Source organism: Mya arenaria, chromosome 8 (assembly GCF_026914265.1).
Source record: "Mya arenaria isolate MELC-2E11 chromosome 8, ASM2691426v1".
Lineage (NCBI taxonomy): Eukaryota > Metazoa > Mollusca > Bivalvia > Myida > Myidae > Mya > Mya arenaria.
In genome coordinates, this window is record NC_069129.1 from 45,282,515 (window position 1) to 45,426,693 (window position 144,179).

Sequence of the window (144,179 nt, forward strand, 5' to 3'; positions counted from 1 at the left end):
CCGTCGGAGCTTTTGATGTCCGTACACAAAATACATGAACACAACATAAATGTTTGTGTCAGTTTCTTAAACATTACTTGTGAAACGAATGATTCAAATCCACCTTGCATAATTGAATGGTCAAGCGACAATGAAAATTTGAGATACGCTCATAATAACAACTGGACGAATGGTAAAAATCAGAGGTATCGGTCTGTTTCCAGCGTGTTTTACAATCTGACTAAATACATGGCTGGGGGAACAATTTCATGTTCAACAAAATGCGATAATTTCACATCTCATCTTCTTAGAAATTACACAGTGTCTTTTTCAGGTTCGTACTCGATATTATTTATTTGTCGAAATCGATAATTGTTCAGAAATCAATCTAACCGAGATTAGGTTTTTCTTACTTAAGACGATGTTTCTATTATTGTTAGATCTTAGCATATGAGTCACATAGAGTGTTACCTCCTTGTTACAGAAATGAACTATTTTTTATTTATTTAAAGGTATAATAACTATTATTTCCTAGTATTAATCGTTTAAAATGTTTCAGACAAATGCTACACTTAATTTCAGTCGATCATAATTTGTATTATAACATAACATAACCTGTTGTTTTGCGTTCTTAAACGTTCTAACAACATTAAACGAATCCTGCAAATAAATGTTTGCTGATGTTAATGTGTATGCGAAATTGAATGAGGTTTTACTTTATCTTATTCTTTTTTGTCGGTTTCAATTTTTCAGTTTATCTGTATTGGTTAATTTGTTGTATTTTGATTCAGATTTTTCCTCAGATCAATGTATGAAGGCAGAGATTGTCGATGGAAGTAATCAAAACGTACTTAACTTAACCTGCAAAACTGTAGATACATTCCTGCCATGTACATTTTCCTGGAGCAGCAACTCCGTATTTCTTTCCCCAATATCCACTGCGCAATGGACAAACGCTAGTAATTTCGGCTACACAAGTGTTTCAAACGCTCTCTACTTCATTACGAAAGGTTTGGACGGTAAACGGATACAGTGTTCTGCAGATTGTGTGAATGATTCTTCAAATTCCGAAAATAAAACATTCACAATTTCTTTTGACGCTTTTCGAGGTATGTTAGTTGCCGTTTTATTGAATAATATAAATGCGATTAAAACAATAAAAGATGGATAAAACAGCATTATAATGAAGCCGAACTGAATAACTTGCGAAGCAAGTATTACCTTATTTCAGAACCAGCTAACAAACCTGCGCCATTTGAAACTCTACAATGGTATATGTCGGTCCTTTTCGCAGTAGCTGGAACAATTCTTGTTTTACTTGTAACAAGGTGTACCATGCATCTATGCAAGCGATGCAAATCTCATGGTAATTTCGGATATACTTTATTTAAAAATAAAACATTCACATTAACAATTGTTTACTCATACTTGTTCCATAATCGTTCAAACTTTAAATGATTTATAGACCCTCTATTTCCGTTGATCCAAAAATTGAAGTGACCTATTAGTGATCATCGCCATTTGCCCGTTGGCAATGATTTTTAAATTATACTGATGTAGTCTCATTTTTATTTAACTATGACAGAAGGCATGCAGCTGGTAATTAAATATCAATTTTGAGAAGTTTCAAGCTTTGATTATATAAGTCAATTTAGGTACAATCATCGTGTATTCCTAGACTCCTTAGGCCAATACAATTTGTCCCTGATACGAACACTCATAATAAAAGTATGAGTAATGCAACAAGTTTGACTATAAAGGTTGGGTCAACAAGAAGGATCGAAGAACAGAGAAATACTCTGCAAAATCAATGTTACTCAATCTGTAATACAGTGAAATCTGTCCAGCAGCATAAACATCTTCTATAATTTCATTAACGGTACAACGATCAAACAAATAGTACAAATAACACAAAGCATCGCGCACTTACATGAATATAATGTACGTCAGTATCCATGAACTTTGATTCGATCTTCAGTGCAATCAGAGAAATCGCTACGGTATTAACAAATAAACAATTTCCGGTGTGTCCTTCCTAGTTTATATTTTTTTCATACCCGTCCAAAAATGTTTCCACATATTTGAAAAACAACAACATTAGTTCTTTATATTTTGACACAGTTAAGGAAACGCCTTTACCTCGAAGAATACCTGCAGTTACAGAGCAAAGGATACACGTGTATGCTTCTGTTCAGAATAATGTTGAAACAACTATGCTTCATAAGATGGTAAGATGTCTTTGGATTACAACCATCAAATTTAATTAACTACACTGAGAACGTTATTAAAACAGTTTAATATTCAAACATTTGTACCGAAATGTGTAACTGTTAGAAGCAACAATATTTGATAGTCTTTTCATAATGCATACTTTGATACGATTTATCTTTTGCGGTTTTTCTTTATTTAGGATTGTTGGGATAAGAGTTAGGTTTGTGCACTTAAACTGGTTTAAACCCCAAGTAAATTTACATTTTACCGACCGTTCCAAGGCGGTACCTAACAATCCTTGATAAACATACCTATTTTTTTATATATAGTATGTATGCACTGTGCTGTTTGTAGAGTTTTGTGCTGTTCTTCCATGTTTCTTGTTTGTGATTTTTTGTTTTTATGTTCTATATCTTTGGCGTTTACCCAGTGCCATTAAACCGGGTTTATGTTTAAACATTTTGCTATTTAGCTTGTTTCTGTAGTTTTTCGCATACATTTTCATAAACTACTAAAGTAGAATAAGAAGCTAAAACGTAAGTGCTTGCATCTTCTAATATTTATTCCAATCAATACATAATAAATTATTTACATTTGAAGAGAGATGTGTCTGCGATTGCAATGGAGAACAAAAACCCACCACCACTTTTGAATAAGGGAGACAACGAAGTCCGCTTAAACGACTACGACTATGCGGACACCCCTTCCGACCACATTTACAATGGGCCAAGCTCAGCGGCAAATTACATCCATGCTATATAACACTATATAAATATTTTGCATGGCTTCCAGTGTGACAGTACATATTGTCAACATGAGGGAAATACTGTTACCCGAGGCGAAGCCATGCAATATTTATTTTATTATACCGAACACAGTTACATTTATAATTTTATATGCATATATAAGATTTTTACCATTACCCAACTTTCAAATTGAATCAATTTATTCTTTAATTATTGTTTGTTTACATTATTAGCTGTCATTTTGTTGCGAATGACGTTTAGAAATAATGCAAAAAACGGTTGTAACCAGATTTACAACACATTTTAATAAGCGCTTACCACCTCAGTCTTGGGAAACCAAAAAATGCCTATTTTATACCTTTTTGTACTTATGTAATCTTTATATACTCAACTAAGGCATTTCCATCGGCCTCCGTATGAGAGGCAAAATGTTAAGAATTCAGTTTCCACTGCCTCTGATGTCCTGACAAAAATATTATTACTTTTTTTCATATCGTAGTCGATAACTTGAACGGTTTTGTTATGCAATTTTATTTATTGTGCGGGCATCAGTTCTTATTATCAATGCGGCCATTAAAAATTCTGAAGCGCACGCGCATCTATTCTGCGCATGTGATATTACTTTGCCGGTCAACATTACCGGGCAATATTAAAAGATATTGACCGCTCGGGTATAGGAAATTTAACATAGAGAATATAAGTGAGGTATACTAATATGAACTATGTAGACGGTGTATTCGGAATTGTGTAATTTGGAATTCAAAACCAAACGTTACTATATGTTTGGTATACATATATATTATATCATTATGGTACTTAGCTGTCTGTAGAGGCATGTGGTTACTACATGTATAATGTATGTATGGATTCATGATAACGTTTAAGTTGTCGATACTTGTAGAGACGATGCGATGTGTTCGTGTTACAAACACAGTGAGCTTATAAAACCTGAATGCAGGTGTGTACAAGTGCAATCTTACGTGTCATTCCAAACTTACAAATTTACACATACCTTAATATTGTATTACAAAAAAAGTTAGAAAACAAGTAAAGTTACCTGAATAAGTACGTTTTCACAACCTCTGTCTTGATTGGTCGGGTGTGCCGGGTGGTTTTATCAATATACTTGCAGCATTGTTACAATTTTTATTATCATCAATATTAAATGAGCATGTCATATTAATAACTCATTTACTCATGCATTTGTTTGCAAAATAGTTTGGTTTCTGAAAGTGTGTAGAGTAGTAACACTAATTAAAACAATATAACAACTAATTAAACAAGTTGTTTCTTATTGCTTTTGTTTCCACTCCATTTTTTCGTAAAATGATCGTATTATTAGAATAAAAAATGAGAGCAGTTTTTAAACCTTTGCTTATATGTGTTCTACTTTTATTTTTGTACATTGCCCATATTATTATTATACATACAAGTATATAATTTTGAATCTGAACTCGGATGGGGCTCCAGTCTAGTTTTTGTCAAAGGATCATACCATTATAACACATACAAGTACATAGTTTTGAATTTAGACTCGGATGGGGCTCCAGTCTAGTTTTCGTCAAAGGATCATACCATTAAAACACATACAAGTACAGAGTTTTGAATCTGAACTCGGATGGGGCTCCAGTCTAGTTTTCGTCAAAGGATCATACCATTATAACACATACAAGTACATAGTTTTGAATCTGAACTCGGATGGGGCTCCAGTCTAATTTTCGTCAAAGGATCATACCATTATAACACATACAAGTACATAATTGTGAATCTGAACTCGGATGGGGCTCCAGTCTAGTTTTCGTCAAAGGATCATACCATTATAACACATACAAGTACATAGTTTTGAATCTGAACTCGGATGGGGCTCCAGTCTAGTTTTCGCCAAAGGATCATACCATTATAACACATACAAGTACATAGTTTTGAATCTGAACTCGGATGGGGCTCCAGTCTAGTTTTCGTCAAAGGATCATACCATTATAACACATACAAGTACATAGTTTTGAATCTGAACTCGGATGGGGCTCTAGTCTAGTTTTCGTTAAAGTATCATACCATTATAACACATACAAGTACATAGTTTTGAATCTGAACTCGGATGGGGTTCCAGTCTAGTTTTCGTTAAAGTATCATACCATTATAACACATACAAGTACATAGTTTTGAATCTGAACTCGGATGGGGCTCCAGTCTAGTTTTCGTTAAAGTATCATACCATTATAACACATACAAGTACATAATTTTGAATCTGAACTCGGATGGGGCTCCAGTCTAGTTTTCGTTAAAGTATCATACCATTATAACACATACAAGTACATAGTTTTGAATCTGTATTAAGATTGGTGTAGTCTAGTTTGTCTACAATGTACATACTATTATAACACAAATGAGTGTGTACGTTTAAATCTTGTCGCTATATATAAGATGGGTGTTCAGCTAGTTGTAACGAACCATATAGCTGTCATCACTGTCTTTATACATTTTGTTAAGTGAAATTGTTTGAATCTGGTCGTTGTGTACATAATATTTTTGATAAAAGTATTATAATACAGTTTTGTTGCGTTAGTATTTTCGAGTTTATTTGAGCTCTTTATAAGTATAACCCTACAGGTTTAATTTGGTTTAATGATGGGGTACCGTAAACATGAATAACCTCTATCCCATGTTAACTCACGGTTTAGCTGAAATGCCGTAAACACTATACTCAGAGCCGGCAAGTTACACTCCGCTGCTCACGGTATGATAGTGTATTTAAAAGCATAGCGACAGCCTTGAGCAAGCTAATAATACAACTGTGTTCTTTATTGCTATATATTACAAAAAGTCAAAGAAAATATTATTATTGATCGAAAGATAATTATTCCATCTATCTTCTTTATTTTTGTATTAATAAAATTGTCTGAGGTTTGTGATAATAGGATACTTCTAAATAATTAAAATTGAAAATTCCGATGTCATTTTTTCTGATGAAATTTACGTGCAAACATGCATTGAACTAAATGATCAGCATTGTAAGTGATGATTCACAATATTCTGAAAGACCGTCAATTGTTTAAATGAATAACCACCAAGCCACTAAGCATAGTTTAAGTGCTTGATTTAGTTTGTAAAAGGTCTGATGTTAAACAAAAATTGTGAGAGTGTGATCTGCCAGTGCTGGGATAAAAGGAATAAGACAACAAAAGTCATTCCGGAAGTAAATTTAAACTTGTAGCAGACAGCAAAACCGTTTTCTTTTCACTGCCGCATAGTGTGTTTTATTCCTCTGATATTGTGAGTTTAAAGTGCACAAGCAGAACGGCCATTGTTCTTCTTCTCGCTCTCTCATTCTTCATCGGCCTTAAATTGTCTTCTGACACTATATTGTATCGAGATGAAAGGCTGTTTCATTGTGTGGTTACATTTAGCATTTGTTAATACTTTTGAAAGAATGGCGGCCTCGGAAGATTATTGTTTATTGAAAGACTGAGAACACCAATGACCGCATTATAGATCTAGCTAATGACACATGTCTTACTACCGCAACAATTCGCAAGTACTATGCGCAATACAATGCGCAAGCGTTTCCGTTGAAAAATGTTGTGTAGATATTCTGTCATTCTGTTATGTTAGTGGTTGTAGTAGTAGTAGTAGTAGTAGTAGTAGTAGTAGTAGTAGTAGTAGTAGTAGTAGTAGTAGTAGTAGTAGTAGTAGTAGTAGTAGTAGTAGAAGTAGTAGTAGTAGTAGTAGTAGTAGTAGTAGTAGTAGTAGTAGTAGTAGTAGTAGTAGTAGTAGTAGTAGTAGTAGTAGTAGTAGTAGTAGTTGTAGTAGTAGTAGTAGTAGTAGTAGTAGTAGTAGTAGTAGTAGTAGTAGTTGTAGTAGTAGTAGTAGTAGTAGTAGTAGTAGTAGTAGTAGTAGTAGTAGTAGTAGTAGTAGTAGTAGTAGTAGTAGTAGTAGTAGAAGTAGTAGTAATAGTAGTAGTAGTAGTAGTAGTAGTAGTAGTAGTAGTAGTAGTAGTAGTAGTAGTAGTAGTAGTAGTAGTAGTAGTAGTAGTAGTAGTAGTAGTAGTAGTAGTAGTAGTAGTAGTAGTAGTAGTAGTAGTAGTAGTAGTCGTCGTAGTCGTAGTAGTCGTAGTAGTAGTAGTCGTAGTCGTAGTAGTAGTAGTAGTAGTAGAAATAGTAGTAGTAGTAGTAGTAGTAGTAGTAGTAGTAGTAGTAGTAGTAGTAGTAGTAGTAGTAGTAGTAGTAGTAGTAGTAGTAGTAGTAGTAGTAGTAGTAGTAGTAGTAGTAGTAGTAGTAGTAGTAGTAGTAGTAGTAGTAGTAGTAGTAGTAGTCGTAGTCGTCGTAGTCGTCGTAGTCGTAGTAGTAGTAGTAGTAGTAGTCGAAGTAGTAGTAGTAGTAGTAGTAGTAGTAGTAGTAGTAGTAGTAGTAGTAGTAGTAGTAGTAGTAGTAGTAGTAGTAGTAGTAGTAGTAGTAGTAGTAGTAGTAGTAGTAGTAGTAGTAGTAGTAGTAGTAGTAGTAGTAGCAGTAGCAGTAGTACTAGTACTAGTAGTAGTAGTAGTAGTCGTAGTCGTAGTCGAAGTCGTAGTCGAAGTAGTAGTAAGGAAAGCAACAGCAGCAGGTTAAATAAGAACCAAGATATGCTATTGGTATATCCTTCTTTTAAACTTATTCAAAACGTATACATGGACTGTTTGTCGTATGTCACTGATGACAATGGCCACGCAGGTAACGATAAATAATAATTGCTTTAATAATTGTTGAGTTATGCCCCTTGTTCGAAAACAAACAAATGAGTTTTGAGGTTTGGCTTCTTGTTTCCTTTACACCAGCAGTGCCGGAACAACTGGTAAAACATAAAAGTTAAGCTGATCATGCATCGCCGCCTTCTGTTTTAGCTTGTCTGTTGTTGTTCCTAGTTTAAGGTACTGCAATAGCATCGGAAGATTTTTAAAGAAACTTGGCACACATGTTGTTAGACACTATAGGCACAAGTATATAAAGCAAAGCTCAATAACTCTTTTATTAATGTCGGGTTATGCCCTTATCTAGACTAATAAAAACAATCAAGCGTTGTCATTCAATTTGTAATATTTTTTTTATTGAATGTACTGTTTTTATGATAATTGCTCTATCTCTGTCTTATTTAAATACTCGCTAAATAATGCTTCTTATTAAACCTATTTATTCTATATCATACTAAAAAGTATACTGATATTTAAGGACTGCAGCATTTTTCACACGGTTGTTTGTTATTTTTGGTATTAATAAGCTGATTTTCATATAAGCAATAACATATAACTTTATTCCAATAGTGTTTTGCATCTATTAATGATACAAGAGTTTACCGGTGACATACACATTGTAGAAAAATGCTGTTCCAGACAAAAACAAACTGCAGTGGTATTATCCGGACGCAATTAAGTTGACAGACTCTATTTAGGAAGGTCGCTGTAGCATTTGTTGTCTTAAATAAATGACCGAAACTCTGGTTTGTCGTGTGGCAAGCAACGGATATGTATCTAATGGAGGCATTAGCACATTTACGTCATGTCTCAACAGAAACTAGTCGTTTCCGAAGTAAAGATATTTTCTGGCTTCAATCATTAGCAGGAAAAAACCACAACAGACAATGACGTTAAAGTAATATAAATGGTTCTACTTTGTCGTTTACGTTGCATCGTTCTTGCATTCTTGTCCGTCATCTAGCTTGAACAGTATCTTTATAACGCGCTTTCCTAGTATAAAGACAGCTTTTCACCTGTCATTATTTTTATCTTGAAATGTTCTATGCTTTTGAATTGTTATACAGTTTTTTTCTGTTTCTATTTATTGCATATTCTACTGATTTGGTTTTTTAATTGCATCAGAGCATGTTCAGTTTTTCTGTCATTCACTGACATCAAAGTTTTCTTTTCTTGCGTAAATATTTGGTCGTGAATGAGACTTGTAAATTCTGTTATCAGTGCATTTTAACTAAAAAATATATTAAGGGTAAAATGTCATATGTGTTTATGGTAGACGCATCATGTTCCTGAATATCCAGCACAACTTACTATAAGCACCTCTCAATTCCAATATAAGGGTATCAAAAATATTAGAATAGTCGAAATGTTGAGCCTTTGTTTAACAGTTTTCTAAGACAATTATTTTCTACAATTTTAAAACCTTCGCTTATGATAATATATTTAACACATACATAGCGGCAAAAATAATACACCTTGTTATGTACAGGTAAGTACTTCTGAATTAGACTTACAAGAAAGTTCATATATCTCAATCACTACAAGCAAAAGCTAACATTTACAAGCGGAAATATTAATTGTATCATTTGATTCCGTCAGTCTTTTTTTTAAATTTGACAACTATAACGAACAAGAGTGAATGTAAAAACAAACTACATATATGTTCAAATCAACCAAAAGAAACAAGTATTGATTATTGATGAGAGTGTTATTGTTTTCGTTCACTTGCTTCTATATAGTTTCGTCAAATTTATAAATGTTTTCCATGATATGATTCAGACAAAATGGAGAACATTAAGCCTTATGTTGATTATCATATATAATATCATAATGATAAAAAAGCAAAGCTATATGTTAAACAGTAACCTACAAGGGCAGACCTTCCATGGTACATTTGTTTCGTTTCTGGCGGAGTATTTGGTTCGTCATGGCGACGCGTCGTTTACATCCTGCCGTTCGTCTCATGGAGCATTTCGATTTCAAGCTTTTGTGACACAAGCTGGTCTCTCATAGTTTCGGTTTCATTTTCATTTTTCTGAATTCTCTCTAAAAGATATGATGCCAAGTTTTCTTTAAAATAAACAGAAGAAAGGTCTGTCTCATCACTAACATTATTCTGACTTTCTAGATTTATTTCAGCGCTATATATTTGCGGATAAATTTGTTATAATACAATTGAAGTACACTTGTTTCTACATATTTTTTATTTTATGCAGGCCTCTTTCAACAGCGGCCTTGGACTGATTTTAGTTTCACCATAAGGGACCTAGTTTCAAAGGCCGATTGGTCTTATACGCTGATGCAATTATTTCAAAGACCTTAATATTCAATTGGGTGGTGTTAACTTAATTGCCCTTTTATTCTAAAACATAATTTTTTGAAGAAGTGCGAATAAAAATTAAAACTTTCCAAAAAATAAATATTTTTAACAGACATCATCCATATGACGTCAAAAAGCGCCAACAATCGGCCCATAAAATTATGCTACGAACGTTGTAACCTTTCCCACATTATGGTTAAACAGGTTACAGGCAAAACATTCAAACACAATATTTACAATGAGATTACATAAGAAAACATCAAATAAAAATTTGTTTTCAGATCGCCATCTGTCCTGGATTAAGAGGACACAATTGTTACAATGAGTAAAACAAGTGGAATGCCGGGCTACGCGGTTACATTACTTTCATCGGTTACATCAAAATAATTCAATGTCTTCACTAAAAAAAACAAGTTTTCTGGTCGCCGTCTCATCAGAGTTATGCAGTTACAATAATTACAGTATTTTTTTCCAAAGTTTTGAAATAGTGTTTTTCCTCTGTGGAATACCGGGTTACACGGTTACATTAATTGGTTGCGTCACTTACATAAAACGCATTTAATTTAAAAAAAAAAAGATTCTCAATTGCTCTCTGGCACGAATTCATTGATTATCTTTTCAAAAAATGGACCTTATTTGTTTATTGTCATTTTCCTTTACATCATATATTTTTTACTGAAACTATGAAAGTGAATGACTATGCTTTTTATTATTTGAGTAAGCTGTATGTATTTGGACATTCTAGAGGATACAACATAATTTGTTTCAATTTTACTAGGCGTTTGATGAAGTGATCAGACCAAAAATGTCCAAATTGCTATTGACATTATCCGTAAAATGTTTTGGAAAAAATTGTATTCTATTCTTTACGATAAAAAAAACAAAATTTATTATTATTAATTAATAATTTATTATTTATTAAACAAAAAAGTCATAATATGTATTATATTAGTTTAAAATTCTGCTTTTTAAATTAATTCTTGTCATGTCCGAATTATGAGTTGCCACATTCAAGTCACCACCCGTTACTTTGTGGGCATGCTTGTAACAGAAATGGTAGATTTAAAAAAAAAAAAATAATAACTTGAAGAAATCGAAGGTTATTGCATGTGACTGCATTCGACTTAAAATTCATTTCACCACTATATGATACATGAACTAAAACAAGGTTTGTGTCTTTGTCACTCTATGAGAGTACGTTAAAGAGACTCGCGTATGTATTGCACAGCAGCAACAGTTTCTGGTCGTACTGAAAATAGTACTAAACAAACGCACACTCTAACATGATCATGATGTTATGAAAACAGGCTTTTAGTATCGTCAGACAATTGCTTATCGTTGAGATTTTTTACTCATTTTGAAATGTTTATGACTTGTGACAAAAGAACAGAATGTCACCTTGATTTTTTTAAGTGCTATTAATCACGTATACCTAAGCAGTTTGCTGCCGAGGTTTGACCCATTATCAAACGAGAAAGTCCCTTGAAATGCCCCGATTACCTATTTATTATAAAAAACTGACAGTGCTAAATTTAGCCTAATTGTAGACATGAATTGACAAACAAATTCAGATCGCTTTCAGACTGTTCTAATTGTTATCAAAGGAAATTAGTTCTCCTTATCAAACAAGGGGGGATTTCGTTCCAAATCGTGTCGCCCTTTGAGTTTCTTTTTAAATTTGAGTCCACACGTTTATTGCATTTGTATTTAGAAGGACACGATTTTCGCCCATGTTCAAGGATAATGTAAGTGTAAACACCTGGCCCCAATTTCTCGAAAATTCTTAAGTACGTTAACTCAATAACATGCTCAGTAAAAATAACGCTCTCAGCTGAGTAGGTTAGCTAAATCCCATTTCTTGAACGTGCTCAATAAGCTACTCAACTGAGTAAAAATAACGCGATTATCTTTTCGGTCATTTCGGTTAAAAGAGAGCTCTTCGGTAAAAAAGGTAAGAAAGTATAAAGTTCGGGAAAATCTGACAACAGACGATAGAAATGGACAATGGAAGCAAAAGAGCTCCCAACTGGACAGAAGCAGAGAAAAGTTATTGCCTCGAGCTGATATCAGTCGAGTCCGATGTACTGTTCGGAACATTTCGAGGGGCCACACAAGGTGGCAAGCTAAAAAATACAGCCTGGGAAGGCGTTTGTAAAAAGCTTAATGCGTAAGACACAGCCCTTTTGTTCACATTTTTTTTATCAAACATGCATTATTACAGTAATTAAATAACTATACGATACAATAAACATGTTTATACAATAATTTATTATTTTGTCATATGATTTATTAAACGGTAAACAATACAGGCATGAATTTCAAACTTTTGAAAGAATCTTACCGCAAAGAATCTAGTGCCTTCTATCTTTCATTGGCTGCAACTGTATCATTTTTATTTAATTGTTAAGTCCTGGTTCACATATTTTATGTAACGTGTAAAGTTTAGTCCACCTGGTCCTTTGACGTTTATTATTTATTGTGCCAGACTCGAGACAGGGATACAGAAGAAATGTCAAAATAATAAAAAATATCCCTGATCGCTCTCGATAATTGTGGCTATTGTAAATTTAGCTTCGATCATTGTGAAATATGCTAAAAGAATCCCGTAAAAATTGAACACACCGTTGAACACAGTTGTGTCTATTTTTATCAAGACACCTTCAGCATGATTTGTTTTCACTTCCTTTTTCTAAGTGTTTGTCGATGTAAGCTTTTATATATGAGAAATAGGTTTCTTTCCATTGTCTGTAAAAATCACATGTTAAATGTACTGGAATAACAGCAACTATTGTATTAATTGAACAAAATCTGAGAAAGTAGATATGGAAATTCAGCCCTATTTCCATGCGGTACTTTATGTTAACTTTCACTGATTATATGTAAATCATAATATCAGTATATTACAAAATGTTAACACGGATACACGATAATTATACATCCATTTTTCTCACAAATATCAGATTTGCACTGTGTAAAAGTATGACCGCTTTCCCTCAGGTCTGACGAATGACTGATATTTTTGAAAACTTTACACATGTCAGGCATCGAACGATGACGTCATCTACACGAGCAATCAAACTGCGTGTGCGTGTTAAATCTGTGTGGTATAAAAGTTCATGTAATAGTGTATTGATTTTTTTTATCAACAGTCGTAACCCTTATTGGTTTAATATATAAGGATACATATACAACAACCTTCAATCGATCTATTTTTTATTTATTATGTCTTGCCATTACAGAACTATGGGATGTTCTGCAATGTATCACCATTAATCGCAATTAATCAGTCCCGTGCTTTTATAATATGCATTCTATTGAATGCTAGTCTTTGAAAAAAAAAATGATATTGTTTTACAATATATTAACTTGTTTATATTCTATGTCCTAATTTTGTTTTAAGATTGACGTTTTGTTTGTCACCCTAACATTATGATGTAGAACTCGATAGTATTTTGTTTTTTTTTAGCTCTGGTCTGGTTACGAACATGAGGAGTGTTGACGAGATTAAGACGATGTGGAGAAACGCAAAAGGAAGAGGTTCGCTTAATACGCTTACTACGCTAAACTGTCTAACCCCGTTTGCTCTAACTCAGGAAAAATCGGGCTAGGTGGGATGTCTGACCTTCAAAATATAAACATCGGTCCTTCTTATCCAGTTCGATCAGCAATTCTGGCCAAAAGAGTTGGAGCCAACGGGGTGCGGCTGTATTTAAAAGTTGAATAATTGTTCTTGTGTCGCCTGTACGTATGACTGACGGTCAGTCAAATATAAGGAACCTTTTGCCACAATGTATTATCTATAAAAAAGATAAAATTTACTTCAATATGCTGTACTATGTGAAGAATCTACGTCAATTAATTTGCCTTTGCTTTTAAATCACCGCCGCACGTATTTTGTTAACCGCATAGTGATATTTACTATAAAGCATTGTAGCTGTACTGATACTTGAATTTTGCTTTCTGTTTTCAATGCATTTTCATACACGGACGTTATTTTATTCAGTAAAAGAAAAGGTAGATAAAAGTAAAATGACTGGTGCTGGTGTGATTGAGCCCCTAACAGCATGCGAAGAGTTCGTTAGCAACCACATGTACGCTAACAATCAGTGCCAGTTGCTAGGGATTCCCGGAGGATCAGAAACAGGTGAGATTACTGAATTCGTACATATTTCGATTGTTGTGATTGTTCAATATGCATTATATTAACGTTACTCAATCGCCAAAATTCAAAACATGAGAAACATTAGAACGCTTTAAGGCCGTGCGTATTTGTGCGTAACGATCTGTAACTATAATGCACCAGTCAGTAACCACGGCCCCTCCAGGTCAGGGGAATAGCGGGGACTTTGACTTTCGGTCCAGCCAACCCCAGGTAAAATCGCCACCCTACGGGAACGAAGTGATGGTCAAATCCCCGCGAAATGCCCCCGCACCCCAGGGAGCCTAAGTAAGGCAAATTCCCCGCTTTTTTGCGCAAATACAAAACCACCGCATTCAACCGGCACTGCGGGGCCACATGAAAGGTAAAAACACGGCCCATTTCCCCGGCTGTCCCCGGACCTGGTGGGGGCGTGGTTACAATTGACTTGTGCATAATTGTTAAGAATAATATATTGATTATTAATATGTTAATTCTTTTTTTCAGCCACTTATGTTGCACAGTCATTACCAAGCGGCCAAGAGATTACTAGAGACGATGGTCTGATCGTGCTACACCTTGACGACAACATGAACATGTAACTTATACTTTACACAATAAACTGACAACTAATTATGTTAACATTTGCGAGAGGGAATATTTACCGAACTGTTGTCTGAACATGACCGTCTATCAGTAGTAGTATTGCAATGGAAGTAGGTGATTATTGAAGAAGTACTATTTGACTTTATATGAAGAACATATTAGTTAAATTGTATGATGTGTATACAAAGTTCCTTGATGCATATCAGTTACTGAATGTATGTTTTGTTTTAGCTCGGATATAATACAAACCCCAAGCCCAGTGCGAGATGAACAAGATTGTGATCGCCAGGCGGCAGAAAAGAAGCCGATGTTTAAAGGTGGTAACTAAACCTTTATATAAAATCATCAATCTGTTTGAAGGCCTCATGACCGCAATTACAGATAGCCTTTACATTCAATGAGCACATTTTAGAACTTAAATGTTATAGATTAAAGGCATAACACATGTTTGTCAATAAATGAAAATCAAGAAATAACATACTAAATATTTCTTAACAGGGAAGAAAAGCACACTGAAAAGGAAAGGAGAAAGAACGGAGGATTTGTACGATCTTGAGGAGCAGCGCTTGAACGCTGAATTAAAATCATTTAGGGCCCAAGAGAGGTATTGGACGGAAAAGAACAAAAGGGAGGCAGCAGTTCATGAACTTAACATTGAACTTTTGAAGAGAAGAGTCGAAAACGAAAACTATACTTAAAATATATTTAAATGAATGTAAAAATCCCAACATCATCTTAAGAACCAATTCTTCGTATTTGTCATTTTAGCTCGACTTTTCGAAGAATAAGGAGGGCTATACAACTCGCCCAACGTCTGCGTCCGGTTAACGTTTTAGGGCAATTTGGGCTTTTCACTATAAATCGAATAGCCTTCATCTAATTGACTTAATACTTCACACAGTCGTTCATGTCCGTTACAGGATGAGGTAAGGTTACTCCATATTATCCTTTATACAAATTATGGCCCCTGATTGATTATGGAACTTATGTTAAAGCAACTGTGCACCAGATGATTAATTTGCAAGAAAAAAGGAAATTGTCGAAAACTGACAAAAACTTGGAATTAATGTGTACAATTAATTGAAAATAACTAACTGAAGTACCACATAGTTTACAATTTATTTAGGTTTAACAGTTTTTCGTATTTTTCCATTAAACAAGAGGGTCCTGAATGCCCTGTATCGCTCACCTGGTCCAATTCAATTACCTTGCTGTAGTAAGTACATTCCGATCAGATTTCATATAGATATAGTAGAACTATGGCCTCAAAAGTTTTTTAACAATATTTGACTTGACTTTGTGACCTTGTTTTTGAACTCATATTACCATGTTTCAAACTTGACATAGACTTCATAAACACAAACATTCAGACAATGTTTCATGGTGATCAAATAGAGAATGTAACAGTGTTTACAAAGTTTTTTCTATAATTTGACCTAGTGGCCTGGTTTTTGACCTCTGATTACACAGTTTCAAACTCTACCTAAAGATCATCAAGAATAACCTTCTGATCAAGTTTCATGAGCATAATTATCGTTAACATGTTAACATGAGGATACATTTATAAATGTGACCTCTAGAGTGTTAGCAAGCTTTTCCTTCAATTTGACCTGGTGACCTAGTTTTTGGATCCACATGACCCAGATTTAAACTTGACCTAGGGATTATTGATATTAACATTCTGTCCAAGTTTCTTTAAAATATGGTCATAAATGAAACCTCTATAGTGTTAATAGGCTTTTCATTTAATTTGACCAGGTGACCTAGTTTTTAGTCAATGAATCTACCATGTGAAGTTAAATGAATCTACCATGTTAAGATAAATGAATAACACTACTTTAAACTAAAACATAAAGGAAATTTACAGACAATGGAGGCCTAACATGTTCTTCACAATAACATAACATGAAATAGAACTTGACATGTATTTCATCTGTTTTTCAATAACATAACATAAAATAGAAATTGACATGTATTTCATCTGTTTTTCAATAACATAACATAAAATAGATATTGACATGTATTTCATCTGTTTTTTTAAGTGCCATATTTCAAATATATTGATTGTCACATTTGCAAAAGGTACACTATGTAAAAGGATGATATGTACAGTTAATTCATGTGATAAAAGTTATATGACGTTATGAAAGTCTTTATGACCACATCTGCATATATACTTATGTGTTATTTGTTTTGTTGTTTAATATCAGGTAGTTTAAAGAGAGTTATTACAGAAATAAAGATTGTTAAACAAAATGCATTTTTTTTACGAAAGTATCAAGGATATGGGCTTATGCATGAAACACCATTGGAACAGAAATATTTGATATGTCTCAAAAGACTAGCAATGGAAATATCACACTCGGAAGTAGCAAATGATCATCAGATGAGCAAAAAACATTAAGAGAAAATGCAATTTCTCTTAAACTGTCAGCATTCCAATTGAAAATAAGACATGTATATAATGATATCAAATGAACCTCAAACAGGGATTGACAACCAGAGTTGGTGGAAAACATTTCGAAGCAATTATTAACAAGAGCTGTCACAGAGACAGCGTGTTCGACTACTCCGTCGCTTTTAAGTGTAAGGATTGAAAAGTTTTGGTGAAACATGCATGGATCACTTTAAATTGGATTAGAGTGATGCCAAAGTTAATGCAAACTATAGTTATTTTACTTGTTTTTTTAGTAAATTGGATGGTTTAGTACCATTGTATAAAATCTCAATGCAACACGATACATCAAGTAGTTGCTGAGATATCAACCTATGTGTGCCTACATGCAACACTTTTACCAGAATTTCAAAGTCAAATAATAAAGGCCCATTTGCACTATACTCAAATAAGTGTTATCTTACTTCATTAATTTGGTAAGTTATATAAATGGGAATACATATCCAAAGTTTCAATGCAGTAAATGATGTAGTAACTAGAGATAATGGCTTAAAGCTGCACTCTCACAGGTTGAACGTTTTGACGACTTTTTTTTTATTTTTTGTCCTGGAACAAGCCATTTTTTTAGAAAATCCATGAAAACCATTTATATAAGACTGCTGACAAAAAATCAGATGGCAGATTGTTATATAAAGTTCAAAAATTGATATTTTATGCATTTTCCTTATACTGTTAGTAACAGTTTAAGCAATAAAACATTAATTTTGGTATGGAAATATGAAAATCTACGATCAGATTTTTTGTCAGCAATCTTATATCATTGGTTTGCAGATATTTACGCCAAAAATTTGCTCTTTCCAAGACACGAAATAAAAAAAGTGGCAAAAATGGTATATCTGTGAGAGTGCAGCTTTAAATGTGCATACCAGTATATGCAAAATCTTAAACAAGATGTCCAGCCGACGCTGCTGCCGACATAACGCAGAGTAGTATAGTTCTCCATTCTTCATTCAGTTCAGCTAAAAACAAAATGATTCTTACTTTTTTCAAATACTCAAATACTGTCATAACAGTTACAGCACTTTTATGAAAAAGGAAACTGAACATATCAGTCAGGAGAAGAATGTTTGTGCTAAAACATCTCTGAAAAGAAGGCCATTGCCTGGATTTTGAATTTGAAAATGAAAGTCATGATCTGGTTGATCAACATCAAAACCGTCCAGACGATCAAATATGTCTCCATTATCTAGACCAAAGTTGTGGAGGAAGGAGCAGGTCAATATTATCTGGCAGCATCGCTGGGGCTGTACACGAAGGCCATATGAAAGGCAAGGAAACCTGCGCTTCAACACACCGTATGTCTGTTCAATAATGACTCGAGTCTTTACTAGGGCTCTGTTATATCTGAAATTTATACAACAATCATATCATGGGCATATAATTATACAACGCAATTAATGTTAAAGGTACTAGACACTAGATGGTCCCAAAGTTAGCAATAACATGATCCAGTATGAGTGAAATGTCACTTACACATCTAAACAAATTTTAGCACATCTTATCATTTACATATGTTACATTTCTTTTATTTGCCCTGCTTGGCATGAGTATCATACCTTTCCTGTGCTTGTGATCGTGTGTTCAGGTACGGCGTTAGAAGGTAACGTCGGCACGCATAACCACTGTCACCAAGCAAGTAACCATCCATGACACCTGTTCGACATATTATATAATACAACATCAAAATACATCAGACATAATCAAATGCGGTCAATAAGAACATGAATATTTACACCTCACACTGCTTTTCAGGCTTCAACATGTAAAAACTATTAATAACCACAAATTTCTTAATATATGATTTTGTGTATTTATTATTTTACAGTTTGCAATAATTTTAGAATCTTTGATTAATCTTACTAACGGTTTAAGAAAAATGCATAAAATATCAATTTTTGAACAATCTGCCATCTGATTTTTGTCAGCAGTCTTATATAAATGGTTTACATGGATTTTCTGAAAAGTTGGCTTGTTCCAGGACAAAAAAATCAAAATAAGTTGTCAAAACGTTCAATCTGTGAGAGTGCAGCTTTAAGAATATGAAACTGGAAGTTATGTCCATCAATTATTTTAATGAAAGTACCATATACAATTATTTTTAAATTATATACAAAACTTTTTTTCCAATTACTTTGTTTATTTAAAAAAAAACAACAATTTTATTTTGCAAAAATCACAGATTTGTATAATAAAAAATCATTTTACATCAAGAATGATTCAAATTGAAAACATTTTAACAGAAATATTGACAACATGTTATGAAAATTTCAAGATTATGGAAGTTTTAGTACTGAAAGTTTTCACCCATTTTTAGGTAATAATCTACTTACAAACTTCCTTTAACAAACGCCCTGTTAAATTATGTATTACCATTTAAATATACCTGGCAATCTTAAACTCAGAAAATGTGTGTATTTGTATGGTTATATGACATTAAATGAGACATCAAAGTAAGAGAAAAATGCATTTTCATTGAAATACACGAGCATTGATTCATTTACCATTTTCCAAATCCAGGCATAAGGAAGATTGCCGGAATATGCGGGCATCATGGACACTTCCAGGCCACTTCACAACTACATTTTGAATCCGGAACCCAGCATCACATACCATCTGAAAATACAATGACAATTGTTGATTATGTTTCAGTCCAGTTGTTCATTTCTGGAGTAAGATTGAACAAAAATAATGAGTATTACAATGAAAAGTGAGTGTTTCTTCTTCATGATTGCAAGGAGTGTACTAGTGAAGATATAAGTACATTTAGAGCAAAAATTCATATGTCAGTCATTGAAATTAGACTTTCGGATAAACAAACCCGAATTCTTATACTATATTGCATGGAATCATGATTTTGAACAAGCCCTGCTATATAAACTTCAGAATTTGAGCAAGCCCGGAAGACATTTTACTAGTGCGTGGCTTGCATGCTTGTGCTAATTTCGACCACTGATATATTATTAAAACCATGAAATTTACAGGAAGAACTTTCAATCATACTATCACCATTGGCATTGCCAAGGCAAGTGAGTACACTATGAAAGTTGTTATAAGCTACATGCGAAGGCCAAACAATTTACAAATACAACATTGCAGCTTGGTAAGGATGACCATTACATTTCGTATAAAACTAGAACATCTAAGATTTATTGACAACAAAACAGTTATGATCTTTTTTCAGACAGTTATATCATTTTCAGTTGTATCAGTATGTAAGTTCTCACCTGCAGATTGATAGAGTGATAGCCCTTACGATTTACATAGTCCTCCTCATACTGGTGAGGGGCATTTATTCGTATGTGGGTTCCATCCACCAGTCCAATGACATTTGGAAATCCTGAAAACGCAAACTTCCAATTAACATGTGTAAATATTCTAAGAAATGAAGAAATAAATTTATTATTTAAATTTAATCCATTTACAGATATGGAGTAGAATGAGTAAATAACTAAGAGTTGGGTGGAAATGGTGGCGGGGTATATGCGATTATATCGACAATTTCATCCACAATATAATTTATATCTACAAATGTAATCAATGCACATCTACGTACAGTATATAAATATGATATTTTGACTGAAATATTTCCTTCACATTTAGATTCTAATCAAAAATTTATGTAAACTTTGTTGAAAGATATTGTACTTAAACCACATTCAGAAATGACAACTTCATTGTATTCAAATTCATCAGCTACTCCGATCACAGTACTATACATGTATTAAAACCGACATTGTTTACCTACCGTTTGCTTGTTCCTTATTTCACGTTGTATGGGTTATGATACATATATAAATTCCCGTGTAACACAATATTAATGCGTGTTTCCATTGCTTTCAATATCAAACATTTGTATTTCACTATCCATCAATAATTAAAAACAATTAGTTTACTTCCTTATTTCAGTTCACATTGTCATAACATTCATTTATGCGCATGCGTATGATTTTATTTTCATGCATGCGGATCCATGGCAGTATTAATTACAGTTTTTTTATGAATAGGATATACAAATGTCAATACTTATCTCAGTATGATACAGCGTCAAACTACGTTAGAATGATACCATAAGTTGAGTGAAGTGGCACTAGAAAACGATCATTTGTTTGATAACTACGTTATATATGTCAGTATTTGGACATTGCTTTACATATAAGTGCAATAACTTGCGTTTACCAGGCATGTTAAATTTTATCGGCGTTCAATCATCGATCTCATGCAGTCGCGATTGGCTACGTCATAAGCGACAGGGATCGAAGGTTAAAGGTGTTTGTTTTGAATGTTATTCATCAGAACAGTAAACAGTTTCAAAGAAATATTAACATGTGCATGTTAATGAACATTATTTTGTCACCGGAACATTGGGGAATATCTCAATTGTGTATGGATAGGGAGTTACTTACCGGCAATGGAGAAGAACTCTGCCTTTACAGCATCTAAATCCCGACGGAACTGGATCTTCTTTCTTGCAACTCCAGAAAGTATAGCGACAGTGGTTTTGATGGCGCGGCAGACAGACGAAGCGGAAATGCCATGGACGTCACCAACAACGATATAGTGGGCTCCAGTTGCCAGAAAATGGAGAGAAACAAGTACGGAAAGAAGAGGGGGTAGTGGACAGGAGCGTCCAGTGGCTCGTTCCAAGTAAGGAAAAAGGATGTTGACGAGAAGAAGAATAGAATGAGGACGGAAACGATACCTCTGGAACATTTCAGGAGAAGATAGAGTCTCCAGAGGGTTTGAACGGTCTTGAAAGACCCTCGGAAACGGAAGATCACGAGTTCTCTGGCGTAGTATCTGCAGACGATGCTGTATGGCGGCCATATTTGAGAGAGAAATAACTGACTTAAATCAACTACCTAGTTGACTCAAATAACGTGCTCAACATCCAACTTAATTAAGTTATTGAGCAAGTTATTTTTTCGTGAAATGCAAATAATTAACGTGATCAAGCTGAGCACGTTAATAACGCGCTCAGCACATTTAACGTACTTAAGAATTTTCGAGAAATTGGGGCCCGTACTTTACTGCCAAGCCTTTGTCAGTGAAAAGTAAATGTTATCTTTGATCTGCAAGCAACTTAGACCATGTCACCGAACGACAAATTTACAGTCGCTCGTTTCGCGTTTGTTGGCCGTGATCCTTTCGGCCTGTAACCAGGATCCTTGTGATGGTAGGCTACTGCTCTTGTCCCTGAGGCGAAGGTGTGTGAATTTGTGATCTTCTGTAATCGTCCTGTGTCTGCAGTATGCATTTTAATGAACTACAACTTACATGTATTGCACTTTGTCACACAATTGGATTGATGGCATAACAATATGGACACTGTTTATATATATATATATCCCGCATTCGGGCATTAACCAATTACTTCCAAACAGAATTGGTCAATTCCCACAACTGATCGGTGTACTATTTCATCAGTTTCTGTAAAATGATCTACTGTTAGTTAGGCATAATTGAATGAGTTGATTTGTATAGTATTACCCTAATTATTTGTTCTAAAAAGTGGTTGATAGGTAAAGAAATGTATTATTGTAATTCAATAGACTTTGACTTGACTCATTTGTTTGCTTCAAAGTTGCAACCGCTAAATCGAGGCTATATTGATGGCAATTAAAATGCAATGAAGAAAGAAGTTGAAAAAGTCCAGTAGAAGTAATATTTTTCAAAACGCATATAGTTCGCATAGTTCATAATAATTTATATTTAAAGCTTACCAGTTCTCATCTTAATGATTTACCGATACATGGCAATAGGGTTATTGTTGACAAGACATATGGTCGTCTTTTGTAAACTACTTAAACATTATCAACTAAGAAATATTGATTTATGCGTTTTAAGAAAATTTACGGAGGTGGTAAGACATAGTCAGGTTCGTTCTTATTTAACCGAAATATTCCAAAACATTGTTGGTGCTTGTATGCGTTTAAATTTCAGTATCTCTACCGTTTTGCTTAAATGGAAGATGACTGGTTTGGCTACACACAGGGGACATTTAGGTCGAGAAAAACGTTTAGTTATTTTGTTTGTTGGCTAGAAATGCTCGGGTGTTGGGTGATTTGCATATATTTTTGAAAAATAAATGCATGTGACAGGAATTCCTCAAAAGCGTTTCAGCGACATACCGTGTACTTATTATTGCAACGCCATGAAACTGCATATGCTTGTGTGGAGGATTTGGCGCTTTCCTTCTCGTAAACGTTTTTTACACTTATATTCAGCTGCCATTTAGAATAAAAAAGTTGTATTGTTACAGTCCTGTGGGAGTCTTACATAAGTTTATGTGTTTGCTCGAAGATAAAATATTTATATAACTCCATCCACATGGTTCCCTTAAGATTTGGCTGTTCGGTAGATTATGTTTTTTTTTTATTTAAACCGTTTGCAAAATATATTCAGAACTTTAATATAACAAATATCTTTGTATTTCAAAATATAAATATAGCAGTGCAAGTCACTGAACCGCGTAATATTCTTTTCACATAAAAAATCTGAACTTTAATATTGTACTCGCTCACATTTATTCCACACATCCAAACAGTCAATCAGTCAGCATAACAGAACGAATGGAACACAACGTAACGCATTTGTACGTTTTTTGGCTATTTAATCATAGGGAGTACAGCCCTGTTAAGGAACTTAACAGAAAAGGTAGATTTACTTTATTTATCAAAAAAATAAAATGTAACTCAAACATAAATTACTAAACATTGGTACGTTTTTAACAACAACCTAACATTCATTTATGTTTTTTCACTCGCACCTCACTGACTGACAAAATATACTTTCGCCAGGGACCCTCGCAGCTGCCAGCCAATCAAAACCCGAAACAGACTCATGGAGACCATGCTGATGCTAAATATATTTTGTATATGTATCTTGCCTATCCAGGGCAAATTATCCAACAATGGGTCTGATTGATTTATGCAATCATTCTTACAATCAATCATATTTGCTAACGACATACAAAGCTGATGATTTATTAAACATATTCCTAGCTGCTTCACAATATATATGAATATCTGTATGTGTTCCTGAATTTATTTTTGGGAGTATACATCGAACATATTGCGTATACTATTAATGACTATAAAGAACGCAGCGAACGAATAGTAACAGTACTAAGAGAATGTAAATATTCCGTATTGAAAAAGTAGAATGGAAAATGAAACGATTGCCAGAATATTGTTTGTAGTATACTCTTAATAAAACAAACAAATTTTGTTTTTGAAAATATGTTCAAAGGGTGTGTTTTTATAGTTGAGGTTGCTTTTTAAATGACATGCTTGATTTGGAAGAAATATAAATTGTTTGCGCTTTAACTAGAAATGATTCAAATATTCGGTTTCGGTAAAGTTATTAAAACAAGAACAATGCTTTGAATATTAATATGGTTGCGTCGCTGTTGTCCAGATGAGTTAGTTTTGAATGTTTAATGAATTTTATATAAAAAAAACTGAGAGATACTGAAAGTTAATTTTGTGTCCCGCCAATTACCGTCATTTTCACCATGACCTAATTGAGCATTATAACCTTGACATGTGTGTGCTAAAATGAATTAAATCATTAATTGTATATTAACTTTCCTTACACAACTTGTTTGTATATACAAAAAACTTCATACATTCACTAAATGAATGGCTTACATAAATTCAACAGTACTGAATGATAGATCATCAATCAACGTATTCAAGCGTGAAGAAGGAAACCTAATCGAAACAAATTTCAAGTTGCAAGGAAATGTTCAACGTAAATTGTCCAATGACACAGGGATATGGAAACAACCTAAACATCTTGTTACTATTGAAAAGAGTTTTCCAAAACACTTAGAGCAGTTGAAAATCTCGCTTGATTACAATGATTTCAGTATGAATATATGACTATTTGTTTGTGTGTTCCTTACCCTACCTGACCTTACACCATTGTCCTTATTTATGTTTTTTCCTTACCATCCTGCTTCTTAATTTTCTTTATCTTATCCACTATCGCTAGATGTGAAAATCATTTAAGTTTAAAGGCAACATTCCAGTTTAATTTTATGAGAAAACGTTGGTAAAAAAACTATTATTTTTTTGCAATTGAAATCGCACAAAATTAAACCAACGGTAGAAAATGTTAATATAAACGAGTAAATTTTGGGATATCATCGAGATAATTTGAATATTTTGTCCTTAACGCAACATATCAAATAGGTTTTCTAAGAACGTGTATATAAAATGAATTGGAACATAGCAATGGCCAGCTGATTCTGCAACCGACCATTGTGAGCAGCTTTCCAGTAAAATGGGAAACGTTTTTTTTTTATAATTATGTACGTGATGCCCTGTCCTTAATTTCCGCAGCGGCACTGGTCCGCGTTTGGCGGCTTTGCGCTGTCATGGGCCCTCGTTTATACGAGGAAATGGAAAGGTGTACCCAAAGAAACACTAAAAATAAACGACAAAACAACCAATGGAGATTTTATCCAGCAAATCATGAGTAAACCATCATTTCATTTTACTCTTATCAACATGTTCTGTAGACAAATAGTATATATATCCTGTTTGGTGACATGACAAGCCCAGTATAGGATTTTACTAGGCCCTATATGGCAACATTTCAAACCAACAAACTACGATAATTATAAGAACATTCTAACGTTACACTTTCATTTAAAGGTTTTTCTTTATAGGTCATATGCTTAATAAAAGCAACAGCTATAAACCATACCTAATTTTATTTTTTCGAACACAACTGTTATGACTTTCACGGTCTTGGTAAAGCCATTGCTACTAATGTTATTTTGTTCTTATTTGCAATAGATTGTCGAGATAATTTTCATGTAGATTTTTCCAAAGAATATTGTTAATAAGCACTTTGTAGTCAATGCAACATGGTATACGACTGATAAAAAAATGAAGATTTTGAGAGTTGAACATAATCCATTGCATCACTTGTGGATTTGTAGATCTTAATAGTAGTTTACGAATTTCATTCTCGATTAAAGATCTTAACCCCTAAAGATAAACAGTTGGTATATATTTTCGATCACCATTAGTTTAGTCCCTAGAGTGATTTATGTGCATTTCAGCCAGAACGCTTCTTTGTATTGTTGTGTCATGGAATAGGTACATTTCAATTTTTTAGCGAGGATGGACAGCTGGAATTATGCGGATTACCATGGGAACAAAGGTGGCCGCCGTTGTCATAGCAAATGGCTAGTCATGTGGTAATTATTATTAATATTTATCAATAACATGTAAGTTTTGTACAGATGTCAAGCTTTCTAACGTAATGGCCATTTAGCTCATCAATGGTCAAGGTCAGGGTAATGTCAAGGTAGAAATGTGTAAAACTGCTGTCTATTTTCTGTTTTTGTAGTTGACGCTTAAAGAAATTTCCAATTGAAAATGTCAGTAAATTATGTCGTTCATTATGACAATATATAAACACGTTTTTTGTATTTTGCTCAACCATAAGAACTTTGTGTTAAGTGGGTCTCAAGTTTATTATATTTCCCTTAACACAAGTATTTAAGCTGTGGAATTATTTAGACCTTTACCCTACGGCTTATCCTGTTCATGTCATGTTTAACGTGTTGAAATCTTGTACTGGTCGCCGCAAGATCGAGATGATATGACCTTGTTTAATGCAGGTGACAGAATTGCGTCAGTAGAACGCAAACCCACCTAGAAATATCAGAAATAACCCCTATACGAGTTTGAACTTTAAGGCATTCCAACATAACTTTAATTAACTTGCTGTTCCGAACATAACCCTTGGTCGAACACAAAAAAACGACTAGAAACCCCTATGAGATAAGTCTCACTGCATCTGGTATAGGTAATTTGTTCGGCCATTTTCTGGCTTCAAATATAATATACATTTGTAACTTCGTAAATCAACATATTTGTACGTTTTCCTTTTTGCAAAACTTGCCATTCATATTTGCACTAATGAATTTGGTGTGGAAGTGTGTGTGTTTTTATAAATATATTGTGTCATTTAACAAATGATCGCGCTGACAATTACAATTAAATTGATCAAGTGTTTATCCTGTTTTGTTGTTATGTATGTGTTGAACATATTTTCATCAGCGACGATTTTAATATTGTCGAAAATAATTTACTAAAAAACCTGTTAAACAAAGCTCAAAGTATCGACTAGTCCAATATGTTCTGATATCCTTATATTGGAATTGAGAGGTACTTTAATGAAATACTGCACTTGCTTGGGTAACAGGAACTTGAAGCGTCTACACTGAACAGCTATGCCATTGTACACTGAATACATCTGTTAATCAAAATGCACTCATAAGGCAATTAACAACTATAATTCACGTACAAACATTTACGGAAGAAAAGACATTTGTGGCAGTAAATGACAGAAAAACGGAACATGCTTGGATGAAATGTATCAGTAGAAAATTTAACAAGCAGATACATTAAAACAATGTATGGAAAATCAATAGCTAATATTTCAATATAACAATAATGACAGTTGAAAAGTTCTCGTTACTCTAGGAAAGCGCGTTATAAGAGTAATATATAGATTAGAGTAAGAACAATAATGTGACGCGTAAACGTCAAAGTAAAACTTCGTATAGTTTGTTTACGTCATTGTCTGTTGTTGTTTTGTTCCTGCTAATGATCGCAGCTAGAATACCTCTTTACTTCGGAAACGACTTTCTGTTTGGTCATGATATTAAGGTGCTAATGTCTCCATAAGATACACATCCGTTACTTGTCACACACATAACAAACCAGTGTTTCGGTCGTTAATTAAGACAACAGATGGTACAACGAGCTTTTTAATTGAATATGTCGACGTCATTACTATCGTCAATATTATACCATTCCAATTTGTTTTTGTCTGGAAATCTACTTCTCCTTTTAGTTTTATCGGCGTTAACAGACAGTTTACTTCTCCTTTTAGTTTTATCGTCGTTTACAGTCAGATTAGTTTGCTTAACACCAAGTGTAATAACTTAACGTCATTTCTTACTATAGTTATTGAACGGAGCTCGTTATTTTATTATGAATAACATTGCCCTGGACCTTCACGTTCAACCCCAAAAACAATTAGAATATAAATCGTACATGACAATGCAATGTTATTTAGCGGAAACTGTTTATCTTATTTTTATTACAGCGACATTGACCTTGAAAGCCCGTCCCAAATACAACACAAAAAAAGATTGTACATGAAGTTACTAATAAACACATACATCACTATTCATCAAGTCTTACTAAAGTTATTGATTTTTTTATCTATTTCTGAGCATTGAATCTATTGACTCCGAATGTAATCCCAAAATACAAATCACCCTTTAATTTCCTCACTATACCATAACTGACCAATCGGCGACCATCATAGCTGTTGTCTTGGTTCCCATAGTAACCTGTATGATGTAAGCTGTTCATCCTCCCAGTACCGATGATTATCAGGGTCCGCTGCTGACACTAATCTTAGATTAAATATGTGTGTAACCTTATAATCAGTGTTGAACTTTGTAAACAATTGTGATTTTTAAGGATTCAGACATGACGTTTCATGATCTCTAGCTGTAGAAATGGCTGCTTCTATAATATCATGATAGGCACGATTATTGGTCGTTATAAGAGTTCAATATGCCTAACTCATTCTTCGTCTAATCAGTATCCATTTCATACTACGCCAGCATGTGTTATCGTTTCCTTCGCTACCACTATACCGATATGCTCGATTAAATTGTCAGTTTATAAAATGGATATTAAGTAACTTTTCTTGGTATATCAGATACCCTTCATTTCTTAATTGATGCCAAAATAACATGGATTACCCAGGCATCAACATTAAACAATCAGGTAAAAGAACGCTAGATTATTCGTGGGCAGGCTTATTTATTCCCAGATTAGATAGAAATACAAATACCAGCAGATTTGCAGAAACACCTTCCATGGTCTTCTTTTAGGGCACTACGATAAAATGATTTTGACAGTTAGATGGAAACAGCATTGTTTTGTTACGAAAATATCACAGCAATCAGTTGATGATAAAACAAGTATTAGGAATACCATCAACCCAGTTGTTACACAGGTAGCTGAAACATTATCGTTAAGGAGGAATATTGATTTGTTGTTGTGTTATAAAATTATAACAATCTCGAGGTCTGTTTTATATGAAGGAAAAGGGTGTCCGTAAAGAAAAGTTTAGTTTCAAAAAATAAGAATGCCAAAATAATGAAATTTCAAGAGATAACTTTCAAATGTCGCATAGCTCTTCTTACATCTATTGCATTAGATACGGACATTATATCGTTGATGATTAAAATCCATACAGTGTTTAAACAACAGACGTTTATTATTGAGATGTTTGTAATTATTGCCCCGAATAGCCTTTGCATTGAATAATACTTATGGTAAACTACGGCTGGCTTTGATTTATGTGTGAACTCTAACCATGGATATCAATATCTCATCAGGGGATAAGACATCGACATTTAAGGTTATGGTTAATGGAACCGTCGGATAGCTTATTTGTCGGTCGATTATTCTCAGACATATCTATTTTAAAGTCCTTATAAGTATTTACCATTCAACGAGTCAAAGTATGCGTCTATTGAATACGAATAGTAATAATATTCAATCCCAAATAATTTAAATTGATCTGTTTTATAAATACTATAATGTTTTCAGTTAATGTTGTTGTTTTTTAATTTGGCTCTAAAATGTACTCTTATATGAATCCTGGCTTGTATAGGCTGTAGTTTCATTCGACTGCGCTTGATAAACATGTAATTAAATATGGAAAATGGTTACAGAAACAAGGTTACTCTTGACTTTCTATTTTAATAAGGAAAATTTCTAAAAAATCAAAGGACTGTACAAGTTCTTACCGAATTGATTTCCATGACCGTTTCCAAAATATCTGCTAGAGCAGATACGATATGATAACTAACTCAAACATAATGAGACCAATAAAATTGAGGTTAATCTACGAATGGTTTTGATACCGTGAAATATGACTTTAACCAAAAAACCGTTCATTCAGAATGTACTGATCAGAGCATGGGAACAGGGTTTCGATTAATTTTTAATAAAATAAATTAATTGAATTTGAACGGTATATATGAATGTTTTTTTACTATCTGTGTGACACTATGATGTCACTACACTAGTAGTCTTGACCTAACTTCGGGTTACGCTCAGATACCGCTAAAAAAAGATGTCTCAAAGAGCGCCTTCACCTGTAAATTCGGACAGTATGATATGGTCCAAATGCCATTCGGACTTAACAAAAGTGCAATCTCCTTCAGACGGGAGTTTGCTACATGGTCCACATTGTGAGTGCAAAAGGGTTAAATCCCGACCCCTCTTACATAGCCAAATTCATAGGGTGGCCGCGACCTGAGAACCAGAAGCAGGTGAAGCAGTTTGTGGCAACAGGGTCTTACTACCGTAGGTTCGTGAAAGATTTTGACAGGTTAGCGAGGCCTCTGATCGACTTAACGAAGAAGGACCGTTCGTTCGTATGGACAGTAGCTTACGAAGACGCATTTATCGCCCTTAAACAAGCCCTGATTTGCCCAGACATTATGGGGTACCCTCTGAATGAGGCAGGAAGCTTTTACCTAGACAATGACACATCCGGTGTTGGACTAGGTGCATTGTTGTCCCAAATACAGTCGGGAAGGGAGCGAGTAATTGCGTATGCTAGTCGCGCCACAAATGAAGCGGAGCGTAATTACTGCATTACGGAGCAAGAGCTTCTGGCAGTTTTTTTTCATACAATATTTCCGCCAGTACCTGCTCGGTAGGCGTTTTGTGGTGAGGACTGACCACCAGGCACTGGTATGGCTATTTAGTCTAAAAGAGCCAAGCGGTAAAATCGCCAAATGGATAGAGATACTTGCCCAGTATGACTTGACAATAGAGTACCGTGCCGGGAAAAAGATGGGGCATTGCGATGCACTTTCAAAATGCGGTACTCCCAAAGATTGCAGTTGTCCGAAAGTTGATATAATGGAACCCCTCAAGTGTGGACCATGTCGAAAATGCCTCCGACGGTCAGAGCTGATGACACTAAGAAATCGACTGGGTGAGGAGCTCTCAAGTGACATTCAGGTACCAAGCACACTCCTAATGAAGATCAGACTGATGTGGCTATAAGATCAACAAGTCATCCAGATGACCAAGAGCCAAGTATATCAAAAGGTATTGGAAAACAACCTAGGTATGGGGAGGGTAATACTTTGCTATGGACGGCCGCCCTGAGCAACGAAGACATAGCCGCAAAGCAGCTGGAGGATGGCCATATTAAATATATACTGGAGGCCAAACTTGAGGGAAGGAAATCACTACAGAGTAAAATGCTTACTGCAAGCCCAGAAACCCGTCACTATTGGCTGATTTGAGATAACCTGGAAATACACTCGGCTGCACTTTACAGAAGGTTCATCCGAAAGGACGGTAATGGGCAAATGTTGCAGCTTAATGTGCCGCACTCGATCCGGGCGGGAGTGGTCAAGCAAGCGCATGACGTTTTGACAGCCGGACACATGGGAATGAAGAGGACCAAGCATCGAATTTTGCAAAGCTACCATTGGTTTGCCTAAAGAGCGATGTGTCTTTGCACGTGAAAGGCTGTGACATTTGCGAGCCTGACAAAAAGCCTCCGAAACCCCCGCGTGCTCCTCTTGGCCATATAGGCGTTGGGGCTCGAATGGACGTCCTCGCACTGGATTACGCTGTACAATTTCTGGTCACAGAACGGAAGAACCGGTATATACTGGTGGTCACAGATTATTCTCAACATATGTCGAGGTAGTTGCAGTTCCAAACCAGACAGCCGAGACGTATGCCAACGTGCTGCTCAACACAGTAGTAAGCAGGTGGGGAGTACCATTGGCATAACACAGTGACCAGGGGGCTCCTTTCGAAAGCAAACTTATAAAATAGCTTTGTTCCTTGCTCAAGATACAAAAGACCAGAACAAATGCTCGAAACCCACGGTGTAACGGCCAAGTGGAACGTGCTTGCTGGAGCATACCTCTCAACTTCACATGAAGCGACTAGACTTTCGCCAAACTTGATCATGATTGTTAGAGAAACACGTCTTCCAAGTCAAGTCAAGCGCGCAACCAACGCCTCCAACACCTGTTCAGCTCAGCACTTTGGGCTCTTCGGTGGTGCCATCATTCACCCTAAGTCAGCACAGTGGTTAGCTCAACAATCTAGAGTCGCCAGTGAGAAGCATTTTTGTCACTACACTTTCTCCAATGCCGTTCAACCAGCCAAACACCCCTCTTCAAACCCCACCCCGTATAGTTCAATCTCACCCAACATATTCCTTCTTACCTGTTCCACCTACATTTTCAACCGGTGTTGACACGACCTTCCAAGGACAGGCTTCAGTCATCTCTCAGCAACCATCAAGCACAGGGGAAGACAATAACAACCAACTCTTGGCATATGTGACCCAACTAACAGGGATAGCCTCAGCTCAGACCACTTCACGACAAGCAACCCCTCAGCTGACGACTCCTAATCATGAAAATGCCTCTATTGCTACCCCCTGTTTGCTGAGCGAATCGACATACATCTGTCATAAGCTGAGCTGAAGGACCCCCTGCTTCTGCAAGATAATCAGCAACAGCCTGCCCTATCTGCATTCAATATAACCTCTACCGGTGTACAGTCAGACATAGGCGTTACACAGGCAGGGTCCCAGACTGAGCAGGACCCAGTAGTGTTGGCACTCAAAGAAGGTTTCAACCTCCTCAGGAGCTCGATGGATGAAACAACAAAGGTTTGCGTAGCCATCTCAAGGAATTCCACACTTATGCTGGATGAGATGAGGCGGGTAGAGAGGCGCTTATACTCAATTGAGAGGAGCCTATCGGATCGGAGAGAGCGGGAACGCAGTGTCGCTCCTTGAAGAAGTTCGAAGAGAAAACGAAATGAGGAGAAGGAAAATATCAATCCATAGTAACCTAACTGTCCTTTTAACTTCCATGCCTTGTTTACAGCCATCCTCAGTCGCCCCTTATAATGGGGCCCGCCCAGTGATGGTTCACCACGCGAGCATTGGGCGGGTACACGACGCGCCTGAGAAGTGGCTCCACGTAGCACTGGTGTAGTGCTACCTGGGTATTCGCTTGCTGCGCGTGGGCGGCCAGTCCGTGTACCACATTTGGTCGTTGGCACGTGATACACGGGTAAAGCTAGATACTACATAACCGGCGCAGGAAAACCGAATACGCTATACCAAACATAAATGTTATGGACTCGAAGTGATTTTTTTTAAATTGTTTTTTTTTCGGCTAAGCCGGTTTAAAACATTTTAAGTGTATAATAGGCATTATACTTATATATGAACGAAACAAGGAGTTTTATTAATTGATGTTTTAACAGTGAATTAACATCTAAACCCAATGTACTTGGGTTTTGTGTCTAGGTGTGATGGACATTGGACGTCATTATCTGATCTCATTGAAGATGTTTGTTCAAATTATTAAGTTGTTGTATTCTTTAATCTAAGTTGTGGTTGTTTAACGGCAGCAGGAGCTTAGCCTCTCTGTCGAGGGCGTATTGATGCGCCCCAGCTTTTCCTTGTGTATTATTGTGACATTGAACAATCAAAAAAGGTACTTACCGCATCCGTTCTGATTTTTTCGTAAACTTGTGTGTTTCAAACTGGTGAGGGCAATAGCAAATGATACAAATCTGTTTTCTTTTAATAATGACAAGCAGTCTGTAAATTTTAACTTTAACCCTCACCATTTTTCTAGTCTTTTAGCTGCAAAATTCATTTGGGTCGACCGAGGTCACAAAGTTCTAAGATCATTTGTCCAGAATTTTGTTCGACCTTTGGCAGATCGAACTTGGTTTGGGCGACCTCAGCGTCTGTTGGCGGGTCGAAGGTTCTTTTTAGAAGCATTCCAGCTCAAGCGCCCTTACAGTAAAGTCCAGGGTAATTTTTCGGACCTTTTCCTAATGAAAAACATCTAAATTTACACTTAAACAGTTTTATACAAACTTTTATAAATGGTTAACTAAACACTGTTATGCTAAAAATTATTTCAAGTAAATCCTAGAGGATTTTGACCTTATACAGCAGTGATTTTAGAAACTTTATAAGAAAAAAAAAACACTTAAACTTTCATTTCGTTGAGTAAACAGTATGTCGGTGGTAACTCATCATTTAATCTCGAACCATTTTTTGGAACTGCTAAACTTCTAGAGTTTAATTTTATTTTGTTGTTATTTAACACATTCAACCAGTATTATATTCAACCATTTGCAGCAATTAACTGTGAGGTGTTTTTGGTTTCGGGTTTTCTTTTAAAAACGAGTTAAAACGATATATAACAAACGGCCATACATTTAGAAAGCAGCTACCAAGTTACATTGTCGCTCGGGCACGCAACACTATCTCTACTTCTCCTACTACTTCTGCAACTACTGCTGCTACTGCTGCTGCTACTGATACTACTACTGCTATAACTGCTACCACCTCTACTACTCCTACTACTACTGCAACTACTGCAACTAATGCTGCTACTACTGCTGCTAATACTGCTACTGCCTACTACTAGTGCTACTACTGCCACAACTATTGCTTCTACTGCTACTACTGCTACAACCTCGACTAATCTCACTTCTACTGCAACTACTGCTGCTACCTTACCACTCCGTGTCTTTTTATTTTCCTTACCCCAGCTCTTTGTCCTTATTAATCATTATTTTCTGATACTTCCTTTTTGTTTGCTGCTGCTGCTGCTACTTCTGCTAATGCTGCTGCTGCTGCAGTTTCATCCATGAATTTAATTGAATTGATCGGATGCGCCACTGCGACATCTTCAAGTTATTATAAATTTATCTTTAGATGTTTTAATTAGGCTAATGAACACACCGGAAGCTAGATTCTAGTTGATATGAATAAAACCCTAATATTTGACACTTAAGTCTTTACACAACATTGATGAATATTTAATAAATGAGCCGTACTCTAACAATACCATTTCAGCGCATGTAGTTTTTTGTGTACGTCTGCTCACATTTATGAAAGTAATATTTCAACGGCGAGTGTTATACAAGTCTGCCATTTAAAACCACACGTTTTGTTTGGGACAAACAATTTATCTGGTTTAAAGTATACTGTAATTATCACTGCTAGTTTTTGAGTCAAGTTCACTGAGCTTCCGCTCGTTCATGTGATTGTGCATGGTACGGGACCTTTCATCGCCATTTTCATTATAACTAGCTCTCCAAGCCACTATCGCACAAGCGTATGTGGTCGCGCGTGATACCTGAACTATCCAATTGATATTGTTAAGGTCAATCAGAATTTGTATCCTTTCTCCCTATATTACAACTATTGTCTTCTCCTTCCTCCCTACCGCCTTTACTTTTACTCTTCTCCTCAGCCTTACCTCCTTGACCATTCCACTTACGGTTAATGTTTTCCTTCCCTTTTTGTCTGATGTCTCTCTTTTTCACCATTTCCTCGGCTTTCTCTTCTTACCCCGTGTTATGTCCTTAATTCATTACTTTTAAACTCCGCAAGGCATCTCCACCCCCCTTTTGTCTAGTATATGTCTATTATTTTCCTACTTACCCTTTTACTCGTCTTCATTCCCTCTTAAGAATTCTCTAGTGTTCTTTTACTTCTCTGCTCCCTCTTTGTGTAAATCAATTTCTAGATTACTTTCTATTGATCTCTTCCAACCGCTCCGTCCTAAGGTCTCTGTACTCTCCTTACCTACCTCTCTGTCCTTATTTCTCTTTATTCTCCCTTCATTACCTCTCTGTCCTTTATTTCTCCTTACCTATCTCCTTGTTCTTATTTCTCTTTATTTTCCTTACATTATCTCTCTGTCCTTATGTATCTTTATTATCCTTACCCTACCTCTCCGTCCTTATTTCTCTTTATTCTCCTTACCCTACCTCTCCGTCCTTATTTCTCTTTATTCTCCTTACCCTACTTCTCCGTCCTTATTTCTCTTTATTCTCCTTACCTACCTCTCTATCCTTATTTCTCTTTATTCTCCTTACCTACCTCTCTGTCCTTATTTCTCTTTATTCTCCTTACCCTACATCTCCGTCCTTATTTCTCTTTATTCTCCTTACCTACCTCTCTTACCTAATGTATCTTTATTCTCCTTACCCTACCTCACCGTCCCTATTTCTCTTTATTCTCCTTACCCTACCTCTCCGTCCTTATTTCTCTTTATTCTCCTTACCCAACCTCTCCGTCCTTATATTCTGCTTACCCTGCCTCTCTGTTTCTCTTTATTCTCCTTACCCTACTCTCTATCCTTATGTCTCTTTATTCTCCTTACCCTACCTCTCCGTCCGTATTTCTCTTCATTCTCCTCGACCTACCTCTCTGTCCTAATGTCTCTTTACTCTCCTTACAACTATGAAGCAGTTTAAATTAACTACAAGACATAGCTTACATTACTTATAAATAAATTCATCAACACATGTGTAAATCTTCGATGTTATTTTGCAAAGACAGACATGTTTTATAAAACGTATCATACTAGGTGAACCTTTGATGTTATTCTTGTGTATACCTGTTAATCTGGAATTCTGTGAAATATTGCTAGCGTATAAGCAACATTGAAGCTCAGTACAATTATGCCACCCGCTGTGTTAAAAACTAGATTCATTCCTATCTCGGTAAAAAGTTATGTTGATACTAAGTTACCCAACAAGTGTTCATGCTAGCATACCTCTTTGGTATACTCTTTCGAAAACGTGTGTGAAAATTCTGTGAGTCCACAAATACTGTATTGTCATCGTTATCATAAACAATCGTGTCGCCTTTATTGTTACCAGTAGTGTAACGGTATTCTTTCAACACTTCCTACCTGGACATTACCTTTATAAGTATGGAGTACCTATACTGGCATATTGGACATTGCTAATTCCTTTGAGCCGACCAAAGTAACCAAGTACAAAATATTACTTATATGTGTGTAGCTTATCACAAAACCACCTACATATACAATTCCCGGTACTGTCGGCCCTTTCTCTTTTTTGTAGATCGCCAAAATTTGCCTCTGACATGTATCAAAAACGTTTTATTTATTTCATATATTACATTTAAATTATAAGCTAATGCATGTTAAGATATTTGTCAAATCATTCTAGTTCTTTCAGCCATCTTCATTGCATTATATTTCTCATTCTTAAATTAAAATGTTTGACATTTAATTAGCAAGAATGTGAATTATTTTTAAATAATATGTTAACAATGACGGGAAACTATGTTTAGTTTTAGTCAATGAATGCACTAATCTGTTCGTAAGTGACATTATTTATTCTCAAATCTGAATACAACATGACCTTGTGAAATATTCTAATTCTTGGCTTTTACCCGCCCATTTGTGATACATGCAAACTTGTTGAGAAAGTTTTAAAAGTTTAAAAGTTGTGTCCAGGCCTTTAAGGTTTTCACCCGAAGGTGACTGGACCTCGGCTAACGCCTCGGTCCATATACATCTTCGGTGGCTGACTGGCCGGTACTTATAATGTCATATGACCATTAGTGGTGTGTTATATTTCTTAAATATATTTATGTTTATGCGAAAAACTACAGAAACAAGCTCAATAGCAAAAGTTTAAACATAAACCCGGTTTAAAGGCACTGAGTAAAGCCAAAGACATAGAACATAAAAACAACATATCACAAACAAGAAACATGGAAGAACAGCACAAAACTCCACAAACAGCACATTGCATACACAATATATATATATATATATAAAACTAGGTAATTTATCTAGGATTGTTAGGTACCGCATTGGAACGGTCAGTAAAATGTAAATTTACTGGGGGGTTTAAACCAGTTTAAGTTCACAAACCTCACTCTAATCCCAACAATCCTAAATAAAGAAAAAAACGCAAAAGGTAAATCTTATCAAAGTATGAATTAACTTGAGGAACTTTAGGTAAACCCCAAGTACTTCTATGATGAGAGATCCCAACTCTATCTGCAGACGGACGAATACAATTCAGAGCACCTAATGCAAAAACTTTTCAAAGATACGATGCATAAATCTTATTTATTATATGCTTGCCGGTGGTTTATAGAGATACAATGGAATTTTTTGATAATTACTGTTTCGGATAGTAGGTAGATAATGTTAGAGTTAGCGGTTGACATAGTATTCTGATCAATTAAATCATCTGAAAACATTATAATCTCAATTAATCTAGAATGGCAACTTTACCTTCACAAACATTGGACATGAACTTATTCTGAATCTGTTGCCTTTATACAAGGTTATACCTTTTATGCGTGCAAGTACAAAACAACTTTGTTAGTAATGCATATGGACAATAAGCAGGTCGAGGTTGGAATATAATGTTTCAAGTGAAACTAGAAATACGAGAGGCAACTGTTTGTGGTTTTTTCAAGATATGCAACTGGCTTTGACTTCGCATGCACTCTTCCCTTCTTGAACAATAGCATTTATAAAAAAGAACGAATATTCTAAGAACCACATCACAAACTAATGCGTCTGGAAGCTTTAAGGCTTAGGCGTAGGAAATCAACTTCAAAATCAAAGTTCGTCTTGACTAGAAGTTGAACGGATAGATGGTATCAACAATGTCCAAATTATTGCACTGAAACATCCTTGACGTATGAAAAATACAGTTATATGCTTGACATATTTAGTGTCATTGTAGAAACTTTTCTCTTCTGTTTTTACTGAATCTTACGCTTCGAATCATTCTTGGCTGTTCTGAAATGAGCATGTATACCAATATGCCGGCCATGTTCCATGTGACTAGAGCATCAATACTCTCCTCATCTTTTTCGGCAATCTTATGAAATGGGCATTCGAGTATGTTCATGCAATGATTATTTCCCACAACCATCCATGTCACAATATCACCATAAATGGCATTTTTATAATCGTTTTGTTTTGCGCGTAGAGTCAGAGTAGGCACTATTCCTAAATCGTTTGTTTATATAATCATAGCCCTATGTCGAAACGAATAGTTTAAATAGCTTAAAAGTATTTATTTATCAACCAGAGGCACGTAATTATCATTGAAGGAATCAGAGAAAATTGAAATAATATTGAAGTTTCAGTCTTCTTCTAATGTATGTAAATTCAGCAAACACGTAGTTCAATATTAAGATCTGTACTATGACCTTTTATATCTGTGAAGTGTATGCCTGTGCAATCATGTCACGGATTCACATAAGAGGTGCGGATTGCCGTTTGGTCTTCATACGTGCATATGTTCTCAGGATTGCAGTTGTGATCTATTTGAGGTTAGAATTCTACATTTACTTAAACAATTTGGAAATAAATGATAAAAAATAGTTGAAATTAAGTTGCAATGTCTAACGTATGAAGATAAGTTAATTATATAACTAAAGCAGTTTAATTTACAGCTATTGGGTAGATTGTTTTTGTGTTTGTGTGTGTGTTTATTGTTGTATTTAGTATGCGGGTTAAATACTTATTCAAATAACTGAGGTCATAGACATAATCTTAAAGAAATGTATGCTATTTTATTAGATGTGTAGAATGCGTTAATATCGTATTAAACAGTTCATTTGTCCGCTTTGGTAAGTGTATTCAAGCCTTAAGTTATAAAATGTTCAGTATCCACAATGTTTCTTCGTAATTCATGCAATTAGTTTATTGTAACGTTACATTATACGCGCGTACGCGAAACACTGCATGATCTTTTTCCTTTTTTACGTAAAGCTTTCCGGATTTGTGCGTCGTTTGTGAATATCTCTCTGTACGGTTATCTTCCGGTATAGTTGACTTGAGCGTCGTTCGTGAACCTCTCTTTGGCTTTGTAGCTTTCTGCAACGTTGGATTTAAGCGACGTTTGTGAATATCTTTCTATAATTGTAGCTTTTCCTAACGTAGGACTTAAGCGTCGTTTGTAAATATCTCTCTGTACAACTAGCTTTCCCTAACGTAGGACTTAAGCGTCGTTTGTGAATATCTCTCTGTATGACTAGCTTTCTGCAACGTTGGACTTAAGCGTCGTTTGTGGATATCTCTCTGTACGACTAGCTTTCCGCAACGGTGGACTTAAGCGTCGTTTGTAAATATCTCTCTGTACGGGTAGCTTTCCGCAACGTTGGACTTAAGCGTCGTTTGTTAATATCTCTCTTTACGGGTAGCTTTCCGCAACGTTGGACTTAAGCGTCGTTTGTGAATATCTTTCTGTACGGGTAGCTTTCCGCAACGTTGGACTTAAGCGTCTTTTGTGAATATCTCTCTGTACGGGTTGCTTTCCGCAACGTTGGATTTGAGCGTCGTTTGTAAATATATTTCTGTACGGGTAGATTTCTGCAACGTTGGACCTAAGCAATGTTTGTGAATATCTCTCTGTACGGGTAGCTTTCCGCAACGGTGGACTTAAGCGACGTTTGTAAATATATCTCTGTACGGGTAGCTTTCCACAACGTTGGACTTAAGCGTCGTTTGTGAATATCTCTGTGTACGGGTAGATTTCTGCAACGTTGGACTTAAGCGACGTTTGTGAATATCTTTCTTTGTTAGTATAGCTTTCCGTTGGACAATTGAATATGCGCGTCGTTTGGAAATCTCTCTCGGTACGGGTAGCTTTCCGTTCAGTTTGAATGACGCGTCGTTTGTGAATCGCTCTTTGCATTTGTAGGCTTACTGAAAGTATCAAAAAAGCCTTTCCTTGTGATTTTAAACATCTCATTGCCTTTGTATCTAAATTAGAATACTCACTTTGCACTCATATCTATGTGACGTTGGTCACTCATTTATAAATTCCCCTCGATTTCGACTGAACTCTATAAACCAACACAATTTCTACATTGGATGCCGCAACTCTTAAAAAGTAGTTAAACAGTAAACGTACAAGTAACGTTTCACAACAACTCTCATGGGAAAGTCACTGAGAGATTTTAGAGACGGTTCGATTTATACCACAACAAAAATATACTATAAATATTAAAGAATAAAAAAAACAACTCTGATATTTCACTTTTAAATACCATACTGTACTGTACATTCAAAATGAACAGGCTATAACAAGCAACATATGTTATAAGCATAATATACAACGATGTTGACCAAGGGCTGTTCTCAGCAATGATGAGATGAGATAAGTTGTTGCCGCAAGTACGTATAACATACGTAAATAAGCTCTCTTAACTTTTAAACCAACTATGACTCTGTGTATTTCAGTATTTGAGACTTGATCAGAAACACCCCCAATGTCTTCCAACATAAGAAGTATGCACTTCGCCCTCTCGTCGGGCCGATCAAGAACATGCGTGGAAACCTCCTCGTCCCCCGCGTCCTCCGCGTTAAGGTTTCGACTGAGAAATCTGTATGGGAAGGACGTCTGGGTGTGCTCAAATCAGAGTAACGATGGTAAAACTGTTGATGATATTCTCGTTATGTACAAAAGCATTTACTTTTATTTTTGCCATTCCTAATTATATGTTTGAAATATCTAAACCAGAAGGCACACTTTATTTAAGAGATTTAGAACAGATATTCGATTCGGAGATTTGACTTATATGCCAATAAATACAATGAACGTGCGTATAAAACGAAACAACCATGTATTTGCCATGGTATCAACTATGTGCAGCGGAGATTTGACTTATGTCAATGAAATACCCCAACGTATAAAACGAAACAAGTATGTAATTTTCCATGGCATCATGTACGTCCACATTTGAGATGCACAGCACTCGTGTTTGATTATTGAAAACGCTTGGAAAAGTAAACGTCTAGCGTTCTAGCGAGTCAATGGATCTTTCAAACTCCTGTTACATGATGATAACCGCTATAGATAGACGTCTTAAAACCAAATCGATATTTGCCTTAATATTAATAATACAATAGATGTACAGTACACACATCAAACTTTATGAAATGGATTCATGAATTTAGACAAACATTTATATCGCTAAACTCTTTTCTTCGAACTTATAGTATCTGCTATTCAACTTGTAAAGAATGAATGCCTTTTAAGGCGTTTTGTCACAACAAAATTCGCTTTACCAAAATTATTGCTGCTGAATGAACAATTACATGTTATGGTTATTTCAATGAAGAACGCATCAAGTGGTATTATCAACAAAATAAACATTCAAAAGTATGCACTTCTTTGTAATCAAACCCTCGTAAGTGGTACAAAGGCTTTTCATGTCAGGGCATATAATTAATGAATGCATGAATTGAATACCTCATAAGTCAACAGAAAAATAATATTTCGTTACAATATGTTTTGTTTTCTCTGTAATGACCCCACATGTTGTTAGACAGTTACATTCGGCTTGTAAACACGTATGCTATTTTAAATTATATTTAGATATTAAAGAAAAAATCGAAGAAACCGACGTCCACCTTATTTATTTTAAGATTCAACTCAAACTTAAAACATCCAAAGCTTTCTTATTTTATGATGAATACCAGATTTTCATTCAAATTGAATTTCAAGATGAAGCAAACCAGGATTGAAATTTTACTTTATTACATATTACCTTTTTCTAAAAATATTTTGTACAATCTTAATTCTAACTTCTATTTCTTAACTCCCTTTGTCATATTCGTTTTTTCTTAATTGCCTTTTTCACATTCTTATTCTTAACTACCTTTTTCGATTTCCTACTTCTGAACTAATTTTTTGACATTCTTATTTCTTAACTTTCCCCTGAACATTCTGAAATCTTAACGTCCCTTTTCACATTCTTGATTTTTTAACTTTTCACTTTCTTATTCCTTAAATAGTTTTAACACATTCTTTTTTAATTGCCTTAACAGTCTTAACATCATTTCTTTCACATTTTTATTTCTTAACTCCCCTTTACACTATTTTTTTTTCTTAACTTTAAAATATTCCAATTCCTTAGATACTCTTTACACATCCTTATTTCTTAACAACATTTTACACATTTCTTTTTCTCAACTACCTTTTTCACTTTCTTTTTCTGAACTAGATTGTTCACATTCTTATTTCTTGCCTTCATTCTTTACATTTTAATTTCTTCACTTTATTTCGCACGTTCTTATTTCTTCGCTACATTTTCACATTTTTATTTCTTAACTACCTTTTTCACATTTTTATTTCTTAACTACATTTTTCACTTTCTTATTTGATAATTACCTTTTTGACATTCTAATTTCTTAACTATCTTCTTCGGTTTAATTTTGTTTGAAACGCTAACAATGCTTAAGATCATTAACAAACGTATATACCGTCACGAATTTTAAAATTAAAATGCTCTTTATTTCATACATTTAGGCCATTCGATGCTGCCTTTTCCTTCAAAGCTGATGTAGTGATGGCGATAAATCTAATACTGAAACCTAAGAAATTGAACGGACATTTGTGAATTGAATTAGAACTTTTTATCGAATATCAAACGACATTAACCAATCAGAAATACAAGTTCGTTAGAACAATTCCTAACTTTCTTTTTGCATATAAACAACTTTTAACCACCTTGTGCATATTATATTTTCACTAGATGTTGCTGACCCAAAGGTGCTTCAAGTTCATGAGGTCGACCTTGACATTCGTCAAAATACGCATGAACACCACACAAACGAGTTTGACATCACCGATTCCCGCGTTTACGATTCCAGGGAGGTCTTGGTCATACGGCGTGGTCAGACGTTTCTTGCACACGTGACTTTTAACCGCGCGTTTGATCCAAACAAAGACGACTTGAAACTAGTCTTCGAATATGGTACGTCCTTCAAGAAACTATTGACAACACCATGGTCATATAAACCAGTTAAAATGTACCAAAATAATGTTATATAAATTAGAAGAAATATAGAAGCTATATTTATCGGTCATAATTGCAGAATAGTTCTCCGGATAAAATATGTCCAAGATATACTTATTTCTATTTTATATGAAGCATGCGAAGTCAATTATTTGACACGGTATAGAAGAAATATATGATTTGGTATCGCTGTCTAACAAATACTGTGACATGGTTTTGTGTGGAATAGTATACATGGTTGGCGATGCTCAAACAAATGGCCGATTTGATGAGCGTCGCACATATCATCATTGAGCTTATCCACTACACTACCAATGACAAGTTGAGAAGTGACTCAAGAACAGTGAATTTAATCACTAGTCTATCAATGACAAGCTTAGGAGTAAAGTCATTTCTAAGATTGTATTGATTGTATTTATAATCTCTCTATTTCCAGGGAAATGTCCCTTAGCATCAAAGGGGACAAGGATTGAACTCATTATGTCGGATAAAGACGTGAGTAACGAATGGGGAGCTTGGATCGAGTCCAGTGAAGACGCGTTGACCTCACTTCAAATATTGACGCCACCAAAATTAGCCATCGGAAAATGGAAGCTAAAAATTGATGTCATCAAGCGTGAGGAGTCAAATAAGACCACGTATAGATACGTGCACAAGGACCCAATCTATATTCTCTTCAATCCTTGGTGCGAAGGTGAGAGAAAGCTAGATTTTAACATCGTTATTTGATCTGATGAGTGTAAATAACTAATACATGGTTTCTGATATCTACAAAATACAATAAGGACCATTTTTTTTGCTATATCCTTTGTCGTTTCTTGTACGATCGACACGGGTTTGTTAATACCCTATTTTTGTGAAGAACAAAATAGCGATAAGTTTCCTTCCAGTTTTATATGAATATACAGGACACGCAATTTATTTGGTTACAGAAAAGAGCTGATCTCTTGAATATCAAAGATATGATTCTAAACCAAGACACTAGTTAAAATATCGACCATAACTCCAGTGGCTATGTGGGGTTTTGCATCTCTTGTTTGTTCCTTTCAATATGATCGTTGGTAACATTCAGGCTGCTTGTTGCAATAGTGTTATAAGTTCACACTTAAATGATGCCCGGAAATGTTACAGACGACAGCGTATATATGCGTGACGAGGGCGGTAAACTGCTTAGGGAGTACATTCTGAACGAGACTGGAAAAATATACGTGGGAAACAAAAAGAAAATATCTCCAAGAATGTGGGTGTTTGGTCAGGTAAGAGTACTCTAATTTCAGGGGAGAGAAAGTAGCTGTACTATTTTAACCTCATTAAAAATTTATTCACCACACATATTGTTTAAAACCGCAAATAATTGTTATTGTCAAGAATTGTATAAAATTGAAAGGCATCAGTTACACTGTTGTAGAAATTTCAAATCTCATGGAATGTTTCAGAATGACGCGACATTGGGAAAGGTTTTCGCTATGGATAAAAATCTGGATTCAAGTTCCTTCCTCAAGAAAGTTCTTTTAAAATAAGCGTTCGAAAGCACACAATACAAGATTCAATTAATGCAAATTTTAGCCTCGGTTTGATCAAAACGTATTGGCCTAAGCTGCAACCCTATACTCGGATCCGTCCGTGTTTGAAATATGCATTTTAAGCAGCGGAATGTCAAGAAAAAATCAGACCGACGACTTATTATATTTCATGGTATCGAGGCAAAAGTACATTATATTTTTCACTTTAAATTGATACAAAATACTACATAAGAATAACTAGCCTTATCTGGTTTGTTATTACAAACAAAGTCAGCATAAGTTATGTGTCCTGTTCCTTCTTGAGCAACCAATTGTTATCAACAGAACATTGTCCTCCTTGGTACTCCGATTACAATGTTTTCTACGGTTCCAGTTTACAGGTGATGTTCTTGATTGTGCACTGTCCCTTCTAGACCAGGCAAAAATCAGAGACCAGGCGAGGAGCAACCCCGTCGTTATCGCAAGAAAACTGTCAGCTCTTGTAAGTTTCCTGTGGTTTCGAAGCAAATGATCATGTTTTATTTGCATTAACTGCCACTAAACATGGCTGTCAATTTCATTAATTGCAAACCCTAAAACCATCATCGGACAAAAAATAGCCCTTCAACATGAAATGGATAACCATAATCGACCATAAAATCGAAAAAAACGTGTTTTTTCGCAATAGTTATCAAAAATAACATTCATGTTTATGTGTAAGTTTTATGTATTTTATTTTTAAACTGAACAATGTTTTTGATTATTCATGGCAACGATTTTGATACACGATTTTATGTACGCGTGTATTATTGTTGTTAATTTAACTAATAAAGTTCGAAGAAAAATTCATTTGGGTTATTATATTCGATTATTGTCGATGCTGGGTGAACATCGATGGCGACATTGACGATTATTCGATTACATTCGATCAACACTTCTTCCCACATATTACATAATACTATGCTTCATGTATCTCGAAGGTGAATTCCTCCAATGGCAACGGTGTGTTAATGGGCAACTGGGATGGGGACTATACAGGCGGCACTTCGCCGCTGGAGTGGACAGGGAGTTGCGCCATCCTTGAACAGTACTTCCGCACCAAGGAGCCCGTCCGCTACGGACAGTGCTGGGTTTTCTCCGGAGTCCTTACTTCCGGTAATCTGACCTATGATTTAGTGATGGAAGAGTAAGTACACCTTCCTTCCTTAAACCCTATACCAACCAAACCAGCCATGTCGAATTTTGAGCAGAAACAACATGTCAATAAAACACTATAGTGATTAGATTGAGTTGAGAACCAAGTTTCGTCCTCAAACGGCCGATCCTAGACACGCTCCTGATGACTTATATCAACATTAAGTGACTCTGACAACAAGTGATGAACATAAATATTTCTGACATTTAAGGCAAATGAAGTTACGGTGATAGTGTTCTTCGGAAAAAGAGCTAATTTTTCCGGCATAACTAACATTGTGAATTAAATCCTGTATATGCAAACGTCAAAACTTACAATTCTTTTATTTCCCTGTAGTTTGCCGAGCCTTTGGTACCGGTGCGGAGTGTTACGAACTTCTTGGCTGTGCATTCAAACGTCAATATTAACAATTCATTTCTTTTTCCTGCAGTTTGTCGTGCCTTGGTTAATCCGGCGTGGAGTATAACCACCTGCTCGTTTGTGCTTGCAAACGTCAATGTTAACTTTAATCTATTTCTTTCCCTTGGAATTTGTCGAGCAATGTGCATTAGGGCGTGGAGCATAACCAACTGATTCTTCGGCACACATTACAATGCTAACAATTCATTTTTTTCCCGCAGTTTGCCGAGCCTTGGGTATACCGGCGCGGAGTGTAACCAACTTTTCGTCAGCACACGACACCGACGGGAGCATCTCCATCGACACACATTTTAACACCGATGGTGAACCACTCGAAAAATACAACAAAGACTCAGTCTGGTAGGTATGAAAACCCTAAGTGGACACCCTAATGATCACTGCTCCAAATCTCGGTGTTTAAGATGATTCGGATGGGTGTGTATGTGGGGTTTCCTAATAATTAAGAATGTGAGACCTTACGTATCACTAGAAAATACATTTTGTCCGGGATCTATCATCAGATGATCAAATAGTCTATCCGAATTAAACTAATACCGCTCCAGGTACTAAATTGGAGGAGTGACAGCTCTATAGTTATCAATGGATAAATATGAGTAATCGTATCGTTCTGGATTAAGATACTAAATTGTTCAAGAAAAGTAACAGTCCTATCGTCCCCAGTGGTTGAAATATATACCTAATGGTGTCATTGTTGGGATAATTAGAACTATTGTCCTCATTGAAGGATGTATCATACCTGTTGTCCTAACTGTTGGACATATCAGATCTGATGTCCTTTTTTGTAGGAATACCAGACCTATTGACCGCATCGGTGGAAATATCAGACTTATTTTAACTTCTGGTAGAACTATCAGACCTATTGCCCCCATTTGTGGATAAATCAGACCTATTATTTTATACATTGGTAGAAATATGATACCTATTTTCCTCATTGTTGGATATTTAAGTGCTATTGTCCCCATTGGAAGAAATATCAGTACTATGGTTTCCTTATGTAAGTCATATCGTCCTCTTGGAAAGAAATATCAGTCCTATAGATCACATATAACCCATTTGAAGAAATGGCAGTCCTGTCGTCCACATTAGATAATATATCAGAAAAATAGTTATTTATGTTTTTTGCAGTCTTAAAACAAAGGTTCATTTCTGTTTATCAGTTACAGTTTATTCATTGTCCTTATTTAACCATTGTTCATGTTATTCATGCCTTTTGTCGTTTGCTTTTAAAACATTATGTCGCCTTTAGCTTTTTTGAGAATATTGTTCTTTTATTGATGGTGGTTTGCTTAAATGTCGTCCATCCATTATTTTGTTTACGAACATATGGTCCTGGCAGTTGCTCATTTATATATTCAACTGTTGACTTACTATGTAACAGGAACTTTCACGTCTGGAATGACGTGTGGATGGCCCGTCCAGACCTCCCGGTCGGATATGGCGGCTGGCAAGCTGTCGATGCCACACCACAGGAAGCCAGTGATGGTGAGATAATCATATATTTGCAAAGTTTTTAAATATAAATAAATTAATTGTGAAAAAAAGATATAATTCCTTGTTGTGTTAAAAATACCATTGCTATTTGTAACAATAATTCTATCATTTACACCTTCAGGTAATATTTGAATTCGTAAATGACGTTGCTTACTTTTAACAATAACGTAACACAGAATCCTTCTGGTAAGCACGCTTTTGCCATAAATATATTGACCCTGCTTTGACACTTTCTTTATTTACAATCTGAATGAACAGTTCAAATGTGGCTTACTTTCGTATTATAATAAATGTAACGAAGCGTTCTCACCCATTTTACTTACAAACATGTGAAGTCATGTTCCAATCTAACATTCGTTATCATAAACCCATGTGATGCGTTTAGTAAACATGTTTGCTGCAAACATTTGCTGCAAACATTTGCTGGTTTGTTCCCCGCTTGCAGTGTATGCGCTTTAGGGCAACAGGAATACAAAACAATACAGTATGCAAACGATAGGTAAATGCTCGCCTTACTGAACGCATTACAGGTGTGTACTGTATGGGTCCAACGTCGCTGCGCGCGATCCGGGAAGGAAAAGTGAGTCTGCAGTACGACGGACCGTTCTTGTTTTCGGAAGTCAATGCGGACGAGGTCTACTGGATGGTCGAAGAGGATGGATCCATGGACAAACGCATGTTTCAGAATAGGTGGGAAAGGGATACATTGATATATTTGTTTATGTGTTGTTGTCATATTGATACACTAGAGAGTCTGTGAAATACTATGTCTACGGGTACGTGGTACTTCTTTTCGTGCTCTATGTCATGTGTATAATGTACGAGTTTAGAATAAATGTTTGATAGCACGAATACAATTATTAGTGCGATTCATACGGTGTTGTTAGGGCTACCGTGTCTTCATCCTTTCGCGAATGGTCTAATGTCGAAGTGACGATGGCAAAGATACGAAAGTACACGGAGGCGTAAGAGCGAGGAGCGATGGTTGAGTGGCGAAGACAAATAGGCGAAACGCAAAAGTACGGAAGTCCTACTGCCAAGGAGCAAAGGGTCAAAGAGCGAAGTTATCTTCGCCGCTTTGCCTTCATACTTTCGTACTGTCGCGTATTCGCCATAATGTCTTCGAATCTTCGCCTTTTCCGTTCACCTGCGTTCTCTCTTACGTTCACTGTCTTCGCCGTTGTCCGGTTCGCGTCTTTGCATATTCGTATAGTATTACCTACACATACAGATTCACAAACAAGCTAACTTTCGACTATTTGTAAGTGTACACTTGGTTCATATGAACATACACATGTAGGAAATTCGTAGTAAATTAATCCATCGAAACGTAATTTGCCTGGTTGGTGTTTTATCAGCCCTATGCTTAAATCTGCACTATATACACACTCCCATGCCCATAACCGTAATACAATAGGGTACGTAGGTTGTTTTTAGGTAAAATTATGTCTGAATGTAATTTTCGAAATAGCGCCCTTCTATGCGATCAACGTTTACTAGAGCGCTCCTAAACAAACATATACATTTAAACGTATTATCGAACTAAGAAACTACCAGTTCCAGTGAACAAGGAAAAAGGCATTATGCTTGCATTTTTCCTTTAGCGTTGGAAAGCATATACACACAAACAGTGTGACCGACCTTAGCAACACGACACACTCATCAAAACGTCTATAAACATTATGTAGCGAGGATATAATGCTTGCATTCGTCTCTATTCCAGTGTTGAAAAGGCTAAAATTACCGACCGAGACGCGCGACATAAGGTATAGTATTGTGAAGCGTCCGGGAGAGAATAATTGTAACGCCTTGCTTTGTCATTTATTCCAGTGTTGACAAGAACATCAGCGCATAAAAGTGACCTGTCTTGGCAACACGCAACAGTAATCTTAAGATCTGACATGGTGCAGTGACCGTGAATATAAAACATTTATAATAATTTAGTTTGTCATTTATTCCAGTGTTGACAAGAACATCAGCACAAAAAGTGACCTGTCTTGGCAACACGCAACAATAATCTTAAGATCTTATATGGTGCAGTGACCGTTAATATATAATAATTATAATGATTTACTTTCGTCATTGTTACAGTGTTGGTAAGCATATCAGCACAAAGAGTGTGCCCGGTACAGGCAACGCGACGCGATCGTCTAGAAATTGTGTAGCGATGTGGAGAGGGAAGATGTCACCGACCAGTACAAGTTTCAGGAAGGTAAAAACAAACACTTGCTATGTAGTGATGTTTAATCCAACTGGATGTAATTTTCGAATTAAATGAGGTTGTCATGCAGAACTTAAGGATTTGCGCGGACTGTTTCTGCTTGATTTAATTTTGTAAAGCAAGGTATTTTTAAAATCAAAATTGCAAATGCAATAAAGTTGCCGTTTTGCACGTGCAGGCTCGGAAGAGGAGCGAGCGGCTGTAAGGGAGGCAAACCTCCACTCCACCGTGGAGGGCATCTATGAAACCGCGGACGAGGTAAGACCGTCGCCGCAACTTCTTATCCGGTGCAACACAATTAAACGTGCACGACATACAAATGACATTCATATGACCTGTCGTTGGTTAGAGTTATATTTGAGGCATGATTGCATGAATTGACACTACTCAATGAAGGACTCCCGTACTGGTATCAACCCTGATTTATATGTAACCTCAAATGAGTGTCTTTAAAATACACTTAGAATCGATATGTTTATGCTATAAATTGTTTATACATAGACAAATATTCTAAGATGCCAGGTTATGTTATTTTAACAACAAAGAAACGTTTTTGTTTCACGAACGTTCTATGTAGGATGTGGAGTTTCAACTTTGCTATGACATTGACACCTTTGTTGGCGAAGAAATCAAGGTGACCTTGACCGCGCAGAACAACAGCGCCACTAAGCGGACCGTAATGGGCACCCTGGTCCTTGGCACCGCCTATTATACGGGCGTCTTTCACAAGGAGCTGTTGAAACAAAAAGTGGATGTGGTCCTGGAGCCCAACAAAGGTGATTAGAAACATAAGTGTATTAATTGTTTATCCCACAAAAGAATGGTCAATATGCGTTTCTGTATTACCAATCATAATCATAAAAAAGCAAAGTGTATGGTTTTTACAAAATCTAATTACAAATAACTACACACAAAAAAAATCAATTTGTTTTATTAACAAACTTAAAGGCAAATTCGTGTACGGTAATTTTTCCTCTGGTATGCTAACTTGTAGAAACGCAGATAAATGAGCTATAGCCTGTGGAAATTGGGCACCCGACCATGTTCGTCAATACGTATTAACTATCGTAATAAATTATTTTTGAGCTGCATACAAATTCACGTGTTTACTACCACTAACAGAAACTGTTCATGACAGAAAATATTTACTGTGGTTGACAAATACAAATTTTCTCAATCGTCATTCAAAAATAAAAGTTTTTCTTCGTGAATAAACTTTATTATGCACGGTACTTCTTTATTCAGAAAAAGAGCTAGAGTTCAAAGTCGACGCCGGAATTTACCTTGACAACCTCGTTGACCACTGTATAATCACCATTTCGTGCTTCTGTTTCGTCAAGGAGACCAGACAGCACTATATCGACCGGGACGAGCTCAGGCTCAGGAAACCTACCCTCACTATTAAGGTCAAAAGTCTTCTTTTATTTAACTGACATTTCATTTTATTTCAGGCATTTATTTTACCTGTGTATGTATAAGCTTGACATTTTACACTGTACACTATGACCGATCGTCATATATATTTGCATAAGATAAGAAATGTTAACAATGGTCATCGGTCGTTTTAAGTATCACGCAGGAGGAGTTTAAAGTATGAAAATTAAACAAATGTGATTCAAGAATTTCTCGAACAGTTTCGTTCATAAAATTGATGTAGCTGTATGCTGTTCGTTTCCAATATAAACGTTTGTTAAATACAGCGTTACCTCTCAGGCGATATCCATGGGCATTAAGTATTAAAAATCGAACTAATTAAAACTCCTCGGCCATAATCTAACAAATATGGCCTCGGAAATAAAACGAGTCTTAAGAAATAGTTCACCATAACCGCGCTAATATTTATCAAGTGTCGTATGTGTTTTCAACCGTCAAGTGATATATAAAATGATTAAGGGCGGAGAATATGATATGATACCAGTCCTTAAAAAAAAATCAGTGTTGATTTCGTTTATTGAACTATATAATTGTAAACATAGTTAACGTTATCGAATGGGTCTACCTAACGTAATGATAAATGAATTAATCGCCGTTGGCCTCATTACATGGGTGTATAGCTTGAAACCTATTTACGAGATTTATCCGGAATCTTGCCGGAAATGGCCGAGTTGGAACAATTAAAGCAAACATGTCGATGTGGTCTGTTTGTGGCTTGCCTAAGAAGTCATGGTATTGTGCCCCATTAGGGTCACTTTGACATCGCTCAAAACAGACATCAGCAGACATGAGCAGACAATGTTGTAAAGCCTTTATAAGTTGTCAAAAGGTATTTTGGCTAGTGTGCACATTTAAATGGTTTTATTGGTTGATAATGATTATTGGATACATATTGGCAATTCAAGAAATAGTTTGGTTAAATTTGACCAAACCAAAGAATTTACCTGTTTTTTTACAAATGACTGAGGTTGTTATGACCCAAAACATGAACTCGGGCTATGTTCATATCGGCTTATATAGTATAATTGTTATAACTGTCTTTACAGCTGACCACCCATTACATAGAAACTTCCTGTACATGTACAATATCAATATGGTCTTACATAGGCACCCGTGTCTGCTGACAATGGGCAGAGTTTCAAGGTAGATGTATCGTTTGAGAACAAGCTTCCAGTTCCGCTCACCAGATGCGAGCTGCGCGTGGAGGGACCGGGGCTGCAGAAACCCGTCATATATAGACAAGCATAAGTCGGAAATGTTTATAAAAACACTTGTTCGTAAAATATAATATTATTGTATTACCCAGTCTAAAGTCTTATCCACTAATGTGACGCATCCGATTTAATGTACACTTTTTTCGTGTTATTGGCTCATGCGGTTTTCGGAGAAAACATGTCAGTATTAGAGAATAGTTGAAAATCAAACCAGTTTCTAAAACTACATTATTATTCCAGGGACGTGAATGCCAAAGGAACGTTTATCGCGACGTTTCAAATGACGCCGGTAAAGAGTGGCAAACGTGATGTTGTCGTCTATTTCAACAGCCGTCAAATCTCTGGCGTCACCGCATGCCACTCCATCCAAGTGAAATAGCTGTGCTGCTATTTATTTTGAACATTTTAAATAAGTTCAATGAAACATCGGTGATCACCTTATTCATTATTTTCATGATTATTATTTGTTGAAATTTTCTTACTTTTTTAATAATTGTGTGAAACCCTTTTGTATAATTGTGTAAGAACAACTTAAATGCTTTGATCGTATTGTGAACAAATAAACTTTTTATATTGACCATGCCAACTTGTCATGCCTGGTATGTATGGTAATGCCGTACTGTGTACCGAGCTTTAGTAGTATTCTGTGTAGTATCTGATGCGCTTATCACAATGTTGCATATGTCTTCAAGATATACATGTAAACACGATTCTTGAACATTTTGTATTGTTAGTGTAATTTGAAACTTACACATATTTAATTTCACATTCTTATAGATATTTGTGTGTTTAAGCAGAATAATTATATCAAAAATAAATCTTACAACAATACGTGTTAATTTTGTGTTCTACAGAGTGGTTCGTACTGGTATAACTCAATATTACGCCCCAAAAATGAATGGCGCAACTCAATTGCTCCAGGACTGGTCACGCGTTGACCCCATATTGTTCAGTATTGGGTCACTAATCTTTATCGTACCAAAATAATGTCTAAGTTCCGATTCCAATGTATAAATAAAGCATTTCCCAGCTATTGTTGGCGTCTGGTTAATGTTAACAGGTTGATATGGTTTCCATTGCCCCGTATACCCATATCGGGTCAACAACTAACCCCGTGACTTATGTATGCCCGTATGTGTGAATGCGTGTATACACGTATGCACGTATGCGTATATGCACGTATGCACGTATTCACGTATTCACGTATGTACCTATGTACGTATGCACGTATGCACGTATGTACGTATGCTTGTTTGCTTGTTTGCATGTATGCAAGAATGCATGTTTGTATGCACGTATGCATGTTTGCAAGAATGCATGTTTGTATGCACGTATGCATGTTTGCACTTATGCATGTTTGCACGAATGCATGTTTGCACGAATGCACGTATGCATGTTGCACGTATGCATGTTTGCACGTATGCACGCATGCACGCATGTACGCTTGTACGCTTGAACGCATGTACGCATGTACGCATGTACGCATGTACGCATGTACGCATGTACGTATGTACGTATGTACGCATGTACGCATGTACGCATGTACGAATGTACGCATGTACGTATGTACGCATGTACGCATGTACGTATGTACGAATGTACGCATGTACGTATGTACGTATGTACGTATGTATGTATGTACGTATGTACGTATGTACGTATGTACGCATGTACGTATGTACGAATGTACGTATGTACGTATGTACGTACATGTACGTATGTACGTATGTACGTATGTACGTATGTACGTATGTACGTACGTACGTATGTACGTATGTACGTATGTACGTATGTACGTATGTATGTATGTATGTACGTACGTACGTATGTATGTACGTATGTACGTACGTATGTATGTATGTATGTATGTATGTATGTACGTATGTATGTATGTATGTATGTATGTACGTATGTATGTACGTATGTACGTATGTATGTACGTATGTACGTATGTATGTATGTATGTATGTATGTATGTATGTATGTATGTACGTATGTATGTACGTATGTATGTATGTATGGATGCATTGTATGTATGTATGTATGGATGCATTGTATGCATGTATGTATGTATGTATGTATGTATGTATGTATGTATGTATGTATGTATGTATGTATGTATGTATGTATGTATGTATGGATGTATGTATGTATGTATGTATGTATGTATGTATGTATGTATGTATGTATGTATGTATGTATGTATGTATGTATGTATGTATGTATGAAATGTGTTTGAAATGTGTTTGAAATTGATTTGAAAAAAAAACATAATTTAAAAAAAATAAATAATTTGAACGACTTTTATTGAACAAAATGAGATCATTTCATAAACAATATTAATGATTCTCTGACACTCAATTTGGTATTTGTTACTATTTTACCTCATTTGCAATGTATATTGGTATGTGTAAATACACGGTCACCGTGTTTGACTTGACTTTAACTTGAGTTCCATGCGATATTCTTGTGATTAATTTTCAATTATGTGAAAACAAAATCCAATTCAGTGTAGCAGATCAGTCCCAGGGAAAAAGTAACCATAGATTATCATGTTTTATCAAGAAGTGGTAAAACGTCTGAATAAATTCACAAACTAAGGCGGCAATTTACAGCTCCTGACATTCTATCATAATATGGACATTATTTGAAAACCTAGGTTGTGTAAACAACTTAAAAATGTTACATTGTATCTAATCATGCGTCTGCGGTGTATCTCTGCCGTGCTCTGTTAATCACATCTATCAAATTGATTTGAATGCGAATGCTTCAGATGTTTGCTGGGATGATTTACTTGCCAAATGTTAGACAAATAAGATAGAAGATAGATGTAATATTTACTGCTTGTTTGGCTACATAGCAGTTAAACACCTAATAGCTGGCTAATAAGTTTAAGAAAACAACGGCCAAAGAGAACGACCGAGGTGAGTTCAACCAATTAGTTGAATTACAGGACAAAACAATTTAAATACAAATTGAACTGATCAACAAACAAGTTTTCTCCAGTAATAAAAATAAAAGTATGAATGATTTAACAGTGCTGATAATAACTTCAATATTGCACGAGCGTTTAATTAGAATATGATTGCTAAATATAGCGTAATACAACTTTTCACTACGAAACACATGTTGCGTTATTATGTGATGTAGAGACCTAACGTATGAGTCCAGGAACCCACCTTTTGAATAAATATAGTTGAATTTAGACTTCAAATGAGTACAGATAGATAACTGAAATAAACGCTGTCAATCTTATCTTTACGTAAGAAACAGTGCCAAGCAATCACGTATTTTTTGTAAAATATAACTATAAAACGTATCATGTAAAACTTCAAAAGAAATAATAAAACATGGCGTAAACGCAATGTCTAAGAAGATCTTTACACCACACCTTCAACTTAGAATTTTGTTCAACTCAAATAATTAATATACTTATAAAATAAGGGCCAGGGCCGTAGACATGATATGTTCGAGGAAACGGCCAATGAGAACATTCAAAAGAAGGTCACCTCTATCACTTGTCAATCTAGCACCGCAAGTGTTTGTTATTTGTAAAATTTAAAATAGTAAAATTTAAAATAGTAAATATTTAAAATAACAGGCTTGATAAATAAAAGTTATTTTATTATTGACACCAGTACTTTTGTCAACCCTGGAAACGAAACAGCGATTCCTTAAGCTATATACTTAAATCACAATCTAGCTCAACTAATTTAATATACCTACAGTCAAAACTCGCCATGTGGAACTCGGTTATCTCAAAGTTCTGGTTATGTCAACTTTCGTTTGAATGTGTTGGGTTAAGTTAACTATGCTTTGTATTTCATCTATATAAAATTTTCGTTATCTCGAATTTGCCGTGGTCCAGACGCACACAATCTAGCATATAAAACAAATCCGAATCCGATAAAATTTCAAAGACTAGCAAACTTTTGACAAATCTTGGTACTAAGACCAAATAGTCAAGAAAGAGTGCAAACTTTAGTTAGATTTAAACCAGACAACTGTGTGACATGTAAAATCAATCAGATGACTATCGATATATATAAGGATTACAATCAAGACAAATGTAACATCACAGGGGCTGTTTAAGACATACATAGTGCTTTCCGGAGAGGACTCAAACAGGTCACAGCTGGATAGAGTTGAAAGTGATGTGTTATACATCGATGTTAATTAACGGGCCTAATCAAAGCAAGTTCTTGGTTAATATTGTGCTTTCGATTGGATGCATATCCAAAGTGTACTGTTAAGAGTACGAGAATAACGTTCGATTTATAGTTGATGTATGTATTCAATGGAAATAATCTATGAAACTATATAACTTAAAAGTATATGAACAAAATGAAACCGTATGTGTACGTGTAGTGTGACGTTTCTACACACAAGGGGTGTTGCACACACTAACACATCTTCAAATTAGATTTTATTAATAACTTGAACGTTCTGAAATACGCTTACTTATAACAGGTGACATTCAATTGATTATTTGTATTCTCTCAACTTTGTTTTATTTTAACTTAAGTACTGGCTTCAATTCAGTTTACAAACATGTGTTGAAAATTATTGAAAATATGAGACAACCTATACACAATGATCTTTAATAAAACAGGGGTGGTATTCAATATTGGTATTTCATGAATACAAGATCAACTTAGCCAATCGGATTGCGTGGTACAAATAACGGACCAATCCCATGAATGAAGTTTGTGATGTATGATCATAAGATTGACTTAAGTTGCATATTGAATACAGTTTCTGGCCGATGACAATGTAAACAAGTTTTATCAAACTCAATGGAGCTGTAATCTGAAACATGTACAGATACGTGTCTGTCTCACTTGTTGACATTTGTTTTTCAATCTTTACCTAAATATCCACAAAAAAGTCATGAACGCGTTACCGTGTGAGCATTGTCTCTAATGTAATTGATTTCACATAACCGATACTGTTTCTGTTGAATCGGACAAAAATAAAACTTGATAAATTCTAAAAGAGATATGTAATGCCCTTACTATCCAACAGGAAAAAAAAGAAACACGACATAACCATATGTTAACTTTTACTGGCATCAATCAGTTGCCTCTGTTCTTTTCATTCTCTTGCCTTCAATAAAAAGGCAATGAATGTTTGATTTGAAGCCTTCATGAGAAATAAGGTAATTATCGATAGAAGATTTACGCTCCCAGATTTTAGTCTTAACTGAGTTCCATAAATGGATATGCGATGTTTTCCTTTGGATTAAAGTGCTTTGTTTCGTATTGTCAATTTGTCAATGCCGTTACAGTCGTGTAATCGGTCGCATTAGGCAGAATTTATTGCAAAGAGCAAATTGATATTACAGATACATCATTATATGAATTTCAATAACTATGGATAAACCGTTGAAAGTTCCAGACACATCATTCATTAAAGACATCTTTATTCATTATTAACAGAAAAAAACATATTTCATTCGTCTATTGCTTCTTGGTGTGCACTTTCAAGCAAGTATTTCCGAAGACATATCTTATACAAAACGAACAAACAAACGTTCTTCATAATAGAATGACAGTGAGTTATGAAAGGTAAAGCAATAACGAAAACGTATCTAGAGCTATGTATTTAATTTACTGACTTAACTGACTGGGAAACGGTTAACGATGTGTATTACATTTGAAAAAAGAAACACGCCTTAATTACTATACTGAGTCGGTTTCGATCTATTATTTTGACAACTGTCTCACTTTAAAACAGTTATGAAAATAATTCGATCGGCAACACGCTAGCGAAAGTAGAATGATATGTATCAAACCATTTCCCAATCAAATAAATACCCGCGCTGTTTTCCTTTTTTCAAACGGTACATATTTGATAGCGACATAACGGCTTGAAATTGATATAATGTTTGCATATAGAAACTTTAAAATTAAACAAATATTTACTGATGTTCAAAAATATTTACTATTCCGACATAGTATCATTTTTGAAGGACATTACATGAAAACAAATACTGTTGATGGCATCTTTTCCTTTAAACTTTGATTTTTCGCAGATGCTATTCGATATAACTAAATATTGGTTATATTAGTGATTAACTTAATTTTCGACATGTAACGCTTGTCGTGCCTTCCATATTTAAGAAGAACAAATAAAGCGGCTTAGTTCAAATGATGTCTGAAAAGATTGATTCTTTTAATTTGATTGAACTTTTTGACTTCAACAAAATAAATCAACTGCAGCTATTCCATGATTAAACAAATAAGACAAAAATTATACAACAGGTTCTAAGACTGTCTTGCAAAAGTGAGGTAGACGGGATGCAGCTGGCTGTTGCTATGGACGACATGAAACCACCGCGGCAACCAACAGATTGTCGAGCAATCAGTTTTGGAGCTCAAATCAGGGACCTGGGATCATCTCTAACCACAGTGCGGCAGTTAAGATAGAGAGTACATTGCGTATGGATTATGATGTGCATGTAGTACTTTTATCAGGGTAGTTTGACGCTTAATGCCTCTTAACAGTTTGTTTTCGACTTTTTGGCTTTTACTTGTAGTTTGCATTCTATTATTAAATTGGTGTCTCGTAAACTCAAAATATTATTTTGATCGAGTTTGAATTGATTTGTGGCTCAAAGAGATATACGAGGTGAAATGATTAAACTGTGTTGCCAGCATGTTTCATTTTACTTTTGTAAAGTATGAATGTCACGTCTATCTAACATATCAACCATACCAACTGCGATCACTTTATGTATCATACATGTTCAGCCATTTACTTTGCATTTACGAAGTCAGAAAGTGCCCTTTCATACGTATGATATTGTTTTGGTTTGGTGTCCCGATACATCAAATGTGAACACGGATACTTTTAATGGAGCTAATAGAGACCAGCTTATGTTGGTCGAATGCTTTTAAACATACTGAGGAGGATAAATAATATCAAAATATTTCAATTTGAATGCAAGAACAGAACGAGTGCATCTCGTCATCATTACTTTATGATTGTCTTTATTTACACATATGTTTTGAATCGTTGATCTTTCCACTATAAATGTATAAAAGTAAACTATAAGGGAAATGCTGAATCATTTTCCAAAGAATTTAAAAAAAAAAAAAAAAAAAAAATATTATGTGTAGTGTTCCGCTAGAAATTCTTCAAACGCTCTCATACACATTGAATAGTCTAAACGTAACCTCAACATTCTTGAATGATATACACATGACAGATGGCAACACCAGATGGGTTTCATTTTTGCGACTTCTTTTCAACATAACCACAAACTGTGGTAAACTCGCTTAAATTTATAGAAACAAAACCGAAACATTAAATGAAATGAAACAGGCCAAGAATCTTTAATTTTAATATGCTTCTACAAATATTGCTTTAGGCCACTGAGTACTTATTTGAAAGTGCTTTTCATATCCATCCGTTGAAATTACTTCTTATAAACTTTCAGTTGTTTCGTTACAGAATAGCGTTGCACTACGGTCTATATAAATGCGATGAGCGGCAAATTGGATTGTTCTGTGAATGTCATGTTCTGACAAAGAAATATCGTAGACGAAAAGGTCACAAAACCTGACCCACAATTAAGGAACCATGTGGACTCTGATTACTTGCGTGTACTAATGCAGCGTTTTAAGGTTACTACACAGTGTTTAAGGCAAACATGACATTGTAGATTTTTTTACGTATGATAAATCACTACCTCGTAAATTTGGTTGACTGACCGTTCCAAGGAATATATCCCAGTTCAGATATTGGTAAAGCTTTGTTGCGTGGGTTGTCTGTTTGTGGTTCATATTATTTGAACATTTGGCATTGAACTTATCTCATGATAAAAAAATATGCCGTTTCCAATTATTTTAAAGGGACGGACTATGTCGAATGCTTTTCTAGCCAGAGTAGAACAAATTCAAAGCGATTCTTATAGTACAACTAAGATACTGAACGTTTGCACCAAAGGGGGAACGTATATACATGTTTAATACAATGCATGTCACAGGCTTACAGTAATTTAATTTTAAAACGTTTAGCTAATTACAATAAGCAATACAATTATGCTGGAATATACCTTTGCCACAAGCGATTGATAACCCAAATGGAACGTAATATGACTTTGGCTAGTGGTTTTGTCACTGTAGTTTGATTCCACTATCACTATTGTCTATATCAATGTTGATCATTTTCTTAAATAGTAAAACAAGTTAAAACCCGGTCAGGTAATGGGTAATCATTGACGATCTTGATTATTCAAGATTCGGTAACACAATTCACAATGACGGCATCAAAGAAAACTTCACTTTTTTCAATACAGAAATTTTGTAAAGAATATTTGAGATTTTAAAGCACGTTTAAAGTTTCTGTAATATTTGAAGTAATCTATAATCAACATTGAATCGTGCTAATTCATTTGTGTTTATGTCATCATTCCTATCTTCGACTAAGTGGTTAAAATTATAATAGCATTATGGTAACTGACAGGTGTCAATTAAAAATTCAGTCAATAGCTTTCTTATATTTTTATGATGGCTCGAAAACTTGAATAGTAATCAACTTGTCCTGCCTTATGTTAATCACATATCGTTTTTGGTTCTTTCAAAGTTAAAAAAGACTACCACCTATGGTAACCGTTTTGTAGTAACTGTCCATTAAGGGAATTAAATAGCTTGATTGCATTGATACGGGCTTGAAGCCCTCTTACGGTTTGTACGTATTTGCAAAGGACTACTTCTTTTTGCCGGAGTGATAGGTATGAACAAATTTGGGCACCACTGAACCATGAAAATGAGAACCAGAAAAGCTTGTCATACATTGTTCATATAAAGCGCTTGCACGCCGGCACGCAAATTGTACATGTTTTGAGCGGGATTTGACCTCCGTAAACCAATGAAAATTCATTACGGAAACACCCGAGGTAAATGTACTTTTTAGATCGGAACTTCCATATATGGATATGAGTCAAAAATAGTACTTTATTTAATAGGAAAGCATGTTTTACTTATACGCAATACAGTATGAAGCAAAAAATGTCTTTGAAGCAGTTATTACATCCGACAAAATCACTAAGTATCACTGAAACTAAATGCTTATGGAATCAAACTTGAATATATTTATCGCATTTCACGCTACAATGAACTTGATGAAGATTTCAAGCGAGCATTGGACGCCATTTTGTTTATAGGGAATAACAACTACAACAAATGAAGCCGTAACAAATCCTACTCCCAGTTTGGAAGAAGAGCAAATAAGTCTGATTTAATTATTAAGGTGAGTTTATCTGAGATGCATGTTTTTATTTTTGTATTGAATTACATATTTTGAAAACTGTTTATCTAGAAACTTCACGTTTTATCCATCTTCGCGTTCCAATCAAGGTACGGGGTTTCCCAGATTTAAGGAGATTTCGTACCAGTAACCACTAAACTATCGTATCAGGAGCATTCACCGATTTCGTACTTTCCGCGAAAAGTGCACTTTCCTCTACTAGTCATACCGGTTCGTTATTGAATGGTTACGAATTCTCCGACATCCGTTTCCAATACGCTTCTAACACAATGTAAATATTGCCATTTCTACTTTTATTTCACAGGGTTTTCTCATTTTTTATTTGTTCGCATCAGATTAAACGGTTAAGTTTCGTTTTTACAACGATTTTTGGGACAATATCCTGCAAAACAAGATATTATAGTAGTTGAAATAATTTGTTGATGTTTAGCAGACAGCTGCAGCCATTTTGAATATTCTAAACGATTTGCATTATGACCCATAACACACAAAAACAAACCAGAAACGTTACTTTCTGTACTTTCTAAATACGTGAGTCATAATGCTGTTCTTTTTTAAGATTGAACGTATTACTGAAATTACTGAATGGAATAAATGAACAGTGATTGCGCTAGTCTTATTGCTGTATTGTTTTTAATTGACAGGTAAACATTGAAAATTGTGAAAGAGAAAGAGAAAATATTCAGCGTTCATTTAGTCATTAAGACGTAATTTCATACATCTATGTCGTATTTATTAAATACTCATGTGTCTTTTTGTTCTTATATATATAAACAATTTATGCACTAGTCAATTGTACCCCCCCCAACATAATTTAGTGTAATGCCCCCACCCTCATGGTCTAGGGGTATACCGGGGATAGCCGGGGAAAAGGGCCGTGTTTCTATCTTTCAGGTGGCCCGGATGAATACGGTGGTTTTGTCTTCGCGGGGAATGGGCCTTACCAAGAGTCCCTGGGGTGTGGGAGCATTTGGCAGGGATTTTACCATTTGTTCGTTCCCGCAGGGCGGGGATTTTAGCCGGGGTTGGCTTGACCGAAAGTCAAAGTCCCCGCTATTCCCAGGACCTGGGGGTCCGTTGTTACAATTGACTGGTGCATTAACGCCAGCTTCACCAACCCAACTGGAAGCCTTTAGTGAATGTCCTTATGAAAATCAGATTTTTAGTAATTACATCAATCAGGTATAGTGCACATTTTTAGTAATCCAATTCCTTAATAACTTAATATTATTTTTTTATTGTTTGCAAAAGTTTGGAGATGGGGATGATGACAGACCAGCCAGCCGAACTTAAATTGGAGTAGACACCATGCGGTAATTTATTAGTATTTCACAATCACTTTATGAAAATGTATCCAAACAGTAGCGGGTTTGAATCTTTTATGTTTATCTTTTCTGTTTGTTTCATTCCTAAATAACATTGTGTCATGCTGGTTGTAAATTATTTCTGGTCACGGCCATGAGATTATATCATTTTCTAATAAAACAACAACCTCTGCGTGTTTGTCAATTTTGTGAAACTACTTTGTGTGCTCTTTTATAAATTGCAGGTTTTTGAGTTATCCCTCATTACTTCTTACGGTAATACATTTCAACATTCTGTAAAAGCACAAATGTATTGGTTCTTTTTGTATAGCCACCTGGTTGCTGAAGCTCTAGAGGACCTTTATGGACAAAAAATTATGTTCAAGATAGTTCTGTCTGTAATTCCATACCACCTCCAGAGAATGGAAAATGTCTTCAAATAAGAAGAGATTCTAAGCAAGTGCATTTCTGACTCCTCCAAAATGCTTCGTTGTAGTCAATTACCTTTGAGTTGTTTAATACTCATTGCAAAATATTCAAACATAATATATTTCATCTATTTTGTCTTGATCTTTGAATCTGTCAAATTACACTATGACTTTGTGACTATATCAAATTTATGACTACATATAGAATTGTGTATGCCAAAAATGATTGTTAACTGGTATACCTTAACAGTAGTAGTTAGTACTTTTATTCTGTTAAAAACATTGCATTTATGTTATTTGCAGATTCTGATGTGCCAGCAGCCTGAAATGGTCAAACAATTTGAAACTGGTTGCAGCACAGAATCCCATATTTCAAGAGAATGCAAATGTTAGTCACCCCTGTCAAACTTGTTTGTGTGTAAATAATACAAAATGTGACATTTACAGCAAATATGTAATAATTGAGCAACATATAGACAATTGGAAAACTCTGTTCTGTTAATTTTGTGCAATATTAAGCATTTAAAACCAGATCCTTTCAGTTTTTGCTGGTTTGTTCGGTTTCTTTTATTCATGATTTTTTCAAGCAGAAATCAGTTCGGTATGTAATAGTTTGGTGTTTTAACTGTCAATAAATCCAAGATCACTGTATGTTGTTGAACTGATATGTTAAACATTTAAGATCCAGCTGTCAGTACAGAAAACATTGATTGTGCTTTTGAGAACACTGAATTTTATCAACATAATTTGACACTGTACATATTGCAAGCATTTTTTTAGATAAATCTATATAAATTAATAGTAGATAACTGTAGCCTTAAGTTGTGCATATTAACATATGTGAATAATTTAATAGCCTTATGATGTCATTCTGTATAAATTATATAATATAATCATTTTAATTGTTTCAATTGTTTTCATATATAAATGGTTTTGGAACTGAAATTTGGTCTTGCTCTATTGGCTGGTACACTCAACAAAAATAAAATTTAAATGAAATAGTGCTTAGTGAGCTCAGCTGACAGTTTTTCACTGGGTTCTTTTTGGGTGTGTTCCAACAATGTCACTGACTTGATTACTTTTATTGTATATTCTGTATAGGTGCTAAATTTAGAATATATTTTTAGCTCTGTTGAATGTTGATTGTAATTGCAATTTATCATTTCTTTTTAGATTAACCTGTGGGTTAAACATTATGTGAGTGTTAGAAGTCATTTGTTTGTAATTACACCTTGATAAGTTTAAATTTTAATATACTAGGTCTTTAAGAAAGTCCCATGATGTGAACAATTGGTTTTGACTATTTTCATGCTTGATTTAGAATATACCTCATAAGAGGTCATAACATATTGGGCCTTTAAAAGTCTAGAAAATTTTAACATTAATTTATTCATACAATTTTATTTCCCACCAGCAGCCAATTGTATAAACAGATTTACCCAGGGTAATATTTTACCGGCGGTAATTTTTATGGTAAATTGGCGGTAAGCAATTGTATAAAACTAAACTAAGATTTTACCAAGCTATTTACCGCGGTAATATTTACCCTCCTCCAAGAGGTGGGTAAATTGATTTACCGTCTCAGTTACCAGAATCAAGATGGCCGACCAGACATAAACAAGCGCTCGATTCACAACTCATTTTGTCGATTTTAAAGACAAATTGAAACTTCGTGAATAGAAAACTGTTCCATTTCATCCATATCAATAGAAGACAGGAATGCAGAGGTAAGAAATCGCCAATAACCACTGTGTAAACAAATAAATGCTTTGGAAATATTTCAACGAATAAGTTTCATGTGCAAAAACGGTGACACAAGAAATCTTCAGTTTAAGAATGTATTTACCTTGTTTCGCGTTTAAATAATTCCAAAATCTTTCAAAATTAAATGCAAATGGTTCGAGACCAACACTTGATTGCAGGTCTCGACCTTACTTTGTTGAAATGTGTCCCACTTTGCACATATTTTGAGTATTTTGCACATAAATATTTACAATCAAATTGAACCGCCTGTAAACATTCAACAATAAATGACAGCTATGACGTCATTTTCTATGAAAAATACCTCAGTCTCTATAGTCTATTTCTACAGTTTTCTTTTATATAGAGGGGCACACAATTGGGTGGTTGCTAACCAAATACTGTAAAGTGCATTGATAATATAAAGGTTTACTGTATATTTGGCAAACACAACAGCTGTGGTATGACAACATACCCAAGTATGTTACTTTGAGTTTGTTAAAATGTACATGAATTATACCAGTACTGTGACATATACAATTCTATGATAAACATGTTTATGTTCAATTGTACACAACCATTTCATAATTGTGATAATGAATAAAAATAATCATTTTAGGCTTTTCATCAGCGAAAGCCAGCAGAGCCAGTGTGATGTTAGAACATTTAACAGGCACATGATTAAAGACACCAAGAGCAATGAGGTAATAATAAGATGATTTTTTCTTCTGTAAATTATCAGTATACTGTCATTTTAGTGAAAGCAAAATATTAATAACTTGTTTGTTTATTGTGAAAGCCATCATCTCTTACCGACGCTCTTGTTAATTTACCTTTCAAATTTAAAGAAACATTGGCCTCTAGGGAACGCCGTCACCCCCCCCCCCCCTTCTAAAAAAAAGAGTGCATAATTTCATATCTGCGCCAAATATTCATTAATCAGCCATTTAAGATATGAAGCTGATTTTCACAGACAACATATAATTTCAATGAATACAAAATAATTTTTCTTTTTTTTAGATTGCTACCAGTGGAGGACCAAGGTTATATGACAAATGTGCCGTCAAAAAAACATCACAAAATGAACTTCATGGAGCCGCTAGTGTATTATATGCTGTTTAACATTGCTGATTCTGGTTATTGGTTTCACATAAGAATTGACTTTGATTTTGAGTTTAAGACCATTTATAGTTTAATGAAAATAGAAAATAAATGTTACACTCCTTGTAAAAAATGGAAATATTGTGAATATATGAGTAAGTACTTTTAACACTTAAATTTGACATCCACAATGGGACTGCTTAGTTTTTAAATAGTTAAAAAAATACTATTAAATAGTGCTGACAATAACTGAAGAGATCATGTTTTATTCTATTTGAAACAGAAACAATGATGACATAAATAAGCAGACACTAAAAATAATTTCATTAAGTTAATTATAGATGATTGCACTTTTAGTGCCAAGTTGAGACTACTGCAAGTCTATTGGTAGAAACATAATCATACAAATATATATATACTACAAACAAGATCAAAGAAAAAGATTCAAGATCATTTGGTCATTAATAATAAGCATAACTGATATATTATACAAATGTCGCATGTAGTTTAATAATCTTATGAATTTTCAAAGTGGTTGGATGCAGCATTTAATAAATGGAATTCTTCAAGAAATGACATTTCACATAGGAGATATAAAAAAGATCAAGACTTAATACACTTATAATATGTGATTGTATTGACATTAAAAGAATCAGAGGTGTTTGCTAACATATATTCTTAATTTAAGCAATAATTCAGTTTAAAATATAATAATGGACTCACAGCTTTAATTAAGAAATACATGGAATACTGAAAAAATGGTACATATTAGATTAAATTATGAATTATTGAACACTTTAATGAGAATCAATTCTAAGAAAGTCAGTGCATCATTTCTATGACAAGTTGAAACTGACTATAAATTCCTTAGGTGTCAGCGTGAGAAAAACGGACGATGCCATTAAATTTTATTCAAAGATATTTTTTTTGTAATTTGTGTAAGCAAGTATAATTTCTTGTCAGTTAATATCTGTTTTTTTAAATTATTCAGATATGTTGTGTCATTATGACTTGCATATCATTGCAATAATGTACACATTTTTCTGGGTATTCGTTGACCGTTTTATATGAAGTAAAGAGAAACACCCCTGAATTCAGAATAAACCTACCCCTTAAAGTGTTGCATGTGTTTTATTGATCAGCCACAGGAGTAGCTTATGAATACTTTTAAAGTTACTTTGTACTGTTTTGTTGAATATTGACCATGTAACTTGTAGGACCGATTTAATGAATTTTGTCATTAAACCTGCCTTTTAGATTTTTTTTATAAAAATGGAATGTGGACGTTCATATTTATATAAAAAAGATACCTCCTATCTGACAGCTGTGCGGGAAAATGACGTCACTATTGCATTATGGGACATTTTGGTAAAATTTACCCTGGTAAATTAACCGCCTTGGTAATTTCTTTTATACAACATACTTACCGCCATGGTAATATTACCACGGAATTTACCGGTGGTTTTACTTACCGAGGTAATTATTTACCAGTTTTTATACAATTGGCTGCAGATGTAAAAAACAACAACCTTTATCAAAAAGCAAGACAAAAAGGTCACTGTTGATGATCTGTACATTTAGCCTTTCAGGGCAAGTAAGTGAAACGGAACATTGTCATGGTGAACATTTAGAAAAATAGCCAAATATTACATGGAGGTGTCGTCTTATGATCATGAAATAGTATTCCTGTGTCAACCCTTGGCTGCAAGACTTACATAATGCCGCGTCTTTTTAGAAAACTAAATAAACACTGAACTCTGATAAATCAGTTGAAATAATGTTTTATTTTAAAGAAAGCTTTTGAGACGCAATTATGACGAAGGCTACAAAGGGATTGGACTATTTCTACGCTGAGACACTATAACAGAGTAAAAGAAGTAATAACGTAGTATAACCGTCGCATGTATACAAAACCGTCATTTCAAAGTTCAATGTTTAACATGTTAGAACATTTTTAATGTTGTATACATTAGGTATTGTGTTAAGAAACAGACACTATGGCAATTATATTTATTTTCAAAGTGTTGAAGTTTACAAAACAAACTTAAGGTCAGTTTTAATGAAGGTTTGTGTCAGGATATTTATTTACGTCTGTTTTGCATATGACACATTGTATTGTTCAAAAGTTGAATTAGTGATGTTTTTCAAGACTGCACAATGATCGCTTAATTTTAGTTTGTCCGTATTTCGATCAAAGAACGAACAAGGTATTATATTGCCTTGGTTTTATCCTAAGCGTTGCCGCCGTTCACAAACATTTAACATATCGTTAAAACATTTCAATATGATATGAACATTTCAGTTAGTTTAATTGTATACTTAAAATACTCACACATGTAGGAAAGTTCATTACGCTGGCTATACTGTCGATATTTGCACCATTTGTCAAGTAACAAAATCTAAATCGAGCGTTCGCATTGACTTTGCACTTATTCTTTGTTAAATTACGCATTTAATGCAAAGTACTGATGCAGGTAAAATTAAAACATCGAATGGCTTTTGCTTTTAATAAAGAACTATGTAACATATTAGCTGCATCATATTGTTTCTTACAAATAAAACCACTCAACCCAATATATTAAAACCTTAAAATGAATACAAAAAAATAACCACCAACAGAAACGGTATGTCATTGAGAACACGTGTACACATGGTATGTCATTGCAATAACGCACACAGACAGTATGACATTGAGATAACAAACGCTAACAGTATGGCATTGCTCATTGTCTGATAACCCCGATTCTCTAATACATTATGCTTCGTTGTTATCATACTCACTTATTCTATCATTTTTTTACTCTACGATATCGCCATTGCAGAAAAAAATACAGTTATCGTATACAAAATTATGTTGGTTTTAGTGAGAGGCGAACCTACGCCGGTCAAGTCAAGAAAAAAATATCTCAATGTAATCAAAGCATAACCGCGTGACCATGGGCACTTTCTTACTGATATAATACATTTTGGCATTTTAACCATACATTAATAACATCACGTGATAATGTAAAGCAACCAATTACGTTTTTTGCTATTCCAATTGTAAAAGTGTTTGGGTTCAAGTCCTTCTTCTTTTCTGGTATATACCTATGGAACAAATTGCCTTCTAGTATAGCACAGACTGAGACATTATTTGTTTTGAGATCGCTAATAAAGAATAATTTTTTAGACAATTTAGCATTTTATGTATGGTATTAAAAGGTTAGAGTTTTGGTAAAGAATTACCGGTATTTTTTATATAATGAATTTATCATATTTTTTAAATTATTTTTTCATTTATTTATTCAAAGACTTTTAGTATAGGAACTATTTTAACTTAAGCTCGCAATTTATTAGCACTACATACTGTGATATTTATACTATTAAGTGAAAATTAAATATTTATATTGCTCAACTTGTAATTTATTATGTAAAGTAACTGTGATACTACTCTGTAATATTTTGTTTAATACATTAAGACTTACTTTTTATATAGTTGTGTAATTTCAATTACTGCCATACAATTATTTTAATTATGCAATGCCCCCTGTGCCATGCCGCCTAAACAAATGACCACAATAGAAATAAGAGTTTTCTCTTTTTTGTGTAATCCTTGGTTTGGTGTGCCTGCCATGGCTATCTATTATATCCTGTATGTAATATGATTTATTTACTATAAAAAAATCTTTTTTAAAATGTCCATGTATGTGCATTCCCTACTGAAAGAAATCTAAGCTTTCGATACAGTCGACCATTCCATCCTTCTTTTGCAGCTTCGATCAGCAGGACTTGGTGATAACATTTTAAGATGGTTTGAATCCTATCTTTCAGATAGAAAGCAACTAGTTGATGTCTCCAGTACACATTCTACTACTTCTACTATTACATGTGGAGTTCCTCAGGGTTCCATACTAGGCCCTCTTTTATTTTTGATTTATGTTAACGATATGTCAGCCGTGGTTAAAACAAGCTCTTATTGTACGCTGATGATTCTGGCATACTTGTTTCAGGTAAATGTAAGTTTTCTGTGGAAACGTCATTGAAAGATGACCTGCATCTAGTCAGTCAATGGTTGGTTGATAATAAGTTGTCACTTCATTTAGGCAACACTGAGTCAATTTTATTTGGGACTAAACATAAAATAAGGTCAAACTCAAAACTTGATATAACATGTAATGGTACCACTATTGAACCAACTTCTGCTGTTAAATATCTTGGCGCAACTATTTATCAGACCCTATCTTTTGATTCTATGGCTCGTTTCATATTAAAAAAGGCTAATGCAAGATTAAAATATATATATCGAAAGAAATGTTACCTTACAAAACACACCAAGAAACTCCTTGTCATGGCCTTAATTCAATGTCATTTTGATTATGCCTGTTCTATGTGGTATTATGGTCTGACCAAGTTACTTAAAACAAAGCTCCAAACCACACAAAATAGACTTATGGGGTTTGTTTTGGATCTTGATGCAAGGTCACGCATTGGCCCAGAAAACTTTAAATTACTCCACTGGTTACCTTTCAACAAACGTGTAGACCAGATTATTTGGGTCATGTCTTTAGAATAAAAAATGGCATAGCCCCGGACTACATGGGAGACAATTTTATCTCCCAAGATACTGTACACACACATAGGACAAGGTTATGTCAGAAAGGGGCTTATGCTGTTCCAAAGGTCAAAGGTTTTGGGTTAAAGTCCTTCTTCTTTTCTGGTATTTCCTTATGGAACAAGTTGCCATCTTGTATCGCACAGACTAAGAAATTAGCTGTTTTTAAATTGCTAGTAAAGATTATTATTTTTAGATAATTTGGCATGATTAGTTATGCTATTAAAAGGCTTGGTTTTCATTTATTTATTCGAAGATTTTCAGTAAAGGAACTATTTTAACTTAACCTCGCATTTTATAAGTACTACATACTGTCATATTCATACTTTATTGTGATAATTATATTTAACTTTCTCAACTTATAACTTTATGTAGCTAAATTTTGCAAAGTGACTGTGATACAACTACAGCAATATTTATTTTGATGCATAAAGACTAACTTTTAATATATATTTGTGCAATTTCGATTACAGCTATATTATTACTTAAATATGCAATGCCTCCCTATGTCATGCCACCAAAACAAAGGACCACAATGGAAATAAGAGTGATCTATCTATCTATCTACCTCCCTCCCTCCCTCCCTCCCTCCCTCTCTCCCTCCCTCCCTCTCTCTCTCTCACTCTCACTCTCTCTCTCACTCTCACTCTCTCTCTCTCTCTCTCTCTCTCTCTCTCTCTCCCTCCCTCCCCCCCTCCCCCCCTCCCTCCCTCCCTCTCTCTCTCTCTCTCTCTCTCTCTCTCTCTCTCTCTCTCTCTCTCTCTCTCTCTCTCTCTCTCTCTCTCTCTCTCTCTCAGCTTTTGGTAGTTTAGTTCAAAAACTACTAATGGTTGTCCACAATTTATTTCGTAATACACCAAAAAATGCATTTTACAAAAACATGAGCGAGTACCAATCTGCGGATTTTCACTAAAAACAATTTTAAATTTTCAAAATCTCTATCACGTTTATTTTGGGAACAGGGGCTCTATTAATGTATATGAAATTTCATTTTTAAATGCTCAGTATTTCACCAGTTATTTCCTCAGTATATGTCGGCAGCTGCCTAGGTACTGTTTGCTTAGCGCTATGCTCGGCCCACTTATCTACCTCATTTGCATATAGTGAGTCAGTGATCCAGTTTGGAATTCCGTTGGTATATCCCAAACATTTCATATGTTATATACTCACTTTTATTTTGTTCTCTATTTTTTAATCCTAAGTGTCACTGAGGTTTTAAGAATCTAATTCAACTGAACCGTCAATAACAATTGCGTTCTGTGCTTACACTGACAACGAGACGAAACGAACAGGAAATTATACAGTGTTTGAATGATTTTATCCACGCTATCGTAAAGAATTAAACACCATAAAAACTAGCTTATACAATGTTGTTCAATTAGTTTGAGAAATGTACTCATAGATCATTTTAAGAACATTTTTTAAACTGACTTGATTATATATAGTTTGAAAAACGCTCTTTACATTTTAATAAATACTTTCACACATTATTCGTTTTAAATATTGTTAAGACTCGTATGTATGAGCTGTAAATTACATCTTCATTTATGAGTCCATTATTTTGCATCGAACGTTCAAATTTACTGATAAAGTTTTCAGTATATTATCCTTAGACTGTTAGTATTATCTGTTGTTTTTTTTCATTAATATAAAATAAAGCATACATATGCTGTTTTGTGAAAAACGTTACCCGATCGAACTAAGAACAATAAGATTAACATACGTTTAAGAGCGCACGTCAAATTTGCCTCGACGCCCAATTTATGTTTGGACATTTTTGCCATAGTCAATGAGAGGTTACCTTAAATACATATAAAATCAAAGATAGTGTATCTTGATTGAGCGAATGAGAGCTTTGGTGGTTATTGGGTTATCATGGGATTTTCTTTGACAATCTGAGATTTCCTTTTGTTGTTTTGCAGTTTCCTTGGGTTGTGAATAGTGTTCTTAAGTTGTAATGCGTTGGTCATCGCGGTGAACACGATTTCAGATGATGACGTCGGGTGGCCGTAGCGATATCAGTTGAATATAGATATTTATAGACGACTTTTACCAAAGTTATCTGATTCGAAATCTGCCAAATGTTCAAGCTTAACCCGACCGTAATTCAATCAATCCCCAACACAAACAGACCATCATACCAACGAAGTCTGACCTTAATACGACTAGATCAGACCAATTCCTAATCAAAATTACTATTATCTCTCTTTCACTGTTATCGTTTAACAGTTATCGTAATGATGTTCTATGGTTATATTATAGTCCGTAGTAAGTATGTGTTTTGCAGGGAAATACTGATATAGCTGTTCGGTTACACTAACAACTAGTGTATGATTTAGTTAAGCAGTGTGTTACTGATCATATTTTGTAGATTGGTAGCGGATGTTTCTAAAGCCATAAGTTCATTATACAGCAATAAATTATTTTCAGAAAATGTTAAAAAATTAATAGCGTATACACATATAAAAAAGAACAAACTTTATTTTTGAAAGCAATCTAGAAATGGCCAATTGGTATCTCGTGAACTTGAAGCTACCCGTTTCGGTTCGGTTAACATCGGTTTTAGTAAACATGCAAAAAACATTATATATACGCTTAATAGAGTATCGATGATTAAATGTAGTATAACAATGACATGTCAAATGTATACGCTGAAGTATGTACTTGAAGCATTGCTTTAAAAATTAAATAAAAAATACAGGGACATGCCAAGTTGACAAACAAATAACAAACACTATGTTAAAACCCTGATCATCATTCCAATGTATCATTCTCACAGAGTATATTTATCATATAATTAACCATAACAAATATAATCAGTGATGCTAAATTGAATTGTAAAGAGCTATTTTACTTATACTATTTTTATTAACCTAAGTTGGATTATTCGTAATGGGTTGCGGCAAAGTTTACCCAACGACGGTTCTCCCTAGTGACTAAAGTGAGGCTAAACTAAGTGGTATGACCATTATTTCAAAATGTCCTTCAGGTCGTACCCAACGCCCTCTGATCGTGGAAAGACACAATAATCAGCGCATAATTACCATTTAAGACGCTTCGACAATCCTCGTTTAGAATATTCCAAATACGACGCCAGTAATCAGGTGACATAAAGCCTTTAAGTGCCTAGAATCTGAACCTGATATTTTAATACGTTGGCAAAATGAACATTAAGAATGATTAACATTTGCCAGGGATAAATTACCTTGACTTGTCTTACAAGTTTCCTGTGTCATCTATTCACTTCTATTTCTGCAGGGAACTGTGTCATTTTACGAAAGCGAACTGAAAACTTCATTTTTGAGATTATAAAAGATGAAAGAAGTTCAAAGGAATTTTAGAGATTTCATAAGAACGTGACTAGATATATTGAAATAGTTATAACAAGTTGGCATTAGACAGATAATAAAGCACTAACACTTGGAAACTGTTATACACCATTATCAGATAAACTATTTTAGTATGTGAAATTCCTTTTCTCTCAAATGATTTGTAAGTAATGTTCCATTTTGATATCATATATTAAAATATATTTTACATCAGACAAATGTACGCGGATAAAAAGCAGAAAAAGACCATTTTTGATACCTTATTAGGGATGTTGCGGGGTTATCAACATAGAACTTCACTTTATAAAATCAGACATGAAAACTATTATTTGTTTTGCATTGTTTTTAAATAATAGTTCCATTGAGTACAATATCAACATGAACAATATATATGTGTTCATCAGTAGCGACTTTTAGGAAGTATTTCTGAACACGTATACTTAGTAAAAGTTTTTTATAGTTTGTGTCAATAGCTTCTTAAAATTCATTCTGCATAGTGTCTATATTCTGTTATTCTGTTATTAGATGTGTCTATCATAAAAGTATGTGCAAAACAGATCCAAAGTCTATATCGAGGGTTCAAAGGTAAAAGGTGCCAACTTCCAATTTCAACATTTGGAGAAAAACCGAAAAAACGAAAATATTGAAATTCCTCCGTTTTCCGTTAAGTCTATGGTCTTATTTTGCCAGTCTAACTAGAATGACTATTGCTTGTCATGTTGTGAATGTTAGAAAACAAAGTATACAGTAAAACACATTATATTTGCATTTTTGTAAAGAGACAAATGCCATTAGATATAAATGTGTAGGGGTAAAAGGTGCTAAATATAGTTGGCACTGTTCCAAATCATTTCTACAAAAAGTAAAAGGTGCCAAGTGCAGATAGCACCTTTTACCGCTATAATATTTCATCAAGTTTGAGTATTTTTAGAAGCGAAAGGGGCCAAATGCAGTTAAACCCTTTAAACAATTCAGGAAAACCAGGTGAATTACTGTAATGCTCATAATTTCTTTTATTATACATGTATCTTAAGATATTAAGAAATAACAACCAATATATTCATGCGGTCCCTTTATTAAGACGACTAATGCATTTTGTAACACAATAAGAAATGAGGTAAACTTTAACAGTTAAGTCTTTTACATTTTTCTTTGAAGTGTCTGTTAAACTTGAAGTTCTACATGGTACGCAGATAAACTTAAATATTGAAAAAATCATGACTTAATATCAGATAGTAAGCAAAACTGGATATGCATTGGTAATCAAAACATTACCTAAGTCTCTTATCTTTTGTTAGACAATGAACTAGTGTATATTATACAGTAAAAATGATGTACACAATTCAACAGATATGCTGTTTCCCAATAAATAATTTCCATTGGATAGAATGTGCTTTTTCTCCAGCATTTCGCAATGTTCACCTCTCCTTTTTTGTCGGTTTCATATGAACTGCTCATAATCTCTTAATATGTTTTCTTCGTTCTTTCCATCCCTTGTACCTGATGTACCTTACATTTGCACACCTACATTCCATTGACCAATGTAACAGCTCTCATGTTTCAGAACTATTCTGTTCCTCAATAAAATAAAAAATAATAATACATTGCCCCCACAATTTTTTCGATCCATTCTACTAATGGCTTATCAATGAGGTCATCGAAACTTTGACCTGTAACCTAGTCCATATCTGTGTTAATTTGATGCTTTAAACCCCTGTCGGCGTTTCGTCTTTGATTTTGTAACACCCTCAATCAAATTTGCATAGAACACCTCATATTCGATTAATTTCTTAATGTAATAAAATAAAAAAAAAACCACTCGAAGGCACTATTATATTATTGATCAGTTCTGGTACTCGTTTCAGAATCGATGGACGTTTTTCTTTCACGACCGTTCATAAATTATAACAATATGTTTATAATATAAAACACTAAACGATTTTTTCAATATGTTTATTGCCATATTGAATTAAAGAGCATTGGTGTTACGATGAGTTATGACATACGTGTCAACTTATTCTTCAGTACTGACCGACCAGTCAGACCACTCATTCTCTACCATCTACACAAGTTAAAGATATTTGATTTGTTTTGAAAATTGTTTAGAGTCATGCACTGTTAAGAACATAGTTTTAAGACAACACAAAATCTATTATTTTGAGACCAATAAGTATATAATAACTAATCAACGAAGAATGATAAAACAATTCTTATCAAATAATCAAAGATCAGGAGTATGCCAATTAACACATTTAAAAGTACTGGTATAACTTTATATCAATTATAATTGCCTTAGATTATTATAGGAAAGTGATAACAAAACAATCGAGATAATCAACGATCAATGCAAGTTAAGAACAATTTTGACCCTGTAGTACAACTTCATTTTTTATTTTATTGTAATGTATTTAGCAGCCTTTTTTGCATTTGTATTATATATAAACGATACTATAAATCTAATACTTTAAATGCTATTGCGGTATTAATTAGTATCATGATTATAAAATATGAGCCCACTACAACATTCGTTCTAGTAACATAAAAAAGTTAAATAAAATAGACGTTTGAATATTAACTAAGTTAATACCATAACACCAAAATTATTTTTTCACCTTAGTGGTCAAATCAAGCATCCCAACATTCATAAACATGAAGACAATTTTAATGATAATTATCATTCATTTTCTAGAAGTTAACACCAGCTTGACCAGTAAGATAAACAATTAGCCAGAAAAGTTCCTGGAAAAAGGAGATAACTGATTTTAGCACCTCTGTTGTTGAATAAATACAGCCTAATTTTATTGGTAAAAGGTGACAAGTAAAGTTAGCACCTTTTTCCACTGTAAAAAAGTTACATTTTGTTGGCATGAAAGTACCAACTGTACTTGGAACCTTTTACCTGAACAAATTTTCCCTGAAAGTAGTTAGCTCAAAATATTTATGTCAATTTTGTCCATATAAGGAATGAACTTGAACTAGAAAATTTACCGACATATAAAAGGTACCTTGTATGTTTGAAAAAACACAAAATGTCATATTTGACCAAAATTGATGTTGGCACCTTTTACCTTTGAACCCTCGATATGCTCAATTTTTATTTTTTTTTATTTTAAATAAGGCAAACCACGTGTCCTGCCATTGACTTGCATTTTAAATATAAGTTAATTTGTACTCTATCATTTATCGATATCCTATAATCTTAATGTCATATGTAAGACATCAACCCATATTCGATTTCATTAAAACATTTCCGAGTACGTGTGCTCTCGATATACATAGAGAGAGATATAGCACTTGTTACCGTCTCTACTTATAAAACAAAACATTTTTTGTTATAAAAATGATATGATATATTATTATCTAATTACTTATTATTTTATTAAAATTGCCACACGCACGAAGCATTTGTTATCAAACAGCATATAGGTATATATGATAAGGTTAAATGAGCAACGGTTAAAAGGGGCTGCACTCCGTATGCTGTAATAGCGGGAAAAAAGGGAAAATTGTCGAAAACTGACATAAACTTGGTATCGATGTGTGCAATGCATTGAAACTTATAAACTGAAGTACCACATAGTTTACAATTAATTTATTTTTTGCAGTTTTTCCGTATATTTCCATTTAAAAAGATTACTATATATGTCTACCTTGTATAATTCATTCCTTATTCGTGATTGGCTAGTCGATGTTATAACGTGATATAACCAAGTTAAGTATATACCTTAAATATTCCAACCGTTTGGGGTAAGCCTTCGTAGCACAGTGGAAACAACACTGGACTGCAATTTTGGCGATACCGGTTTGAACCCGGTGTTACGGATCGGTTTCGTTACTGATGTTGGTGTTCGTATCAACTGGGGAAGCGAAGCTATGAACGATAGATGGAATTTGCTTAGTCAGGATAAGATTTTGTTCTAGACCTTTTCTAGCGGTCAGAGATTATTAACCTGTGCTAGATACTATTATTTATTGAATACGTTGTGTGTAATGAATATATTTATGGCATTTGTATGAATAGATTGAGGAAGAGAATACGATGTTGCATTCTAAGATATTCTGGTACAGCAGGATCCGAACTTTTCAGCAGTCTTACGAATGTGTTACTAAGTTAAGATCTTAGAGAGCTGTTTAGGAAGAGTGTTAAATACTTATGTTATACTATTGGTTCTTTGTTGTAGTTGCTTTTCCCAGAATATCATTAAGTCGTTCACTAAATAATATTTAAGCTTGAATAAGATTTTGCAATCTATGATCGATGTAATTGAATTTTAATTTTATTTATTTTAATTTAAAAATAAATATATATATTTTGTTATTTTTATTTTTTATTTAAATTTAAGTCTATTTTAATTTAAGTTAATTTAATTCAATTTAATTTAATTTTAGTTTTAATTCTAATTTAAATTTAAATTTAATTTTAATGTTTATTCAATTTATTTAATTATAATGAAAGTTTTGAAAAGTAGCTATATTGTTTTGAAACTTTACTTGGTATAACCGGTCTCCGACCCAATTTTTTTTTACATTTCGGTATTTTTTTACAATTATAATAATAAATAGTAAAACATTTTATTAAAATTTTGTCCTGAGATTCGTTACAAAAAAATAAATTGGTGCCAATCTGGTGTACAGTCCCTTTAAGACACAATGAAGCGAACATAAATAAGAAACATTATCCTCCTGGATCAACAGGATCAACCTCAATCTTCCTTATTGTTAATAAATCAACAGATGTCGAAAGCAGAAAGTAAGCAGCTTATCTGAATAAGGATATCTTAACTTAACAAAGAATAATATAATGTCACTACAATGTGAATATATTCATCTTATTCAAATATAACAACATTAACAGGAAGGCCTAGCAGCACAATCCCACATAAGTCTAGCTTATTTGTACTGACAGGGCCGTTACGAGAACAAAACAAACTAATACATCAACAAAGTTCGTTAACAGTCTGCAATGAAGTGATTTATTCTGGCCCTTCGGGATGAATTTATACGACTCTTAGAAATAAATTACCACAAGTAAGTGCTGAAGGACGTTTGCAATATTGCATTTTCTTATCATTTCTGCTTATACTCCAATCAAGAAATCAGATGTGAGAGTTGGCTGGTGGTATGTATGTCCGCCTCGCAACCAAGAGGTTGTGAATTCCATCATTATGATGGATACCTACTAATGGCTTGTCAAACAGGACAACAGAACTGATTTCTACCATCACCTCTCAGCTTTCTTCACAGTCGGGACAAAATAAATTAGTAAACTCGAAACGAATTTTTTACTGGATTCAAATTATTTCGAATTATAAATTTCCTTTGACATCATTAATTGTTACCAAAGGTACCTGAGACTAGCTAACCTTTTTTATGACCAGTGTTTAGGCAGGTATTAATACGTCATGAAAGAACACATGAATTATAACCTTCGTTTGAGATATTATACGGAAAGTCGGTTAGCGGCGTTTTCGATATATATTCTGCACTCGGGCTTAGAAACATTTTGTTTTCCGCTCCGAGGCATTGAAGTTACGTATAATTTGTATTCATACTTGGGATTCACCGCACTGGAACAGTAAGTAAAAATGATTTTACTGTGAGTTTGAACGTAGAATAAATTCAATGTTGTTCTTTCTTAATGTTACAAGTATTCAGCCAATGCTGTGTTAATAAATAGCTTTATATAAGGTTCGTCATTTATAGGTTAAGATACAACGAAGCGACCGTTTAAAAGAAATAGTATCGAATATTCACATTCACCTAGCCCTTTGTGTAAATAAAATTGACGTTTGTATTGTTTAACACGCAAGATGTTATGACGTCATTCTTTAAAACAAACGTTGTTTTCAGATACATTTCTCTACGAACAAATACTCAATTGAAGAAGGTACTGTTATTTTTAATCGTAAAATGTAATTATTGAAAATGTAGTATAAGTATTGATCGCATTTTTTTTTGCTGCATGAGCGTAGTAGCCCTAGCGCGTTTCATTGACTTTGCTCGAGTAGCCTACTGCATTCATACAGCATGAAGGCAACAAGTACATAAATTGACGTTTTAAAGAAACTCGTTATAAGATTCTGCGTTGGTTATATTTATTTTTGTGAATTCAAATTGGTTATTTTACTTAGTTTAAGGAAAGTAATACAGCAACTAGAAAATAATCGTTTGCTTCCACTAACCCGACTGACCCATTTTTTTCCCTCCAGATTGTGGACTCTTTTCTCTTAAAGAATAAGAGTACATTTACAAAACATGATCGAGTCTTTTTAAATGAAACGATAAAGGTTTGTTGTTGTATGTATTGTATCTAAACTTATGTAAAAAACTACAGAAACAAGCTCAGTAGCAAAACGTTTAAACATAAACCCGGTTTAATGGCACTGAGTAAACGCCAAAGACATAGAACACAAAAACAAAAAATCACAAACAAGAAACATTGAAGAACAGCACAAAACTCCATAAACAGAACAGTGCATACATATTATATATTTAAAAAAAAAATAGGTATGTTTATCAGGGATTGTTAGGTACCGCCTTGGAACGGTCAGTAAATGTAAATTTTCTGGGGGTTAAAACCAGTTTGTGTGCACAACCTCACTCTTATCCTAAAAATCCCGAATAAAGTAATAAAGATGCTTTTTAAACATTTGTTTTTCTAATTTTTGCCAAAGTCTCGTTAATATAAGACTTCTTTAATTTTATTTGCATATTAAAAAAAATATAGGTGTGTTTAACTTCATTATTGTTTAAAGTACCCAAACACATAAAGGATCATAAACCTAAAGGCAAACGAATACAATATAATAAGATAAAATACGAAACATCTCAGAGAAAATGGAGAAAAACATACACAATGAACATTTCCATCAGATTTACAATACCAAACCCTTCTCTTCATAGAAAAACAAAGATATGATGCAATGCCAAGTGATTTTGAATACAAAATATGTTTGTTTTAAAAAGCCTCGGTTATCTTATAATGCTTTCTAGAAATGCATTATCCCCGTCATGTGAAGTGTTCTCTCCATAACAAATTCTGATACAACATACAATGAATTTGCACTTGAGGAACCTTCGAAAAACGTACTTACTAATTGGGTTAACAATTGTTGAACGAACGGGCCTTGTGTGAACGGTTGTTTGATTAAGCTTTGACTTCAATATCAAGGAAGATTCTTATACAATTTCGGCCCATCATCAGCCTACAATACTGTAATTGGCAATCAAGATGCTTGTTCCATAGCGATAAATCCAATAAGGCTGTGCACTGTAAGAGTATTGCTTGAATTACTTGAGAAGGAAAGGCATAGTCGACTTTTTCCTTAGACAAGTTGGATCTTTACTCATATTACCGGTAAAGCATTTTACTTATTCATTCAGTAACAGACGTGCGAAGTTATTATGAGCCGATAACAGGTTGGTATATTGATTTCTTTATTATGAGTTCATGGAGTATAATTGCTGTATCCCTTAATCAATATTATAATTTTTTTAAGTGTTTTATCAAAACCGACGATGGTAATAAATATATGGAATATAAAACAAAAATAATTGCCGAAAGTGCTTCTGCACTAGAGCATTTACCATTAACTTTGATTAGAGCATTTACCATTAACTTTGATTAGAGCATTTACCATTAACGTTTATTTATAATGACTGTGTAGTTTTAATATACGATTTAGTTCTCAACATCATTAGAATGCGGAAAAAATATTTTAGAACCTATCGAATCGTTTTGACGATTGACATACAGCTGTCAAATTGTTGTTTAAGTTTTAACTGCGTCACTTTGGAAATGCAAATTCATTTTCATTTCCTTTACTGAGTGATTTATTTCAGGTTAAAGGAATCGCTCTTATTATACCAACGACATATACACTAAATACTTTAAACAAAGAGCTAACTAAGGAATACGACCCGCACATAAGCTAGGTCTCTGATAGCTTAAAGTCATGTTAGGTTTTGTTGCCTTTATAATTGTAGTACCATTTGAAATGTAACAAGTCCTCCATCAATTTTAAACAAATTGTATATTTGCTCATTGTTATCTGAAATCGAACGTGGAATAACCTATATTTCAAGATAGTCAAGGTTTTATTCAAAGATCATGTGTTGGGCGTTTTTTCTTCTAAATAGGATGTAACCTTAATTAATTTACTTCTGGGGTAGCCCCTTAAGTTTTAAATAAATTATAGTTGCACTTGTTTTTATATTACTTGTTCAGTTGTTGTATTTTCTTTCTCTAAGACAGATAAGAATACAGGGCTGAAATTTATCTAAATCCGCCAGCAGACGAATACAATTATATTTGGCTTGAGAGTGGTTTAATAGTCTGAAAACGATACCATTGAAATAACCAAAATCACGTGGGGTAAATGCAAGAAAAACAGAAACTTTTAAATTAATGTAACTTGAACAGGCATTCAAAGATTTAAAGTTCACATCTACTTCAACCCAATGCATTTATTTGAACATCTAGATTTCGAAGTCTGTATGTTTTGTGTATTTCTTTTTTTAGCATCTATTCCTTTCTAAATGGTCATCTTCATTTTTTTTTTTTTCTAGAATGTTATAATTCTTTTAACTGATTAAAGTGTTCAACACGCTATAAACAGTATTTCAAATACAAAAAAACAGCTTTCAAGAACTTTAGCAAGTCAACATTGAACACAAAACATTTATTTCTTAATATCTGACAATCAACGTTTTTAAAGTGCTACTGTAATGCAATACTCCTCTTTTGTTCAACATCCTATCATTTAATCTTAGGTTTTGCTCAGGAGGTCAAACAAGAAACCCAGAGAGATCTCGGCTGTTGAGTACATCTCTAGATAAAGAATGCGACTCGACAAGAGCATGCCGTTACTGTAAATTGTACTTTATGGAGCGTTTGGAAATTAGTAAGATCAACGTTTCACAACCCTCTACCAGAGAGTTTTCATCAATATTGTACTTCCCAAACATTGTATGAACATTACAAGGAGCCCAATAGTTAAACATATCCGTATAGCCCTGTTTAGAAGTACAATCTACAACCCAAACAACTTCACGCATAAACACAAATCTACAAACACCACCAAACCATAAGCATTTGCATCCATTGAGACATCTCGACGATTACATAATAAAGTTTTCATTTGCAATTTGGTGTAACAAAATCCTGAAAGTTCATTTATCTAAGAATACATTAAAACTCCTAATTTATTTCAACTTTAAACTGAACTGTGAGTAGAGTAAATAAGATTACTTGTCGCATTAAAATATTCAATTGAGGTAACATATTGTTTTTATATGAGTAATGATACGAACGTAGTTCATTAAGGAAAAACGAAACGTACAAATTGAACATATCTGATTAATCCGTTATTTTTTACCTACACCTTATCGAAATGTTTTTCGCAAAGACATATTAAATATTCAACAACGTCCTTTGGATTGTGTTGTTTGAAATATACCTTAATATACCATCTGCTTCCCCCTTACAGATTTTTTTGAAGCAAATTTGACACGAATATATATGTATTAATAAAACTTTTAATATATACATCAGTGAGACCGGTTATCTTTTATCACTAAAACTCCAAGGGCAAGCTCAGTTGTCTTTAGTTTAAAAGCGCTCTGAAAGGAACACGGACCAAAGCCAAATACATACAGGACACATTCAACGTCAACTGAAAGCACACACATCGAAAGCATATTTGGGTAACCAACTTCGAACGGTCGGTGAGCACTAAGTAAGAACCTGTGCGGATTTAGAACGATTTGAATCAAATTAGAAAATATGCTGGTCGGCCGTAAGATAATGTAACAAAAGTTTGAACTACTCTCTTTTTTATTCATTTATGTCCATGAGTACTTTGTCCGCGATTTTTATAATGATATTTTATTCATGAGTATTACTTTTAAAACAATGAAAGTTATTAGGCCAAGTATGACTTCACGTAACTAATATCCTGTTTAAAGTCCAAAATTTAATCAGGAAATTTGTTGGTTACCGCCTGGAAACAGTTAGTGAAAAACAAGGAATAACTCATGGTTTGTTCCTACCGGATTATTGGTTCCAATCCTTTCACTTGCCTAAACATGAAAATAGCGAGATATTGAACTGATACGCCTCTTCGGAGACAACTTAAATGCAATTAAACAAAACACATCATATAACATAATAAGATCATAATCATTATCAAAATCATAAATATATTTCATGGGAATCTACTTTAAAATCTAGAAACCCAGTAAAACGACTGCTTTGACTAACCGAAAACATGCTTGACTCTAAATTGTAGTTTCTTACTTTCAATATCCAGGTAGCTCCAACTTTTGATGGAAATTGTAAACCTGACATTCTTGTATAAAGCTTTTCACAGTATTCACATAACTTCCCATCAACATGAATTTCTATAAAATGTGAAATTAGATACGTTTGTTTAAAAATACTAAACGTTGAAAATAATCGATGTTTGTCGGACTATTCCGATATGAAAAGTGCATACAATTTGGGTAGACCAGTCAAACCGAGATTATCTTTCCATATTCTAAAATCCCTCCATTATCTCCAAAAAATGACCAAGCAATTGATAAAACATTCTGGATAGAAATCAAGCGAAGATGCCTTAGCCAAACATGGTAAAATAAATACATGTACAATGCAAAGTTGAATGCACAGACACATCTATTCATTCGACATTTAATATGATAATATAAATATATATTTTTCAGTAAGGGAATAACCGTTTATAATTATATTCTATTGAATCTGTTCATCGATCACAATGATAACCAGGTCATACTATTAACAAAAAAAGAACGAAAAATAAAATACCGTGAACATCGTTAGATTAAGCTACACAAACCAATTTCCTTCAATGGAAACTTCTCGGACGGATGAAGCAGCCTACATATTACGCATGAGCAGTATTTTGGTCACACAAACACGATACACACAAATTTGAAAGACATTAGAGTTCTTTTTATAACCGCCACATGAAGTCGATTATTCTATGTAGATGACGGAATTGTTCAATAAAGTGTAAAATTCAATTCAATTTAGACAATTAAAATCAATCTAGTTTAAATTTTACAAATCGTTCTTTACACTTCATTTGTGTAACATTTTCATTCAAACCAAATTAAATATAAAAATAAATGTGGCCATTGATCTGTGGTAGCGAGACAAATTATAACAAAGGACATCTACCGTCTTCAATTTACATCGTGACCAATTGATGTTCCATCACTGGTAATTGACGGCAAAATATGAGATATTCCCATATATTTGCTTTCATGCAATACTCAGGACCGACCGTAATTACCTTTTGAGTGACAAAATCAAGCCGAAATCAGCGACAAAAGATGGAGATATTAATTTCGAGCCCTGTTTATTTATATCTTGTTGTTGTCTAATGAGATGAAAGACGTCAATTCTCCATTAATCTCCGACTTAACCGATCACATCAAAATAGTATGGCTGGACTAATTTATTTCGAATAAGACATGTATTAACATTGAAAGAAATGTATGTCTGTGTTGTTTTGTCACGTCGAAAATAAGCACATACAATGGTTGTTAATGAATAGCCTTAGAACAGATTGCTGTATATATGTTTTAGCGTATGTTGGTGTAACGTATGATCTGTGCTTTAGCATATCTATTAGGCAAGAGCGCCGCGGTGCGAATCCAAACGGTCTTCGATTTTAATCATTGGAACTAGGGGAATAACTCGACACTTATTATAGACAGAGTTATTGTCTACCTGTTTATATGCGCATTGTCTCTGACAAGGGTGCGAAGTTTCAGTTAACTGTTTATAAATTCGTTTTCGTTGTGATCCAGTTTAAAGCTTTACCTAGACGGTGCTCCCGACTATTAAAACGACGGAAAGTCTATCGCAGTACTCCGACTTGTCTTCCTTTAAACATATAAGCTAAAAGAGTCAAACTAAGTATTGTTATATAATCTTGACATCGAGGAGAACACGTTCGCAGTTGTGCTTACGCTGTAGTTCTTGTTTATACACAGTGGAAATCATAATCATTGCTATATTATCACTTGAGCTTTTTATAATTAGCAATACATTGGCCACACACTTTATATTTTTTTGTTTTTTGCATAAATCTAAATCAAAATCAAATCAATCTTTGCAAAATGTTGTTGTTGTTGTTTTCATAATGCTGTCGGTAATACAACACGAGTATGAGTAGCTAACTCAATTCGGCTAAAATAAGTATCGCCTTATTTGCAGTTGCCTAACATACATTCTAAATCCAAAAAGAAAGATGTATTTCGAGGCAATTTTAACCATCGTTGTTCGGTTTCCACTAAGAGCGCCAATAATTTGTAATGGAAAGTACGCTAAAATTGGAATAACAGGCATAATTGTCTTGTTTTACGGCATAAATCTTCATTTACTATGGTCAGTGAATTTACATTATACGTACGGAAACAACACGGTTGTTGCGGAGTGTAAAGTCAAAGAAAACTTTAAATATCTTGTGGAACATGTCTGGCCGTGGGTTGATGCTACTCTGTACTCGTTTTCCCCATTTGTGTTATTTTTTTGTTTTGAATCTTTTCATTATACGAAATGTGATTAATGCAAATACTGCTCGAATGATGCTTCGGCAGCACTCGTCCTTCAGCGGACGTTCGGGAACACAAGTTCACAAGCGACAAGATCACGGGGAAGTCAGCCAACGGATAACATGTATGCTGTTGGCGGTTTCGTTTACATTTCTCATAACAACAATTCCAATGAATATTTACATTATATATACCTCTGTGACAGAAACTCCGCAAGATATTGGAGCTCTTGTCAAACACTATTTCTGAAATGTTGATGTACACCAATCATAGCATTAGTTTCATTCTTCTCACTGGAAAGAAATTTAGAAGCCAGGCACGTTTAATGATGTTTGCATGTAATACAAAACAAGTTCTTAACCGATTTATAAATCGGTCAGATTGTTCTTTATTCGGTAGTTTTCGTTTGCTTAAATTGAACACTTCCAGAACGGATTATGTGAACTGTTCACAGGTTAATCACGTAGAGGTCCAGATGTGAAGCTTAAAGTTTATTTCACCATCTATTTATATAACAATGGGTTGTACAAATCACTTGTTGTGGATATACTTCCATTGTATATTAAATGCGAAGGCTGCTATATTTGTGTTTATGCTGCTTTAATATGAATAGTTTTTCTATCAGGGCCCTGCTGGTGGTTTGGAGTTTATACAATCTGTAATTGACTCATGCACTTTATTCTTCACTTGTTGATGCATTGTAAAGCCGAAGAGAGTAATTAAGAATCAAAGCAGTGGATGTGTAACATAAACATATAGGGACCTTGCAACAATATATTAGTTTTATTATTCGGCCAAGTTAAGGTCAAGCACCAAATGTTGTTCTATACCCATGTCATTGAATAAAAACTGTTTTCCTACTTTTTTATTAATGACATTTACCTTGAATCTACTTTCCACAAATGTAATCTCATCGTTAATATTAACATGAACTTCCTGGTTTCACCGTTTCATTTTATTGCAAGTTATTGAGCAGAAATAAATTTCTATTTTTGTAAAAATGACACTTTTAATGAGTGTGTGGTCTGTGGTGTTTGTATTTGTTATGTGATATTTATTTGTTTGTGTTTCTAGTTCATTGTCGTTAAGGATATATAGGATCTGACACGAGTTGTCATTTAATACAAGATTTTATTAATCAAGTTAAGGTAAAATTTCGCCAGAGGCTCGCTTACTCAAAATTTTCATGTATAAAATGACAACGTGTGTCAGAACCTTTTTTATCACATGCTTAAAACGGTGTTTTAATTACCAATATAGTTCCACTTTCTGAACCCATTGTTTGACAGGCAAAGTACTCAAAGTGGAATGTCATCGATGCGCCATATAAATAGTTACAAATGAAAATGACAAAAATAGCAAGCAGTTATCAAATTTTAATTCTGATAGAGCACTTAAAAGTCACAAATATAAAAATGTGTAGTAAAATATCCAACAACATGAAAAACAAACAATTTTAACCAAAAAAAAACCCACAATAAGTACACAATATGATGACGTCACACTGAGAGTATATGCATTTACTCAGTTTATGTGACCTACATCGGTCTGCCAAGTTTTACTGTGTGCACGGATTTAAAAGTTATTCGCTGTCGCTTTCTACGATGATATTGCAGCGTTTTCGAAGTGTTTCACAACATGCAGATGATTAATACGGCGAAGCCTTTCTGTACTGCTTGGATGTTGATGTTAAAAAAAATCCACCAAGAATGTTTCCAGCGATCATGATGTTCTAGCCGTCATGGAATGTGTACTGAAAAGCCTGTGCTGCGGAATTTATCTTTTTTGGTAAACGACAGCTGATTAAACTGGCTAGCAAATGGCATTGATTGCATATTGCCTGTGTTTGTCAAGATGGAGATGTTTGAAATGTTCTCGTGTTGTTTGTCATTAATGTGGCTGTATTTGTTGACTGACTGGATATTTCTGTGACTAGTGGTCTGCATTATCTGGTTTGGCGGAACATTGTTATCAGAATGTTTACAAACAATGCGGAGGGATATTTAGGTCGCGTGTGATTAGTCTAGCCACGTGATCAATTGCTGTTTAATGACGTCATGTTTGACTGTCGGATTGTCGACAATTTAAGGTTAAAACCTTTAGAAAACTATCTTCCTTATGGCCGATTTTGGGATCAGTAGAGACAGCGTCGATAATGCCTTAAAGTAGACACAGTACCGTTAGAAGAGTGAATTAGTTTTCTTGGTGTTTAGTGTTTAGCTTATGTGAATAAGCACTGAGGAAAACTTAATAGTAAGTTAAAACGTGTTTTTCCTTGAGCATCGGGTTTAGTACGAATACCTTGGAAAGTAACATTATCCTATTTAAGATTTAAGACCTGTAGTTATTAATTAAAGTCGAAGATTTCAGAAAATCATGTCAGTAATAACATTCATTTTGTATGCTCAAATAAGTGATTGCATTTTAATCGTTTGTAATGCAGAAACTTTACTATCTTCAAATAGCCTGTTAGTGTGTTGTCGTTGCTATTGAATTTCTGTTAAGTAAGGATTAAGGGTACGAAATTAGTGCAACTTGTTTCGATTCAGGTATGGTATTTGTACATTTCACGTGCGACACTTATATTCGACTGATTGTTTTTTAATTAGAATAACATATATTAGGTATTAGATATTAACATTCAGACTAGACTAAGCTTATTTTACTGCCGAATTGTCCATGTAAGTGTGCTAAAACTAAAAGTTTAATAAAAGAAAATAGAACAAAACCTTGTGCGCTCCGTTATTAAAACTATGTAATAAAGCGAGTTAAACCATGGTAAGTACAGGGAAAGCTTCATTGCAAAACATTGCACGATAACCCAGCTTAGAGGCAAAGGGTTCAAGGCTTAGCTGACACTTCACATATGTAGCTAATGCATTAAAATATATTCATAAATAAACGTTGGATTAACCACCTCATGAAGAAAGAACGAAAATTGTGTTCTGATATCTTTGGTCGGAAGACTACATGCTGTAATGGACATCTGATTAGTTCCAATCACATCTTGGCGGTTTGCTGTCCATGGCATGGCAGGATCTTTCAAACAACTTCCTTCATGCATGAAACCCGCCAGTAATTGCTTTCTTGTCTCGAATCAAGCGGGGCTCTTTGCACCAAAAAGTGAAAATATTAATCTTTTAGCGTTTTTCATTACTATCGGAGTGATTTCTAACGAGATGTTCAAGTCAATTTTTCATTAGACACCGAACAAACAGGTCAAATCAAAATAAATCACGCGGAACTCGTGTTTAAGGAATATGACATTTAAAATGTCTATATATGATATGTTATCTAACACGAGCTGTGAACTAGGCAACGAATGTACTTATACAACAATTTAAATCAAACCAGTACAATTCTACAAATCATTTTCTATAATAATAGCCGTAGAATGGGACCGAAGTTTGCTTGCCCTGTCTTGAAGCATATGGCAATAATATTAAACACAAGTCTTTAAACCCTGAAGCAAACCTTTATAAAACAACAACAGTCATAACGACAAAACCAGGAGCTCCAAAATTGGAAAGTAAATAAATATTTCATTCACAATCATAACAAAAATATAATGAGCATATATCAAAGCAATGTTAAAACAATCTCAAATCCCTTATACCTTTCATTTGTATACCGTTTGACGACACCACTAACATACGATTATTGTGGTGTTTCTGGATTTAAGTATGTGAATGTGTATTTTAGTGCAAACAAGCACAAGGAAGTAAAAATAATTTGCAACAAATAACATTATTTGACTGACTGCGAACAAATATAAGCACACTTCTAACTCTGTTATATATTGTTCAATGTTCAGACAAAAGTTTATAGTGTGCAGTAAACGCTGTAAAGAGAATCAGACTTATATGCAAAACCTACCGAAGCAATTCAATTCGCTTTATTTAAAATCGAACCAGTTGACGTGTTAACCATATGGAATGCATTGTTGTCATTTTGTAAATAAAACACAGTTTTCGTTTTACGCATTTAAGAATTCATATAAGCGTATCGTTGATAGTAAACCATTTATTATAATAACTATTCATACCATATTATTATAATATCCTTTTAATTCGTTCAACGTGGAAAACATAATGAGAATTAAAATAGTAATAAATTTTAAAAAAAATATGCTAAATAGCATATAAATCCTTTCGACTTCGTTTAACAAATAATTGGCAATATCTGAATTATTGCTTTATACGAAACAAAACTCGTTTATTGCCGTTTACAAAAAAGCAGTCAAAAACTAACAATATTCCTTAGTTAGGGAACATGTTTGAAATCAATAGTCAACGTGCAAAGCGGTTAAGAAGTATTGAATGTGTTTCAAGTGAAAGCGAACGCTTATATAGTTAAACAAATATGTCATTTAGTTTTTATATAATTTTGGGCGCATGTCAACCTTCATATAATATTTTATATTATTAAAATAAACAACACGAATGGAGTGATGCATCTTGTTCTGAAAGAATGCGGCAAGTTGGCATTTAGCAAGTTTGACAAGACAACATGCTCAGATTTACACAATGTATTGTCCCTGTACTATGCTAGTGCACAGAACAAGCTATCGGAGAAATTAAAAATGAATTATTTTTATATCATAGCTTGCTAAAGAAGCATTTATAAGTTTTGTGGAAAATAGAAAAATATTTTCATACGACCTTGGCTTTCTTTACAGTTTGAAGCCATTTCCTAAGAAGAAAGTCAACTGCCGATCCATTAAAAATGGATGATTAATATGAAAAGAAGACAGCTTGATAAATCGTCTGGATGCAAATTAATAGGGAAATCATGATTTAAGGAAATGAGTTTGTGAAGTCTAGGCGAGATTTTATGCGCGTCGACCAGTATAAATCTAATTAACATTCCCCTAATAGCTCAATAATTGCGTGGAAAATGCTTTGCATAAAATAATTCCAGCAGAATCTTTTTTTTCGAAATTGCACATTGTGGAAAATGCATTATCGTAAGTATCGTGTTTTCGACGGTTGAATAAATGCACTAATGACAATGATTCTAAAACTGTCTAGAGAATAGTCATATAACGCTAAGATAATTATACACGTTACATCAATCACAAAAGAGAGTAATAGCATCTTGTTTAATTCTATTCAAGTCCTATAATCATTAATTTACGTCCTTGGTTCAGGACTGTTAAGCTTTTTATAGGATTAATGTGTACACTCAATGAGTATGGATGAGTATTGATGACATTGGTATTGAAACGTAATAAACGCCGTGTAAATGCCGATATCGGACACAATCAATGGCCATGCTGTTTTTCACTGTCATGTATGACTCTTCGCCTAGTCACGAAAAGGAAATAGCCGGCTCATCTTGTAAAAATAACAGGTTTTCATCTTAGTAATATTACGGAAATTAAAGAGATAAGCCTTTCAGTTAAACATCAAACAAGGCGCACAATACTACGGCTTAGTCAAACCAAACCAAGACAGGCCGCGCTAGCATCAGAATATCTTAAATAAGGTTTTGGTAACTGCCTAAAACATAGCTATATTACGATTTTCCTGAATTTATTCATCGTTCGTTTTCGAGGGGCAGGAACTTCATCGAGATTTACTTCCGTCTTCCAAATAATCAGGGCGCCCGCTTCCGGGAAACACTTTTATGCAGTTAGTTGTTAAACATGATTTGCAAAATACATACAGTTGTCTGTACAGAACAATGCCGATATGTACAATATGACAGACTCAATACCGATAGTGGTTGTTTTAGCAACATATTAAAATGTTATTTAGCTTTAAGATACAATATCAACAACAGAGACAAGTCAATTAGCAAAAACGATTCAATTTACAAACATTGTTTAAAGGCGCAATACTTTGGCGTACTAACATACACTGAACGCGAGATGCACAACGTACAAACCTCACAGCCAGACAACAGCATTGGCAGTAACATTTTGGTTTAGCTTGCTCAGTCAAATTGCTTTTTAAGGGTATTCATTACTTATTTAATGACATATTGTTAATCGGTTTATTTACACCTTCCATTTTAATACGTGCGTCATTGATACAAACATCTAAAATTAACATTGCCTCTGTATCATTAATGCACATTGAAATGCAAATATAAATCATGAGTTCACTTTGCAAACAAAGACAAACAAAGAATAATACTGTAAATTAATAATAGTAATATAATAGTACATGAAAATGAAATATTTACCCGTCTACCTGTTAATGAAGAGGGACAATTTAGAAAATAAATTATGCAAATAGACAACATTTTAGAAAGTCAGTTTGTTCTTCCTCAGTTAGAAAGTTGTAAGATTTACCCGATTCGTCTAGACCCATTTTCTATGAACTAGTCCTTATATCATCGACCTCTTTAATTTAAAAAAGCCAAGACATTGAACATAACTGAACCAATCTAAAAACTTATTCATTTGTGACGATTAGTTTTCCGCATGGCAACATGTTAATTTTGTTCTGCATTAGACTAGTGTTTTATTCAGTCTCAGATTTTGCCTTAGAAATTTACATTTTAAAAGAGCAGTTATTTAATGAACAAGTTTCCAATAAATGAGAATATTTGACAAATAAGTAACAAGAGAAAATGTACTTTTCTAATTTCTAATATCGAAGTTTGAAACCAAAAGACAACGAACGCGAGAAATAGGTCAGAAAATGGTTGCCTATTTCTATTGTGATAATAGAGCTAAAAAGGATCATGACAAATTGTCCAAGTTATACTGGGCCTTTCAGTAGTCGCACAAAAACGGCTTGGCAACATTATGCCCTAAATTATTACAACATAAAATCCAAATAAAGAACGAAATTAAGTCCGTTAATACAAATATATATATTTTATTTTATCTGTAAGGTTTCAGCGTCATTATTTTCCAATCCAAGCATGATTCTAAGCACAGACAGTAACTTGTAGGTATGAACAAAACAATGTTAATTATAGATGCCAAGAATATAGGAAGGGTCTGTTTAATGCACAAAGCCCAACATACACTCGAACGAAAGAAACACAATATACCAAAGCCACACTGACAAACTACACATGTATCAAAATAAAGTTATTAACAAATGTCAGAATCACCGCCTTTGAACGGGCAGTGACCTATATAGGCTATATGTCTGAGTGTCTACAGTAAGGGCTACTTCTTTATAGCGGGAGATCTTAAATTAACAAAAATAACGTATATGTTTACCTCGTGACTGGTTTTCGTCCGCGCGTAGTGCTGAAGAGCGTATGCCGGGTCCGGCCAGTGGGCATACTCAAAAGTACCTCTGTGAGTCGGTAAATAAACATTATTCGTGGTAGTGTTATTAAAGAAAGTTGCAAACATGTGACTTGTTTGTGCTATTGAGCTATTTCACCTTGGAGATAAATTCCTTTTGAGCATGCATGCGAGGTATATAGTATATAGTTGTTTTATTGATAAAATCTTCCGTACACATGTCTCAATCCGAAATCTGCTAATCGTCCTAACTTGTGAATGATAAAGATTTTATGACATATTAACTTAAGGTATTTAATATGTAAACATATACGACCAAAGGTGGATTGTTAGTTCAATATGTGTATCGAAGAGTAAAAGAACACAATTTTTTATTCTCAGGCAAAAAGATCACTCCTAGGGACCGAATCGCTCGAAACAGATAGCTTGACTGGCCACAACTGCTGTCTAAAACCAGGTTACTGTGTTCTTTATCGCCAAATTGGTCGTTTCCGTAATTTGAATATACATGTGAATTGAATCTACCAAATGCGTAAAGGTGCTGAAGAATAATGCAGTTTTTGAAGGTTTATTAACATAATAATATAGTATTTTCATACAATAAGACTCAAAAATTAGAATATAAGTATCTAGTTTGTGCATCTCTGTATATATTGTCTTAATCGAATTAATTTGAATGGACTATTTTCTCTTACGCATTTTTTTACTAAGTTTAGCTGTCGTCCATTTCGAATATCTCATGTTATCTCATTGTTTCTCCTGTTTTCACTGCTCTTTGATAGAAGTAAAGAAAGTTCTTTAGCTAGGAATTGGTGATGCTGAATTATCTGCTTATAAGGTTCTGGGAAAATCTTTGGGCATTATCCGTCTTTAGATATCTTCCATTTCAGTTGAAAGTACTCTTTTCTGTTATCATTTTACATTCATTGCTGTTTATGAAACTTTTCAAAACTGTGTTTGAAACGTCCTTATTCTAATCTGCGGCTCAGCTTCAAACCTGTTGTCTTCTAGCCGGACAATTATTATATAGTTCGATGCATTACCAACCTATCGTAACCACGCCCTATTTTAAAACTGCCGCAGAACGAAATTTAGGCATGCGTTCTGTCTATTTTTATCATGAATTTTAAAATCTTATATATATATTTGAAATCTTTAAATTTATGACCACAACTGTTTACATACAATTGTTGAAAAAATCCACAATATGTAGGGTCAATTGCATTTTCGTTTGTGCCGTGTTTAAAGAGATTGACAATTAAACTTATACATTAATTCAGATGTCTAGGACAAAAACTTACAATCCCTTCATTAAATGACATGGTAAGCAACTTGATAAAAAATAATCAATTTTATGGCTAAAATAACCTGGAGAGTTGTCGAGTGCCTTTTCAGAAAAGTCATACACCGTTTTATTGAAAATATAATGGTTGTACAGATAAAAATGGTAAAATGATATCGGCATTGAGCAAGTTGAAAAGACTACACAGTATTATATTTCCACAAATTATGCTAACACAAAAAAACCACACAAGCCCTTCATTTTTGTCGAAGAAATTAAAAATCAAATGTGTTTGAAATGATAACGTTGCTTAATGAACGTTTATATGTTTTGTACATATGCACTTGACATTTTACAGTTTGAAGCGAAAAAAAGAGCTGCTAAAAAGCAATTCAACTGACGATCCATTAAATACGCATGGTTAATATGGTAACATAACAGCCTGATAAACGGTTTGGCTGCGAATTAATAGGGAAATCACGATTAAAGAAAAACTTGCTGTGAAATCTTAGTGAGTTATAATGTCCGTTGAGCAATTTAAATCGGATTTATAATCCCTGAATGGTGTAGCACTTCCGTGGAATATGTATCAAATAATTACATCACATAAGAGGAATTAAAAAGACACATTTGGAGAATCATCGTTTGTATCTGGTTTTCAAAGGGTAAAAAAGTACATTAACGTCAATGAATCTAAAAGAGTCTAGAGAATAGGCAGATGAAGTTAAGATAATTATACACGTTACATCAATCACAAAAGAGAGTAATAACACCTTCAAGTTGTCTAGGTCTATTTGATTTCTATAATAATTAATTCACGTTCTTGGTTAAATACTATTAAGCATTTTAAAGGACCACTGTGTGTACAAAGGCCACACGGTATTTATAGCTTTTCGTCTTATCATGAAAATAATACAGGTAACTTTTCCTCAAGAACTAAGAAGAAAACAGGTATCCGTTTGTTTAAACACGAGTCTTTCTGTTGACCTGGTCTATCTAATAGAAAGGTAATGGACACTTCGGGGACAAGCCCAACAGTTAAACATCAAACGAAGACGCACTATACTTAGGCTAAATCAAACCAAAACAGAGACAGGTCAAGCATGCATCAACATATGATTAATGTTGAGCTAACTGCTTTAATACATAGCACTTAAAGCAGCACTATCACAGATTTACCGTTTTTACAACTTATTTTATTTTTTGTCTTGGAACGAGCCAACTTTTGCGAAAATATGTGCAAACGAGTGATATAAGACTGCAGTCAAAAGATCAGATCGCAGACTTTCATATTTCCATTCCAAAAATAATGTTTTATGGCTAAAAGCGTTACTAACGGTTTACGAAAAATGCATAAAACATCAATGTTTGAACTTAAATATGAAAATCTGCGATCTGATCGTTTTTCAGCAGTCTTATATCACTGGTTTCCATTTCGCATAAATTGGCTCGTTCCAAGACATACAATAAAAAAAGTTGTCAAAACATTCAATCTGTGAGAGTGCAGCTTTAATACATAGCTACCGTACGATTTTTCCTGAACGTATTCATCATTTCTTTCCGACTTGCTCAGGGGCGGAAATGCCATCGTAATGTACTTCCACGCCTTCCAAATAATCAGGACGCCCACTTTAGGAATATACTTCTATGCAGTAAGTTGTAAAACATGATTTGCGAAGTACGTACAGTTGTCTTTACAGAATACTGCATATTTGCACTATGTGAAAGACTGAATGCTTCAGCGTATTAACAAACACTGAACGAGAGACGAACAAAGTACAAGCAACACAGCCAGATAGCAATTTTGCCAATGACATTTTGACTTAAATTGTTGGCTACTGAGCTTGTTTCTATAGTGTTTCACAAAAATATTAGCTTTCTCAGTTTGAATTCAACTTGCCTTTAGAATGGTGTTATTTCCTTCCTTATTCAATGTTATTTATAATTGTATTTATTGGTGAATTTCACCTTCTACGTTAATTTATGCGGCGTTAATACAATGATCTAAGATAAATGTTGCCTCTGCATTATTCATACAGTCGTATTGAAATGCCAAATACAATATTAATTTACCTTTTAACAAAGTAAAAGAAAGAATTATACTGTCAACGTATGCTCACCTCAACGAAATGGAAGAAATTTAATTAAATCTAGCCGGAACAACAATACCAACGCATCAAAGTACGTAGATCGCATTCTAAGAGAGATTTCCAGCATAGTTCGCCTTAAAAATTCAAAGTAAAAAATCATGCTTTCATAAAGAATTATTTTACGGAAGGGCCTTTTGCAAATTCTGTACATGTTCTTAAAAACATACATGATAAGTCATGATTGCACATTTTTTGAAGCAGTGTTGGTGGAATATTTCAACTAAACGTTCGTTTAGTGATGTCGAACAATTTACGTGGCAATGTGAAGTGTGATGTCATAAAACACGTTCTCCGTCTTTCAGTTCATCCAAATGTACGTTATATATTTGGCTTTAGGCTTTTTCTTTTTTATATTAACAATAACCAAACATTATATCTCCAAAAAGTTATAAATGTAGAAACACGTATTGTTGCATAAAATGTGTGTTTTCGGTCCGTTATCGCGGTGAGTTAAAACGTAAAAACCCGGGCGTTATCGGTAGAAAACGTGCATTATTCAGTTAATTCACGTGCCTTTAATGACCGGCTTTTTGTTTTACATAAGTGTTTACAAGGCTTGCATCATAACAATGGCAGCAGAGCGACCTGGATTCAGACCGAGAGTGGGTCAACGATACCAACTTTTGCACACAAACAGATTTCAGCATATATGGCTGTATACAAATATCAACAAATTAAATAACCCGCATCTAACTTACATATTTTCTTCTGAGTTGTCTTTTCCTGGCAAGCTGATGTGTGTTAACTAGATAGTACTTTATGCAGTTATTTTGACTTTATATTTGTTTCCCTTAAAAGCACTAAATTAAGTCTAAAACGTTCAACTCCTCCGGATTTAAATTATTTCTGTCGATTTTATTCAGAACATACAACTTATATGGACATGATTCTATTACGTTGTATGCAATGAATAAAGAAAGTTCAAATTTTCTCTGATGCTGAAGATGTTCATTTGATCAATAACATGTTTACAAAATGTTCAGGCTTAAATTAGTTGTCAAAACAAATAATGGTTAAAGTAAGACTATATCGGTAATTAATCGATTACCTAATATGTATTGTGTGTAAATAATCCCAGTAATCCAGTCAATTTCCAAAAAACAACAACACATTTTAAACGAATGAACACTGCAAAAAATGGCTTCGAAACAAAATGCAACTGCCAAGTTATGTTGCGGCCCGAATCGAGCTTAATGTACAACTGTTTCAATGACATCACTCATGACGTCACACAAGCACCTGCTATGGAGGTTATTTTGAACTAACTGTTTTTGCATTTTCGTTACATTTAACAGCCTTTTTAAACACAAACGATTCTCATAGTGTGTATTTTATGCAATAATAGCAATAATACACATTTTTGCGGTCGTTACCATCTGCAAAGGCCCTTAAAATAGTTGACAACACTCGTGCTACGCACTCGGGCTGTTAAACCATTTTGCGGGCCTTTGCAGATGGTAACGACCTCAAAAAGGTGTATTAACCCTATATCAGTCTTGTAACTTGTACTTTACTCCAAAATGTATTCATTCATGTTAATTACTGTGTTGTCTGGCTGTTTTGTTTACACGATTATTTGTCTCTAGTTCAGAATATGCAAGTACGTCGTACTCCCACCATTAATAATAACGATATCTGGATGCCTGTGTGGTCAGTTTGTGTTGTCTTACATTGTTTTTATCTCAGGCCTTTGTTTGGTGCAACCTCTTTAAATGTGAGACTGCTGTATTTGTCCAGTTTCTACTACATTACTAACAGAAACTCAAAGTTAAGAGTGAAGACAACTCGCGTTTCCACTGAATAAAACTTGTTTTCTTTTCATGACGTGTGGCTTTTTATTTTGTCAGATATTGGTGTTTGCAAAAAGCTTATTATATTCCAAAAGTATGCTAGTTATACTAATTAAATGTAAAAAAAACAACATCGAATAATAAAGTTTAATAGTCGTATACCTAGGACGTAGGTCAATAATGATAGGAATCAAATGGAATAAAAAAAGATGATAAAGAGGATATTTGTTGATTTCGTATCTTATTTCACGAGTTATTAAAAAGCATATTTTCACAAACTGCGAAGCAACGAGGAAAAACATATCTAAGATCACGAGTGAAATTAAATACCATCTTACACTAATATCAACAAATTTACTGTTTCTTTTATGCTTATTTGGGAGGTTTAATTAGTATTTATCTTTATTTTTCTAACTACCCCTTTTTTCTAAAAAGAGTGTTTTATTAGCCGCTACCCTTTGGATATCTCTCACGAAAAATATAGTTGATTATGTAGCTATCAATTTTCTACATCCGGTTCCTGGATAACAAGTTAATTTAGTAAGTTCCCACACATTAATCTAATTTCTGGAATTTTGATACTTACGGAGAAAACTGATAAATTTATTTTTCTGATTTAGTTTTTGGATGCAAATCGTTTGCCATTAAATTTCTTTGTCATTCGGTGATTTTCATTAAGATTATATTGCTCTCATTAAAACTAAACAGGATTTTTTCTTTGGTCCTGATTTTCCTATTAGGTTGCATGTATAAGCTTTATCAGACTGTCTTATTACCATTTTAATCATACACATTTAAATGATCGTCAGTCTAATTGCTTCTTTTATATTCAGATTCGCTTCAAAAGGGGAAGAAAGGTCAAACGCATGAGTTTGTTTTCTTCTCAGTTGTTCTTCAACATATTTAAGTTCCAATAGCAACTTTATCATCTCAAGCACATTCATTTCATTTAAATTTTCACGACGTGTTCAGTCCTACCAATTTTATGCAAACTGTTCTAAAAGGTTTTTAGTTCATTTTATCAGTATAATGAAAACAACATATTTGCAAATAAAATCGTTAATGTCACGATGTGTAGACTTGTAAGCTTGTTTCATGCCGACATGGCGAGTCATATCAAGACAAGTTGTCAACATGATATCGATGTGTTCACTTTAGTTTATAAAATGGATAGCATGTTTCCAATTTATTACTTTTGCATGTACGTAATACTGGTATAAATATTACTGAACATTAAAGTTAAAATGTGCAAACATGTGTATAATAAATCTTTGACAATTAATTGGTTCGATTTAGCATTAACTTTCACATTAAGCTCACGTTAAGACTCCGAATAGCTTTGTTCAATGGTTGTTGTTTAAACATGGCATCTATCTGAGGAGGCATGTTAGCATTGGACAGCAGTCTGTAAAATGTGTTTTGACCCATTAAAACTAGTGTGTTTGATAACGACGTATAGTTGTAAGTAAAATGTTTTATGTACATTAATTTTACGACCCTGAAAGTATTTTTCTATAATAATCATATTCATATTGATGACAAGTATTCTTTTAAGAACGTGAGTATTTATTAATGGGGTTGCCACTTTGAAAGTTGTAAAACACCACTTGGTAATGATCAAACTAACGTGACCTAATTCAAAACGTAAAAAATGTTCCTTCTATCAAAATAAAAAAACAACGTTGTTCAATGTAACTTTAATACATTATTGCCAAAAAAAGCTTAAAACGATATTTTCAAGAGCATTTATATAGCTGAACTCCAACTAGTTTCCACGCTATTTTTTCTTCAGTTTATCAAGATAGATGACAGCGTAGGGGAATAGCATAGAACACAAAGCTGATAAATGTTGTCCGCACGTACAAATATGTCCATGTAAACGTAATGTAATTCAAACTTCTTAGTGGTCGACACGAGCAAACGTCTTGAAACAGACTATCTTACTTTATACGAAAGTGTGGCTAAATCATAAAATAACCGTTTGACAGGATTCATCCAGCTTTGAAATGGTGCAAGCAAACACATTATTTTGTCAAATGTGTCCTTTAAAACATGTTATTTTGTAGTAGTATTCACATATTCTGATTTAGAATAGTCTTCCGAGCCGATGTCAATATACTTTAAGCTTGCGAACATACTGATTTGCTTTATGGACTTCATGTCTCTTAATAATATAAAACACTTACAATTCAAATTTCATTTATTTAATTGAGTATACACACACATGACCATGATATATAACATTCAAATCAAATGAATATTTGGGTTGAAAAATATATCAACATATTCCACCAAAAATTGTATTCGGTGATAAATTAATTTCAAAAACAAACAATATTTGCTTAAACAAATTAAAACACACATACACAAAACAACAACCGTGAACAATACTAAGTACTGATCCGAACAAATACATTTAATTACATATTTAATAAAATTATTATAAATTTTTATCCATTTAGTCAAACGTTCCGAAGCTGAATGACTATTTAGCGCCTAAAACCACCCGTAAAGAAACAAAAACACGCCAGCTTCTGGACAACACATCCGATCAAGGAAAATGATATACCCAGAATAGGCCTTGAAGTTCGTATATCTACAGAGACGCATGATGTAAAAGCAGAAAATTTGCTCTAATTGTTCTTTGTAGTGCTCTCAAAAAATTATTGTATTTTTTCACGCGAGATATTAAGTTTCTATAAAACCTAAACTTTATCGCATTTATTGTGTTTCGACTTCAATTCAGACTCTGAGATTACTTATAAAAATTAAATGAATATACACAAACATTCACGTATTAAAGTATACAATTAAAATATTGTTGTTGAACAGTACGAAATATATCGAGAGCCATGTTGCAATTCATGCTGTTCAACTTTAATGGATATTCCAAGGCACAATTTATGTCGGTTTTTTATTATGTATTTTCTCGTTTTAAATGATGTAGACCTTACAGCATGCTTACATCCGTTCATTTCCAATATTAAACGTAAATAAATACGCACGACGAAGTATAAAAACAGTACTAACCAAAAATGTTTAATATTTTGTTTCTTTTGAAACCGGAAATGAGAAACACATCTAACTAGTGCCGTCGTGGAAGCATTTGTCCGTAAAATATTTAAAACTAGGGCTGAGATTTAAGAACGTAAGGAATATACTTCCAAATATGTATTTGAAAATGACCGTTATCTAACAATAAAAATGTTTATGTGAAGCAAATGAGTGGCCGAGGTGTCTAAGGCCTTTGATTTTAGAACAGAGGTCGCAGGCTCAAAATAGCATGTTTTTTTTATTAAAGATATGAGTTCCAAATTATATATTAATATTTGTATATCTTTTCGACCAATATGTCAAAATCCTTTTCTGATTCGGATGCTTAACACAATTACCAATTGAAATAGCCTTATGCTTAGGTTGTATTGAGTGTTTACAATAGTGAATTTAAATGCCAACTCAATTTTAAACAAGAAAGCGACCAAAGAAGACACCCTGAGTTCTGAGTTTCAAAGTCTCAAAACTAAATAAATTATCTTCATTTCGGTGTTCATTTTACCACTATTATGATTAAAATAAAGTTAGTAAAATAATAGCAACAACAACTATTGTTTTGTATGGTAAAGAGACATAAGAGGCTTTTCCGAGACTCAGACTTGAGACCGTTCGTGAACATTGCCCAAGATTTTAATTTTGGCTTTCAAAATTATCGCGAAGTTTAGAGTATCCTAATACAAACAGTGACCATGACTTTTACCTTATGCGTTCCAACTGCATGGTGTGTCACCGTGAAAATGTCAGAATAAGTTCACTATATTATATTTTCCCAATGTGTAGTTATAGCGACCTTGACACGCATCCCACCAATTCCTACTGCAATCGCAGTGGATGTCTTCACATGAACTTGCTACATGCTTTAATTAGGTAAGTTTCATTGCAATAGGAAGTCATTGAACGGAATATCCCTTACAAAAGTCATCCCACTGTCGACCTTTACCTTGATACCACAAACCCCTAATTGCATATCTAGGTTCATCTCCAGCTTTATGAGCTTGCCATACATAACAGTTGAATCAATTTACGTCATTCCTTACTAAATGTATTGAGCGAAACACATTATCATTATACAAAGAGACGTAAAATCCCGACGGCAGGCCTACAAGTAAGAAACTCAGTACACGTTTTTAGTAAAATATAATTTGCCATGCAAACATAAAATAAAACATGTACATATATTACATAAAAGGTCCCTGTCTTGACACTTGTATTTAATGGGCAAAACTACAACTTACTTTTACATGCAAGTCTGATGACTGACACTGAACACAAACGAGCATACAACATGTGTGGCCAATGGACCAAAGCATCGGCACATGCATGTAAACGATCACGGAACACAAACAAGCTGTGCACATGTATGGCCGGTGAACCAAAGCACTGGTACCTGCATGCTGGCGTATTCTTACAACCATAACGTCAAATAGCTTTACACTTTCAGAACGGCGATACATATTCATTGAAACATTTGGTGAAATGCAGTCGCAGCACCGCGAGTAGGTTAATTGAGCCGAAGTTACTCTACCCGCAGTGTGAAAAAAGTAGTACTACCTTGTATAATTACTAATTTATAAGACAAACTATTGTATTGGATCATAAGAGGCTTGTTATGTATCTGCCGCCAGAACAATGAGCACATGTATATATACATATAAATATGGTCGTTCGAATCCCCATTCCTGGATATGAGGAGCCCCGGGTGACTTGTTTCTGGGTGTTGCGCGTATAGCTAGCTAGCTTGCTGTTGTTGTGTCTCTTTTGTTGCCAAGGCAGGCGGCCAAATGCTGAAATTGTAAAAATACTAAGCACATGTTTCACAATGATATCATAAGATAATTACATGTAAACGAAATTCACATGCATGTTTATTTTAGTTATTAGCATTATCAATTCGAACATTCCATTTCGGGGTGTGATGGATGGGGAAATATGTTATATCTATTACTGTTAAACATGTGTGTCTTCGAAGATGGCCGCACCGAAAAGAATGTTCTCGTTTCGTCACGTGAGTTTGGTCGACAGGTGGTAAATGTGATTTTGTAAGTGTTCAAAATGCGCTTTCCTTGGCAACCGGTGTGCTAACTAGTTACTAGGAAGTGTTTCTGACGAAAAGTAATAAATCAAATATTTGCAGGTTTTCATTATTGATAAGAGCGACCTACACATTCGCTTTCTCCAACCCAAAAACAATCAGAAGGTAAGGTCCAACTTGCTAGATCAATGAGCAAAAGCTGTTTTTTAAATTTTTATTTCAGCGACCTTGATATTGACATCGACACCCAACCCAAATTGCAATCGAAAGTAAAAGGCGGCCGCGCCTCCCGGAGGTTTTAATGGATTCTGTTTAAAAACAAGACGGTTTATATTGCTACCGTATAGATAAGAATAATTTATAACATTTCCATAAATAATTTTGTCAATATCATGAAGAAAACATGCATGCATAATATAGAATATGTAGCAACCCAGCCATGCAAAGCAGCCTTGTAAAGGCAAATGTTGCCTGAAATATTTCCTATTTTTACACTAAAATAATTTCTCTTAATTTAAATACATTTATTTTATTATTTTATTGAAGTGATGAACCAATAATCTTCTTTAATACTATAAATTACTATAAACTGATTGTAAATCAACTCGAACTTACCGGCGTAATGATCAAATATCCATGCGTGCTATTTAAGTTTACGACGATTTTTTCTTGATAAATGTTATTCAATGAACCAAAACTTGTGCGTCCACGTGCAAGACCCTGTTTGCCCACACCTACCAAGCGCAAACGCTCCTCTCAATTGTTCATGTCAATTTCTGTCGACTCATACACATGTTGTTTAAATATTTACATATACGTTTTAATACATTGGCTACGAGTATATACGAACACTTATTACAAATTCATTTGTAATTGTAATTATTTTACACGTTATATACTATAATAGTTTATGCTTTGTAGTAGTGATATTACAATAGTAGTAATATTATTTTATGCACCTTCTTACAAAAAACTGTACACATAGTGACGACATGAACAGTTTTACGACGTCTTACAGTGATTTTGTTCTGTGTCCATGAACACTTATTTCTTTTTGTGACAGAAGATAGGTCCATTTCGTAGGACTTATATTGTTTGTTTGGTGCATGACTTATCTTGTTACTAACATTCTTACCTTGCCTACAAATACGCAGGTAATTATCACTTTAAACCGGCTGCAGAGACCTAATTACAAGATAAAATATCCCTGAAATGTCAAATTGTGTCATGCAACAGTGTACTGGACAAGATTTGATTAAACTTGTTGCTGTAGACCTACGGATAACTTTTTTTAGACAACTGCTACCTCCAGCCGGCCAATCATAGGCGTGTAAAAGTGTTTGATAAATCTCACACACAACTGTTTTTTGTCGGATATTTCAACTAGTAAATCTCGTGCAAATCGTGTACCTACTTATGTTACAAGGGCGTTTTTGATACTACAGAAATGTTTGTTTCCTGTGCTTTCCTGACATTTTTCTCATACAAATGTATTGTATCGGACTGAGAAACAAGCAATACACTTTATGTTGTCTAAGTCGCTACGTTCGCTTATCAATTCCATATCAAACGGCTACTCGTGATCTATCCTATACATAACCATGGTCCTCGGGATCTTTTCTCATAACCCCATACTTATGTGAAATACGAACATTTTTAATTGTCTCTTACGTCCCACTTTTATTCTTTCTCTCTTATTCACTTTTTCCAACGCTACTGATGGGGTTATTATAGGGGACTCCCACTGGTTACCGTTCGTGAATGGTATTACATGAGTATTGATATAGGTACATGCAGAAGTACGAGAAGGCATGGGTTTTTTTAACTACAGCAATCCTTTGAATCTTTCCACTTGGTTAGCTATAATTATCCTATGTTGCGGTGACGTCCATCTTAACCCAGGCCCTGTCAATTTAGGTAACTCGACAACACACTCAGAAGTTACAGAAATTTTCTAAAGCCAAGAGTCTCAACTTTACTAAAACGTTCAGATCTTTTACCCTAAAAAGACATTCTGTATGCTGAATTAAACGCTTATGATGTTATCTCGTTCACAGAAACGTGGCTGTGTCCAAATGTCAATGATGACGAGCTACTTTTTCAGCTAAATTCAGAACAGGTCTGACAATCATGGAGGCATCCTCGTGAACGTAACTCCCAGCATACCAACAATATGTAGACATGTCCTCGAACTTACCATTATTGAAAGTATTTGGGTTGAAATGCATATAAAACACCGGAAGATAATCCTTAGAACATTCTACAGACGCCCTAATTATTACTTTCTGATAATGAAACTTCTTTTGGAATGGCATTTGACACTGGTAGAATGGATAATTTTATTAATGGTGATTTCAATCTCGATTTACACAAACCCCAGTCTGCTAACAAACTTTCAAATATCCCGCTCCAGTACGGACTAGAACAACTCGTCCCAAACTCATTTCACAGAAACGTCATGTTCTGCTATCGACCTATTCATGACCTTAAATAGCAATATTGTTACAGTAAGTGATGTTGGGGAGTCTTGGGACAATCCATGCGCTACCTTTGCCCAGTGTTCTGTCCACTAACATATATAAGCATATTCAACCTACGTTTGAACGTCTTATTTGGAATTTCGAATTAGGAAACTTTGATCTCCTCCGCAAAAAAGTTAAGAGATTTGGATTGGACTTCAAAAACACATGATGACATTAACGCGGCCGATGTTATATCACAACTTCTGTCCTTCTGTACGGAAAGGATTCCAATTAAAATGGTACCTTGGATGCATAACAACATTTGAGCACTCATTTGTTGACGCAAACGAGCATTTGACAAAGCAAACACTAAAAACCTTCAAACAGATCGGGTCTCATACAAACACATACGAAATCTAGCACTACATACTATTAAAGAAGCACGCTCTCAGCACACAGGTAAATTAGCAAACGAATTCAGAGAACCAAATATCACATGTACAATACTGAAGAAATAAATGCGACATCTACATCAATACCACTACTCAGAAACAATAATTTTTAAATCTCAGACGACAAGTAGAAGGCCAACCTCTTAAATATTTTTTTTAGTCCGAGACAATACTTGATAATGTCGACTAAGATCTACCTCCAGTTGACCATTATTCTATTCTTCAACACCTATCCTCAATCGTTATTTAACCAGGTGAAGTCTCCTCAGTTCTTAAAAGGCTTGTCACTGGTAACAAAAGAATTCTTAAAGATTAGCGTTCCACTTTGCAATCACATTAACTACTCTCTTAAACTTAATCGATTTCCCACCCAAAAGAAAATAGCAATTGCCTGTGCTAGTTAATAAAAAAAAACGATCTACACGAAGTTAGCAACTATCGTCCGATCTCGTTGCTCACTGTCATCAGTAAGACACTGGAGAAAACTCATTCAAAAACACATGTTCAACTTTCTTTATTCAAGAAATGCAATCATCATATCTGCGGTCTGTGTGTACCCAATGACTGAACAATCAAACAATTGACCACTCTCTATAATATATTTTGTCACGCCTTAGACACTGGGAAAGAGGTTCGATTTATTTTAATAATATATCAAAATCTTTCGATCGGGTTTGGCATAAGTGACTGTTACATAAACTTGAAGCTAAATGTAAGTGCAGACTCTCTTTTCCGCTGGTTCTGGAACTATCTCTCAGACAGCTCTCAGAGAGCTGTTATTTATCAGAGTCGACACTCCTGAAGCTTCAAGCTGGTGTCCCGCAAAGGTCTATACTTGGGCCATCACTTTTTATTGTCTTCGTTGATGACATTTTTTATCAATTTAATTAGGAATACGTTTCTTCGCCGACGATACAAGCTTATATGTGGTTGTAAATGACCCTTTTACTGCTTCAATATCTCTGAATGCTGATATCCAAAAAATCTCCAAATGGGTTGCACAATAGTAAGTTTCATTTAACCCACACATTCCAGAATCGCTTGTCATTTCACGTAAACATTACAAACCATTTCATCCTCTTTTCTTAATGATCGGAAATCACATACAAGAGGTTTCCTCGCACACACATATTGGTTTCACTTTTTTAAATGACGGTTCATGGCAAAACCAGTTCCTGGCTATTGTAGAGAAGGCTTGGAAGAGAGTACATGCTCTCAGATCACTGAAGTTCATCCTTCAAAGGAAGTCCCTTGAAATAATGTCCAAGAAGTTTATAAGGCAGACTCTGGAATATGGTGACATTGTTTGGGCAAACCTAACCCTTCGCAATGAAAATCCTCTCGAACAAGTTCACTTAGAAGCATTCAGAATCATTACTGGTGCCAATAAGCTTGTTAATACTGATAAGCTTTATTAAACCACTTAAGTCACGCCGACAGCAACATAGACTCACACTGATCTTTAAGATAATAAATTCCAAGACACCAACTTACCTTTCAATTCTCGTCCCGAACTTAGTACAGACTGTTACATCCTAGAATCTACGGAATTCTGCTTGTACAAGAAATTACTTTTAAAATACACAGGTTTTCACAAAGTCTTTCATCCCATCCACTATTGCCTTTGGGGACGATATTCCTTCTAATATCCAAAAGTTTAAAACGGTGTCGATTTTCAAGTCACGACTATCCACACGTCATCAAATACCAAACCTTCCAACCTGTTATTATGAAGGCAATCGTTTCGACTCTATTATGCTGTAGAATAAGGACTCATTTTGGTATTTTAAAGGAGCACTTGTTTTCGAAGAACATAATTCCAGACCCATAATGTCAGTGCGGTCAGAAAGAAACGACCGAATACTTCTTTTCCACTGTTACGTCTGTCGCAACCGAAGACAGATTCTCTTTCAAAATATTCAATAACCTCAACATCTACATTTACAAACACTCTTATTTGGCAGTCCTCATTCTGATGACATAACAAACCGATTTTTTTTTGCCTTGTTCATAAGTTCATGTCAGCCTCGAAAAGGTTTTCGTAATGTATTATAAAAGGCCTACTCGGGATTGTCCCCGAATCACGATCGCAAACCAGTGAACATGCCTTACTTCCTACAACCATTTCTTGACATGCCACCTCCTTTCTCTGTCATAGCCGATCAAAACTTCGAATAAAGTACCTACTCTTATTCTCCCTTCTATCATTTCTACCATTTCTCTCCTAATTGAGTAAATTTCACTTATGAATACAAATATTTTACTGTGTAAGCTATTTTTCTACATAACGATTCTTTTGTGATTTCCGACAATATTTCTAAATGTATCTTTTCTGTATTGCTATAAGTTGTCTTCACCAGATCGATGTATTAATGATATAAATGAAGCGATAAGTCTTAATATTAGCACTAAGCTATCGCTTCAATCCTTTTCCCGTTATACTTTTAACATGCTTATATATTACCATCATATTAATACATACTGCTTGAAAAAAACGACGAAAATGACGTTCGCATGTCATAAATTTCCTTTCATTAATTGGGTTCTAAAAAGCAAGAAAAAACAACATATTTCTGTCTTATTACATACAATGTCTCGAAACTTCAAATGCAACAATAATATGTTTCACAAAAACACTAATGAAAAAACGAAAACACACCATGTTGCTTTCCCATCTTCCACCAGTGGGATGCTGAAACGTTATAAAAGGTACGAATACTTTACGAAAAGCTCTACGGATTCTTCTTTTCTAGAATCCTTCGAACAAAAACGTTCGATTTGGATAAATACGCGTATTTCTCAACAAGATTTCAACGGTAGGAATGATATTTCAAGCTTGTCTTTGTAATGCATGCGCAAAGTTTGCATGTCAGTCTGTATTTTATGTGTTTTAGAGGGAAATCCGTCGTTTTTCAACCTCCCAGTTTTTTCGTAATGGCAAATTTCAGTTTCTGGTCGGTGCATTATGTTTGAATATGCCGTAAAGGTCAAATTGGCATTGAAACGGCGAGTTAAAACAGCTCTTAAATGAAAATTGTCAATAATTGACCGACAGCGCAGGTTTAAAAAAGGGAGTGGTCTTCCGAAAACCGTCATAACTTCATTATAAAAATAATGTTATATTTGCAATTTATACACTGATATAAACTCTAGGAACCTCATCTTCCATGTGATAGTAACTATTTCGTAAATAAATATTGGCAGTGAAGCAGCGAGTTAAAAACAAAACGTTTAGTGTTAATCGGCAACAATGGACCGATTATATATAAGGTACGGGTTAATAAAATAGTAAATTTATACACATTTTTTTAATTATCTTCTATAAACTAATACCGATATAAAGATAGTTTACTGTCCAAAAATTGAAATTTGAATTTGAGAATTTATTTCAACTATTGCGAGTTCAAAGTACATGGAAAGCAAAATTATCTACGGACTGCATTCAAAGCCAATAGGCGTTATTAAAAAGGTTTTGTTCTTACTACATATCATCAAATCTTGGTTACGATTATGACAGAAAAAACAAAAACAATAGATTGGTTCTCGCACCTTTTTGTAAAGACGGACACGAATGGACTTTGATCAAACATGATTTCTCAAATTAAAACCTAAATTAATATAGTCTTTATTATCATGTTTAAATATGAATTTCAATTTTTACTCTTAACTGTTTTGTAATAGATAAAATGAACGGCACACAAGCTTGGCTTGCTTTTATTCTTTCTTTCTTGGAATGATCATATGTTTGACGATTTTTATAACAACATACCCCTAAACCAAGGGTATGAATAAAGTAATGATTCACAAAGTATTTACATTTTATTTTGGTAGTGCAGCTTAATATATACATATATATACAACAAGGATATTTCTTTAATCTATTGAAAGCTTTTAATGTAATTGTAATGTAATGAAACATTTATTAACAAAAGGAAATTGTCATTGGGTTGTTTATGTAAGTGTACTGTTGCCAGATAAAAACGAAACGGGCATGGTAGAATTCCACCTTGAACGTGGACCTGAAAGTACAATCGAGAATAATTACAGTTAGGTTAATATGTCTGTGAGATATATCATAAAATAAATGTACAAAGCCAAAAATGATAATTGAAGAAATGGTGTCAATCCAGCTCTTAGAAATCCGTACATTAATTGTCATACCCTCCGTTCTCAACCTATAACGTGTTAAAACGTGACACCTATATATTATAACAAATATTGGGTTAACAGCTGAATTATACCATCATTTGTTTCTTTTGATCCTTGGCAAACACTTCTCACACATACAATATGAATGGCATAATACTATCCCGGCAACAAACATCCGATGCCTGTTTTAACAAGAAAAGAGTAGGGATGCAAACGAATGGCAAAATTGATATTCGAATATTTGGTAATTCCTTCGATCGAATGTTCGAATATTCGATTACCAAAATACAAATTTTAGAAGTTGTATTAAACTCTAACTATTATTATACGCTGAAGTAATTGCTAGGGTATTTAAACCCTACCTTGTCGTAGCGACTACGCGCGGCAGACCCTTATTTTTTCCCAAATGAGCCAGAAAGACAAAAAGCAATACATTATGAACAAACGATGAACCAAATCGGATTAATTCAAATTCCGCTTCCTTCATATTTGTGAACAATGTGAACTTAAATGGATCCCTGGTCAAATGGCGTTATGCGCCAATGGAGGGTCTTTCCGTAGGACGAGCAGCCTCGTTCCGGGATTGACCTCTACTAAATATTACTACGAAAAAACCAAACCAACTCGGGAACTTGTGAAATAATAAAACGAAAACATATGTGAATTTTGACTCTTCTATGGTAGAATTATAGAGGAAATATATCCTAAAACACTACAATATACAGTTACATTTTAAAGCACTAACATTATATATAAACATGGAAACAGTTTAAAAGACATGTATATATGTAACTACTTGTAGCACATGCCATTCATATCATCACGGCGATTTGAGTAATGATGCACAGCTTTACTTGCAGCCAAGACAACACATTGGTGTGAAGGCCGAAGGCTTAGATCCATTTAATTGTAAAGGCATTTAAATCTACCTAAAATATTTGAATTTTCGATGGACTTGTCTTATAGCCAGTTATTGTAAAATTACGGCGACTTTTACAGTACCCGACGATATGTCCCTGACATATGATGCTTGTTTAGTGCATTGTTAAAGGCAAAAGGTTTACTATTCTATTTAATCAACAACAAAACATCGAATATTGGAATACCGATCTTGACATTCGAATACTAAATGTTTGATCGACTATTTGAATATTCGAATATCGTTTGCATACCTAGAACAAAGGAAAAACTTCAAGTCACAAATAAAGCATCATTTTTCCTTAGGAATTCATATTTAAGTCCCCCGTACATTTATCAGTATGTTTATGAAAACAAATATCCTTTTTTTAATATATATGTTGAAACTCAATTTGTAAGGAAATTTTATATTATCAGTGTGATGGGAATTTTTTCGGAAATACGACATTCCCCACAATATTAATTACCTCCTTTTGAGAACAAAATTGTCGATTCATACTTCAATCAATTTTTTAAAAGAATGAAAGATTACATCAGGCTATGGCATATTTATACAATTACATGAATGGATTGCACTTTGTCATAATCGAAAATTCTGCTTGTACACTTCCTTCTAGCCAAGACGCACATGGTTTGGCATTATATAAGCGAAACACACAAACTAGTTAAAGCCGTATTACTCTATGAACGTCAGAGTGAAATGCATTACTGTGGGAAATTTCGATTAGGAATCTAAATTCACCTTTTTAATTACAGTTTGAAATTATCATAATGTGTAAGTTTAAGTACACTTTTGCCGGTCTTTAGTCTTAAAGTGCGAGCGTTCATCGGCCGATGCATTCGTCAATTAATGAACAGAAATATTGATAAATCCTCAAGTGTCATTGGCCCACAGAACCACTGAGGTTTATAAGTTTTTCAATGTGTCGATTTTAACTTCGCCCAAAAGTCACGATTGCCTTCTAATCAAATAATGTTTCGGAGAAAAAACCAATAGCTTAAAACTTCTGGAATACCCTAAAACTAATTGATCGTGCCATTAACATGATTCACAGCCACCAGCATTCAGAATTGCGAATGTCATCTCGTCCCGGTGCATGTTCTAGTTTGGGCGGTATAACCAGGTCTCGTCACGGTGCATGTTCTAGGTTTGGCCGTATAACCAGGTCTCGTCCTTATGCATGTTCTGATTTTGGCAGTATAATCAGATCTCGTCACGATGCACGTTCTAGTTTAAGTGGTATAACCAGGCATCGTCACGGTACATGTTCTAATCTAGGTGGTATTACTAGGTCTCGTCCCGGTGCGTATTGTCGTTTGGGTGGTATAATCAGGTCTCGTCTGGCTCATGTTCTAGTTTGGGCGGTATTACCATGTCTCGTCCAGGTGAATGTTCTGAGGCGGGATAATCAGTTCTCGTCCCGATGCATGTTCTAGTTTGGGCGGTAAATCCAGGTCTCATCACAGTGCATGTTCTAGTTTGGGCGATTTAACCAGGTTTCGTCACAATGCATGTTCTTCTTTAGGCGGTATAACCAGGTCTCGTCCCGGTGCTTTTTCTAGTTTGGGCGGTATAACCAGGTCTCGTCCCGATGCATGTTCTAGTTTGGGCGGTAAATCCAGGTCTCATCACAGTGCATGTTCTAGTTTGGGCGGTTTAACCAGGTTTCGTCACAATGCATGTTCTTCTTTAGGCGGTATAACCAGGTCTCGTCCCGGTGCTTGTTCTAGTGTGGGTGGTATAACCAGGTCTCATCACGGTGCATGTTCTAGTTTGGGCGGTATAACCAGGTCTCGTCCCGGTGCTTGTTCTAGTTTGGGCGGTATAACCAGGTCTCGTCACGCTGCATGATCTAGTTTGGGTGGTAATACCAGGACTCGTCCAGGTGCATGTTCTAGTTTGGGCGGTATGACCAGGTTGCGTCCTTGTGCATGTTCTGGTTTGGTCGGTATAATCAGGCCTCGTCGTCAGTGTTTAATTGCAATGTGAGCGTTAAACTGATTGACAAGCAAAGAACAATTGACAATTCAATGCTTAACAACAGAGAGCCTTGAAAACGTACATTCCAACTAGCATCCTTTCTGCGTTTGTGTTTTAGGCTATATATAGCTTTGATACAATCAAAACAAAATATATAGCTATGATACAATTGAAAGGCAATATATAGCTATGATACAATTGTAAGGCAATTTATAGCTATTATACAATTGAAATGCAATATATAGCTAATTTGTTCAGTATACAGACAACTGCCGGGATTGTTGGTGGTGGGGTTGGGGGGGGGATAGACTACCACTGTTTCAAAACGTATTTTCGTGATTTTCGTGGTAAACTAGTATCAGACTGATATTTTTTGCATTAATTATTTGAGGTATTGCAAGACGTTCGTGTTACATCGAGAGTTCTTACATTGATATAAAGAGTAATAATTTAAAGAGCACATATATAAATCGCTAATATGCGGTACGCTCTTATTGGGTAACAAATGCCTTTTGTTATAAATATTACCATGTCTTACAGCTCGTGTCTTAATAACACCTTTAAAAACGCACGCTTATTCTGATTCTGCATCCCACAAAAACTGCATAAAACTTCCTCGCCCAACGTAGAAGGTGTTTAAACAAAGTTAACCGGCCGTATAGTGCCCATGTAAGTGCACTAGCCGTCGAAAAGACAAAAAGATGCAAGGACTCAATAGAAAAATAGCTAAAATAGGTAAAAGAATGGTACACTTTAACTAGGAACACAGTATTGAGTCAAAGCATTTTCTTTTTTCACTTTGTATACAAGCAATCATTCAGCTTATACACTCTATAACTTTTTTGTTAAGGCCTCTAGAAATATAGGTTACGAAAGTGAGAGATGCTTACAGGCGAAAACTCGATCGAAAATATTTAATTCTAAATTTCAAATTGATAACTTCTCTTATATTAACAAAAACACTCTTCGGTTAGATGTTTTAACACTAATACTCAATGTATGGTCTTTTTTTGTTATGTATTAATACCATTACATTAATATCTGTCTTTCATAAATAATACATTCAATGATATAACGATTATATAAAAATAATGGTGCAACGAACTGCTTACTTCAAACGGTGTTGCGAGATAATGCAGACGAGGATTGGAGATACATCTATGAGAGTTAAGTCCCTTGACGACATATACTATTTAAGTGGTTGTGGAAACACGGAGAGATAAATAGCAATCTACGACAATGAAGCGCGAGATAAGATTAATTAAGGTTTAAAATGTCTAAAATTGGGTGTTACATGAAGATATAATGCATACATTACTTTGATGTTGTTGTTGTTTTTTAAATTTACAAATAATGATGTTAGCATTGCTTTGCTATATTTGTCTTTTAGAATGATGGTGATAATTTATATTTATTCCTATTTATTCCTAATCATGTGTTTTAAGCATGTTTCTAGTTTAATATGGCAACGTACTTTTGGTATTTTTGAAAGTATTTTTTTTTCAGAAAACCAGTCCTCAGGCCGGTGACATTGAAAGTGGAAAACATTCGCGGTCGAACAATCACGGCCTTTTTCCATCTCACAAAATCAATCATGTTTTTGAAGTTTCAATAAATCTAATACGAAAGGATAGTGTGCCTATCTTTTTATTTTATTACCGAAGGGAACAGAAAGAGAAATGACAAGTACGTCAATTACTGAAGTAGCGTTGTATTTTGTTATGGTAGCTTACAGTACGGGACAAGATGTGCGCTAACCCACCCTCCAGAAAATTGCCCAAACGTTTTTACAGATCAACGGTGTGTACAAATATGCACGAATCACGTCAATATGCACAGTTTTAGACTAAAATTAGGCAAATTATTCTTGAGGGTGCTCCATCAAACACCCCTTCTTACGTTTGGAGCCTTTTTTCGTATTTAGTGGATAAAGACTCTCGTTTAAAATTGTATCTTACATCAAATAATGGACCTGATCCCGAACATAATTGTATTCCTTTGACTAGACTTACGACTACGATTCCGAATAAATGCTGCCTATATAGCGTTTAGTTCGTGCTATACAAATATTATATTTTCACATAGACGTTTCTCATCAAACCATTCTTAACAAGTTAAAGAGCGTTCAATAGAAACACACATTATTTAACTAATAGACCTGTTACATTATCGATAACATTACTATTGTTAGACCTGTCTGACCCAATTGAAATGAATACGAGGCTTAACGTCTAAAACTCGATGTATATGTAACAATGATCATTCATGAATCAATACTTTATACATGTACAGTGACTTTGTCTGTTGTAACATCATCACTCGGTGTCTATCAAACTAGTACTCAGTGTATGGTAAACGAAGACTTGCCCGTCTTTAAAACCAGCACCAAATGTTCGGTGTCTTTAAAGCCGGTTCACAGTGTGTGGTGAACTATGACTCGGTGTCTTTAAAACCAATACTCGGTGTACTGTGAACCATAATTCGGTGTCTTTAAAACCGGTACTCAATGTTTGGTGAACCATGACAACATGTATTGAAAACCATTTCTGAGTGTATGGAAAACCAAAACTCGTGTTTTTAAAACCGGTATTCGTTGTATGGTGATCCATAACGTTGTGTCTTTAAAACTGGTAGTCAGTGTGTGGTGAACCATGACTCCCTCAGTGTCTTTAGAACTGGTACTCAGTGTGTGGTGACCCATTACTCGGTGTCTGTAAAACTGACTCTCAGTTTGTGGTGAACCATAACCCGGTGCCTTAAAACTGGATCTCAGTGTGTTGTGAACCATAACTCGGTCTCTTTAAAACTGGTACTCAGTGTGTGGTGAACCATGGCACAGTGTCTTTTAAACTGGTATTCAGTGTGTTGTGAACCATAACTCGGTGTCTTCAAAACCAGTACACAGTGTATAGTGAACCATAACTCGACGTATTTAAAACTGGTACCCAATGTGTGTTAAACCATAATGCAGTGTGTTCAAAACTGGTAATCAGTGTGTATGAACCTTAACTTGGTGTCTTTAAAACCAGTACACAGTGTGCGGTGAACCATGACAAGGTGTATTTATAACTGGTACTCAGTGTATAGTGAACCAAAACGCTGTGTCCTTAAAACTGGTAATCAGTGTGTGGTGAACCATAACGCTGTGTCTTTAAAACTGGTACTCAGTGTGTGGTGAATCATAACTCGATGTCTCAAAGCTTTTCTATGAAAGCAACACTAAAACAAATGAGCTAAAATAAGATTTAGAAACTTTTGTCTGAGAACAAACTTATTACATATTCATAAAATCAATAAATAAACTGAATTATTATGATATAAATGTGTATAAATATGAAATGATTTTAGAAAATATATTTGGTAACTGGTTTACTAGTTCAGTGTGAGAAATTTTTTGATGGCCACGTGTCCTTGATATTATACATAAATAACTTACTGGCCAAACTTGGACATAGAGAGCTATGTATTATATATTATACTGTTCGTAAGAGGACAAAAAGAGCAAGGAATTATGAAATAAATGGTACTATGATACTGGCCCTTGTTTGACATAGAGAGCAAGTAGTATGCAATTAGTACCATCAGTTCTACTTGGACATGATGAGCAAGGTAATATGCATTATAGTGTAACGGTGGTCCCTTTTGGACAAAGAACGCAATGTTTTATGACCTATATTGTTATACTTGTCCTATTGGGACATGGAGAACAAGGTGTTATGAACTGTACTGTTACACTGGCCCTGCTTGGACATAGAGAGCAAAATACTATAAATCATACTGTAACATATGTCCTGCTTGGGCATAGAGAGCAGGGCCTTATAAATTGTACTGTAACATTGGACCTACTTGGACGAAAAGGACAAGGCATTATTATTTTACTTTAACATCTGTACAACTGTGACATACGGACCAAGGTATAATGAGTTATATATTGGTCATATTGGGACATAAAAAGGTATTATGAATTGTACTGTGAATCAGGTCCTACTTGTATATATAGAGAAAAGTTATATGAGATATACTGTAACATTGGTCCTACTCTTACATAGAGGGCTAGGTATAATGCAATATACTGTAACATTAGTATAATAATGTAACATTGGTCCTACCTGGACAACGAGAGCAAGGCATTATGAATACTTCTGAAAAATTTGTCCTACTACTTAATAGAAAGCAAGGTGTTTGAATTTTACTCTGAAATTGGTCCTATTTGGACAAAGAAAGAAAGACATTTTGTATTACACTGATACATAAGTCCTACTTTTTAATATTAAGTTATAAATTCATTTAAATGATTTTGAAGCTCCCACGGGCAATCAATTGATACCGCAATCATTGCTTTATAGCTATATTGATCGAAAATCCGATCAATGTAACTTCTTGATAATCAACCTAACAAATTGGTTATGTACCGAGTAGCCATATGTTACACACGTGTACTTAACCACTGCAGGAAATATTTAAAAACGTTTGTGAAGATGAGTTTAAAACATGTGTTGTGCATAGTGGCATCGTTATATATATTTATATCATTAAGCATTTTAATTATTTTTATAGTGACAACGGATTATCCCGAAGGTAGTATGATTATTCGTGTTAATGTGTTTTATGATTCGATAACTTTTGTTGTGCTATTGTGTTGTCATGACAGTCGTAAATTTGCAGAACATAGAAAATTTACACATAGTAAAACTGTTCTGTAATACATGTGTTTTTTGTTGCCTTGACATATATCGATATATGTATTTTACAGAGTCGCAAAGACATTTGTAACAATTTGTAACAATTAACGAAACATTTTAGTTATACTTGTCATTTATTATAGGCAATATGGAAATTCACTTACCGGTCGTACATACGTTAGACATAAAAAACAATCTATGATATTTTTAACCGATGCCTTGGTCCTAGTGTGAGCTATATTGTAATGCAATGCTGCCTTTCTTCAAATTGGACAAACTAGCATGTCACCTTCTGATACCTTAGAGAGACATTTCATATTCTTCCTGTTTTGCATGCTCTTTTCACTTCACTACGCATGAAATATATAATGATATGTTGGAAATAATTTCCATCGGAAACACAAATAACATTGTAACTATAAAATTCTCCACGATTAGATTAAGAATAATAATTCAAAAATGCACGTGAAGTTCTGTTAACAGCTCTTTTACTCTAGCTTTATCAGTATTTTGCTTCTGGAAAACATTCTGTGATATACAATGACTCAATTATTTAAAACATTCCGAAATGAGTTACAAAACTGAATTGCTATAATTACTACTCTAGAATTAAAATTGTATTTAGATACGTCAACCTCTTACATCCCTGATCCTAAGTATGAGGATGCAAGGAGGGAAACAAGGAGGTTATCACAAGAAATGTGGATGTACATGGATAGCCAACTTAAACGACTGATAAGCCAAAGCGTAGAAACAGAAACTGAATCTATTAAAGACATCCTTGCTTTTGGCTCTCACCTTCATACGTAAGTATGTTAGTAGTATCTGTGATTATTCATTTATTTGTTAAACTGCCATTTTAATGAAGCATGATATATTTGATACCTTCAGTATATCATATTATCTATATAATACAATGAAAAGCACTGGGACAATCCCAGTAAAATACATAACATAAATCTTGGTTAGGGGCACAGACGACAAAGAGCAAAAACAGACACATATGAAAACCACAAACATAATAAACAAACACCAAAAACAGACTTCAGACTCGTTAAAATGGCTTCATCGATAAATGATGGGATTAGCACCTTTAAACGGTCGGTAAAACACGAGTTCACAAGCAAACGAGTCTACTGGGGGCTTAAACTAGTTTGCAGGTCCACAACTTCCTAAAAGCATGTTTGATTAAAGTATAACATTCATTAGACGTTAGTAAAAATACACGAACATAGTAGAACAACTATATAGCTGAGTGTATAGCATTTGCAAAACATTGCAAAGTCCCAAATTATTTACTTTTAGGTTTAACTTCTGTTTAGGACAACGCAATCATGGACTTCTGGCAATACCATTTGCCTTACAACATTAATTAAACATTTATTTCTCTTTCATCAGTGTTAGTACTGACAAAGAGGACCCTTCTATACTTTTACAGGGCGATTTTATCGGCACATGACACATTGGAGGACGAGTTTGAAAAATGGCGAAATTTGCGATCAAACGAGGTGAGCAGATTTGTCCAAGAGCAACTAGACTCAATCCAGGCACGTATAGCCAATATTTTCAAGTTGTTTACAATGAAACTCATACATAGCTTATGTGTGTTAGTAATCTAGCTAAGAATTAATGAGGCCATACCAATTTCATTATGTGCTAAGAACCTAGCGGAAAACAGCAAACATACTTAAAACGGAAATGAATCCAAAATATTTGAGAACAGCATCCGGATTATTGTTGCAATTTTTTTGTATTATTGAAACGGGTTTGGTAATACTAATAAGAGACATTTTTTTATTCCTGATATTTAATTTAGAAATATGTTTTTTTTAGCATTTAAAGTCAACTTTTGCATTTTCCTATTGGAAAAGCAGCCCAACAATTTTTGTTGGAAAATTCTCACTTTCCCATTATTCAATATGGGAAAAATCAGGAAATTGGAAAACTCCAATTGGAATCATATCCAATTGAAATCTTCCAATTGGAAATATTGGCAATGGGCTTAATTCCAATTGGAAATTTCTTTAGGAATATATTGTGATTTTATGGTGTTTTTATTGTTTACTGTGCCTGAGTCCTGACGTTGTATCCATTCAATTTCATGCTAACACTTTTGTGCCGATGTCTTAGCGATAAGTTTTAAGCATCACTTATTGTATTTTTATGCAATAAATCATATCAAAAACTACCTGAAGTATTCTAACTCAACCAGTGACACAACTTCCATTTTTGTAAATGTCTTTAAACTGGTTTCTTCTCCTCAGGGGCCAGTTTTTAATCGATTAAATGTGGTCACGAACGACTAGTTATTCATTTTGGAGCAAATATTAAACTATACGCTTGAAATGTTGTTTTTGGTTGACAGTACCTTTACACTTACCACATTTTACCATTGTCTTTATTTTTAGTAAAGATGTTATAATTTAATGATGAGGCATGTGAATTGTTATACCTAACATAGTTATGTATTTCGTAGACACTGTTCTGCAGTATGATATTATTACATATCCTTCACCATGTGCCCATGAAAAGCCTACCCCAAACACAGTTAATCATAACATCAGAGTTTGGGTATATGTTTTAGAAAGAATATCGAACTGTATGTTGGGCTAGTGCATCTTGCATTACAAAATAAATGATATTGGTATAGCCTATTGCCATAGTCCCTTTACTACATTGTAATAGCTAGGCCTGTCATTATACAACATGGCAGAAAAGCAAAAAACAACATATGATTTATACTCATATGAGAATCATCTTGTACCTTTTAAAATGGAGTTTACAATTGTTCACCAAAAAACTGGTACATGTTAGCTCGCTGAAGCTCATATAAATCACTTTCCACGTCAATCTGTTAGGGACTCTCTCATGTTTTGGCACCAAACAATATATTCCAGGTAATGCATCAAAAACACTTGAATAATGTTAACTTAACTTTTTGATAACAAAATACAATGAACGTATGTAAATAAAATCTGGTTTTAATCGGGGTCGAACCTACGCTTGTTGAAAAAAGATAAGAAAACCGATAGCATAACCACTCAGCAATAGGGGTTCATACATAACTTTTAGAAATCATTAATATTGACTTCAAAGACTGTATTTAAGTATATATCAGCATTTGTTGAAGGGTTCCAGTTGTGAGTATCTTAGTTCTAACACTCCTGATAATTTGATACACTTGATTTCGTATTTGAAAAAAAAAGTACAACACAGTTTACAAACCATGAGCGAGTCACTATAACTTGTACAAGATTCATATCTGGTTGATACACACTCCCTCAGTCTTAAAAACTGTTTCACGTGATTCTTTTAAACAAAATTAGGTCCGTAATATCAGTTAGAGCTGACCAGATGCTATAATTTGATTCTAATGAGTTGTGCAAGTTGTTACATTGCAAACATTTGTTTAATGATTAATACTTGTATGTACTTGTATTTGAATGTGACTTCAAACCGGGTAATCACAACATGTTACTTTAATCAATACTATCTGCTGTGAATCTGTCAGACGAATTTGTTTACTGAGCTTTACAGAAGATGAATGACACTTAAGTTTTGCAAAATGGATATCTCAAACACCCATGTGTTAGTCATATATTTCTTCCTACAATTTCCCTAAAGAACCAGGTAGGTAGGAAGGTTGCACCCCCCCATTCCGGGGAATACGGTGGATTTTTAATATCAGTCCACCCAATCCCAGGTAAATCCACGCCAAATACCCCCGCACCCTGGTGACCCCGCATCCTAGTTAAAATAAAATAAAGAGAAGCTTAGACTTACAAGCCTCAAAACTGTTATAAACATAATGTTTGATACTTTACTAGACCTTAAAGGGCCGTATGATAAAATAGCGAATAAATAAGCAAAATGTGGAAAACTGACATAAACTTGGAATTTATGTGTACAGTGCATTGAAACTAACTAACTGAAGTACCACATAGTTTACAATTAATTTATTTTCGAAGTTTTTTCGTTAAAAAGATTACTAGGTATGTATATATAGTAGAATTCATTATTATGCGTGGTTGGCTAGTCGAAGTTACCACGTGATATTACCAAGTTAGCTTAAATTTTCCAAATGTTTAGGGTAAGCCTACGTAGCACAGTGGATACAACACTGCAATTTTGGCGACACAAGTTCGAACCCGATCTCAAACCGATTGTTTTTTACATTTTGGTATTTCTTTAACAATTGTGATATCAAAGAGTAAAACATTTTTTTAAATAATTGTCCTGAGATTCTTTACCAAAAAAACTTTGTTTGGTGCCAATATGGTGTATAGTCCCTTTAAAGCAGCATTTTGTATATCTGTAAAGTTTACATTGCCTATATTCCTTACATTATATTTTTCTTTTTAACCTATAACTTTTCTTAAGCATAATCTTCAAAATTGTCGGGATGGGGAGTTATAACCCTAAATTAACCCAAATACATTTTATGCAAAATTTCTAATTGGCTGCAATTAGGCAGCTCAGATGCAGGAACAAACATCACTTGTGTCCTAATAATAGCTTTCCATCTGACAAGGTCTAATATAAGGAATTGTCATGTGACTGTTTATTAACTCTCAATTTATTGAAATTGGAATTACTTACATGAACTTGTTAGAACTGAATTAAATGGATAACAAATGATTGTTTAAATAAAATAAAATAGATAATTGCATATATGAACTATCTTTATTTCTTGTTTGTCAATATGAAGAATAATGCAATGGCTTTTTGAATTTCATAAAAGGATTAATGGAAGAGTCTTTTTTTTTTTACAAATTGTGCTATCTTATAATACAGATCATTATTTATTTAATCTTGGTACAAATGGAGTACAAGGTCTGTCTGATGTTACAAATAGCAAGAAGATAGATAGAATGAGTTAAATTTTAAAGCAAATCATGGTGATTTGCCTAAATGTGAATGCTGATTGAATCAAAATGGTTAATGAATAATAATGTTCAATTGAAACAAGTGATAGTGTAAGTTTGGTTTGTGTATGCCATATATTCCCCAGGGGGGGAGGCAAAATCCCTCGGAATCCTAACCTTATAAAATTAGTAATGAAAAGTATATTACCTTGCTCACTGCTATAATAATTTACTTATTAAAATAAGTATAACTTGTAAAAATTCTATCTTGCTTTTTTGATGTATTATATATTTATCTGTAGCATTGACAATTGATGATAATTACATACTATATTATTTATTCATTAATTGTATGTATACTAGAGCATCAAATAAATATAAGTTAACATGCATTCAGATTTCTGTATTAAGTCTTATAATAAATGTTGATATTGTGCTCAGTTTTGTTAAATCACTTGGTCATATATCAAAATATACTGGAATTTAGACGTAAATCGCCTGGAATTCAGACCAAAATCTCTTGGGATTAAGACCAAAATCCCCTGCGAAGCCTCTCAGAAATATGGCATGCATGTATTTGTGTCCATCTTTCACCGTAAAGGTTGTGGGTTTGATCCCCACCAGGAATATGTTTTGTAGCCTCTAAAAATTAAGACTAGGAAACCGACTTCAGGTTGATAATATAAGCTTATGGTTTTCATCAACTCCAAACAAATAGAAAATAGCTATCAGCTAAAAATCCTATTCAACAGTTGTTTGAGAATGCTAAATCCTAACAGTACGCGGGGAATTAATCTTGTGACACACATAGCAATAACGCGCTAAATAGTGCAAGTGCATGCAGGTAATTTGTACAAGTAGATGTCAAGTATCATCTTGGTTTATTCACAACAGAAACAGTAGCGTTTTTATTAAATCTCACCCAGCTTGTGGTAACATGGCACATCGCTGGGGCGGTTCCAGGAATTGATGTTAGAGGGGGCGTAACTAAGGTCCGCAACTTTTGACATGTGCCCCTCCCTCAGAACCGAAAGTGTATGCCATGAGCTGTTGTATGGGGATTTGGGGTTACTCCCTCAGGAAAAATTTAATAATTTGTAGTCGGAAATGGTGCATTATGAGTGAATTTTATTATCTTTGTTTCTCTGATATTGATGAAAACAGTAAACTTGGATTATTTTAGAGGGGGCGCACGCCGGGTGCTTAATCCGTTAGTGCTTCGACCAAATTCCTTGAGCTACACCATTGCATTTACCTTAGCTATGACAACGACATATTTTTATAATATTTTCTTTGGTTAAAATGTGATGTCTTAATTGTCTGTTAATATTCCCACTAACATAACATTCATAACCTTTTTAAGTGGCCTGCACAATGCAAACCACACCAAATTCTTTGAGCTACGTCGTTGCATTTACTTTATTTAGCTATGGCAGCGACAGGTTTTCATATTACTTTCACCTGTTTCAGTGAATGCTTCTATTTTTTCTCAATTCCAACTATTGATATATCATCACCATATTCATACATTCTCATTCACCAGAGTTTTGATAATGATGAATCAGTTTTCCAATTGGAAAAGCTTGAAAAAGGCCAATTTCCAAATGGGATTCCCATTGGAAAAGCTGACTTTAACTACAAAAAAACATATTTCTAAATCAAATATTAGGAATAAAAAAATATCTCTTGTTAGTATTACCAAACCTGTTGATATAATATACAAATAAAAAACATTGGGTGAAAAACAAAGAAATTAAGTTTGCAAAAATTCCGGATTTGCAAACTTAATCCGGATGCTGTTTGAGATCAGGTAACCCACACACGGAATATTTAAACGGCACTTTATGTTTTTACAACGCATGTATATCTTAAAGATACTAATATATGATTAATATCAAAGTTCAATCCTTCCTAATGTTTTTTGTACGTCCTTAGGTTATGCAAACAATTGTATCAAGTTTCATGCTCAAAAAATGTGGAAAGGCAATAAATGTTCAAAACACATATAATTTAACAAAGGACAGTTGCCCCCTTTTATGAAAAGAATGTATATTGTGATATGTACACTAGGTAGGGGAACCGTAACGAAACATATATTAAATTTTCACCTTAAGTTAAATAAAACTCCTCATAACATTGTACTTTGCATAATCATTATACACTTAAACTTTTGTTGTACTCATTATATCGCTTTTAATACTTTGAAAATAAAATAATTTGACTAACTAGTACAATAAAAAAAATCAATAGAGTTTTATCACACATTTTAAAATCGTTTTTGATTTAAAATGGTTTCGGGGAAAGTTCGTATACATTCATTCGTATATTTTATTGTACTTAAATTATACTTAATCAGTACTGATATTTCGTATATATCCTTTCTACAACAGCGTGCCAATGAATAAATAACCACTTCAATGTCAATGAGTTACAAAAGAGGAGAAACAGCTGTATGGCGAAGAGAGACAGCTACCAGCCACAGTTTCATTTACAATAAATATTGCTTCGTTAGATTCTATCCGTCTGATTTAGAATAAAACAATGAAACAACATTGTTGACTATGTTTCAGAACCCTTTGAACTGTTCGACCGCAGATATGTTCGTTTGCAAATTAGATAAAACTTGTGGATTTGGATGCCAGATGCACCATGTTACTTATTGTCTCATGGTCGCCTATGCAACGAATCGAACTATGGTTTTGGTTTCTAAAGGATGGCGGTACTCAAAGACTGGCTGGGATACTGTCTTTCGTCCACTGAGCAAAACATGCCACGAAAACCATCCAGATGTTATCAAAAGTAATGTTAAGATAGCGTATTTAAACCTTTTGCTTTCATTTTTATAACTAAACCATGTATTTCGGCCATTTTATTTGTTTTATGTATGATGAACGAATTACATGTCTGATTGCATCAGGATTGATTAACAGTATTTCTTACTTTCTTCCTGATAACGAAAAGTGCCTATATCATTGACAAATTCCACTACAATGATAAATTATGTTGATATGTTATATAAGACCTTTGAAAGAATAAGGTCGTCCATGCTGCAATGGAAATGTAGCCCGAATGCATACCACGGAGATCCTGCTGCAGTCGCAATATTGTTTTTACTCATATTTTCAAATTTTCCATGATTTTGTGTTACTATTTTTTTATCTAATATTTTATTTTACCGTCTTGATAGTTTTTCAAACCATTAAGAATATTTCATTAAATATCAAAACTACAGCTTTATGCATTGCCTTTAATCGCCAAGGTGGTATAGGTATCTTCTTCTCATGGGAAGTCAAAGTTAAGAAAAAAAGGAAAACAAGATGTTTTTATGAAAAGACATTGGTCCTGCGAAAATTTTAGAAATTAAATTTTTATGAATGCTTCTCAAAATGGAGACATGTAAACCAATTAAGAATCATCAGCAAATAAGATATTTCAGATTATTTTTTTTTTAAATTAACTCCATACTTTTTGTCATAACAAGTGCGATAAGGTTGCCTCAATTAGCAAATTTTGGAAACATGTTGATGAGATAGAGATGTGTATTATAACTAATTACCCTTGAAGAGCAGTATGTTTGATACACACTGCATTTGCTAAATATTAAACTAAGTGAAATTCTCGAATGTTTTATTTATACCGTCTTTTGTGCAACACAACGAGGTTCTACAAAAACTATTATTTAAAGAGTAAAATATATTATCGATGACGTAGCAACTTTACTTATTTTCTTACTTAATCAATTTGTTTAAAGATATTATTGCGCAAATACACACCATAGTTTTCACAAAAGTAACGAACATTATCAAATATGTTCAAACGTTACATACCAACATATTGACTTATTTTAGGAATCCGTTCTCTTGAGAAACTTTAAATCTAGAGTGTCAAACATGACGAAATAAGTTATCCACGATATTTTAAACAGTTACTGACTTACATTCGGAATGGGTGATATTGATCATCTACACATCCTAGATTTCTATACTCAAAACATGATCAAATATGTAATCCACGATATATTGTAATATATGACATGTTCAATAGAAGTTCAATAGATGTATTTATATTCTATGACCATGTACTTTGTGGGTATACGTCAAATAAAAGTATGTTATGTTCTGTTCAATAAAAAGACGTAACTAACCGACATACTTATGTTCTTTAGGAAAGGGTGGTTTTGAGAAATAACTTGCCATCTATTTTTATAGAAGAGTGGCAAAAGAGTCAAATATGTTTCCACGACGGTAAATAAAACATATTACATAGCTTACCGAATTACTTACTGCAGGAATGGGTCATCTTACGCGACTACAAATCGTAGATCTCAATACGGGAAACGATCTTCCGCTTGCGGTGCCAGACATTTTGCTAAAATGCATTCAACATTTCCACGGACATCCCGGACCGTGGTGGGTGGGGCAATTTGTGAGATACATTTTTCGACCAAATCACAATCTTGAGGAAAGTTTGAAAAACAAGGAGAAACGTTTTACATTCGATCATCCCATTGTAGGGTATGTTTGGTTTTATTTTAGCATGTGTTCAGAGTGCAATTGTACTATTTGAAAATGGTATTAACTGTTCTTGCTCATATATGTTTTCATTCTCCATCCCTTCTGTAGTAGTGTGTAATAAGACGTTTTTAATGAAGTTGATCGCGAAACGACCTCGCATACTTGGTTAAATGAAACGGTAAACAATCATTGCAGTACTTAGATTCAATTTCATGTCAGCGAGAACAAAATGAATAAAAAACAGTGTTATTTTGTCTTAAGATTGTTTCATCAGAATTCAGGTGCGAAGAACAGATAAACTTGATGGGGAAGCTTCGTTTCATTCTTTACAAGAGTACATGATCCATGTAGAGAGGTGGTTTGACGTTGCAGAAACAAAGACACCAACTGTACAACGAAAGGTTTACCTTGCCACGGATGACCCCTCATTGTTTAGAGAAGCAGAACACACGTAAGGAGGATATGTTATTTTATAATGATTTTGTAAAGAGGATACGTTATTTTATAATGATTTTGTAAAGAGGATACGTTATTTTATAATGATTTTGTAAAGAGGATACGTTATTTTATAATGATTTTGTAAACAAATGACCAAAACGACGAAAACATAACTATAAATGTCATCAAAGGCGACATACAATATGAAACAAATGCAAACTACAAATTATAGTACAATAGATAAAACTTTACACGATTCTCCGTGTAAGCATTTGGAGCAATTCTGCTTTTAAATTGTAATAATGTATATTTTCGGTAATGTAATTCAGTTTGATGAAATGGTTATAATCATTTTCAAAATTGTGAATTTTAGGTATCCAACGTACAGCTTCATAGGTGATGTGAATATTTCTATAAGTGCCCAACTTAGCAGCCGATACACTCTAGAATCGTTGAAAGGTGTAATAACGGACGTACACTTCCTTTCAATGTGTGATTACATCGTGTGTACACTATCATCACAGGTAGAGTTCAAATACTATTGCAGAGCGGACAAAATCTGTATTTGATTAGTTGTTTCCCATTAGTGTGTGCTGTTTTATCTTTTTCTTATATAAAATTCTATGATTTAACGATATATCAAGTTTCGAACTGTTTATTTTTAAGATATGTCGTCTTGCGTACGAGATAATGCAAACAAAGCATGGAGATTTATCTTCGAGAGTTAAGTCCCTTGACGACATTTACTACTTTAGTGGTGGAAGCCCGGAGAGATGGATAGCAATGTACGACCATGACGCGCGTAATGAAGATGAATTCAGTTTTAAGGTTTGATCTGTCAGAAGTTGATTGCAATTATAAGATATAATAAACAATGTAATATAATTAAAAATTTATTTTTTTCTTAAAATTGAACAGATGATGATTTTATCACGGCATTGATGTATATGACATTGTCCTTTTAGTATCATGATAATATATTCAATAAAAGGGTATATTTATGTTTATTTCATAAACGTGTGTACAATATGAGATATATGCAAGCTCGTTTTGCATGCTCAAGGGGCCTAATTTATACGAAATAAACTTTTAATCGATTAGATTAAATGTTTCAAAATATTAGCAAACCTTAATTTGATAATTTAAAGCGTTTGCCGTCTCCAATCTGGTAACGTAATTTTGGAATTGTATAAAACCTGTGTTCTTAATTTCCATATTCAGGCTGGCGACACCATCCAAAACTACGGGAATCATTGGGATGGATACTCAAAAGGAAAACATTTGCGGTCAGGCAACGAAGGTCTTTTCCCATCTTACAAAGTTAAAAGGTTTCAATAAATCTGATACGAAATGATAGTTTGCCTGTCCATTCACCAGGAAGAATTATATCAGAACGAAAAGATATGCGCCCTACCCCCCCCCCCCCACCCCCACACAAAAATAGTAATAAAATAATGCACGAAAGACATCAATAAGCATCACATTTCTTACGGGACCTCAAGCTAACACCCTACATCACGTTTTCAGCCTTTGTTCTGTTCCCGTTGCACGTTCTGTGTTTACTTTTCCGAATATTTAAATCAAAACGTGTTTAAGCGAGGTGCCTCAATGACTTATTCAGGAAAGTAAATGATGCCAAAAAAACAACAACAAAGAGGCAGTGACGTTTTTTATTCAGTAATTATATGCGACACTGCATGATAAAGCAAGATCTTTGCGTAATGCCGAAAGATTTATGTGTCATAAGAAGCATTTCATTAACATTAGCAAAGCATACATTGTTTAAAGGAAGTTTTTTGAGTGTGGTGTTAAGTGTAAAAAACCTGCTTGAATAATTGTGTAAGCATCTCGTTTCATAAACATCATTGAAGTAGGAGCAATCTGTACAATGTATACAGAGAGTATTCAGTGCAGGATGCACATGCCGACGAACCTGTTTTGAATGTCTCTGTAATAGTAATGAGAATTGTATGAATGTCATATCATGTATTTATGTCTAATGAGGAAATACATGTGTTGTCCTTATATATGTGTGAATCTGTATGATGCTTTAACTGTGTCGCTGCTAGCTGAACCTTATTGCTAGTTATAATGAGTAAAAAGAAGAAACTAATATCAAGAAAGAAAAACTTTCTTAATGCACTCAACGAACAGAAAAGGGCATCACCTGCAAACGAACGAATCGGGAGAACAGTGACAACCCATGGTTAATGGTACGAACAACCCGAACTAAGACAACTAGGTTAAATTTTATTTGGGCATCAACTGATCGCAGGATATATTGGAGCAACCGTTTAAACAATCTTATCTCGCTTCAAGTATATCACTTTAACACGTTATCATAGCAAAAAAAAACACTCGTAAATGACAAGAAGTGTAACTCTGAGTGAAACATCTCTAATGTATTGCCTTTTGCAAACGTATTCAATTTCAGCAAACACATTTGCTATAATTCATCAGAACATAAAATGTTTCGGAAAATACTGAATGAAATTCGAAGCATCACTACATTACAAAACCAACTTGTTTCGAATATATTAACCAATATTTGGATACCCATAGTTACCAAATTGCATCCCTTTAAATATGTTGTCTTAAACATTAGGCATAACCAAGATGGATACACATAACAGCAATATATGTACAAAATATGCACAACTATTGTGAATCTTTTAACCATATTTCTTGCCTTCAAATTAGGTGTTTAAGCAAAGAATTGAATGTTTCATCATGATTTTGAATGCTTTTTGAAGAGAAAATATATGGTAATGTCTGCTTGTTGTCATTTCGAAATTCGTAACTGTTTGACCTGCATTTCCGAAAGTGCCTCTCTTGGCATTCAAATCTGTTTAAGATTAATTAAGGAGGGAAAAGTATGAAATGTAAATCGGTAGAGGATAACATGCAATGTGTACCTACTTAACGAACCATAACTTGGTAAGGAAAATGTCGCAATATTACCTTCCTTGATATGAATTATGTGGTGAGCTAAGTTAACGTTGTTTGGGCTTAATTTAATCTGTATTTGGGTTTGCTTTCTTTGAGCAGATTGCAATAGGAAGCTGAAAACAGTCAAATACCTTTTTTTGTTCAGCTATTCCCTGAAATGTAATATACTTGTATGTTGATAAGCTTCTGTCTTTGGTTGAAATACTCAAATGGCTAGTTTATAGTAAATAAGCAAGTTGTATATGATTCAATACCAAAGGTCTAAGTCATATATTGGGCTCTCGCACATTATGAGATGGTTTTAGTTTAAAACGGTAAATAAGTTCACATGTTATGGTCATTTAATCAATTAACAAGATTAATGGCCTCTAGCCCATTTTACAAAATACTCAAATAAAAGCTTTTTATGATGTACAGGATGTATTTTACGATACATAGTGTTCAATCAATTTATTCGGATGTAAATGTATTAAATCAGAATTCATTAATATAAACAACTAATTATTTCTTAAAAGGTCCGTTATACACTGATTGGTACACTTTGGATAGGAGAACCTTCAAAATACCTCAAAGACGTAAAACCTGTTGTCTAAGTTGAATTGAAATTGTTCGTTAACAGTTATATAATAAATACATCTCTTTCAATGCATTTGTAGTGGAATTACATTTTCAATTGTCACTACGATATATTCAAGGATCCCGGAGGACCAAAAATATCTAACTACATTCCATCTTTAAAAAAATCTAAAACCTGAAAGCAGTACCCAATTGTGACAGGTTGAGGTAATAATCAATATACACTCAATGGTCACAAACGACTATATGCTTTTCTAATTACGTGATTAGTATTGCTTTAAGGTGACCGGATCATGAAACGTGCGTTATATATGGATTGTTTTGTTTTATATCACCGTGTGGTCGTTTATGCTTCATAAGTAAATGCTGTGAGTAATTCGACGGTGATATCAATGGTTAAACCCTTCACCTACCCCTAGCAGTGCGTCTGCAAATTAAGTGAGTGACAGATGATTAATCTGAAATTGTGTTTACTGTGGTTGTGTTGTCTCGGAACCAAGTGATTGACAGGTGATTAATCTGAAATTGTGTTTACTGTGGTTGTGTTGTCTCGGAACCAAGTGATTGAGAGGTGATTAATCTTAAATTGTGTTTACTGTGGTTGTGTTGTCTCGGAACCAAGTGATTGAGAGATTAATCTTAAATTTTGTTTACTGTGGTTGTGTTGTCTCGGAACGTCATTGATCGTTTGTGAAGTGTCACTGATATATTTGTAATAAAACAATATATCAAAATTATGTTATTATTTTGCTGGTTGGTCACGTCCTTGAAGTTTTGTTTTTATTTTGTGCGTTTTTTTCATTTGAAACAAACATGTTTGTATGATTCTACTTTGCTTTGGGTGTTCTTGTTTAGGAAGTGACGGATAAGCATTGGAACTTTGGGGACCCATACAAGGTGCAACATTACAGACTGCAGTGAATATTGACTAATTAAATCAAATTAATGCAGCCCCGATACTGTGGTTCGGACTTTTTGAGACTACTTTACCATTTAGACCGTCTAGCTAGCGATTTCTTCTAATTTTAAACATAATAAATAGTTACATGTATACATATGAAAATAAATCGTTTCTATCTACATCATGAGTGCGCGAAAATCCTTAATTGCGTCATATATTTCTAGTAGATTATAAATCTCCGTATGTTAACTTCGAAAGCGCAAATTTACGATTTGCACTGCAATATCATTTTAAAACGTGACCGTCAATTGTTTTGAATTATTCATGATATAACTATATTTGGCCAACATTGCTATAAAAACGTCAAAACGGTTTGAATAAATAAAAAAGACAAGCATATATTTAAAATTAAAGAATCACGACTGAAAAGAGGAACTTTTGAAGCTTATTCTATGTTTCGTTTTAAGTCCCTCAAGGATGCGTTGTTATTTTGCAAGTCACTGAAATGATTAACATGTTGACGTGAATATATTAGACATTCATCATATAACATTAATGTCATATTAAAATCAAGTTGGCTAAACATATCTTCTTTGTCAACATTCCAGTCATAAATTAAATGGAGATCATTTGCTGATTAGAATAATAACCAACAACTCAAATGCTGATGAAAATACAGTTCTCTGCATATTACAAAGAAAACAAATGTTTCAACGTGGCCACTGGTTTGGACAGTTTTTGTAACGTGCACGAGAGCTGTCCGGAAAGTCCGTGCACATGGATAAATATGAGAACAATATTGGAGTGTTCATCTTAAAAATTATCCCATAAATATTTAAAATCTACACTTTAAGTAAAATAAAAATTCAATTATGAATTAACATTAGTTGTTATATTTCTTTGCCATAAGCACTCCACCCTACCCCCTACGGCGCACTTTTTTTCGCAAAAACCAATGTTAAAGAAACTGTTATATTTGCACTACTTTCGCGGAAAATTCCATAATTTCAACATGACGTCAAACAATACATGTTTCTCGACGTCATATATATTTTGACGTAATCGGGTTGTAAGTGCATGTTTGAACGGAAGCGTAGCGTCGTAACGTTGTCTGGGAACGCCGAAATGACTCCTACTGGAAGTTTGTTTGCAGCGGAAATACAGGCAGTACTTGTAACCGTCGCTTTGTATCTAAGTAGCACGACCAATTGTGACGCGGCGAGAACGTTGCCGATGTGCCAAGAATCGGACGGCCGGAATCTACAGATGCCGCCACCGAACAGCTGGTCGCCAACCTTGTTAACGACGACCGTCGGAGAACAGTGCGCGAAATAAGTGTCATACTGGGTTGGGTTTGTTCTGTGATTCACATTGTTTTAATTCTGAACGTCAAATAAACAAAGTGTGTGCAAGGTGGGCGCCACGTTTGCTAAAACCTCAAGAAAGAAATGAAAAGTATATTTGTCGGGTGAATTTCTGCGCTAGTTTCAGTGTGAAGGGGAGCAGTTTCTTTCGTGGATTGTTACAACAAATAAAACGTAAGTACATTTATATGAGCCTAAATCAAAAGTTGAATCAATGGTACGGAAGAGGTCGTCGTCCCGCCGCAGAAAAAAACCCGGATGTCCAAGTCAGCAAAGAAGTTTATATTCATCTAATTCATAGCCGGGATGCTCCCCCAACACGCCGTTCCTGCTGACTAACAGTAAATGCGGCTTAATATCAAAAGTTATTAAACTTATTCATGTTTTACCAAAAGCACTTTCGTTTACTTCATTCAGACACAAGTAAAACCAAAAAAATCATAATTGGAGGGTTAGTTTAAGGTACATTAATTGTTCCGCGCATTGTTACGAACATGGGTTTTCTCGTACATTTAAAAAGAAAAATAGGGTAGCCCCGAGATTGATATGTGATCTTATCACTTAACAATGAAGGTTACGATTATTTAGCCATGTTTAATTCCGATAAAAACCTGACAGGCTTAGTTTGCGGATGATTATTATCTATAATAGTTGCAAGGAATATTTGACACTCGGGTATGTGTTTATAGCGGTTTTTCTAAGTAAGTGTTTAAACGGACGAATTTGCTATTGTTTCACGTCACCTCATGTATCTGTTTTTATCTAAGTCCCATAAGCTTATGTTGTATTAAGGGTGTGTTGAAACAAGTGTTTACTCTTCAGTGTTATTGAAAAATACGTATCAATAGAATTTATTATTTAGTCATTGAGAGACAAATGAGCAAGAATGAGAAATATAATTTCTGACACGAATTTAGTGTTATGTTGGTAATCTTCTGGGAAATGCAAAAGTCATTTTATCATATCAGATATCTAAATCATATTTGTTATTCTTTAGAGCCATGGCAACCGTAGCAACTGTTTATGTTGTATTTGCAAAAACAAGTTCTTTTATTCATGTTGTTCCTTTAGTAAAAATGATTATTGCAGTGTTTGTACTAAATGCTGGTATTTTGATCTCAAAGTGTCTGCAATTTGAGGAAAATTCTGAAAAACATCTTTGCATGTTTTGCCTTGAATTTCGTCAAGCTTTCAAACTATTTAGATTGACCTCAAAAAGCTATAAAACAAATGTTAATTAGGTATTTTTTCAAATAAAAAATGTGCTTTAAAAGTAAATACTGATTTGAGAAATTTACACCGTTATTGTTACAAAAACACTTAATTCTCATCTACTCACCAGAAACGTGCAGAGCAATATTATTCAAACACTTATAATTTGTCAAGGCAAATGAGAGGTATACAACACTCAGTCCTTGTAAGTGCAACATCAAAGTGCACAGTCATTTAAGGTAGGTGCATAATTAAATTCAACAGCAATAAAATTCATAAGATTTATTAAAAATGGTAAACCTGGGCAAGATTTTTTTTTTCTATCGTTTTTTTAATGAAAAATGGGGCTGAATTGGGCCGTTAGTGATTCTTAATATTCCTGTCGTACGTAAACCAATTAAGCAAGATTGAAGGCTGACCGTTTTTTTTTTTGTTTTTTTTTTTTTTCTTTTTTCATTCCGAGAATATGAGTGTTTGCAGAAATTATAATGACAAAGTTGTGTTTGGTGCATCTTTTGTATTGTATCGTACGTTAGAGGAGCTAGCATAAAGCTCGGATTGAACTCATTTATTTGTAGCGAACGTATGTTTCCGGTCGTTTGGTATTCAAAGTGGACAAATATTTCATCTGATATTTCCTGTATATGTCATTGTATGAAGTACTTACTGGCGCACATCTAAATCAACTTTTGTAACAGTGTAGTTGCGATCTCTTAAACTTATTTAAATCCTTATTAAATGGCCTCCTGCTTTAAATCATCGTTTCAATGCAATTGCACAAATAAATTTTAATAGACATTGACTGAAACAATTGCAATCTGTGTTGTAAGATTTTTTCGTTGATTGTGATTGCTTTGATCTCTGTCTCTTTAACAAATCTTAAGCTTGTTACTGCGAGGCTTCATAATGCAAGACAATATTACATAGATCTTTCGCTGGTGCTCGCTATAAGAATTATTGTTTGTCGTAAGTTGTTAGTCATTTTTTAATGTCAAAAATAATTCTTCTCTTTCGTTGAATTTAATAATTCGGTAGAAATCACAAAAAAACATATACAAAACAGCCATTTATAACAAAATTTTCAAATCAAATTCAAAACAAAGTACCTTAATTTTTTATAATTAAACAATAAAATTATGTCCAAGCATTCGACGTCGGTCAACGAGAAAAGAACACAGTGTAGGACGTATAGAGAAATACATTTTCGATTCACACCACAGTAAGTCTCTAGACACGGGCGAGTCTGTTATCACACTTATCGCATCAAGCTCTACACCAAAGCAATCAGAGTCCTTCACTTTTATCCTAAGTTCATGTTTTCCGGCTGGTAATTCAACCTCAGAACCTACGGTTCCTGACGCGAGAAATGCGTTCCAAAACTCTCCACCAGACGAACGATCATTCGTTGTGAATTCTCCTATATGTTCATTATTTATTGTAAATTCGAGATTGTCCGATCCACCGTCGTTAGAATACAGGACTCCTAGAATCAACAGTTTGACTCTGTTAAGAAGACATACGTTTAGTATTACTGTATCCCCTCGAAACAAACGTAGCACCGAAGCATGCGATGCACGTGAACGCCATGGCGTTCGAGAACGTCCGGGGCCGCCAAGAATATTTTCAAACTCAAAACTGTTAAACATCTGTCTGCCTTCGTTGGCTAATATTAATGTCACGAACACGATTATTTGAGCCATTAGGTATTCCATTTTTGTAGAGTGTGTGTCCACTTTAATTGTCCGTCACTTAAGATTTCTTTGGAAAATTTAAATTTGTACCATAAAATCAAATACAATAAATGCTTCGAATTAAATATGTTCCAAAACTACCAGAGTGCACATCCACATTAAGTTTAACTTTGTGTCTTTGTCTTCACCACTTTTTGTAAATGAACCGAATATATATATACTCCGGACCGTAAGATATGTGTTGATTGAATATGATACGCATACGCCCAGTTAAATAAGTTCATCTTTCATACGCGCAATGAAATATGTATGACGATGAAAGTGCATAATTTTATAATTAGCCCGTAATTTATTCTGTAATAGATGTAAACAGGACGGAGTAGCGTGCTCTCAGTGACAGGTATGGAAAGTTTAAGGCCTCTACTAATTATATAAACCGTGATACATTATTATACGTCTAAAACAAACATTTAAACAACGTCGTGTGATTTAAAGCATGTCTCATATTCGTTTAATTAATTTTAAATCAAAAGGTCTAGTCGATGTCAAACAAAACATAACTAGCTAGATGATTAATTTAGATTGACAATTGCTTTTACATGATGTTCTGTAAATAATATTCATTATTTAGGATCAATTAAAAAATGTAAGGCTTAATTGTTTGTAAAGCGTTACTTAATTGTCAAAGGAGAGGAGGTCTTTAACATGTTTAAGGTCACTTTTTATTTGAATATTTATTGTATGTTTATTTCTCTTTGTAAAGTTAACTAAACAACAATTTTAGATTAAAACAAAAATGTTAAAGGTTTAGTTATTGGTTCTATCAAAAACTTTGCAATTGCACCGTTATCGTCGGTTCGTCCCGAATGACTGCGATATGGTCCATTCTGTATTCTAGGCGATTTGGCTGTACCATGCTCGTAACAATTAATTAGTAATGAGTCATTTTAATTTTTCCATAATGAATTAATGAGTAAATATGCTCAAACACTAAAGCAATATCCTGCTATACCACTTTACATTTTAAACAGTTTTGTTAACTACTCGTCTATGCAGACATCTTATGCAGGGTTATTCAAATTGTTATTTAATTTTTATACTGCGATTACCTTAGAAGACGAGTAACATCTTCTGCCTCATGCATATTTATAAAAAAGAGATTTCGTCAGTTAATTTCCCCACGGTATGTATGAAGTGTAATGTAAAAAAGAATCGTGGTTGCCGAAGATGCTGAAACGTACTATTGATGAGGTTATGTCGACTGCACCCACAACCCTAGCTAGTAGATATAGAACTCAGTGCCAGTTCCTCGGTCACGTGACCGTCTGGTACTATGTTGTTAAGGACAACTTTAAAACAGGCGTTCGGAATCGTTCGGAATAAGTGAATAACGTTTGATGTATTCGAAATTATTTAACGGTTAATATTCGCTTATTTGTTACCGTTCCTTAATGGAAGTCAATGCGTAGAAGAAACCGAACGTAACATTAAAGTGTAGTGCAAATGAAAATAATCATTTTTACTTAACCAAAAGCTATTACCTGTCCCTTGGAAACAAAAAGTATTTAAATATCGATGTATATACATATTATATATGTCAAATATTTACGAAATCATTTTATTAGTGATATTATTTCATTTATTTGACCTGGGAGTGTCGTGTTGGCCTTAAAGCGTAAGTTCAGGGTCTTGGTGACTGTTAAAGGCCAAACAGAATAGTCATTCATCAATATAATAATTTGATAATAATGAGTTTGTGCTTAAACTTTAGTTTTTGCATTAAGCATTAAAGGCGAAACAATATAGTTTGATGTAAAAACATAATTATGAATTATTTATGTTTAACTCATCGGATTTGGATATTCAAAACCAAACAAGATAGTTGATATAAACAGTTTGATAAACACAATATGGATATGTTGTCGATTTCGTTGCTGAAAGATTTTTATTGAAAATCACGTGATATAAAAGGTTTTCTATTTTTATCTGTACACAAATCACATGCAATGACATTAATATAAAATGAGTTTAAACATAATAAAGCATATACCTTTTTAAAAAAGTTTTTAGGTAAAGTGTACGGTTTTAAAAAATAATAACGTTGGCCTAACAAAATACTTTATTGCCGTTTTTGCTCAGGTATTAAAATTATCATAATAATTATCATTCATAATGCATACGATTTTAGTTTTTCTATTTGGCTCATTCATATATTTTATTATTGTTTTCAATTCATTAGATTTAGTTAATTTTATCTTAATTGTTATAACTTGGTAAGGTATTAGTATGCATATACTGCTGGTAGCATTTGTAATTTGAATAAATGAAACTATAAGGTTGATGCATGAGTGTGTGTTATTAATATCAAAGTAATCAAATCCATTAAAGATGTCAAACCAAGGTTGATAGTAATGTAAACCCTTTGAAGTTCTCGTACCGGTATAATTTATAATTTATTAAGCATATAGATATCACTCGTAAGAAAAGCCGATTAAGTCATATCATTCATAAATACCATCTTTAAATGAAAAATATATATCTGTTTTAGGTGCGAAAACTACTTCATTATAAACTTTCCGTAGGTTTAGAATTATCAGTGGAATATAGCATGATCGTTTCACTGTTTCAAACACTGAACATATCAATTTGATATTCTTCACTGTTTTGATAATCGGCTATCCCTGTCCGATAACTTCAAATTGGCAAACGCATGTTTATGGTCCAAACACGTGGTTGATCACAGGAGACACAGTTTGCTGTCTTTATAATGAAAATATTTAGGATATAGTTCGCGGTGTTATTTATCCATGTCCATAATAGAACTTACTTTTTTTACAATATGCGATTTTCTTCAAGCAAATTAACAAATTTAGTTGATAAATGACTGTTTCGCTAGAACATCATCATAGATTTGTAGAAATTGAAGTGCTTGATTTGTTCTAAAAAACAATCGCGTCCCATAAAGGAGTATTGTATACAAAAAAGACACCAAATTTCATGGGCAAAATTGGCGGGAAAATACGGTGATGTCTAATGATTTCAGACATTAAACAATGCTGTTTTTTCTGACTTTTTGTTAATTATGGAAAGCTTAGATATTATAATTGATTTGATGCAACAGAATTTTGCATGAAATCGAAACTGTAAAAAAAAGAAGAAAAAAATCCCGACCGACCGACACTATTTTTTTCGCCATGTTACCGGAAACACAAGTATTTTTGGGGGGCCTAGGTTTTGACTCGTGGCTATGCCACTCGTGAAAGTAGTTTTCCTATTAATAACCCGTTAAATAAAACTCGATCTTCAACTGAAAACAACAAAATTAATATCCTCTGTGTGTTAAGCAAAAATTTGTAAAATGGATATATTTCCACGAAGGTGCAATACTTACGCAAATGGTTATTGGTCTGTCAAACTGAAGAATAAGTTAAAGAGAAACATACTAGCATACTGACATTTTGATACAATAGGTAAACATTCAACTTATGTTAACGTTTACTCCTAACCTACGATGTGCGTTTGTGTTTCTGATGACATCAAACAACCTTTCTCATGCAGACAAATATCAAAATATATTTGTTGTGAATTAACAATAATTTGAAAGGACCCCGTTCCCGATTCATGAAAACAATTGTATTTTGAGGACGCACTGCCTTTTTTATTTCTTAATAAATACAATACTTGATTTTATAGTACCAACATAACGATTTGTTACTAATGAAGAACAGAACAATGACAATGTGAAGCCTCGATATTGTAATTCGTTCATATGAAATAACATATAGAAACTACGAATCGAAAAAAATGTCAAAAGCAAAACTGCAAATCGAAATAATATATTATTAATTTGTTAGTATGTCTTGTTATTCGTTTTCGCCTAATCAAAGTTCAATTGTTAGAATCGAAAATGTTTATGACGAACTACGTTTTATGGTGTCATAAGAACATCATAATATTCATGTATTTGGTCTATAAAGGCTGCCTATGTGATTAAATGCTTTTTTAAGTCAAACGTTATTTAGATATATGAAATATGACATAATAGCAATGACAATCCTACTGCAAAATGTACAAAGAGTAAATATGAGTAACCAGTGCTTATTCCAACGGACATTAATAATGGTTGTGTGCTGATGAAAGTTGGTTGAAAATTGCTTCATCAATATGCATACAATAAAAAATAACTTTATGTATCTGAATATTAACAATTTCGACACCGTACAATTCAAAAGCAAAATCAAACGTCATTAATGAATACAGATTAAAATATTACAACCTTGCATTTACCAGACACAGTTCGTAGTTTTACATTTTGATACTTTAACGTCGAAGTTAAGAGAAACTCTGCCATTTCAAGCATCATAGATTCAATATGAAAACAGTTTGGTAAAGAAACAGTATTGCATGCGCAAGCGTTTCTTGGTCTCCTATTTGAATATGGACTGTACTTTAAATGATCCACACTGTTTGAAGGCAATCACTTACAGAAGTGTATTTTATAACCGTGTGGTATTTGATGTTTCATTAATGCATGCTAGGACAAGTTCGAGGATGGTAATACTGGTTTAACAAAACACCATCCCTCACCATCTGTGTGTTCGTCTGTTTAATGTGATATATCATTCCCAAAGAATCCTAAATGTTTGACATCGCATTTATCTGAAATCAAAATATTTATGGCTTTTTCACGTAAACACCAGTGATGAACTCTGTTCTCTGTGAGGCTGTCTAAAAACTCCCAGCAACGATTACTTCCGTGTGTAATGAGGCTCTCCACAGGGTAAATGGATAAACAAGAGAGTCTCAAACGGGGAAAGGTATTCAGAAAGGGCGAGAAATGCATCAATTAAAAATAATATGTGTCGATTTCAGTGCGCCACTCGTGAGAAATCAATTTTTGCTATGGCAACTCATGAAATAGATTACTGTTTTAAACTAAAATCAACAAATAGCCTTTTTGTTCTCTGCGGTTCCTGCTTGTTTGTTCGCTTCAAGACAAAAGGTGGACATTGCAGCTTTTTGCAACATATCCAATACTACAGCCTGCAGTAAATACTGACCAATCAGACCAAATATTGTTCACCTACACTTCATTCGTGAGTTTCTAAACTTATACGAAATGCATTGCCTTATTTCTTAAAAAAAACGCGTTAAAACATTATTTTGAAATTGCAGATGTTTACATTTTGTTTGGGTTTCAGGCCCCTCAAGGTCAACCAATTTTTGCAAGTCAGTGAACTTATTTACAAAAATATGCTAACTTGAATAAACAAGGCATCCATCATATAAGATTCATATCGCATTTTAATAATAGTAATATATCGTGTAGGTCAACATTCCTGTCATAACTTTAATTGAGATAAGTAACTAATGGACATGACACAATACATTAAAAATGCTATTCTGAAATGGACAAAAGTTCAATTTGTTTCATATAAATGTCAAAAGGGCATTAATATAGGTTTCAAGTCAGTTGCTATTAAATATGCATTGCATGAACCAGAAATATGATTTAAACGGTTTGTTTCAAAACAAAAATGACACAATCTAATACATATTCATTAGATTAAGCTACAACAGCAATGTTAACTACGATTCCGGTGTTATGTTTTAGAAAGCAATTTTATGGCCAACTGAAGTTTATTTTCCGAAATAAAACCTATAATTGCAAGGTTGTAATAAAGGTAAAGTGTTTGCTTATTTAAATGGCAGCCCCTGAGTTGAAAACACGTCAGCTTGATATGTTAGTCACAATATTTGATAAA

At 34.2% G+C, this 144,179-nt stretch overlaps 4 protein-coding genes across 5 annotated transcripts; 3 read left to right on the forward strand and 1 right to left on the reverse strand.

The window, feature by feature from the left end:
• The first annotated feature begins 12,229 nt into the window (after nucleotides 1-12,229).
• On the forward strand, nucleotides 12,230-15,855 carry LOC128243201 (uncharacterized). Its single transcript, XM_052960805.1, has 6 exons — nucleotides 12,230-13,063; nucleotides 13,446-13,516; nucleotides 13,983-14,123; nucleotides 14,625-14,715; nucleotides 14,955-15,040; nucleotides 15,222-15,855. The coding sequence occupies exons 2-6, from the start codon at nucleotides 13,465-13,467 to the stop codon at nucleotides 15,419-15,421; spliced, it is 570 nt and encodes a 189-aa protein (XP_052816765.1). The 5' UTR covers nucleotides 12,230-13,063; nucleotides 13,446-13,464; the 3' UTR covers nucleotides 15,422-15,855.
• On the reverse strand, nucleotides 15,824-22,181 carry LOC128243207 (putative nuclease HARBI1). The gene is made up of 5 exons (XM_052960810.1): nucleotides 21,582-22,181; nucleotides 20,403-20,515; nucleotides 19,680-19,791; nucleotides 18,735-18,831; nucleotides 15,824-18,522 (listed from the first exon to the last, which is right to left on the reverse strand). The coding sequence occupies exons 1-5, from the start codon at nucleotides 22,000-22,002 to the stop codon at nucleotides 18,231-18,233; spliced, it is 1,035 nt and encodes a 344-aa protein (XP_052816770.1). The 5' UTR covers nucleotides 22,003-22,181; the 3' UTR covers nucleotides 15,824-18,230.
• Nucleotides 22,182-41,382: 19,201 nt separating this feature from the next.
• LOC128244247 (hemocyte protein-glutamine gamma-glutamyltransferase-like) lies at nucleotides 41,383-59,819 on the forward strand. Its single transcript, XM_052962267.1, has 17 exons — nucleotides 41,383-41,542; nucleotides 43,651-43,872; nucleotides 44,351-44,608; nucleotides 45,046-45,170; nucleotides 45,811-45,918; nucleotides 46,397-46,571; nucleotides 47,232-47,370; nucleotides 48,410-48,513; nucleotides 49,053-49,212; nucleotides 50,246-50,288; nucleotides 50,677-50,734; nucleotides 50,922-51,001; nucleotides 51,321-51,519; nucleotides 51,989-52,149; nucleotides 53,285-53,419; nucleotides 53,630-53,761; nucleotides 59,655-59,819. Exons 1-17 carry the CDS (start codon nucleotides 41,383-41,385, stop codon nucleotides 59,817-59,819), a joined length of 2,424 nt encoding a protein of 807 aa, XP_052818227.1.
• Nucleotides 59,820-119,657: 59,838 nt separating this feature from the next.
• LOC128243198 (alpha-(1,6)-fucosyltransferase-like) lies at nucleotides 119,658-132,471 on the forward strand. 2 transcript variants are annotated; one of them, XM_052960801.1, is made up of 9 exons: nucleotides 119,658-119,800; nucleotides 120,530-120,710; nucleotides 121,343-121,451; nucleotides 127,340-127,568; nucleotides 129,058-129,283; nucleotides 129,558-129,734; nucleotides 130,095-130,245; nucleotides 130,388-130,549; nucleotides 130,943-132,471. In XM_052960801.1, exons 1-9 carry the CDS (start codon nucleotides 119,701-119,703, stop codon nucleotides 131,057-131,059), a joined length of 1,452 nt encoding a protein of 483 aa, XP_052816761.1. In that variant the 5' UTR covers nucleotides 119,658-119,700; the 3' UTR covers nucleotides 131,060-132,471. The 2 variants fall into 2 exon arrangements, with proteins under 2 accessions (XP_052816761.1, XP_052816762.1); XM_052960802.1 differs by having other exon boundaries at nucleotides 121,343-121,412.
• The last annotated feature ends 11,708 nt before the right edge of the window (nucleotides 132,472-144,179 follow it).

Coding starts and splice junctions, on each gene's coding strand:
- LOC128243201 (XM_052960805.1), top strand. CDS start 13,465: ATGAGGAGTGTTGACGAGATTAAGACGATGTGGAGAAACGCAAAAGGA. Junction 14,716..14,954: donor CTTGACGACAACATGAACAT/GTAACTTATACT, acceptor GTTTTGTTTTAG/CTCGGATATAATACAAACCC. Junction 15,041..15,221: donor AAAGAAGCCGATGTTTAAAG/GTGGTAACTAAA, acceptor ATTTCTTAACAG/GGAAGAAAAGCACACTGAAA.
- LOC128243207 (XM_052960810.1), bottom strand. CDS start 22,002: ATGGCCGCCATACAGCATCGTCTGCAGATACTACGCCAGAGAACTCGT. Junction 20,516..21,581: donor AGAGTTCTTCTCCATTGCCG/GTAAGTAACTCC, acceptor TTGCGTTTTCAG/GATTTCCAAATGTCATTGGA. Junction 18,832..19,679: donor ATGCCTGGATTTGGAAAATG/GTAAATGAATCA, acceptor TATGTCGAACAG/GTGTCATGGATGGTTACTTG.
- LOC128244247 (XM_052962267.1), top strand. CDS start 41,383: ATGTCTTCCAACATAAGAAGTATGCACTTCGCCCTCTCGTCGGGCCGA. Junction 45,919..46,396: donor CAAGAAAACTGTCAGCTCTT/GTAAGTTTCCTG, acceptor TGTATCTCGAAG/GTGAATTCCTCCAATGGCAA. Junction 50,289..50,676: donor ACCGAGACGCGCGACATAAG/GTATAGTATTGT, acceptor GCGATCGTCTAG/AAATTGTGTAGCGATGTGGA.
- LOC128243198 (XM_052960801.1), top strand. CDS start 119,701: ATGAGTTTAAAACATGTGTTGTGCATAGTGGCATCGTTATATATATTT. Junction 120,711..121,342: donor TTTGGCTCTCACCTTCATAC/GTAAGTATGTTA, acceptor ATACTTTTACAG/GGCGATTTTATCGGCACATG. Junction 121,452..127,339: donor AGCAACTAGACTCAATCCAG/GCACGTATAGCC, acceptor ACTATGTTTCAG/AACCCTTTGAACTGTTCGAC.